Consider the following 143,238-nt stretch of genomic DNA (forward strand, 5'->3'; position numbering starts at 1 on the left):
TGCCAGGGCTTCCAGCCACTGCAAACAAACTCCAGATGCATGTTCCCCTTGTGCATCTGGCTTATGTGCGTCTTGGGGAATTGAGCCTTGAACCGGGGTCCTTAGGCTTCACAGGCAAGCACTTAACCACTAAGATATCTTTTGATGTCATTGTTGATAGGATTCTTAAATTCCATATCCTATGGGGAAAGCCTTAAATCTAACAGCCTAGGCTATTCTGGTATCTCATGGGAGTTGGGTCAAATCAGGAGAGTGGGCCCAGCAAGCTGAGCTGCAGATCACTAGTCCCTCTAAGACCGTGGATTGGAAGACTGTGAAGGAGTGTGTTATTTTAACCTGACAGACCACCTTCAATTGACTTAACAGAAAGCTGAAGCCGTTCATGAAATTGTCTCTCTGTAAAGAAGAGAGAGGGCTTCTTCAGTTTTGATCTGTTTTTAATTTCTTTTAATTATTTATTTACTTATGTATGAGAGGGAGAGAGGAGAGAGAGAGAGAGAGAGAGAGAGAGAATGGGTACAACAGAGCTTCTAGCCACTACAAATCTACAAATGAACTCCAGACACATGTGTCACCATGTATGTCTGGTTTATGTGAGTTTGGGGGAGTCAAATCTGCATCCTTAGGCTTTGTAGACAAGCATCTTAACTGCCAAGCCATCTTCCCAGCACCCCCTTTTAATCCTCCTGATTCCTGAGCATTACAGGATTCAAGGAAGCTTTCCTGGTTTTTGTGCTTTTAATTATTTTGGGCATAACTGCTGCTTTTGCCTGAGATGTGCTCCAATGTACACAGCTGTATGCTGGAGAATCTCCTTGCCTATAAGAACCTTTGCTGACAATTAATTAGATGCACAGTGGCAGGATACCATCTTTCGTATGAAACATCTTTTATTTGAGAGTGACAGAGAGAGAGAGAGAGCGAGAGAGAGAGAGAGAGAGAGAGAGAGAGAGAATGGGTGCTCCAGGACCTCCAGCCAAGGCAAACAAACTCCAGACATGTGCACCCCCTGTGTGCATCTGGCTAACGTGGGTCCTGGGAAATCGAGCCTCGAACCGGGGTCCTTTGGCTTCACAGGCAAACGTTTAACTGCTAAGCCATCTCCCCAGCCCATGAAACACATTTTATAAGTACAATAGAGATAAGTGTTCTTCCTAACAGTGGGCAGTGATGGAGGATGGGGAAGGCAGGTGGGAGCTGTGGTGGTTTGAGTATAAAACGACCTCCCTAGCCTCAGGTGGTTATGAGTAAGCCTCCGCTGTAGCCACCAGCTGGTGGAGACTTTGGGAGGTGGAGCCTTGCTGGAGGAGGTGTGTCACTGGGGGCCTGTCCTACAATTTTATAATCCATTGCTGTGTTAGCTAGCTAGCTCATTGTGCTCTCTCCACAGTGCTGACATGTGGCCATGGGAGACAGCTTTCCACCCCGCCCCACCATGATGAAACTTCTCCTTAAAACTGTAAGCCAAAATAAACCCTTTCCTTCCATGAACTGCTTCTGGTTTGGTCTCTCATCCCAGCAACAGGACAGTAACTGCTTCCTGAGTACGCTAGCCTTCCATCCCATAAGGGCAGGCTTGCAGTCCCTCTGTGTAAAGGAACCTGTGCACACATGATTAATAACTTAGTACACAACACTGTTAATGTTCTGAGTCAGTTCTCCAGCACAAGCAGCCCCTGGAGGAGCTCAACACCGACCCCAGCAGACATTGCCAGACCCGGGGCTTTTGAAGTGCCTGAGCCCAGCTTTCCAAAGACACATCATCAGGGCAATGGGCAAGGGAGGGTAGTGGGATGGCACAGACAACAAAAGTCTCTGGAATGAGGCTGGCCACATGACCAGAGGGGCCAGTCAGAGCTGCAAAATGTTTCACTGTCTTTGCCCACCCCTTGTAAAGCCTGTGGGATGAAGGAGAGATGTAAGGGGTCCTTTTCTTTTCCCCCTGTGTATTAACCCTCTACCATCTCAGATGACCAGTTCTCTGAATAAAGCACGACTTAAAGACTCAATTCCTGTCTGCTTATTGGCATTGATAGTAACAGGCAGCATGAGCTCTGGTATTCCCATTACAAGATCAGTGGACTCCAACCAAGATGCAGGAATGTTGGGTGATATACATGTATGTGTATATACATATATATATATATATATATATATATATATATATATATGTATATGTATATGTATATGTATATGTATATGTATATGTATATGTATATGTGTGTGTGTCTGTGTATATATATATACATATATATATATATATATATATATATATATATATATGTATATATATATATTTTTTTTTTCCTGAGGTAGGGTCTCACTCTAGCTCAGGCTGACCTGGAATTCACTATGTAGTCTCAGGATAGCCTGGAACTCATGGTGATCCTTCTACCTCTGCCTCCCAAATGCTGGGATTAAAGGCATGCGCCACCATGCCTGGCACAGGTGAGAGATTTTGAAGGTTGGAGAACTGTAAGTACTGATTAAGTCCAGGGCAGATGAAGAACGCAAAGGCAAAAATTTCTTAGAGGATACAATGGATTCCAGGGTATCAGCCACTGGGGAAGTGATCCTGGGCCACAAGGCTTTGAAACAAGCACCTTTAACCTCCTAACCATCTCTCCAGCTCCAGAAACTTGTTAAATGCAATGCCTATGAATTGCCAAGAGGTCAGCAACTTTCTAGGCTTGGAAAACCACTTACACATTGAGCCAACACACCATCATGTTAGCATATGTAATTTGGGAAATTCTGACTTAATTGACCAGTGGTGCTGGCTGCCTATCTGGTAATGTGATCCTGATTGGTTCACCCTGAACTCTGGTTACACTCAATAATTACTAACTAACTAACTGGAAAGAAAACTGTAGTCGCATAGGTCATGTCTCTGGGCTTGTCGCATGACTCATTTTTTCATCTACATGGAAGTTGACCTGTCCAATTATTTGGCTCTTAGGACTTAGCAGCATATTTTCTGAGGAGCTCTAGAGAACTTAAAACTTGGTACAATTCTGTCTTTTCCTCTATTTTTTTTCTGTCTGACATTACAGGTATTAAAATGATACTAGCCAGTTATGGATTTGTCCAGCCACATAGGTGAAAATAGTGTACTATCTTTGTTCATTCCTATTTTTAAAAAAGGGGTCAAGTGTAAGTGGCTGGGCAAGAAGTCAGCTAGGATAAGCGGTCACTGTCCAGCTTCTATCCCTTGTAGCCCTGTGTCTGCCAATAGCTACTTCATATATTTATACTCCAGTCATGCATGACTAGCTGGTGCTATGGAAGAGGAAAGCAGTCCACCACTCAATGGATATTTCTTGGTCCCTCTTTATGTTCTAGGGAATAGGATGCCTCACTACAGAAAATCAAGCAAAACCCAGGCCCTGTAGGATTTCCATCCACTCACACTTAGCAGATGTGTGTCAATCTGGAATTTTCTTCCCTATAGCCTAAAACAATTCTTGCAATAAATGAAAATGATTTGGACATAACCTACAGCAACTTACCTCACTTGTCATCTTTATGGTTTGTTTGGCCTTTTGTGGTTTTTAAATAGATATAGAATTTTATTATTATTCTTATTTACAAAAGATAGTATGCTAGGCTTTTTGTTTCTGAGAATGTACTGGACCCGCCAAAGAACATTCTGTTCTGGGCCCTATAGGCCAAGTCACTCAGTATATGGGTAAGAGTTACACCCCCAAGTGAGAAATGGGCTGCTTCCAAAATCCAAACAGGTCCACTAAGCATCATGTTTCTTGGTGGTAGGAGGGCCTAGAAGCAACGACTTATCCTTCACCTTAGGAAGGATAGCTTGCCTTGCCTCACAACACTGGATTCTTAGAACTTTTACTGACATAAAAGGCCCTTGAATTTTGGTTGGATTTATTTCACATCCTTAAATATGTGGATATATTTCTAACAAACCCACAGTGTTTGCTACCTCACACTGGGTACAATCAGTACGAAGCCATCAATGTCATGGACCAGCATCCATTTTCAAGTTTGATCATAAAACTAATGATCAGGATGCCTGAGTATGGGGCTGGAGAAATGGTTCAGCAGTTAGAGGTGCTTACTTATCTGCAGAGTCTGATGGCCCGGGTTCAATTCCCCAGTGCCCACATAAAGGCACATGCACAAAGTGACACATGCATCTGGAATTTGTTTGCAGTGGCAAGAAGCCCTGGTATGCCTATTCCCTCCCTGTCTCTGTGCTTGCAAATAAAAAATAAAAATCAAAAAACTAGATGCCTGGGGCTGAAGAGATGGTTTAGTGGTTAAGGCACTTGCCTGCGAAGCCTAAGGACCCATGTTTGATTTTCTTGATCCTACGTAAGCCAGACACACAAAGGTGAGGAAAGCGCAAGGTTGCACATGCCCGCTAGGGGGTGCAAGTGTCTGGAGTTTGATCACAGTGCCTGAGGCCCTGGAGCACCAATTCTCTCTCCCTCTCTTTCTCTCTTTCTGTCTCTTGCTCTTTCTAAAAAAATAATAATAATAGATGCCTGAAGCTGGGCGTGGTGGACGCATGCATTTAATCCCAGCACTTGAGAGGCAGAGGTAGAAGGATCACATTGAGTTCAAGGCCACCCTGAGACTACATAGTGAATTCCAGGTCAGCCTGGACTAGACAGAGATACTACCTTGAGAAACAAAACAAAACAAAAATACTTGCCTGATAGGTTACAGCGACACAGGGCCGGAGAGTTAATGCACCATTGAGGCTGAATAGTGTTCGTGTTCTGTGCTCTGTTGGCTATTCCCCTTTCTCACTGCAATAACCCTCATTGCACATAGGTCCAGAAGCCAATGTGAGGACTCTGCCAACTGCTAGGTAGGTATATTTATCCCAATTCTGAGACTGAGGAAATAACAAAAAGATGAGTTTGAGGACCCACTGGACTCACTATGTGTTAGCCCTTGGCTAAAACTTCATTGATCACCTGAGCTCATTAAGCCCCCCCTTTTTTAATGTGTCCTTTTTATAACTTTTTAAATTTATTTTTATTTATTTATAAGAGACACAGAGAAGGAGGGAGAAAGTGAGAATGGGTGCACCAGGGCTTCTAGCCACTGCAAATGAACTCCAGACGCATGTGCCACCAGCTTATGTGGGCCCTGGAGAATTGAACCTGGGTCCTGAGGCTTTGCAGGCAAGGACCTTAACCACTAAGCCATCTTTCCAGCCCAAAGCCCTTATTTTGACTGGAGGTTTATGATGCTGTTTGAGGTGTCCCAGAATCAACATTAGTTCAGAGACAGTTTCTAGTAGGTTCCCAAAGACCTGATTATTTTTTTGTCCCCACAATGTAACCCAGATTGACCTCAAACTTACTGTCATCCTCCTGCCTCACCCTCTCTGCTGGAATTATGTACGAGCATCACCACAACTGGCCTAGAGCGATGACATTTACCCAACTTTGCCAGAACACTTTATTTGATGTTAGGGTTACAAAGCAATGATCTCCACCTAGACATTTCAATCAGAAATATGACATAGAGAAAGAAGAGAGGCTTCTTGTTCTGGGGAAAGTAAGTGGAAAGATATTTTCTCGTGTCTGAGACATCAAAAGGCAATAGGTAGAGACTCTGAGTTAGCAAGAAGGTCTTTACAGGTAGTTGAGAGCCTGAACTATTAAGGAGGACTAGCCACATGGCAAACTCCACGGGAAATCAGACTTCATGGGACACGGAAGTCCACCCTTTCCATGTTTATTTGTTTATGTATTTGTAAGGAGAGAGGGAAAGAGGGAAGGAGGGAGAGAGAGGGAGAGAATGGACACACCTCTAGCCACTGCAAAATGAACTCCAGATGTATAGGTCACTTTGTGCATCTGGCTTTATATTGGTACTGGGGAATTGAACCTGGGTTGTTAGGTTTTGCAGACAAGCACCTTAACTGCTGAGCCCCACCTTTTGAATTTTCCATTCATGCCTGTTGATTGAGTTTCCTTGATTTTTTAAAAAAAATATTTTTATTTTTATTTATTTATTTATTTCAGACAGAGGGAGAGAGAGAGAGGGAGAGAGAGATACAGAAATAGGCAGGTAGAGAGAGAGAGAGAGCGAGAGCGAGAGCGAGAGAATGGGCAAGCCAGACCTCCAGCCCCTGCAAATGAGCTCCAGAAGCGTGTGCCCCCTTTGTGCAGCGGGCTTATGTGGGTCCTGGGGAGTCCAACCTGGGTCCTTTGGCTGCGCAGGCAAGCGCCTTAACCTCTAAGCCATCTCTCCAGCCCGAGTTTCCTTGATTTTTGGACTGCTGTGGCTTAGGAAACCGGCAATTCAAAACATGCGCCTTTGCTCTCCAAACTGACAAGCCCCGGGGAGGAACTTCCTCTGAGGTTCTCTCACATGTGGCTTTATGTGGGGAGTGGGGAGTTGAGCCCCGATAGTCCTTAGGCTTCATAGGCAAGCGCTGTAACCGCGGAGCCATCACGCCCGCCTGCCCCCACCCCCGCCCCGCACCGATTGGCCCTTGTTGGTCCAGCTCCTAAGCACAGAAAATCTTTCCCTCCTGTCTACTTCTGCTTTGGTTTGGCAGCCTGAAGGGTGAAACTTTCAGAGGGAAAATAACCTACTACCTTCTCCTTTAGAATGAAGGGTATGGGAGAGAAAAGGGAGGAGAGTCCTGGAATTAGGGTAAAATTCTAAAGAAAAATTTCCAGCTCTTAGCTCTGTCACTTATAATATGCACGACATTTCCTCCTGTGAAAGAGAAGCAAGAACACCTGCCCTGCCTCGGATCCCTTTGTCAAGGTCAAATGCAGTTATATGTGTGGGATTGTATGTGCTCATATTAAAGCAGTTTAATTTGAACAAGGCAGTTTTCTACTTTATAAATAAGTGCTCCTCACTAGGGAAGGTTAACCTACTTCCATGGCCATGAGACAAGTCAACCTACCAGTATTTCTAGAATTACTTTGAGAAGCTCGAAGGAACAGTACAAGAGAACTTGGCTTTGAAGCCATAGGTAAAACTGGAAGAACCAAGTTTTCTGGGGAGGGGTGGCGGCTGGGCAGGCATGGGATGCTGGCTAGGTACACAAGCAGGGACTGGCTGCAGGCTGAGTAAGAAGAATCTAGGGCTGGGAGAGATGGCTTAGCGGTTAAGGCGTTTGCCTGCAAAGCCTAAGGACCCAGGTTCAATTCTCCAGGACTCATGTAAGCCAGATGCACAAGGTGGCGCAAGCATCTGGAGTTTGTTTGCAGCAGCTGGAGGCCGCCCCACACCCATTCTTTCTCTATCTACCTCTTTCTCTCTCAAATAAATAAATAGAAATGAAAAATTACTAAAATTCTAGGGCTGTCTTTATCTCTTCATACTGTGGGCAAAATCGTGCTGTGTTGGCCTGCATGGAAACCCATGAACTATTTTTTAAATATTTATTTATATACAAGCAGAGTTAGGTGGCAGAGAATGGGTGTGCCAGGGCCTCCTGCCACCGCAAAGGACCTTCAGATGCGCGTATCTCATTGTTCATCTGGCTATGCGGGTGCTGGGAAACTGAACCTGGGCACGTAGGATTTGCCAGCAGCTCCTTGAACACTCAGCTACCTCCCCAACCTGACTGGTGAACGATTTTAAAAGACTCCCAGTGGGCCCTGGAGTAAGATAGGCAGGTGAATAATTGTTGAAAAGAGAGAGAAAGGAGAAAAAAAAAAAAAAAAGCTTCTGAGGCCAAGTTTGGCTAGGGATGGGAAGCGGGGTGGTTTGCATCGGATGACTCGCGTTCTGAATGCTTGGTGCCTTCCAAGGGCGGTGTGCGGGTGGAGCCTTGCCGGGAGGTGTGTCTCTGGCGTGGGCCTGGGGGTTTCTTGCGCCCCTAGTTGGTCGGTGTTCTGCTCACTCTCCTGCTGCTGTCTGTCTCCCGCCTGCTGTGGCAGGAGGTGATTCATGCCCAGCTTAAGCTCTTCCACCCCTTTCCCTGCCATCATGAAGCTTCCTCTTTATTTTGACTAGAAGCCAAATTAAAATCTCTCCCCCCCCCCCCCCCCCAGCGTCTGCTTCTTGGTGCTCATCCAGCAAGAAGGTAACTGCAGCAGAGAGGAATCAGAGGTGGGCTGGGAAGGCTGTGTTTCAGGCTAACGTGAGGCTCTGTTGTAGGAGTTGTTGGAGGGACAAGCCTGGGACCTGGAACCCCTAAAAAAGCCGAACCCATCCGCCCATCAGCAACAGGCCAATAAGGCAAAAGCGCAGGAGGGACGTTTATTCAACGTGGCCCCAATGGGGAAGAGGAACAAATACAGAGGTTCAGTGACTGTCTCCCCATCCCGCAAGCCCCCTTTAGGGTCCTGACACGGGGATTAAGTTTCCATAGCCGACAAGAGGTCTGCAGCACCGGGGGGCGCAGGTCCAGGAGTGGTGTCCGGCTGTCACCCCACTGTGCGGGCTCCAGTCTCTGCGACAACGTGGTCAGCACTGAGTAAAAGTCGCTTTGTTCCCCCCTCCAGACAACTTCCTCTTCTGGTTGGCACCAGGCTCTGGCCCTTTCCTTGTCTCTCGAGACTTCCAGGGAAATTCCAGTTGCTTACAATAGCCGAATAGTCCAAGGGAGGTGACCACTGTCTCTTCCGTTTGGGACCTCGTCTTTCTTGCCAGGACGGTTTTAGCTGGGCGCCAGCTTTCTCTTTCTGCCTCGGTGTCCGGGGGAAATCCCGCATCTGGGCGGGGGCCGCGGGGGTGGTTCGTGGTTCTCGGTTCCCGTGCCAGGCAGCTCCTACCAAGCAGCCAGGGCCATGATCCTGGGTCACAGTCGCCCGACAGAGCCAGCTGGGAGGGCTGCCTTGTAGACAGCCTTGTGCCCAGCTCCCAAGAAGGAGGTGCCCTGGGCTCGGGGAACCTCCCCTCCCCTCATTTCCCCGCTCCCTGGACCCCAGGTGCCAGAAGGCTCGGGGGCCTCCCTGGGTAAGTTGCGGATGCTGCGCCTCCTCTGGGGCGGCGCGGGGAGGGTCCCTCTGGGGGCGCTGTCACCTGGGGTACTCCGTGCACCTGCGCCCCTAGCGGGGCGGGGCTGGCCGCAGGCTCCGCGAAGAGCAGCTTTCCGTGATGCCAGGGCGTCCAGCGCTGGTCCCCGCGGGCACGGGGACACCTCGGGGAAGGCAGGGTCCCCCTGGAAGGGGAGGACGCGGCGGAGCGTGGCGGAGGAGCTTCCTTGCAGCCTCGCGGGGCTCCGGATGGCCGCGCGGAGCTTCCGCGGGGCCAGGTACCAAGGGAGCCTCCAACAGGGTGGTGCCCTTGGCCAAGCCGGTTCCCGGAAAGGGCCGCTGTCTTGCCCCAGCTCCGCTCCGTGCGCCTGGCCAGTCCGCGTCCGTCCGCGGGATAGGGAGCTGGAGCTGGGTGAAGGGTTCGCTCGCAGGGGTGTGTGAGTGTGCACAGAACTCGTGGACACTGGATCGCAGTCTCCCCTGGGAAACGTTCAGTACTGGGGTGATGCAATATTCTCTTTCTGACCAGGATCTGGCCTCTGCGCTCCTTCCTTCTCTGTCCCTTCATCCTCAGGTGATCGCTGGTTAGGTTAGAAAATAACTTGGGAGGTTGGAGAGACGGCTCAGAGGTTAGAGGTGCTTTGCTTGCAAAAGCCTGATGGCCAGCGTTCGATTCCCAAATAGCCACATAAAGTCAGATGCATAGAATGGGTCATGCGTTTGGAGTTCATTTGCAGCGGCAGGATGCCCTGGTGCTCTCTCGCTCGCTCTCTCTCTCCCTCTCTCCTTGCAGTTCTGTTTTCTCTCTGTCTGCTTGGATCAAAAAGTTATTAAAAAAAAAAAAAAAAGAGAGAGAGAAAGCAACTTAGAGCCTTACAGTGCAGTGGAGTTCATTAAGAATCCTTTGTGTTTCCATTTATGACTCCTTCAACATCTACAAATGAGTCCTTGGGCTTAGAACTCAGGTGCAGGGAAAGATTTTCTTGTCTCAGAAAGGAGAAATTGCTCCTGGTATCAACAGCTCAGTGTGCTGGAATGCTTTTAGTCTTGCAGGAAGTCTTGACTGTTGTAAAGACCTTTACTAAAGGGCTGGAGGGATGGCCTGGGGGTTAAGGCTTTTGCCCACAAAGCCAAACAACCCAGGTTCGATTCCCCAGTACCCACGTTAGCCAGATGCACAAGGGGGCGTGTGCGTCTGAAGTTCGTTTGCAGTGGCTGGAGGCCCTTGTGCACTTTCTCTCTCTCCCCCTCTTTCTCTGTCAAATAAATAAATATAAAATATTAAAAAAGATCTTTACTAAAGATTATCTGGTTCATGAGGGTGGCCTAGCTTGGAAGGAGAGAGACCCGTTTCTTCCCCCAAAAGGAAAATAACCAACGTTGTGACTATTGGAAGACTGATTTACTTATCAATATTCAAAGGTCTTTCCTTCTTCAAGCAAAGAATACTTTGCATCCTAAACTTTTTCTAGTGTTTCTTTTACAAAAATTGTCAGATAGGGCTGGAGAGATGGCTTAGCGGTTAAGCGCTTGCCTGTGAAGCCTAAGGACCCTGGTTTGAGGCTCGATTCCCCAGGACCTACGTTAGCCAGATGCACAAGGGGGCACACGCATCTGGAGTTCATTTGCAGTAGCTGGAGGCCATGGCGTGCCCATTCTCTCTGTCTCTATCTGCCTCTTCCTCTCTCTGTCTGTCACTCTGAAATAAATAAATAAAAACAAAAAAATTTAAAAAAATTGTCAGGTAATGACAGTATGGTTAGGAAGTTTCTAAACTATCAGTTAATTTCTGCACTATTTTATTTATAACTAACATGAAAAGTCCAGTGAACAAATTATTCCTAATTTTAAAGAAATTGAATACAGAGAAACAAGAGAACATAAAAGAGGTACATAATGCAGAAAATCCATAATGCAGTGCTCTAAAACTTAAAAAAAAAAGCAACAACTGGTAATTATATTGAACTAAAGGACAATATTTTACAATTATTTAAAATTGTCAGAATGGGCTGAAAAATGACCGCCCAATAATCATTATTTTTAAAAGATAGGGCCTCATTCTGTAGCCCAGGCTGTCCTGAACTCACTATGTGGACTAGACTAGCCTTGAACAGGTGATCCACTGCTCCAGCTTCCCAAGTAATTATAGGTGTGAACCACCATGCCATTTTATTTTTCTTTGTTTTGAGATAGGACCTCATGTGTTCAAAACTGGCCTCATAATCATTAGCTGAGGATCACCATGAACTGCTGATTCTTCATCGCTTGAGTACTGAGATTATAGCCCTGGGCCACCAAGTGGGGTTTGTGCGAACTTCGTGCAAGCGAGGCTAGTGTTCTACCAAGAGAGCTCCCTCCCCAGTCCTGCCACCTGCAGTTTAGAGGTAACACATGTTTTCAGGATTCTAAAACATTAAATTTTTTCTAAATTTATTTATTTATTTAGTTTGGTTTTTCGGGGTAGGGTCTCACTCTAGCCCAGGCTGACCTGGAATTCACTGTCGTCTCAGGGTGGCCTCGAACTCACAGCAATCTTCCTACCTCTGCCTCCCGAGTGCTGGGATTAAAGGTGTGTGCCACCACGCCTGGCTTTAAATTTATTTTTTAAATTTATTTATTTCTAAGCACAGAGAGAGAGAGAGAGGAGAGAGAACAGACACACCAGGGCCTCCAGCTGCTGCAAAGGATCTGAAGACACATGTGCCACTTTGTGCATCTGGCTTTACATGGGTACTAGGAACCAAACCTAGGTTGTTAGGCTTTGCAGGCAAGATCCTTAACTGCTGAGCCATCTCTCCAGATCCTCCAAAAACGTTTGAAGGGAAAGTATGCAGCCACTTATAAAAAGAAAACTGTAGCAATATTACTATCAAACAAAATAGATAAGACTAAATAAATTACTACAGATTAAGAGGAATAATTCACCTGGATAGATTTTTCACCAAGAAGAGATAGGAATTCAAAACTTATAACCACACAATATAAAAATAGAGCCAAATTGACAGAATTACAAGGAGATGGACAAATTCCCATTGCAATATGAAACTTGACCATCTTTCTCTCAAACTGATAAGAAAGAATAGTAAGCATAAAGAAACTATAAACCACATGTCAAGCTGGAAAAGCTAGAAGAAGTGAAAAGATTCCCAGGCATGTACAGCCTATAAACACGGCATCATAAAGAAACAGGAAACACAGACACAATCACCACAGTGTGTCCATCACACAGATCTACCAAAGCAAAGCCCAGGACACGAGCTCTTCCTCTTGAATTCTGCCACCTCTTCTGGACTATTTCAAAATATTGAAGAGGGTTCTTTTGAACTCATTCTAGAAGGCCAGAATCATCCTGACAGCACAATTGGAGGAGGATATAACAAAACTATCAAAAAAAGAAGAAAAGAAAAAGAAAGAAAGAAAACTATTTCAGATGGACATAGATGTGAAATTCCTCATAAAAAACAGAAGCCCAGTGAGCCCAACAGTCTATCAGCTGTGCAGTTTCCCCCCAGCCCCCACCCAAGAAGATGTTGCAGTCAGGTTCGCATTGCTGGTAGAAATCACCCAACCAAGAGCAGTCTGTGGGGGAAAAAAAAAGAGGTTTATTTTGGCTTATAGACTCGAGGGGAAGCTCCATGATGGCAGGGGAAGATGATGGCATGAGCAGAGGGTGGACATCACCCCCTGGCCAACATCAACAGGAGAGTGCGCCAAACACTGGCAAGGGGAAACTTGCTATAGTACCCATAAACCCACCCTCAACAATGATCTGCTTCCAGGAGATGTTAATTCCCAAATCTCCATCAGCTGGGAACCCAGCATTCGGAGCGCCTAAGTTTATGACGGGCTCCTGAACCAAACCACCACAGCTGGATTGTGGAATGAATAACTGGAGGACAACAGGTGCCCTAGGGGACATTCATTCTTTCACTCTGCTTCCTGGGTGTCGCGGTGTCATGGCGACACAAGAGCTTAAGATTGTAATGCACACTAGCTAGTGCAGGTGTTGAGTTCAATTACAGTGGCTGGAGGCCCTGCCATGTCAATTCTCCCCCCCCCCCTCTCTGTGGCAAGCGCATGCGCACACGCACGTTCTTGCTCTCTGGAATAAAAAAGAAGGCCAGTCTGCCGGGCTCGCCTCAAAAACCCCACAACACTTATAGGAACATAGGCGAGGAGTTACTTACAGGAGCATGGGTGATGACTGCATTACTGCAATTGCTGGGCCGTCTTCACGGCCCAGGAAATTAATTTTCACTCTCACTCATATAGTCTATCTTATTTCCTCTCTCTGCCCCCTTTCTGTGCATGCATGCGTGTGTGTGCGTGTGTGTGTGTGATTCCTGAGTGAACATCTTTCAAAAATCATAATTAAGGGTTGAGGAGATGGGTCAGTGGTTAAAGGTGCTTGCTTGCCAAGCCTAATGACTCTGGGTTTGATTCCCCAGTACCCACATCGAGCCAGATGAACAAAGTGGCACACGTTTCTGGAATTCACTTGCAATAGCAGAAGTTCTGGTGCACCCATTCTCTTTCTCTCACATAAATAAAAGAGAGAGGAGAGAAAGAGGCAGATAGGTAGATAGAGAGAGAGATAGATAGAGATAGAGATAGAGATAGAGAGAATGGGCTTGTCAAGGCCTCTAGGTACTGGAACTGAACTCCAGATACTCTGATGCATCTGGATTTATGTCAGTACTGAGGAATTAAACCTTGATCTTTTGGCTCTGTAGGCAAAACTGATAAGCCATCTCTCCAGCCCCATAAGCTTTTTTTTTTTTTTAAATAGACTTATAGTGATGACCATAGCTGTCCAGCGCAGTCACTCACTGGACCTTCGTTCACTTGCAGGCGGAATCACAGAACGATGCTCCGTGCTCTGCAGACTCTATGGGCCCTGGGGGCCATGATGGGCCTCTCCAGTGAAGGGCTTCCCCACCAGCCTTCTCTGTCTTGCGACACCGCGGGTGTGTGTGACGGCCGCTCCAGGTCGTTCCGCTCTGTCCCCTCAGGACTCACGGCAGCCACAGTGAGCCTCGACCTGTCCAACAACAGCATCTCCTACGTTGGCCATGGTGACCTGCAGAGGTGCGTGAACCTCAAGGTTCTGCTGCTGACGTCGAATAGAATCCACACCATAGCGGACGATGCCTTTGCTCCACTGGGCAATCTTGAGCACTTGGACCTGTCTGATAATCATTTATCTAATTTATTGTCCACCTGGTTCAGGCACCTTTCTTCCTTAACATACTTAAACTTACTGGGAAATCCTTATGGAACAATTGGGGAAGCCTCACTTTTTTCTCCCCTCCCAAATTTGCAAATCCTCAGGGTGGGAAATTCATACAACTTCACTGAGCTTAAGAGAGGGGATTTTGCTGGACTCCCTTTTCTTGAGGAACTTGAAATTGTCATGTCAAATCTCCAGAGTTATGAGCCCGGAAGTTTGGGGTCACTTGGGAACCTCAGGCGTCTCTTCCTTCATGTGAGTCAGCCTGTCTTTTTCGTGGAGATTTTTGCAGATCTCAACTCAGTGGACAGTCTGGAACTGACAGATACCAATTTGCTCAATTTCCACTTTTCAGGTCTCTCTGTCAATGAAAGCCATCCACTGAGTATCAGAAAGCTTACATTCAGAAACGCGAGCATCAGCGACCAAAGTTTTAACCCGCTTCTGCAGCTGCTGAGCCGCATTTCCGACCTGTCAGAGTTAGAGTTCAGTGACTGCAGGCTGAAAGGCTATGGCTTCTTTAAGCCGGCCGAGCTCGGCCTTGTGAGGCATCATGTAGAAACATTAACAATACGGAAGATTTATATTCAAAACTTTTATTTATTTAGTGATCTGCAATCTGTGTATTCATTGATGGAGAAAGTTAAACGAATCACCGTAGAAAACAGTAAGGTCTTTTTGGTCCCTTGCTCATTTTCACGACATTTAAAATCCTTGGAATACTTGGATCTCAGTGAAAATTTGATGGTAGAAGAATATTTGAAATACTCGGCTTGCAAGGATGGCTGGCCCTCTCTACAAACCTTAATTTTAAGGCAAAATCATTTGCGCTCAATAGAAAACACGGCTGAGTGTCTGCTGACCCTGGGGAACTTGACAGACCTTGATATCAGTAAAAATAGTTTTCAGTCCATGCCTGAAACGTGTCAGTGGCCTGAAAAGATGAGGTCTTTAAACTTGTCAGGTACACGAATAAGCAGATTAACTCCTTGCATTCCCCGGACGCTGCGAGTTTTAGATGTCAGCAGTAACAACCTCAATTCATTTTCTTTGGATCTGCCTTGGCTCCAAGAGCTTTATATTTCTGGAAATAAGTTGAAGACACTTCCAGATGCTTCCTCCTTACCTGGGTTGCTGGTTCTGAAAATCAGCAGGAACTCCATAAATACTTTCTCTAAGGAGCAACTGGATTCTTTCCAGAACCTGGAGATCCTGGAAGCTGGTGGCAACAGTTACATCTGCTCCTGTGAACTCCTGGCCTTCACGCAGGCGAGGCCGGCGCTGGCTCAGATCCTGGTGGACTGGCCAGACAGCTACCTGTGTGACTCTCCGTCCCACCTGTGGGGCCAGCGGGTTCAGGATGCCAGGCGCTCGGCCTCCGAGTGCCACCGGGCAGCGCTGGTGTCCGGCGTGTGCTGTGCCCTCCTCCTGTTGGCGCTGCTCACCGTGGGCCTGTGCCACCATTTCCACGGCCTGTGGTACCTGAGGATGACGTGGGCGTGGCTCCAGGCCAAGAGAAAGCCCAAGAAAGCTCCTGCCAGGGACATCTGCTACGATGCCTTTGTGTCCTACAGCGAGCAGGATGCTTACTGGGTGGAGACGCTCATGGTGCAGCAGCTGGAGAACTCGGAGCCCCCCTTCCGGCTGTGTCTGCACAAGCGGGACTTCGTGCCGGGCAAGTGGATCGTCGACAACATCATCGACTCCATCGAGAAGAGCCGCAAGACCCTCTTCGTTCTGTCCGAGAACTTCGTCAAAAGCGACTGGTGCAAGTACGAGCTGGACTTCTCCCACTTCCGTCTGTTCGATGAGCACAATGACGCGGTCATTCTCGTCCTTCTCGAGCCCCTGGACGGGAGAGCCATCCCGCAGCGCTTCTGCAAGCTGCGCAAGATCATGAACACCAAGACCTACCTGGAGTGGCCCCAGGGTGACGCTCCGCGGGAAGGGTTTTGGGAGAATTTAAGGACAGCGTTGAAATCCTAGCTTCTCCATCCAAGCAAGACGTCCCTCGCCCGGAGGCCTGGGCTGTAAGGAACTTGTCCAAAAGCTCACGGTGACACAATTGTATAAAAACCCTGGGCTGTTCTCTTGAGGACTTGTTGAGTGATGCTAATGAACAACTAGCTTTTATCTTGAACGCTGTGCTATAAATACTTTACACCGCCCTAGGAAAAGGGCTCTTGTTTTTCTTTATGTAACATCTCTCTCCATTGCTGGTAAGAGAATCATTTAGCAATTGTGCTGAAAACAGCAGAGAGGGACTGAAGATTTCAAAGGACTGCGGGCGGTCAGCTTGCTTTCTGCCCAGAGGCGTGCTGGCTACCTGCATGGCGCATGCTCCATTCCAGTCACCTGTCCCCTGCTGGTCACCTTTCTGTGTAGCTGATCTCAAGGGTAACCAAGCAAAACACTTGGGCATACAGACACATTCGTTGCTATTCCTAGATACGGGGTTACATGCACCCATCACACCCTTCAGTATACAAAATACTACAAGGTGTGTTTTCAGGTGAACTGGGTCTGTCTTCCTGGGTGTTTGATAGGTTTATGTAGCCATGATTCCTTAAAACAGGGCATGTGACACAGATCGATTATATCTTACCATGAGACCAAAGCTACGGGAGAGAAAGAAAATATTGCATTTAGGAGAATCTAAAGGAAATCTCTCAGATCTCAAATCTTCCTTGGCCTTTAGCTACCTGTTAGTTTCGAATTAGTGTCTGGCTTCTCCAGCCTCTTGTTTCCTCACTTACATGCTTTTGCTTTTGCCTTCTGTGAAAAGTATTATTTTTAATTTTAATTCTAAAAAAGCTTTCATCTCTCCTCATGAAACAAACAAACAAACCAACAAACTAAAAATGCATGTGTTCAGAAAGTAGAGGCAGGTGGATCTCCATGAGTTCGGGGCCACCCTGAGACTACATAGTGAATTCTAGGTCAGCCTGGGTGAGAGTGAGATCCTACCTGGAAAAACAAAAAAAAGCAAAACAAACAAACAAACAAAACAAACAAACAAAAACCATGTGAGCAAAAAGGTTTTTAAGATAATTATATACTCAGAGGTTCCTTATGACTCATAAATAACTTGTATATAATAATTTGAATACAGATAGTTAAGTTTTTGAATTCTGTGAAACTTAAAAATTTCTTTTGAGGTAGGGTCTTGCTCAAGCCCAGGATGACCTGGAATTCCCTATATAGTCTTAAAGTGGCCTCAAAGTCATGGTAATCCTCCTACCTCTGCCTCCCAAGAACTGGGATTAAAGGTGTACATCACCACCCCTGGCTACTGTGTGAAACTTTTGTCTTATGCTTGGAATCACATGTTGAAAGGAGGGAATCTCCTTTGCCCCCCCATTCTGTTCTCAGCCAGATATAGATTTATGTGATTTAATTGGGGTTTGAGGGCAGAAAGACCCAGGTTAGTAGATGTGTAGTCTTGGGCAAGTCACCAAAATATTTTCTTGTCCTTACAATAGGTAGTGTGATCTCCACATTGCGTTTGAAATGCAACTGAAGCAAACCATGGAGCACACAGAGTGGCTAGTACTGCCTCTGGAGGGATCATGGGGGAGAGGGTGCCAGGCCTGGTTGGATGGGAACCCATGTGGGGTACATGCAGTTTACAGCCCATTCATGTTATGGCAAAGACTATAGCTATGTTCTTCCTATGTCCTGAAGCTCTGAGTGACTAGATCTAGAAATAACTGATCATTTGGTGGAGGAAATTTCAGGATGTCATAACATCCGGGCTGTGGCATGGTTATTTTTGGCGGTTGTTAGCTGTGGTAGTAGAAAAAAAATAGCATAAGCATCAGGTTTGGAGAATTTTGAGTTTGGCAAGGAAGGGAGTGTGAGCTTTTTTAAAGCTGTGGATGGAGCAAGTGTTTTGGGGAAGGTGGTAGCGGTGGGTTGTCAAAGAGATAGTACAATTAAAAAGAAAACCCACACGCTTTGCGAGGGGAAGACAGGAAAGGTGTTTTGGAGGCTGTACACTGCAGGTGTACAGGTTAAGCTGGTAAAGCACTTGCCTTGCAAACCCGTGTTCAGATTCCCAACATCCATGCAAATGCTTGGGCATGGCGGTGCCTGCAAAATGCCCACATGATCCCAGCACTCCGGGGTGGGGAGAGGCAGGTCCCAGGGTGAGCTGGCCAGCCTGTCTAGCCGGGTGAGTGAGCTGCGCTCTCACATGGGCAGTGTGGCGCAGAAGCCCACGCAGCGATTCTTCACCTACAGCAAAGCTCCTGGGTAGGCTGCGTGAATCAGCTGTGACCTGGGATACCTGAGCTCTGGCGGTCCCCTCTCCACAGAGGGGTCTGTGGTGTCAGAGCTCCCCACGGAGACAAGTGCTTAGTAAGCACATGAAATCCTTAAGCCATAGAAGACTTAACCACTGCCACCAATGTCCTTGAAGAGAGCGGATGGTCATAATCATGACCGATGTGTTGAGACATACGGATCATTTCCAGATCGGATCATTAATCAGCCAAACTGGGTGGCATGTCTACAGGGAGCTGTTACAAATGTGCTAGGCGCCTGGCAGAAAAGACACCGCCACCTGCGTGGTTCTGCTTCTCTTTAATTCTTTACACAGACATAAATTAAACGTAACATCACGTTTTTGTTTAGTTTTCTGGACTCGGGGTTATGTCTAAAATTGAAAATAAAATCCGCACATATACACATACATACACACACGCACACCAATACTGAACATAGGACCAAAGGCTTGGAAATGTTTCCCTCAGGCGGAGCGTGGCTCTTGAGTGAGCCTGTGGATCTACTCCAGCCCTAGGGAATAGTTGATGCCTTGAACGATTCCTATCACCACGGGCTGCCAGGCCACCAAGTAGCGAAGCCAGTCGAGGATCTTCGCGTACAGCACGTGCGTGCGCTCCCAGCTGGGGCTCAGTTAAGGCGGTGGTTTTATGCACAGCCAAGTGGCAGAAACACCCATGAATAGCACTTACAAATGGACTCGGCAATGTGATGAAGGAGCGTTTCCATTCTCGGAAGCTCTGTGTTCTCTATGGTTGAAAACTTCATACACTATTGGGGAGGCTGAGGTAGGAGGATCACTTGAGCTTGGGAGTCTGGGGCTAGCCTGGGCAATACAGTGAAAGGTTGTCTTCTTGAAAAATTGAAAAAAGAAGAAAACCCTTCATGTGGTTTTTAGTCCTTTTATCCCTGAGAAAAGACATGCTGTGGTCTTGGGACAGAGATGTGAGGAGTTTGTAGTTAGCTCTGGGTGGGGACGTTATGATTCTGTGACATTAATGAGTTTTCAGTTTGTTCTATGGGGGCATCCTGGTGTCTATAAGTTGACCACATCTGTGGGTCTGCTTCCTCTCAATATCACATTGGCATTTAGGCTAAGAAGAGATGAGGCATGGCAAGGAATTTAAGAGCCAAAATCCAGGATGAGGATGAATATAGTTATTTCTGCTACTAATAAAATTTGTAACACCCTAAAAATGCTTTTCTATATGCTAGCTCACATTTAGGACTTTAAAAGTTTCAATTCCAATGTACGTATGAATCTCTCACAGACAATCAAACGATTTACCCACCCATCCAAACCTCATCTTGATTACACTTCCATAAATCTTACCTATCTTTTGCATCGTCCCATCACATTTTCAATGAGATCTCTTTAACATGGAAAATATGAGACAGAATGGGTGGGATGGCTTTTGACATTTAATTTCCAACCCAAGATGATGATATGAGCATAGAAAATAAAAGAGAAGTCATTTTGAAATAGGTTATGAATGATGGTGAAAGTCTACTGCAGTGAACGAATGACACTGGGCCCAAGCTAACGCTTGGCGCGTGTCGGGAAGGATACGGGTTGCTGATCATTCTCTTCAAATCCACCTTCTCTCTGCAGTAAGGGCACGTCTGCTTTTTCCCAACGATGCACCAGCCTCGGATGCAGAACTCGTGAAAGCTGAAGCTCCTTGTTAGGGAATTCTAGGTACTTGGGCCACAGTGACATGGGAGTGATCTTTTCTCTACAGCCAGCTGTGCAGGGAGAGGGGGGCAGGGAGAGTCTATTGGACCATGGAGCTCAAGGACTGGGCGTCGGGATGGGAGCTGCATCAGTTTTCTGACCTTGAGGGATTTGCTTGGTAACTTGGCCTTGCTCATTCTGTTCTAATAAGAATTGGGTTGAAATGTGAGGATGATACTGCACAGTGATGCACATGTCTGTAAACTGTACTCACGTGACTGTGTGGTATGCAAATATTTCACTGTACGTCCCTGCCTCATCTGCTGTGCATTTCTAACGCCTTCACCCTAGCATAGATCTCCTGGTTCTTCCTCGTGTATATTACTTGTGTCCTGTTGTGCAATCTGATTTGTCACTTAGGTCTAAGTTATGTGTGTTCTTCTTTAAAAAATTTTTAAAAAGCCAGGTGTGGTGGTTCATGCCTTTAATCCCAGCACTCGGGAGGCAGAGGTAGGAGGATTGCTGTGAGTTTGAGGCTACCCTGAGACTACATAGTGAATTCCAGGTCAGCCTGAGCTAGAGTGAGACCCTACCTCAGAAAAGCAAAAAAAAAACAAAAAAAAACAAAAAAAAAACCTTTTTTTAATCCTTTTAATTTATTTATTTGAGAGTAAGAGAGAAAGAGGCAGAAAGAGGGAGGGAGAAAGAGAATGGGCACACTAGGGCATCCAACTACTGCAAATGAATTCCAGACACATAGGCCACCTTGTGCATCTGGCTTACATGGGGCCTGGGGAATTGAACAGGGGTCCTTTGGCTTTGCAGGCAAATGCCTCAGCCACTAAGCCACCTCTCCAGCCCAGTTATGTGTGTTCTTAAGCTTATCGACCTTCCTCCCTTCTTCTCTTTCTCCCTCCTTCTTTCCCTTTCTCTTTCTGAGTTAACTCAGAGCCTCATGCATGATGAATACAACCACTGAGCTCTTTTGACTAGTTTTTTCTTTAACTGCTCTTTGCTTGTGTGTGTGGTGTGCTATATGTACTGTGTGTGCCTGCAGTGGCTGGAGTGGAAAGTTGGGGTCCTGGTCCATTGCTCCTCTATCCATTCTTGTTTGAGCTGGAGTCTCTTACTGATCCTGGAGCTTGCCACTTATTTCACAAGCTCTTACAAGTCCCAGGTCTCTGCTCTCTTGTAGGAGGGCACGCATGGCCATGCCCAGCTGTCTCATGTGGGTTTCTGAGATTCGAACTCAGGGGTCTCAGGTCCTCATGCTTGTACAGGAAGCACACTTAATCTCTGGGCCATCTCTTCAATCCCCCTTAACTTCTTTTTTGTTACTATTACTGATAAAGAGCCAATTGCTTTAATAGAGTACAGATACAATAAACTTCTCAGACTCTAAGCATTTATAAGTTCATTTGTATGCACCATGTTTCCTAAAAAAAAAAAAAAAAAAAAAAAAATCTGCCCTCAGTCCCCAAAGTTGAGGGTGAATGTATTTTCTTTATTTTTATTGGGATCCCTAGCTATGCATATGCTGAATTTGATCATATTCCTGTTCCATTGTCTTCTATTGTCCCTTCCCCCGCCGCCAATCCACTGAGGACCCTCCTCTTTCAAGGTAGTCCTTCCTCTGTTTTGCTGTCTCCTTCCTTTCGTCCTTCATCCTCCATGCCAAAATGATGATGGCCTCAGGATGGGGCAGGTCTTGTGGTGGTTACCGCGTGGAGTCATGAATGCTTTCTGCCAGTACCAGAAACTTATTCTAATGAATTGCAGTCTGCTATGTGCTTAGTGTCTCTCCTAGGCCGTATGTTATCTGTGGGGCCATCTACTGTCCACCTTTCTGTCTTCACTGCTTTAAGCAAGGGCCTAAGAAACATTCATTGAATAAATATTTGAGTGACTCCTTCAATACCAATTATTTTCTTGGAAAGTTCTCTAGTATTACCGATTTGGGCAAAACAATGAATTCTAACTATTGATTCATTTATTTCTAGAGTCACTGTTCCCATTACGGGTTTTTGGGCAAGCTCACATGGTCTTCTGACCAGTCTGCTACACATTCATGTCAACAGCGAAGCTATGGAAGTTCCCTTCCTAACACACAGAGGACCAAGAGAGCATAACCCTGGAAATGCCCTGGATAGTATTCCACAATACAACTCCCTACACAGCAAAGAGTTCCCACTATTTTATGTTCTTAGAATAAGGGACATTTTTACAATTTGTTTGGGTTAATATAAAATGGTGCATTCCAGCAAACATTTTGAGCCCAAACTCATACAGCCCCATTGTTTAAAAGAGCTGGCATACAATCCCACCTTCCAGATAGGTATACGATTTGGGGGTCGTAGGACCAGCACCAAACATCCACAGCCTCTTACATATGTTCCTCCGTCTTCCAGATCTCCATGCTAAAGAAGCTGTCCATGGCTGAGCCCTGCACAGCAATGCTCACACAATCTCCCCTGGTAAACACGACTCACACTTGCCCACTCCTTACTAATGTGACTCATGCTCAAACGGGCCATTAATAACGCTCCCTGCAAAGCAAATTTAAAGGTAACTACATTCTAGATTACATAGGCACATATGTACAGCAATCCCTGAGGGCTTTTAAAGGTGGAAAGAGAAAATATTTCCACTTGCAAATGGCAGGAGGGGCTCTGTTCCAACATTTCAAAAGTAAATCATACTTAAAAGTGGGCTAGACTTGGAGAGTTTTTAGTAAGAATGACAAGTTTTGTTATTTTTTTTTTTTTGGAAAGGTATCATATTAAAAGACTACTATAGAATTCCACATGGAGTATCCTTGTGTTTCTTCCCTGAAATATTTAAGGCTTAAATGTTGGAGAAAAGACTCCTATTACATTTGAGATGCATTTGGACTAGTTTCTGACTCATATAGTTGAATAGATGGAAACTGTCCAGATTCAACAGATCTGAATCATCGGCCTTGCACATCGAAGGCATTAGGTATTACTCAATGAATTAGGTGGGATTCAGGGGTAAGACAGCTGGTCTCACCATCTCGTAATGCCAGAACTTTGATCTGACTGGACGTGTGGTGATAATGTTATAAAATCGATACTGCAGTATACAATAATCACGAGCTGTGTTTCATTTTGTACATAGGAATAAATTCGATGTTGAATCCCCAGCCAACCCAAGCACATCCTGGTGTCTACAGTAACATGGCTGCAAAGCTCGGCCTCTTTGCTCGGGGGTCTTGCGCCAGCCGTCTCCCGCGCCCCGATCCTTTTCTAAGGGATTTCCACTGGAAGCCGGTTTCCAAGTCCAGGCTTAGCTGATACTGTTGCGGTTTGAATCTGAAATGTTCCACCAAGGCTTATGTGCTTGAACACTTATTCCTGGGCTGGCAGCACCATTTGGGGAATGCTAGAGTTATTGTCTTGTCGCTGGGACGAACACTGAACCCGAAACATTGGATGGGAGAAAAGGGGTTCATTTCAGGCTTATGGTTTCAAGGGGAAGCTCTCATCGGGGTGGGAGAAGATGGCTCACTTCATCATACATCCATCACAGAGGTAGAACAGCCAGAGCTCAAGCCAGCTCTGAGCACACAGTGGAGCTGGACTGGGCCCCACGGTCCACTTCGGGTGACACACTTCCTCCATCAGGGCTCTCCCCACCCCAAAGACTTCCACCAAGCGCAGAGCTCAGTGGTAAATGCCTGAGGCTAAGGGGACATTGCATTCACACCACAGGGAACCTTTAGGTAGTGAGGCCTAGTTGGTCCCCAAGGGGAGACTTCTGATGGTTAAGGTCGGGCCTTTGGTTACAGCTTTGCCCTCCTCTAAGACAGGAGCAGCCATCTCCACGTGGGCCTTCCTGTCACGTGTCTTCCCTGTCAAGATGGATGGAAACCTTCAGGAGCCAAAATATACCTTTCCTCCTTTTTGTTATTTCTGTCAGGTATTTTGGGTCACAGGGATGAGAACGTGGCCCATTCAGATACTTCAGACTCTTCTGCCAACAGTGAACTACTTGAAGAGGACTCGTAGGCAAAGGATTTGAACGCTCCAAATGTTGTTCACTCCTATTGCCATCTGAAGTGTTGCACTACCTGTGCGTGTGTGTGGAGGGTGTATGTATGTTTGTATGTGTATGGACACACATAAGTGTGTGTGTGTGTATGTGTAGGCCAAGGGTTGAGGTCAGCTGTCTTTCTCACTCTCCACATTAATTACTGACATACAGCTTTTCACTGAGCCCAGAGCTCATTGATTTGGCTACTCCAGCCAGCCAGCTTGCCCTGCCTCCCCTCCTAAGTTTCTTACAGGGGCACAATACCACACTTGGCATTCACCTGAGTGCTGGGGATCCGAACTCAGGTCTTTACACACTTGGGTGGCAAGTGCTTTATCCACTGAGCCATTGCCCCAGGCCCTAGAGTCCTTTTATTATTATTTTTAAAATTTCTTTGCAAGCAGACAGAGATAGAAAGAAAAGAGGCAGGCAGATAAGAGAGAGAATGGCTGGGCATGGTGGTACACACCTTTAATCTCAGCACTTGAAAGGCAGATGTAGGAGGACTGCCATGAGTTCAAGGCCACCCTGAGACTACATAGTGAATTCCAGGTCAGACTGGGCTAGAGTGAGAGATTCTACCTTGAAAAACATGAGAGAGAGAGAGAGAGAGAGAGAGAGAGAGAGAGGTGGGGGGGAGCAGACATGTCAGGGCCTCCAGCTACTGCATACGAACTCCAGACTCATGAGCCACCTTGTGCATCTGGCTTTATGTGGGAACTGGGGAATCAAACCTGAATCCTTAGCCTTCACAGGCAAGTGCCTACACCGCTAAGCTATCTCTCCAGCCCAAAGAATTTTGTTTTTGTTTTTTGAAGTAGGGTCTCGCTCTAGCCCAGGCTGACTGGGAATTCTTTGTGTAGTCTCAGGCTGGCCCTGAACTCACAGTGATCCTCCTACCTCTGCCTCCCACATGCTGGGATAAAGGTGTGTGCCACCATGCCCGGCCATATTCTCCTTCTACAAGATCTTTTCCTGGAAAGTGGACAGGAGCTTGGTTTTCCCCGCTCGTCACACTGCTGGTACAGCGGGTTCCCAAGATCATCTGTAGCCAATAGCACTTCGTATTTCTTGGTCTGCTGACTTTGTCCATATGATTAAGTCTTCTCCCTGTACCCAATACTTTTTGTTTGTCTGTTTGTTTGTTTGTTTGTGCTAGGACAGAATTCAGGTTCTTGGTAATCATGTGCTCTGGCACTAAGTGATGCCCCCTGGGACAATATGTCACTCTTTCTCTCTCTCACTCTCTTCGGTCCCTGCGCCCTCTTGGCTGTGCACTCATGGCTTTCACCAGCTCCCAGTGACACCCTCCTGGGCTGCAGCAGCCTTCCTGGCCATGGACGTGGAGAGCTCTCTTGAAGAAAGGAAACTGCAAGCTCGAGAGATGGCTCAGTGGCTGACGGCGCTTGCTGACAAAACCTGACATCCAGATTCGATTCCCCGATACTCATGAAAAGCCATTATGCACAACGTGACACATGCATCTGAAGTGTGTTTGCTTGACCGAAGGCCCTGGTATGCCTGCTCTCATTCATTCTGCCTCTCTCTCTCATAAATCGTTTCTTTTAAAGGAAACTAGTATAGATGAGGAGATGCATCTTAATTAGCAACTCCTTATTTAGAAGGGCTGTTCAAACTCTCAGAAAAGGCCAGAGGATAAAGGTCTGGGGCTTGGGGAAGGGAGCTAAGCAAGACAGGGAGGGCGAGAAGCCAAAGGTTCGGGGACGGGCAAGGACGGGTTCTATGGGAAGGATACATGTGACTGCATGACAGCTGGTAGGTGTTTTCAATGAGTCCTTCTTCATCAACGTCCACAAGGATCTTCTGCCCACAGATGGCACAGATATCGTCTGACAGTATCCTGGTGGGCATCCCACTGTCGCTGTAGAACTGCCAGGAAAAGAGCAGAGTCCTGTTGGAAAGGGGCGTCCCGCCACTGTCTGCAAGCTAGAGCCTCCCATCAGCACCCTGCGCTTGCTCTGCCCTTGAGTGACAGGTGTTGTCCAGGGCGGGCAGCTCCTGAACATATCCATTCACTGGCCCTTCCCTCTAATCTCCCGGAGATTCCCATTCAGGGCCTTGGAGCAGATCCAAGTGTCCATTTACTTTTAAAATTCCCATGTTCTCACTGGGAGCACACAGCCTAATTCCCCCGCACCCCACCCAGAAGGTAACACATTTAGAATCTGTACTGGCCAATCCACATCTTCCAGGGCTGTGGAAGTGTTTTCTGCAACATGGTAACGATGAGAATCTCCAGGAGGGCTTTTTAAAAGACCATGTTTATTTTGTAATAGTTTTACACTAAAAGAAAATATACAACAATAATAAAGAGTGTTCATATGCCCACACCCAGTTTTCTGCATTGTGTTATTATGAGATTTATTTTGAGGTACAGCCTATAGCTTGTGGAGACTGCAAGTCAGAAACGCACAGGGCAGGGCAGCAGCAGTAGACCTAAACAGTGACCACTGAGGAGACCCATAACTCATCAAAGCTCTGAAAAGAAGAGACATTAGAGTGTTCAGAACTGCAGGAGACATCTCTGTCACACCCCCAATACTCTGGGACCATGTGGAAGAGGTGGTGGAAAGAGCCAAAGGAAGGAGAGGAGTGCTTTGTAATCCTGTCTTCTGGACACAAGGTAGCTGGTAACACAGGACCTCATCGTGACTGTCATTTTACATACACAAGAGCTGCACAATATTAGGCCCATCACCATGTCGCCGTGGATGATCCAGGGGAGAAAAAAAAGACATCAAAATAGAAGAGGGACTGGTTGGAAAGAAGGGGTTCAACAGAAGGGGGGATGGGGAAAGGGGACAAAAAAGTCATGGAAGGGGATTATGATCAAAATCCATTATGCACATTATTAAAACTGTTGATAAAAAAGTTAAATAAAAGACACAAAGTAAAATGACAATAATAAATTACAAAAAGAGTTGAGATTATACCTAGGGACAGTATTCCTTCTCTGGGAAGCCTCAGTTTTTGGTTTTTAAGCCTTTGAATAGAGGTGGTCTGCCCACATGATGGAGGATAATATCCTTCATTTAACATCAACTGATGGTTAGAAATGTTAGTCTATGAAAGACCTTCACAGTCACTTCTAGCCTAGCGTTTCCATGAACAACTGGCTCAAAATTTAACCATCATAGCCTCCAGAAAGGTAGTGTGACTCCATCAAGTATGTGGAGTTGGTCTGTAAGGATCTATGTGATCTCCATTTATTTATTTTCTTTATACTATTACTTATTTATGTCAATATGGACTTATGGCTGTTTATTTTATTTATTTTTTATTTTTATTTATTTATTTGAGAGAGTGAAAGAGGGAAGGAGAGAGAGAGAGAGACAGAAAGAGAGAGAGAGAGAGAGAGAATATGGGCATGTCAGGGCCTTCAGCCACTACAAATGAACTCCAGACACATGCACTACCTTATGCATCTGGCTAATGTGGGTCATGGGGAATTTAACAGACATCCTTTGGCTTTGCAGGCAAGCACCTTAACCACTAAGCCATCTCTCCAGCCTCATGGCTGTTTATTTTGTATTCTGGTTTATGACTCAGCACTATTGCTGCTTTGGGCATTGGGAGTGCCCGTGTCTTAGACATCCCTGTCTCTGTAGGCTTGTTTGGTTTTTAGCACATTAGCTCTAGGCAACGGAGCATGCTCCAGGTCATATGTATATTCCTTGTTCATTTATCCAGTCAGCTATTTCTCCAGAAGTCTGGATTCTTTTATTGCACATTGACATTAGAAACCAAGACCTAGGCCCTGGAGGGGGCCATTGCTCCTAGGACTTCTTAGCTAATGGCACAAGGAAAAATATCTGTATAGACCTACCTGTGTGGTGTGCACACATGCTTCTGGATCTTTCTGTATATATTGATCTGCATATATACTAAGAAAAACAGGAATTAACGTTGATGTCTCCAATTCTACTCTATTACTATTGAGATTATTTTAGCTCTTTTTCTATGTTTATCTATAATCTCTCATTCTGACTGTGAGAAAGCCATCTTCCACTATGAGCTACCTATTTATTTAGTGCTTCAACTTGATAATGCATATATCAGAATCATTACTCCATATCTCTGAGGGCAATGACCATCTATCAACTATAGTACAATACTTATATATAGTTACCTTTGCAGCTAGCCTTATAATCACTCATATAATCATATATATGTGTGTGTGTGTGTGTGTGTGTGTGTGTGTATTATATTATCTATTACAGCCTTATAATCGCTGCTCATCTACAAGTTATTTAAAATCTCCCAATTTGCAGTCAGATGCATTTCCCATTGCAACACTGGCTCACTAAAGTTATGATGTAGGATAAGACCTTCCTTACCAGCCTTGGTAAAGTTATTTCACACATTTTATTTTATTTTTTTGTTTTTTTTTTTGGGGGGGGAGGTGGGTTTTGAGGTAGGGTCTCACTGTAGCCCAGACTGACCTGAAATTCACTATGTAGTCTCAGGGTGGCCTCGAAGTCATGGAGATCTACCTACCTCTGCCTCCCAAGTGCTGGGATTAAAGGCGTGTGCCACCACGCCCAGCTTTTTTACTTCACACATTTTTAATACTATTAGATTCTTTTGTTAGAGTCTGCATTCTATCACGGGAATCTCTGACCTTCTAAAAGATTTTTACATTTTGCATGCATGAAGACACATCGTTTCTGCTACAGGGTCCTGTGCATTTGGAAGAACGCAGTGTTACAGATCCATCATTCTGCTACCAAATGGCATGCTTTCAAAACATTCCCCATGCTTCACCCCATCAGCCCCTTTCAGTCCTTCACCGCCCTCACCCCACCAACAATGACTGATTTGTTTGCAACAGAGTTGGTCCTTTCCCAAGATATCCTATGATTGGAATCACACAGCACGGAGCTTTTTGGGGACTGGCTCCTCCCACTCAGCAACATTCATTTATGGTCTGTCCATGCCTGCAGATGGTTTCATAGCTTATTCCTTTGTCTTAGGTTCTTAAAACAGAGCAGATGCATTGGCTCCACTCCCGGAGATTCCGATTTAATTCACCTGGGGTGAGGCTCAGACTCTAGCAGGAAAGGGGAGTGGAGATTGATTCTCTCTCTCTCTCTCTCTCTCTTTGGTTTGTTTTTTGAGGCACGATTTCTCTCTAGCCAGGCTGACCTGGAATTCACTATGTAGTCTCAGGAGAAACTTGAATTCATGGTGATCCTCCTATCTCTGCCTCCCAAGTGCTGGGATTAAAGGTGTGCACCTCCACGCCCAGCCTGTTATTTTTATTTTTATTTTTATTTATTTAGTGGAGAGAGATAGAAGGGGAGAAAGAGAGAGAGAATGGCTGCACCAGTGCCTCTAGCCAATGCAAATGAAGCCCAGATGCGTGAGCCACCATGTGTATGTGTCTTACGTGGGACCTGGGGAATGGAACCTGGGTCCTTAAGCTTCTTAGGTAAGTGTCTTAACCACTAAACCATCTCTCCAGCCCAAGATTGCTTCTCTTTTGCTTCCCCCTTATCTCTGTCACAAGCACAAGTACACATGTGTGTGGGGTGTGTTTGTGCACACACATCTGCATGCACATGGACGGGAACACACATGTACATCCCAAGTCACTAGTGGCTATAAGAGTAGTGATCTTTCATATGCATATGTAGATAGATCGATCGATCGATCGATCGATTGATAGATAGATAGATAAGATAGAGTTGGGGCTGGAATGAGGATGACAGAAGGTATGAAGACTGAGGACTAGGTGGTAGGATCCGGTGAGAAGTGCCTGTGGTTGGTGCACAGTGAACTGGTTGTGTCTCAACAGATACACTCTCTTCTTCCTGGTCAACATGTGGAAGCTCTTTCTGCTGGTCCACAAAAGAACACGGAAGGGCGCACACATACCCACTTGCTCCTCTCGGGCTCACAAGAGGCTTCAGGAATTTTTCTCAGGGCCTTGACTTCTGGATTTTGTTAGAACTGAGAGAGGAAATGTTTGTTCCTGTGCCTATCCTCAGCCTTATAAGAAGGGTATGTGTCCCACACAGGCATGGCAGAGGAACTCCAACATTTCTCCATGGGTGATGGCTCGTAGACTCCAAGGCTTGGACACAGCCTGTGATGAAGAGGGGCGTCCTGTCCACTTAGGTCCGGCCACATAAGTGGAGAAAGAAGGGCTCTGAAGCTCACTCCTCTCCTCATCCTGTTTCCGCTTCAGAATGTCTGTGCAACAAGAGCCAGGTGGAGGAGGGGCAGTGCCCACCTGAAACTTGGAGCGCTGTGTTTGTGGCTGTTTTAGTGATGGCCACACACAGGTGACTGTTCCCAATATCTGAATCTGGAAACCATCTAACCACAGAACGTGCCTATTCTGAATTTTAATGTTAAGGGGGTTGGAAAAGAAACACAGACAACTATCACGACTATCTGGAATTTAAAAAGAAAATTCCAGACGCCGCTGTGTGGCCAGAATCTGTTTAACATACATTACGTCTTCTACTTCACATGGTGCATTGTGGTGATTCATCTCTACAATGCACACTACCCTGAATTATTGTGGACTTTGGAGTATTTTAAGTAGCATCAAAAAATAAAGTTTGTCTTACAGTTCTGAGGATCCAACCCAGGGCTTCTCACATGCTAGGCAATAATGCGCCCACTTGGGCTGGAGAGATGGCTTAGCGGTTAACCACTTGCCTGTGAAGCCTAAGGACCCCAGTTCAAGGCTCGGTTCCCCAGATCCCACGTTAGCCAGATTCACAAGGGGGCGCACGCGTCTGGAGTTCGTTTGCAGAGGCTGGAAGCCCTGGCGTGCCCATTCTCTCTCTCTCTCCCTCTATCTGTCTTTCCCTCTGTGTCTGTCACTCTCAAATAAATAAATAATTAAAAAAAATAATGCGCCCACCGAGCTACACTCTAGCTCTTTAAATTTAATTTTTATTTGTATTCAGTGGAGTTTCTGGCAGAGACAAATGTTCTTGTGTTACAGTTGAACTTTTGTTAATACTTTCTTTTTTGTTTTTATTTATTTGAAAGTGACAGACAAAGAGGCAGAGAGAGAGAGGGAGAGAGAAAGACAGAGAATGGGCGTAGCAGGGCCTCCAGCCACTGCAAATGAACTCCAGACACATGTACCACCTTGCGCATCTGGCTTACATGTGTAGTGGGGAATTGAACCTGGGTCCTTAGGCTTCACAGGCAAAAGCTTAACCACTAAGCCATCTCTCCAGCCCTTGTTAATACTTTAAAAAAATTATTTATTTATTTATTTGGAGGGGGATGGGCACACAACCAGGGCCCTCTAGCCACTGCAAACGAACTCCAGACACATGCACCACCTTGTGCATCTGGCTTACGTGTGTAGTGGGGAATTGAACCTGGGTCCTTAAACTTCACAGGCAAATGCCTTAACCGCTAAGCCATCTCTCCAGCCCTTATTAATCATTTAAATGTTTGCAACTTGAGTATGCAGGTGTGATTACCCAAATAAGCAGTATGTTTTATTTATATAAGGACTGTAGTTTCTAGTTAACTCACAAAGAATGTTTTTAGTACAATGAGGCTCTAGGGAACAATGCATCTGGGGTGAACCACGACAGTGTGGAATGAAATGATGCAAACATGGATACAGATTTATAAAATGAGACCTCTCCTCCCCGTGACAAGCCACTTCAAACAAGGAAATCAATACTTACCCCTATGGTCGAAGCCATGTAATCAGAGCAGAGCTCAGCGAAGTCTCTCCCCATTATTCCGTAGTAGAGGCCATAGAACAGGGACACGATGCCAAAGTCCATGGAATCTCTGGCTTTGATTCTACGGAAAACAGTGAATAAGGAGGTAAGGCTGGGACAAGGGGAAGGCTGGGAAATGCTTCTTGCCATAGTATCTAGCAGTGCCTTGCGGATCTAGAGTTTTCATTTGCTTATTTATATCTTCTTCGTAAAATGAGAGAATTGGGCTGGAGAGATGGATCAGTGGGGCATGTTTATAAAACAAAAGAAGTTTTAAAAATTCTAAATTCTAAATAAGCAAGGGTGATGTTTTCCTGTGAACTGGATACCAGCACAAAGGGGAAGGAGATCAACGCAGAGAAAAATCAACTCCTACCAAATCAGAGAGCCAGAGCCTCAGAGGTCCCCAACACCTCAGCACTGAAGCAGACCAAAAATAAACCCAACATGGCTCAGGGAAATTTTGCGGAAGAGGGGGCGGAAAGAATGTCAGAGTTACATGTTGGGTCATGATTTGCAGAGACATTTATCATACTAATAACTGGGGGCTAACTCCACAATGCACGACCCATTTTCAATAATAAGGAGGGTCTAATGGGAGGGGGTAGATCACAGATGAGCCTAAATAATGGTACCAAACTGCCTGTAGTTACTGAAAAGAAAACTAATAAATTAAATTTAAAAAAAAAAAAAAAAAGAAAAAAAAATTCTAAATTGCCCTTAAATTGTATCACTCAGTTCCAGCAGTCAAAGACATTTTTGAGTAGCACTCCTGTCTTCCGGCGATATATTCCAAAACCATTATGGATGTATGAAATCTTGCACAGTCCTGAGCCCTGTGTATGCTGGTTCCCTGAACATGTAAACATACGTACATACATGCATACATACATGATGGTTTATACTGATTTTCAGTGTGACAGGACCTAGAGTCATCTGTGTGGGATTATCTAGCTTAAATCAGCACCTGGACAGGTCTGTGAAGAATTATCTTGATTAGGTTAATTGAAATGGAGAGACCCAACTTAACTGTGGGTGACAATGTTTTATAGGCTGGAGTCCTAGACCAGCATTTCATCACTCTCTGCTTCTTCACTGTGGACTGAACATGGGCTGCTGTCTCAATTTCCTGCCACGATGGACTGTGACCTTGAACTACAAGTCAAAATAAACCCTTCCTTCCTTAAACTGATTTTTTTTTTTTTTTTTTTTTTTTGTTGCTTTGTTTTTTGAGATAGGGTCTCACTGTAGCCCAGGCTGGAATTAAACTGATTCTTTTAAAATTCTTTTGTGTTCATTTTTATTTATTTATTTGAGATCGACAGACAGAGAAAGAGGCAGATAGAGAGAGAGAGAGAATGGGCACACCAGGGCCTCCAGCCATTGCAAACGAACTCCAGACACATGCACCCCCTTGTGCATCTGGCTAACGTGAGTCCTGGGGAATTAAGCCTCGAACTGGGGTCCTTAGACTTCACAGGCAAGCGCTTAACTGCTAAGCTGTCTCACCAGCCTGAAACTGATTTTTGTTAGGCATTTTGTCCCAGCAATGAGAAAGGTCATTAAAACACGTACATACATTCGGACCTAGGATGACATGTAATTTATAGTTTAGGTACAGTAACAAGTTAAAAACAGCCGGGCGTGGTGGCGCACACCTTTAATTCTAGCACTCGGGAGGCAGAGGTAGGAGGAGTGCCATGAGTTCGAGGCCACCCTGAGATGACATAGTGAATTCCAGGTCAGCCTGAGCTCTAGCTCAGCGAGACCCTACCTCGAAAAGCAAAACAAAACAAAACAAAAAAAGTTTAAAACAATGATCAAGGTACTGTAATAAAGTGTGCGCTTTCAGATCCTTATTAACTACATTAGGCTTACTTGATAGTTAATCCAACGACTAACTTGGCTACTGAGGGGCTAATGGGTGGGCAGCATATACATCATGGATATGTTAGACAGACGATGGTTCAGGTTTCAAACGGGATGGAAGAGAGAGGAGAAGGATTTCATCAGCCTGCTGAGAATGGCACGCATGTTAATAGTATTATTTCCAGAACTTTCCATTTAATATTTTGGATCATGGTGGTAGACTGTGAGGAACTGCAACCACAGAAAGTGAAACCACAGGACAGGGAGGGTGCTGGCATCTTGAAACACTTCTTAGGACCAGCCCATTCTGTCACCAGTGCTAAACTCAGTAGTCAAGAGGCAGATTATGTTAATTCAGTTGCCACACTTTATTCACTCTTCACACATGTTAATTAAGCCAGGCCCCTTTTCTCCCCTATTCTCTCAACTAATCCTAGCCTCCTAGCCCTAAAACCCTGGGGGGGGGGGTCACTCACTTGCACCCTCACTTGGTCCAGGGTCGGGGCCTTGCTCCTCTCTGTGCAGGCTGCCCAGGGACCCCACTGCTCCTCCTGGTGGTGGGTGTCGACCCAGAGGGAGCCGTGGATCTGCCTCTCTGAGTCCAGTGACAATGTCCCGAGCTTTTGCTGGGGCTCTTATGCCCATTGTTTCCTCAGGCTTCCCAGCTGCTGATAGCCACCTTTGGGTTAGCTCATTTGCATATCAGCTCCTAGTGGGTTTTTGGTCCCCTCTGGTCTTGGCCCCTGGTTGCCATGGTGATCTTGTCACTGCTGAGTGAGTGCCCCATTTTTTTTTTTTAAGATTTATTTATTTATTTATTTATTTATTTGAGAGCGACAGACACAGAGAGAAAGACAGATAGAGGGAGAGAGAGAATGGGCGCGCCAGGGCTTCAGCCTCTGCAAACGAACTCCAGACGCGTGCGCCCCCTTGTGCATCTGGCTAACGTGGGACCTGGGGAACCGAGCCTCGAACCGGGGTCCTTAGGCTTCACAGGCAAGCGCTTAACCGCTAAGCCATCTCTCCAGCCCAAGTGCCCCATTTTTACTTCTAACTATTGCTCCTAACACATTCTAACCATGGGGTTCAAGGTTGACTGAACACAGAAAGACCTGGGTAACTTGTACAAATAAAAAAAAAAACAAAACATCTCTGGGGGGCAGTCACAGGTCTCAAGAAGAGACCTGTGCAGCAATAATTTCTGAAACTCCTTAGATCCAGAGGATGACAAGGGCAGCTAACATCAGCCACTAAAGAAACAGTTTCCACCCACCAAACACACATCAGAACCACCTGGGGAGATCTAAAAATACACTGATGCATATTTCCACTCCAAGACCCCTAGCTCGGTTGATCTGTGGTGGGGCCTGGATGATAGTATCTTTTTTTTTTGGTAAATCTAGAACCTTTGTCTTTTCACAGTCTATCCTTTTTTTAAGCTGCATATTTATCTATTTATTAGAGGGAGAGAAAGAGACTAAGAGCACACCAGGGCCTCCAGCCACTGCAAATGAACTCCAGATGCATGCGCCCCCTTGTGCATCTGGCTTATGTGGATCCTGGAGAGTCAAACTGGGATCCTTAGGCTTTGCAGGGAAATGCCTTAACTGCTGAACCATCTCTCCAGCCCCACAGATGATCTTTTAAGAGGCTGTCAGGATGACCACAGCAAGACAAGGGCTGAAAATCTCTATATACCTCAGATTCTATGGGATGCTTTCAAATACTCTGTTTTTCCTAATAAATGCCCTAGGTAGCTTTTCTTATCCCCTCTTTACGTGTGACAGCATGGGGACTTGGGACAATTTATTTGCTTCATATAACAAAGTCAAGACTCCAGCTGAGGTTTTAAGTCTCTTTGCTAGGATGCCACAGTTGCTGTGTATTAACCAGACCATTTTAACTTTTGCAAGTTAAGTTGTAGTTCAAATACACTTTAATTCTTTGTGAGCATTTTCTTCTACCCTTAAAACAAGTATCCCTTTTTAAAAAAATAGTTTATTTATTTATTTATTTTGAGAGAGAGAAAGAGAGGCAGGTAGAGAGGCAGACAAAGAGTGAGAGAAAGAGAGAATAGGTGCATTGGGGCCTCTAGCCACTGCAAATGAACTCTAGACACATGTACCACCTTTTGCATCTGACTTGCGTGGGTGCTGGGGAATTGAACCTGGGTTCTTAGGCTTTGCAGGCAAGCACATTAGCAGCTAAGCCATCCCTCCAGCCCATTGAAACATTTTGTAAAGTGAGTAACTAGTCCTGAATTTAATTTATAAATCCTAACCCTTGTACTTTATTTTTTGGTATTTTATCTGTAAAGCAATCTAAAATGCTAAGGAGTGTCCTGCTAGGCCTTACTGAGTCACTATGTAGTCTCAGGGTGGTCTCGAACTCATGACAATCCTCCTACCTCTGCCTCCCAAGTGCTGGGATTAAAGGCGTGTGCCACCATGCCTGTCTTAAGAATTATTTTTATTTATTTATTAGAGACAGAGAGAGAGAAAGAGTGGAAATGGGCGTGCCAGGGCCTCTAGCCAGTGCAAACCAACTCCAGATCCAGATGCCACCATGTGCTTTTGGCTTATGTGGGCATGTTTATTTTTTGAGACGGGGTCTCACTGTGTTGCCCAAGCTAGCCTACAGCTCTAGGTACCCCTGCCTCAGCCTCCTAGGATGTACATTACTATGCTCAGCTTTCCTGGTTATGTTGTGTGCTCTCTTCATTTAAGGAGTACATAGTAAAGGCAGACAACTTTGAATATTTGGAAAATATACACCCTTTACTCATTCATTCTCCGTTCCTTGCAAAGGACAGTTGTATCAGCTACTTTCATTCCTGGCACAAAATACCTGACCAGAAGCTGCTTGTGGAAGGAAAAGGTTCATTTTTGGTTTACGGTTTCGAGGGAAAGTCTATCATGGTGGGAAAAGTATGGCAGGAGCAGAAAGCCAGAGTCATATCACCAAATCAGCAGAGAGGAAGTAGAGAGAGTGAGAACACTCAGTGTGGCTGGACTATGAGACCTCAAGGCCACCCCAGGAACACCCTTCCTCCAGCAAGGCACAACCTTCTCAAATGATGCCACCAACTGGGGTATATGCATTCAAACACATGAGTCTATGGGAGTTGTTTTACATTCATACCACACAGCAGTATGTATTTATGATCTTAGTGATGAAAAGTATAGTAACAAACTTGTGGCTCCATAGAAAAGAATGTTAATATAGTCACAGTGATTAGTAGTGAACAAATAAGTTCTAAACCAGTCTAAAGGGCTCAATTCTTGGTATGCTTCATTGAAAACTGTAGGAGATCACTCATGGATAAGAATCTTTAAAAAATTCTTTAAAAAATATTCTATTTTTACTTATTTATTTATGAGAGGAAGAGAGAGAGTGAGAGACAGACAGACAGACAGACAGACAGACAGACAGACAGACAGAGACAGAGAGAGAGGGAATGGGTGTGCCAGGGCTTCCAGCCATTGCAAATGAACTCCAGATGCATGCACCACCATGTGCATCTAGCTTACGTGGGTCCTGGGGAATCGAACCTGGGCCCTTATGCTTCACAGGCAAGCACTTTAACTGCGAAGACATCTCTCCAGTCCTAAAATAAACTCTTTGCTAATACTTACTTTTGGTTTCACCCTTCCTTCCCCGTCTCCTGCTCTGCTACCCTGCCCCTATTGTGCCTTCACCTCTCCACTCCCAGCATTGCTTCTTTGACTCCTGGACCACTCGAGATCTACAACCTTCCCTTCCCTTCTCTCGTGAAGACTCATTTTTCCTCTCATAGACTCCTTGTTAGTTCCCTGCTTTACATACTGTCCCTTCCACAATAACATACACACGTGTAAAGGTTCTAAGCTAAGAATGGATAAGGACCTTACTATCGAAGGTAGCAATAGTCTTGGGACAACTATAGTCCCAAGTGCTTCATGAAAATCTTTTCAAGTATCTCTACATCCACACAAATAAAACACTGTAGATGTGCATTTAAAATGATATGATCTGTCTCCTTCTATGACTTAAGCCAAAAAAAAATAGAGCATTACAATTACTCTCTATCCTTTTCTGCTAGAAATGCTAGGAGCTCTCTCTGGAAGTTCCATGAAATGCTTATAAAATTGGACGGCTGCATTGCCCTAGGAAGTGCCTATGGGAATGCAGGGCTGACTCTCCGTCCAATTACTTGGCTTGTTTTATGACTCCAAGGTTGCCAGTCTCTGTTTTCAGTTTCTGTTACAGTACGAAAGTCTTGGAGTAACTTCAATATGAGGAGGCTTCTGGGGGATTTTTATTTGAGCTTCTTCCCATAACTGCGCAATACTTTCTAAATCCCTATTACAGAATGCAGGCTTGGTCTGCGGCCTCAGCAATAGCTGTGAGAATCTCATCACCGCAGGCTCAACAGCCACCTTTGTAAATGGGAACCCAGTTCTGAGTCAAAGGCACGATTATCCATCCTGGTTTTCTTTATTTCTCACAAGATGTTCTGGTATCCCATTACTTCTTTTTCTTCCTGTAATTTGTTTTTTTAAGAGAGAAAGCAAGAGAGAAATGGTGTGTGTGTGTGTGTGTGTGTGTGTGTGTGTGTGTGTGTGTAATTGGTGCACAAAGGCCTCAGCCACTGCAATTGAACTCCAGATGCATGCGCCACCTTGTGTGAATGTGTCATCTTGCGTGGCTGGCTCATGTGGGATCTGAAGAGTTGAACACGGGTCCCTCGGCTTTGCAGGCAATGTACCTTAACTGCTAAGTCATGTCTACAGTCCTGGGATCCCTTTGCTCCTATCTTTTAATAGCGAGAACCCATTTTCTTTCTTTTGAAACTGCCCAAACAAGAGGTTTAATGGGTACCAGAAACAAAACACTGATAAATGTTCATTCAGTGCTGGCCAGTGGAAATGCAGTCACAAGCGCAGGGTCAGCTCTACGTCCTGACAGGTTGGTCCGTGATGCAGGTGTCATAAGATTCTATCATTTAAGATACAGTTTGTGTAAATGCACTTTGTGAGGGTTATACTCTGCTGAAATGGACATATTTATCAGAACACATCCCCTTTAAGTGCATTTTACATATTCTCGCAGCAAAATGAAAAAGTTACAAAGAAACATGTGATAGGCTGGAGAGATGGTCTAGTGGTTAAGGCACTTAGTTGCAAAGGCTAACGACCCAAGTTCGATTCCCCACACCCATATAAGCCAGATGCACTAGAGGCACATGTGCCTAGAGTTTGTTTTCAGTGGCTGGAGGCTCTGGCACACCCATTCTATCTGCTTCTCTCTCTCTCTCAAATAAAATAAAATAACTTAAAAAAGAAACATGTGACATCCTCCAAGGCTCAAGGGCCATTGCAGAGGAGGTGACAGAAAGAATGTAAAAGCCAAAAGAAGGGGAGGAGCGCTTACAATGCTGTCTTCCAGACACAGAGTGGCCTTGATATTCATGACCTCTGGTGACTGACACTGCCTATACAAAACCTACATAATAGAAAGAAAGGATGACGCCAAAATAGGAGACCAGTTAGAAAGAAGATGGGATTCAGTGGGAAGGGGATTCAGAGTAGGCAGTAAGAGGGGATTATAATCATGGCATATTGTCTATATTTATGGATGTTTTCCAAAAAAATTATAAAAGGAAATGTATAAAATTTATCCCACTAGTATATTTAAAATACTATCCCTTTTTCTCATCATATTGTCTTTGAAACCCAATATCCATCTTACACTTCATCCTATTTCGACTTTTAAGTGATCAGTCATCACTACTAGTGTCTACTGCAGTGACCACCACAGGGCTGAAGCTTTTCAGAAAGAAGGTGCTGGAAGCTCTCTGGATGCCTGAATGTCACAGGAGGAAATGCGCACTTCCCAAATACTCTGTCTACCACCGCTGGAGACCCGCTTTGAAAGCGACCGCTTCCTTAAATTTGCAGATGAAGCACTGACTCTCTTTAAAGCTCCTCGTTTTTTTTTAAAGCTTTATTTTGTAGTATTTTCTACTAATAACAACTATCTGTGGCTATCCACTGTGGAAAATGTGGGCCTGAAAAGCGACAAGGATCAACGTTTTCAGATGAAAGGAGGCATAACCACGTGCACGCTCCGAAGAAGTGCTAAGAGGCATCAACGAGATATATACATGTATGCAAAGAGATACTTACTTGAAAATTAAATTGAATCCACACATTGTAAACATGATCGCCAAATAGCCCACCACACCAAACGCATAGCTGAGTTTGTAGATGAGAAGAAACCATTTGTAGACCAACCTGTGAAGTGAAAATTGGGGCAGAGGGCACAGAATACATGAAATGAAGTATTTTGCATTTCATTTTAAAATTTATTTATTTATTTATGAGCAGAAAGGGAGGGAGAGAAAATGGGCGTGCCAGGGCCTCATGCCACTGCAAATGAACTCTCGATGTGTGCACAACTTTGTGCAACTGGCTTTGTGTGGACACGGGGGAACTGAGGCCGGGGATGACAAGCTTTGCAAGCAAACGCCTTTAATCACTGACCCATCTTCCTAGCCCCATGTTTTTATCTATTGATTTTTGAGGGTTTTGTTGTTGTTTTTTAATATTTTATTTTTCTTTATTTATTGTGGGGGGGGAGAGAATAGGCCTGCCAGGGCCTCCAGCCACTGCAAACAAACTCCAGATGTGTATGCCCCTTTGTGCATCTGGCTCATGTGGGTCCTGGGGAATCAAACCTGGGTCCTTGGCTTTGTAGGCAAATGCCTGAACCACTAAGCCATCTCTTCAGCCCTGTTTGTTTTTGAAACAGATTACAGATATGTGCTACTAGTCCTGGCTTTAGCATCTTAGAATCTTACGTAGGAATAGTCTTGGGACAACTATTTCCCAAGTGATTTCATGAAAATCATTACAAATATTGCTAGAATCACAAAAAAAAGATCATGCTAGTTTTTCAGTTTTTAAATTTTAACATACCATACATAACAAAACTATATGTGTGTATACTTATTCAGATAAGCTCAGGAATGACCTAGAGCTTTAATTAATTAATTAATTAATATTTATTTATTTTTATTTACTTGTTTGAGAAAGAGGCAGACAGAGAGAATGAGGGAGAGAGAGAGAGAAAGAGAGAGAGAGAGAGAGAGAGAGAGAGAGAGAGAGAGAATGGGCACACCAGGGACTCCAGTCACTGCAAACGAATTCCAGACATACATGCTCCCTTGTGCATCACAAGGGACTTCCCCTCTTCCCTCCTGCCCTGCTGCTGTCTACCCCCAGCCCTGGTACAAATATCCCCAGCTTTGGGCCCAGTCTTCATCCTGTCTCCTCCCCACCCAGAGAGTACCTCTTGTAGCCGTGGCGATGCCTTACAAAAGTGCCACCCATGGGCTGGAGAGATGGCTTAGCTGTTAAGGTGCTTTCCTGTGAAGCCTAAGGACCCAGGTTTGATTCTCCAGGTCCCATGTAAACCAGATGCACAAGGTGGCGCATGTGTCTGGAGTTCATTTGCAGTGGCGGGAGGCCCTGGTGCGCCCATTCTCACTCCCCCCCCCTGTCTCTTTGTCTCTGTCTCAAATAAATCAATAAATCAATAATAAATCTTTAAAAAAAAGCGCCACCCAGAACTCAACAGGCCCATGCTTGAGGCCTTTCCTAATTCATGCAGGTCTTTGTGGGGATGAGGATGGAGGGAGGGAAGGGAGATGGGTTAGATGGACCTTCTCACTTTGCCTGTTTCCTTCTTTACTGGCAGCAAAAGCCTTCAGAAAAACCAAAGCAAGCTGGGCGTGGCAGCCCTCACCTTTCATTCCAGCACTTGGGGGAGGCAGAGGTAGGTCGCCGTGAGTTCGAGGCCAGCCTGAGACTACATAGTGAATTCCAGGCTAGCCTGAGCTAGAGCCAGACCCTACCTTGAAAAACCAAAAAAGAAAAAAGAGAATCTACAGCAAGGCCCCTGAGGTGACAGGAGGCTGGGGGAAGAGCTAGGAGTCCAGGTTCACTCCTGGCGGGTCACAGTCGAGAGCGAGGCCCGTGGTGACAAGGACAACGGGGGATGGGCGGGGAAGCGGCTGCTGCTTATCTTCCGGTGCCCAAAGCCAACGCAGGGGTGGGTGGAGTGTCGCTCACAAGAGTGTGCAATGGGATGTGGCTCTGTTTGCCCCTTTACTTTTCTAAGCCCCAGTCTCTCTCTGAAGACTGGGCTTCACTCTCTCACCTCCAACCTTGCCACCTGGCCCAGCCTGCTCCCTGTCGGAGAATATACACTACGTGTTTAAGGTCTATGATATGGATATAAGCTTTCAGTATTACTTTGTCATTTAATTTAATTTATTTATTTGAGAGTGACAGAAAGAGAGAGAGAGAAAGGACGCATCAGTGCCTCCAGCCACTGCAAACGAACTCCAGATGCATGTGCCACCTTGTGCATCTGGCTCACGTGGGGAATCGAGCCTCAAACCGGGGTCCTTAGGCTTCACAGGCAAGCGCTTAACCACTAAGCCATCTCTCCAGCCCTCAGTATTATTTTAAAAGATGCTCAACTCAATCCACTTCCAATCAGCAGGAACTTTCTGAACCACGATCCTTGAAATTTGTGTGGAGGGCTAGCCTGAGGTATGAGTGGTTTACATCGTTTCTATGGTGGAAGGCTTGGCCTAATTCAAGAAACTGATGCACAAGGGCCACGTGTCCCTCCTCCTGGGGGCACACATGCCTGGTGAGGGGTGGGCAATGGTGACCGTGTGATGCACACTTGCATGGCTGTACAGGTTAGCTCACGTCACCAGGAGGCTGTCTTGTCTCTAAAGGGGGTCAGAGAAGGGGATGCAGAGAAGGCAGGGTCAGCAGGATATAAGTGCCCTGAGTTGCCGAGTCATGTGCCCAGCCTGACAAGTGAACTATTCTGATTGATTCTGTATCCAGTGGATAAACCCAAGTACACCTGGGTTTCTCAGAGCACTTCCAAAAATGTAAGTAACTTGTCACATTTGGTGAGGAGGAGGAGAGGAACCATGTTGGCTTTGCAGTGGCGGGTAAGCAAGGCACTGCAAGACCCCAGTCTGGCCAGTTTAACGACCACAGCTCCTCCCAAATCAGGATGCAGGTAAGATACTTGTGAGCCTTGCATTCGTTTTTCTTTTCTTTTTTTGAGACAGGCCTGGAGTTGACCATCCTCCTGCTGCAACCTCTTGGCTGCTGGGGTTATCAGCCTGCAGCACACACCCCACTAAAATGTCCTTTTTTATCACTGTATCGATTTAAATGGTATCTCTCACTGCAATTTCTTTCCTTTGACAAACAAGAAGGGATAGTTAACATTTTCTTTCCTAGCTTTTAGAGGGTCAAAAGAAACATCTCAAATGACTAAATAACAATGGAAAACATTTCACTGAAGCCTATAGGGTTTTTTTGTTTTTTTTTTTTTAACCTCCAATAAGGCCCAAACTTGCCAGTCTCGTGACTACTGCAACTTACATGCTCTGTGCTTACCTCTCTGTGGCAGTAGCGACAGAACAAGACACAGAGAGCAGGCTGGCAGGATCCCGCTGTCCCCACAGAGGTGTGCACTTCTCAAGGGGCTGGCAAAGGTCATTAAAGTGACCCTTGGCACACTCAAGCCTCACCTCTGGTAAGAGTAGCGTCCTCCCTTTATTTCTGACATGTAAGGTGTTTGCAGGGTGAAGCCTGGACTTCCAAGTCTTGCTGTTTTAAAATGTATGCCACACAACTCACAGTGTGGGACTAAAAATAAACACGCAAATAGTGCTCTCCACACTTGAAGACTTTCACTTCTCTTTCTCCTGACCCCCGCCAGCTGAAACCCAGAGTCAAGGAGGCTATGGGGCACCTGCGTTACCACGGCATAAGGAGTGTGAATTAACAGTGCACAGCTCCAAAGGTCAATGAAGCTTAAAAGCAGTGTGAAACCTCCATACACTCCCACATAGAAAGAAATCAAACGTTCTCAGTTTGTGCTTGTGTGTGCACGTGCGTGTGTTATTTGTGGTGTGGCAGATGCACGTGTGTGTGGGTAGGCCCAGCTGTTCACACGGGGTCTAGGGAATCCAACTCAGGGAGAACCGGGCTCTCTCATGTTTACACGGCAAGTGCTCTTACTGGATGAGTCACCTTGCCAGCTGTAAATATACTTTTTAACATAAAGGGTATCTGGGCTGGAGGGATGGCTTAGTGGTTAAGGCATTTGCCTGCAAAGCCAAAGGACCCAGGTTCCATTCCCCAGGACCTACGTAAGCCAGATGCACAAGGGGGCACATGCGTCTGGAGTTCATTTGCAGTGGCTGGAGGCCCTGGCACACCCATTCTCTCTCTCCCTCGCTCTCTCTTTCCGCCTGTTTCTCAGTCAAATAAATAAATATTTTTTAAAAAAATAAATAAAACAGGGCTGGAGAGACGGCTTAGCAGTTAAGTCCTTGCCTGTGAAACCTAAGGACCCCGGTTCAAGGCTTGGTTCCCCAGGTCCCACGTTAGCCAGATGCACAAGGGGGCGCAGGAGTCTGGAGTTCGTTTGCAGAGGCTGGAAGCCCTGGCGCGCCCATTCTCTCTCTCTCCCTCTATCTGTCTTTCTCTCTGTCTGCCACTCTCAAATAAATAAATAAAAAATGAACAAAAAAAGTTAAAAAAATAAATAAATAAAACAAAGGGTATCAAGCCAGCTGTGGTAGTGCATGCCTGTAATCCTAGCATTCTGAGGAGGCTGAAGCAGGAAGATTATGAGTCTGAGGCCAGTCTGGAATTCCTATCTCAAAAAAAAAAACATAAATAAGGAAATGAAAATAAGATAAAAGGGGTTGCAGGGCTGCAGAGGTGGCTTAGCAGTTAAGGCACTTGCCTGTGAAGCCTAAGGACCCAGGTTCGCTCCCCCAGGACCCACATGAGCCAGATACACATGGTGGCACATGCATCTGGAATTTGTTTGCAGTGGCTAGAGGTTCTGGTTTGCCCGTGCTCTCTCGCTCTAATAAATAAATAAGTGAAAATACTTTTTAAAAGGGGGTCGTGAGGCAGGGACGGGTGGAATACGGACCGTGGCGTTTTTCCTGAGAGAGGTCTGCGAGTTGCTCTGAAGAGGACGTAGCTGGTGACAATGGAGAACATTCCCCAAAGAGACAGGAACCGCCACCAGTAAAGCTTTATTGTGAAATACAAAGGGACGAACCACATCTGCAACAAGGTCACCAGCTGTCAGAGAAACAAACAGAAGAAAGCCTGTCAATGGCTGAGCTCTTCAACGGCATCTTCATTTTTGTCATTTGGCGTGGTGGTGACGGTGCCCAGGTGTGGTGCCTACCCAGCACGAACCCTGTCACTCAGCTACCCTCAGCACCAGGACCTCCACCAGTAAATGACTGGGAATCTTTCCAGTGGAGACCCCCCTTGCTCCTTACGTCCATGCTATGTGATTGGCTTACTACTCAACTGTAAGTTAACCCTAGACATGCCAAGCCATCCTGGGCTGCAGAGATGACTTAGCCGTTAAGGTGCTTGCCTGCAAAGCCTAAGGACACAGGTTCAACTCCCCAGCACCCACACAAGCCAGACGCCCATGCGTCTGGAGTTCATTTGCAGTGGCTGGAGGCCCTGATGCACCCATTCTCTCTCTCTCTCTGTCTGTCTCTAATAAAAAACATATTAAGTTAAGAAAAAAAAAGTCCATCTCCTGAGGTCCCCATTCACCTGACTCCTTTGGAGTGAGTGTCATGTGGGGCACAACCAAGTCCTTTGGGACCAGTGAGCCTTGCCACAGTTCTGAAAGTGGGGACACTGAAGACTGTAATGAGTCCCTGTGCTGCAGGCTGAGGCTGGCATCAAATGCCACCCATGCGGGCATGCACTCTGCAAACCATGAAAGCTCTGTGGTTACGTTGAAGCACCCATGTGCAAGGCACAGGGTTGCCAAAGGGAAGGTGACGGTAGGAAAGGAGTGAGCTCTGCACCTCCCTCCTTTCCTCCTGGCCTCTCCTCTTTCCCTACGGGTGACTTTTCCAGGCAGTGTGACAGTGAGAGTCACACACCATCTTCCTCTGGGTCACAATCCTTTGGTGGCCTGAGAGCCATTGCCTCCCAAGGGTTCTGTAATCTTGACTGGCTCTAGTCCCACAGGATGGGTATCAGGACACACTGTGAGTTGTCTTGCTATCATTGCCATAGCAATAGTGTTAACTTTTCAAAGCAGGCATATTCAGCTAGCCATCTCTCGTGTAAAGAAGACAGGTTTGGGCAATGATAGGACCTTTGTTTCTCTTTCTCTCTGTGTGTGTATGTGTGTGTGTGTGTATGTGCTTGTGTGGGGTCACAGAGGTCAACTTGGAGTGTCTCCTCCATCTCTCTCCACCTTATTTATTAAGACAGAATCTCTTACTGAACCCAGAGTTCACCAGTAGGGTTCATGTAGCTACTCACCATGCCCTGGGGATCCTCCGAACTCTGTCTCCTCAGTGCTGGGATTAGAGGCGGGCTTCCCTGCCTGGCATTTACGTGGGTGTTTGGGATCTGAACTTCTGGTCCTCACTATACCCAGCAAACACTTGACTGAATCATCTCCCCGGCCCCAAGACCTTTGGTCTTTTATATTTTATTGCATTTAGACTAAGCATTTCTCTTTTGAGCTGAATGATTGTAACGAGGTTAGCAAAGAGGCTTTGTATCCAGGTGTGGATGTTAATTAAGTTTTGGGGTCCCCTTGCAGTGCCCTACTGAGGGTTGGTCTCCTGGCTCCTGTTTCCCATGACCCGTTCATTACGCCTGAAGTGAAAGAGAGAGCTGTTATAACTTACGCACCACGAACTTATCATCCTGATATGAAAAGATTGATGCCGGCCGGGATAGCTGGAAAGGCATTCGGTGGAAGAGGGTGGGGGAGGGGAACAAAAGAGAGTAATGGGAGGGGATTATGAGCAAAATTAAGCATGAAGATGTAAACAAACTATAGAAGGACAAATTGGGAAGGAGTTCCATGGAAAGGGATCAGGATGGGGAACAAAAGAAAGTAATGGGGGAGTTTGCTCAAAATATAGTATGTACATGCATGAAAACTGTCTATAGAAAAGACTAGAAAAGAAAGATGGATGCCATTTGTTTTCTTTACCTTCTCTCCTGAAATAAAAGGAGAAAGCTTAAAAATAATTCATGCATGTGTGTAGTTCCTTTGAATAAGAACTTGGTTATAATTGTTGGAGGTGGGCATAAATCGTGGGCATAAGTCGAAACTATTGGATGGACTTCAAGACATAGGTGAAAGGGGCACTAAGAAGGTATTTCCCTAGTGCTTGAACCCCTTTCTTGGACCATCTCCAGAAAGACTTGACGTCTTCTGAGAATGTCTCCCAAACCACCAGTGTTAGCAACCGTGAAGCTCTGACATTAATCATAAAAATCATGATCCCTATTTTTTGACCCCACAGTGATTACCCGCCATCCCATTGCAGAGGGTCCTCAGTGGGATGGGAGTGGGGGAGGGGGAACATAGGAGTATAACCCGATGAGAACATGACCAACTTGCACTATGTTTATATAACAAAGTTTTTCAATTAATAAAACCAGTATTTTTAGTCAATTGTTTGCCTTGGCTCATACAGAGAGATAATATGTTACCTAGATAAAGTATATATTTGCTGAGTTTTTAAAATCCATTACATCTGATATAAAAGAATGATATGGACCTCTTTCAAAACCTGATATTTGGGGCTGGAGAGATGGCTCATCAGTTAAGGTGCTTGCCTATAAAACTTAATGACTAGGGTTCGATTCCCCAGTACTCACATAAAGCCAGATGCACAAGATGGCACATATGTCTGGAGTTAGTTTGCAGTGGCTAGAGGCCCTGGTGCACTGATTTTCTCTCTCTCTCTCTCTCTCTCTCTCTCTCTCAATCTGCTTACAAATAAATAAATAAAAATATATTTTTAGCCCAGTGTGGTGGCACACGCCTTTAATACCAGCACTTGGGGGGCAGAAGTAGGAGGATTGCAGTGAGTTCAAGGCCACCCTCAGACTACATAGTGAATTCCAAATCAGCCTGGGCTACAGTGAGAATCTACTTTGAACCCTCCCCCTCAAAAACAACCAACGTATATGTATATGGAAAAAATCTGATATTTATTTTTTTTCTTTCTAAGAATATGATTTATTTTTATATTTCACCCATAAAATGAGTTTTTTTCAATAAAAGTCGAGTCTGTTCATTTTAATTCAGTGAAACTACTATGCTCATAGTTTATACTTTAGCTCAGAAGCCAACATTTATCAGACTAATCCATTTCCTCAATGCTACGAATTAAAAATCTATATTCGTTGGACTACATTTTAATAAAATGAACTCTCTCCCCGTGGATCTATAAGAATCAACCATTTCTTCTTATTTGCTGCCTGGATTTAATTAGCAAGGAATAACAACACTCTCTATACAGACATGCTACTTTTTAAAATAGTCTTTGAAGATCAGAAGTAAAAAGAAACCAAAAAGAAATCATTACAATGTATTATGTTTGGAAATAACTCCTTAACTATCTTTTAAGTGTATATTCAGCATATATTTTTCAAACATGCAAAGATACAGTGAGAACTTTGCACGATGAATTTAATAACTGTATGAGGAGTCATTTTGAAATGAAAGCCACATTTCATAGCAATTTAAAAACTGCTTTATCAATTTCTAGAGCAGTTAAAACTTTTAGCTTTTAATAGTGACTGCCACATATGAAATGTAGGAATGCTGTGTCTCATAAATAAACACATGAAGTATGTGAAATCGAGACATATATATGCAAAGGAGGAAGCCTGGCATGTGGGATGCATTAATCATGCCAAAGGGGTCACCATCTGGGCGGGTGCATTGAGAGCACATCTGCATTGTGGGCAAAAGGCAGCCCACACATCTGGATCACATCACCCATGTTCTCCCCACCCACACATCACAGCAAGAGGAATTTCCTGACAAATCAGATGTTGCCCAAAGGTACCAGGCTTCTCCCCCTTCCCTGTCATGCTCATAATGAATGTCAAAAGAATTGCAGATCAAGTCGGAACAAAGATATCTCTCATTTGTCTAAGCATACAAAATGATGGATGGACCATGTAATATTGAAAAAAAGAAGAAAGAAAGAAAGAAAAAAGTTACGGGATGCTCATTTTCTTCACACTACAAGCTCCCAGCTATTTGCAACTATTTGTCTGTGTGGACAGGGGCCGGGTGGGGTGGGGTGCTGTACAGGGAGATGGTCAGAGTAAGCAAAACATTATGGAAGCACATGACTCGAGGAACACATTGGCATTATCAACACAAAGGCCATGAAGGAAAGCGTGGGCATAAATCGAGCAAGAAGAAAATACGGAATCTTAGCATATGAGGGACCTTGGAATTGTAGTTGGCCCACACTTCTATCTCCAAATCAACCCAGATAGTTGATTTTGGGATTGAAAGGAGAATCTGCAATGCTATGTGCATAAATACATTTTGAAAAGATTTCAGCAGACACAATGCTTCATTGGCACAGTCATCATGTTTAGTCTTTCAAACATGTTTATTTATTTATTTGAGAGAGAGAGAGGCAGATAGGTAGAGAAAGGGGGGGGGGAATGGTAACTCTCTCTAGCCACTGCAAACGAACTCCAGACACATGAGTCACTTTGCATCTGGCTGACATGGGGGATTGAATTTGCGTCCTTAGGCTTTGCAGGCAGGCGCTAACCACTATGCAATCATTCCACCCTGTGTTTAGTCTTTCACAGCTATGAAAAAGGCAGGGAGTTTGATTTAAACAGAACAACGTTTCAGTCCACAGCAAAAGGCTTGTCTTTAGATTGAGACAAGTTAATAGCATGTCTATTTTGCAAAGGTTGTTGTTACTGATTTGAAGAATAAAGGAAGGATTTTTTTGGCACTCTATCCCTATTTCCTGCAGATGAAAAAAAAAAAGCAGGTGCACATTAAAACAGGTAGAGAACATGGCATAGGAAGATTTTCTTTTTTAATTAAGTGCTGTCAAAAGCATGTGGAAATGATTTAACCTTGAAGCGCTGCCAATATCTACATTATATCAAGATTACCAGCTGGGAAGAAATTCAAACATTCAGATGGCCAGTCTACATGGTGCTGAGAAAGTTACTATTTGGAGCCACCTGGGTATTTGGAACTGTCTTAAACAAAATAAGAAATTCCCACTTTCTATCTACTTTTTCTCTCTGCTCTCTATCTACCTACCTTCAGCCTGTGCATTTGGTATTGCGCAGGGTTGAGAGCATACACGTCACACGTCAACGGGGTGTGGGGTGGGGGGGGAGCAGCATTTCCGGCTCTGCTGGGCTCACCGCGAACTTCTGGAAAATTCTGTCCCCACCACCCATTTCGACTTCAGTGTGCTAGAACGCCCTACGGCCGCCCACCGAGGATTCTGGCTCCTTCCCTGGGGCCTGGGCCTCAAACTTGGGTACTCTAGCTTGAGTGGTGAGCCCTTGGTCTCCTGAGCCATCGCCCCAGTACCCCACTTCTGGCTTTTACAAAACAATGCCATTCCTTTGCTTTTCTATAAACTCCCCATTCCAGCAGCAATCATCTCAGCTCCCGTTGTTGTCTGTTTATTTACTTGCTTTGTTCTTTGATCCGCCTGGTCAGAATTGGGAATCTCCACCTACGTGGGAAACCTTTTTTATCAACTGGGGTCCAGCGCTCACGGGCAGTTCCCCTGCCTTAAACCTTAGTTACTGAGGTCAGAACCTTTCTCCACACCACTTCAGGGAAGTTGTTCATGTATTTGTAGTTCAGTGAAATCTGCTAGTTATAGTCCGCATTTCTCCCTAACACCTCCAGCTTCTTTAAAAAAAAAAAAAAATTTTTTTTTTAAATTTATGTGCAAGGAGAGAGAGAGAGAGAGAGAGAGAGAGAGAGAGAGAGAGAGAGAGAGAGAGGGAGAGAACAGAGACAGACAGAGAGAATGGGTGCACCAGAGCCTCCAGCCACTACAGACAAACTCCAGATGCATGAGCCACATTTGACTTTATGTGGGTACTGGGGAATCAAACTCGGGTCATTAGCCTTTGCAGGCAAGCACCTTAACTGCTAAGCCATTTCTCCAGCTCTCTTCTTCAAATTTATTCTTCTGTGTTGGGCTGTCTATTCCAGTTTTTTTGTTTTGTTTTGTTTTTTTTGTTTTTGCCTTTCCATATTAACTACAGAATTTTTTTGTTGCAATACATGAAACAGCATGCTGGATTTTGATTGGGCTTAGATTGAATCTATAGATCAAGTTGGGGGGAATTAACATCTTACCAATATTTAATCTGAACATGGACTATCTTTGCATTTATTTTATTTTTAAAAATATTTCATTTTTAATTTATTTGAGACATGGAGAGAAAAAGGCAGAGGGGGATGGGAGGAAAGTCTATTTGACTTAAAATTACTTATTTATTTATTTGACAGAGAAAGAGACAGAGAAAATAAGGGAAAGAGAGAGAGAGAGAATGAGAATGGGCACACCAGGGCCTTCAGTTGCTGCAAAAGAACTCCAGATGCGTGTACCACCTTGTGTACCTGGTTTATGTGAGTACTGGGGAATCAAACCTGAGTCCTATGTCTTTGCAGGCAAGCACCTAACTACTAAGACATCTCTGCAGCCCTCTGTATTTGACTTTTTAAGATTTGTATACTTTGAGCTGGTGAAATGGCTCAGTGGATAAAAGCACATATGTATAAAGCCTACTGGTGGTCCAGGTTCGATTCCCTAGCACCCATGTAAAGCCAGATGCACGAAGCGGCACATGCACTGGAGTTTGATTGCAGTGGCTAGAGACCCATGCTTGCTCTCTCTCCCTCTTAAATAAATAATTTAAAAAAAAATTGTATCCTTTAAGTGACACTTTTTGTACTGTACAGTTCCATGGGATTTGACAAATATATTATGTTTTATTCCCATGATTACAATGTCACGTGGACAATTTTATTGCTGTAAACAAATATTATTTTACTTGTTTATCCCTCCTTCCCTCCCAACCACTGGTAAGCACTGAGTGTTTTACTGCGCAGGGGTCATGTTACCCAGAATGTATATAATTGGAACCAAACAGTGTGTCGTCTTTTCAGAATGGTGTGTTTCACTGAAATTCCTCCATGCCTTTCTATGCTGTGGAAGCTTCGTTTTATTATTAAAACAGTATTTCATTGTGCGGACGTTCCAGTGATTTATCTAACTGCTGAAGAGAATCTTGAACACTCCAGTTTGAGGTAATTATGAATGGAGCTGTTATGTGTATTTATGCACACACAGGTTTTTGGTGGATACAGGTTTTTTTTTTTTTTTTTTTTTTGAGGTAGGGTCTCGCTCTAGTCCAGGCTGTCCTGGAACTCACTATGTAGTCTCAGGGTGGCCTCGAACTCATGGCGATCCTCCTACCTCTGCCTCCTGAGTGCTGGGATTAAAGGAGTGTGCCACCACGCCGTTTACAGTGTTTTTTTTTTTTTAATTCAATTGGGTAAATACCTCATAGAAGGTCTGTTGGATTTTGTACTAGGACGATGATGAGCTCTGAAGGAGACTGCCAAAATGCCCCCAAGAGTAGCTTTCCAATGTCTCCTTGTCAACCATGCTGCTCCGCACTCTGGGCAGCGTTTGGTACTGTCACTTTCTTGGATTGCGGCCTTTCTAGGACGGACACATTTACATTTTGTTATTGTATCAATTTGCAATCCCCTAAAACATGTGGTAAGTCTCGTTCCAGATGGCTATTTGACATCCACGTATATAATATATAACTAATATCTAGTTGATATTAAGGGGAGGCAGTACTGGGAATTGAGCTCGGGGCGTCATACATGCTTGGTAAACACTCCAGCACTGAGCTACATCACCGGCTCTCATCTGTCTTTTTATTTTAAGTTTTATTTTTATTTATTTATTTGAGAGCGACACAGAGAGAGAGAGAGAGAGAGAGAGAGAGGCAGAGAGAGAGGGAGAGAGAGAATGGGTGTGCCAGGGCCTCCAGCCACTGCAAACGAACTCCAGACATATGTGCCCCCTTGTGCATCTGGCTAACATAACATGGGTCCTGGGGAATCGAGCCTTGAACCGGGGTCCTTAGGCTTCACAGGCAAGCGCTTAACTGCTAAGGCATTTCTCCAGCCCTCATCTGTCTTTTTTGATAAGGTTTCTGTGGTGGTTTGAATCAGATATCCCCCATAGATTCATGTGTTTTAAGTGTCTGGTCCCCGGGGTGGCAATTTGGGAGGTGAAGCCTTGCTGGAGGAGGTGTGTCACCGGGGGTGGACTGAGGCCACTCTCCTACTGCTCTTTTCCATTGTCGGTGAAAGGCTCGAAGCCCAGCTTGTTCTCCATGCCATGAGAGAGCTTCCCCTGAGAGACTGTACCCACAATAAAACCCTTCCTCCCACCAGCTTCTTTTTAAAATTTTTATTTATTTATTTGAGAGACAGAGAGAGAGAGAGAGAGAGAGAGAGAGAGAGAGAGAGAGAGAGAGAGAATGAATGGACACACCAGGGCCTCTAACTGCTGCAAACAAGCTCCAGATGCATGCACCACTTGGTGCATCTGGCTCATGTGGGTGCTAGGGGATGGACCCTGGGTCCTTTGGCTTTGTTGGCAAGTGCCTTAACCACTGAGCCATCTCTTCAGCCCTGTTGATTTTTTACAAAAGTGTTTCTGATTTTGAAGTCTATTATCAAGTATGTGTTATTGTAAATATTCTTCCCAGTCTGTAGCCTGTTTTCTTCATCATCTTAACAGTATCTTTTACATGATTGTTTTTAATTTTAACAAATCTCAGTTTTCTAATATTTTCTTTCATGGACTGTGTTTTTGATGTCATGTGTAAAAATTCATAATTATACCTAAGTGCATGTAGATTCCCCCCCCACATGTTATCTTATACAAGTTTTATGCTTCACATTTAGGTCTAAGATTCATTTTGAGTTTTTGGTAAAAAATATAGGTTTTATATGCAGATTGATTTTTTTTTTTTTTTTTTTTTGGTTTTTCGAGGTAGGGTCTCACTCTGATCCAGGCTGACCTGGAATTAACTCTGTCATCTCAGGGTGGCCTTGAACTCATGGCAATCCTCCTACCTCTGCCTCCCGAGTGCTGGGATTAAAGGCATGCGCCACAACGCCTGGCTCAGATTGATTTTTTTGTTTATTTTTATTTATTTATTTAGCAACAGACAGAGAAAGAAGCAGATAGAGAGAAAGAGAGAGAATGGGCACACCAGGGCCTCCAGCCACTGAAAATGAACTCCAGACACGTGCACCCCCTTGTGCATCTGTCTAATGTGGGTCCTGGGGAGTCGAGCCTTGAACCAGGGTCCTTAGGTTTCACAGGCAAACGCTTGACCGCTAAGCCATCTCCCCAGCCCTGCAGATTGATTTTTATTTCTACATAGGGAGTGTCCGATGTTCCATCACTGTTGGAAAGCCTGATTGAGCTCCACTGATTTGTCTTCACTCCTCCGTCCAGAAGGCGTTGACCGTATCTGCGTGGCTCTATTGGCATGCGCCCTGTCCTGTGCCAGCAATTCATGCGTCTGCTCTTTCGCCAACCTTTCTCTATGTATTACTGTAGTTTTACAGCAACTCTGAAGTTGGATACTGTTTATTCTTCAACTTAAAAAATAAAACTAATGTAATCTTTGGGCTGGAGAGATGGCTTAGTGGTTAAGCGCTTGCCTGTGAAGCTTAGGACCCCGGTTCGAGGCTCGGTTCCCCAGGTCCCACGTTAGCCAGATGCACAAGGGGGCGCACGCGTCTGGAGTTCGTTTGCAGAGGCTGGAAGCCCTGGTGCACCCATTCTCTCTCTCTCCCTCTATCTGTCTTTCTCTCTGTGTCTGTCGCTCTCAAATAAAAAAAATTTGAAAAAATAAAATAAAATAAAACTATTGTAATCTATTTGCAAGTAGAGAGAGAAGAGAGACAGGCAGAGAGAATGGGTGTACCACAGCCACTAGCCCCAATAGACAAACTTCAGATGCACGAGCCACTTATTACATCCGCTTTACATGGGTACTGGGGAATCAAACTCGGGTCATTGGCCTTCGCAGGCAAGTGCCTTAGCGGCCAAGCCATCTGTCCAGCAGCACTCTTTAACTTTATTCTTCTGTGCTATGCTGTGTCTTCCAGTTTTCTGCCTTTCAATACGAACTACAGAATTATTTTGTTGCAATACATGAAACAGCTTGCTGGATTTTTGTGTAAAATCTGCTCGGCTGTGACTCTGCCACTGCGGCCTCAACCTGCTGGCAGCCCCTTGCTGCATTTGAATCCCCAGTCTCTGTCTGTTGAGATCAAGTCTGGGGTTTTTCTTGCACATTTCTTTTTCACTTTCCTTACATTTGGAAGCTAGCTTTGTCTATTTAAATTGTGTGTGTGTGTTGATGGGGGGGGGGGTTCTCTCTCCTTTTTGCTTGACTTGTAACTTTTGGCTGAGAAGCAGGCATGATGTTTTAGCAAACAGGAACTGAAATGACAGGATTTCCGTGTGAGGTTTCGTGTTAGTTTCACGAGGCGCTGGGCTGTGCTTAAGGCTTGCTTTAGGGGTCCGAGCTATTCCGTCTATTTCCACTGGTGTCCTTGATTGTGTCTTTCCTCCTGTCTGTGTTTCTCTAAAAACTCCTTATTTATTTATTTGAGAGAGAGAGAGAGGGGTGGGGGGAGGGAGAGAGAGAAAGGGCGCATCAGGGCCTTCAGCCATTGCAAACCAACTCCAGATGCATGCAGCACCTTGTGCATGTGGCTTAGGCGGGTCCTGGAGAATTGAGCCTCAAACTGGGGTTTTTAGGCTTCACAGGCAAACGCTTAACCACTAAGCCAGCTCTCCAGCCCTCTTTCTTTTAGAAAAATATTTTATTTATTTGTTTATTTGAGAGAGAGAGAGACAGAGGAAGAGAGGGAGAGAGAGGGGGAGAATGAGAGAATGGGTGAGCCAGGGCCTAATCGAGCCTGGGTCCTTTGGCTTTGCAGGCAAACGCCTTAATTACTAAGCAATCTCTCCAGCCGCCCAAACTCCTTTTGTTTTTTAAAATATATTTTTCATTTATTTGTGAGGGAGAAAGAGAGAGAGGGAGACAGAGAGAGAATGGGTGCGCCAGGGCCTCCAGCCACTGCAATCAAACTCCAGACACATGTGCCCCCTTGTGCATCTGGCTTATGTGGGTCCTGGAGAGTTGAACTGGGATCCTTTGGCTTTGCAGGCAAACACCTTAACCGCCAAGCCATCTCTCCAGCCTCTCAAGAAAAGTTTATTATTTTTTTATTTGAGAGAGACAAAGAGAGAAAGAGGCAGATAGATAGAGAATGGTGCGCCAGTTTTTGATATTCAGTTTGCTTTTTTTTTTTTTTTTTTCTTGTTATAAGATAGGAATTGGTGACTTCTGAGTTTTGTGTATGTTGGGGCTGAAGCCAGAAATTTCCTTACATTCTACCATCTTAGTACCTGGCAGCTGACGCTGAGGTTAGATGAGGAGCTAGGATCCGTCAGCTCCTAAGGCAGAGCTCGGCCCTTCATCATCTGCCCTTCAGCCCCATGAATACATCTCACAGAAGCAACCTAGGAGACTGCCCCCAAAACATGCCTGTGACATAGTAGAAGTATGGCAAGGCAGGACACAGGTGCATTGCTTTGAAAGAGGCAATTTATCAAAATGTTCCCATGGAAATAGTAGACCAATGACCAACTAGTCACTTTAGCTTCACAAAAGTGTCTAAAAAAGAATTTTTTTTTTGTTGTTGTTGATTTGTTTTTGTTTTTTGAAGTAGGGTCTCACTCTAGCTCTGGCTGACCTGGAATTCGCTATGTAGTCTCAAGGTGGCCTCGAACTCATGGCGATCTATCCTCCTACCCTTGCCTCCTGAGGCTGGGATTAAAGGCGTGCAGCCACCATGCTGGACTTAGTATTTTTATTTATTTATTTGGGAGTGAGAGTGAGCGAGAAAGAGAGATAGAGACAGAGACAGAGACAGAGACAGAGAGAGACAGAATGGGCACACTGGGGCCTCCAGCCACTGCAAATAACTTCAGACGCAACTCCTACTTTATGCATCTGGCTAACATGGGTCCTGGGGAATCGAACCTGGGTATTTTGGATATGCAGGCAAACACCTTAACCACTAAGCAACCCCTCCAGCCCCAGAAGAGAATTCTTTTTTTAATTTTTTTTTAAATATCTTTATTTATTTATTTGAGAGCAACAGAGGGAAGGGGGGGAGAGAGAGAGGGAAAGAGAGAGGGAGAGAGGGAGGGAGGGAGGGAGGGAGAGAATGGGCACGCCAGGGCCTCCAGCCACTGCAAACGAACTCCAGACGCGTGCGCCCCCTTGTGCATCTGGCTAAAGTGGGTCCTGGGGAATTGAGCCTTGAACCGGGGTCCTTAGGCTTCACAGGCAAGCGCTTAACCGCTAAGCCATCTCTCCAGCCCGAGAATTCTTTTTATTAGTGCGCTGTGCTTGTAGCAGTACGTGTCCGAGTGAGCACAAATGTTACACGTGAACACTCTTTCCTGAGTGTGCTCAGCGTCAACTAACGGCTGTGAATCCTTCAGTCACCATGTGACTTGCAGGGGAATGCCTCTGGGTCACAGGTCTGTGAGGTAGCTTCTTATTTTAGGCTATTCCCCTAAAATGCAGATCAAAGATACGAAAAGAGCTTGACCTGGGTATGAGAACAAATGACTACTGGGAATGTATTGGAGCCTTTCTTCTGCAATTAATTATATGACTTTATACAATTGCTTAAACTCACTGAGGAAAGGGGTGTTAAAAAGTACGTACCATCTCAGGTATCTGAACTCATGCCCAACAAGCACATATCCTGCTATAATTACTATTCAGTACTTTTATGTATTATTGTTATAGTGAGCATAATAACTATGGTGATTGTTATGAGGATTATAATCAACAAGCGATACATATCAATGTTACTAATATGTTAATGATTGTTCCAATGGCAAGTCATGGAAATATATTTTCTTACGTGGTGCTTTGTAGGAAAGTGCCAGAAATGTCACAAATCATAGGAACAAGTTTAAAACTTGTGGTGGTTCTGCATGATCACAGTGCCCAGAGAAACGATTTGAACACTGGGGACGCCTGGACTCCCACCTCGGTGCGTCTTCTCAAGACAGGCAGGGGAAGGAGGCTACTCTACCTGCTCCTTTGGAGCAATGCCAAAGTGGCACATGCATCAGGAGCTCGTTTGCAGTGGCTGGAGGCCCTGGTGCGCCCATTCTCACTCACTCACTCTTTCACTCTCTCTCAGTCTCTCCTTCCATCCCTCTCTCTCTCTGGTTGCAAATAAATAATAAATAAAATATTTTTTAGAAGAAAGGAAGGAAGCAATGTACTGTCTCTTACTGCAGGCGGGCCAGTTAGCAGCACAATGAACAGCCGAAACAGCTCGGCGCGCTGGCGCCAGAGCTTCGGGCAGTCCAGCTGCACTCCGAGGCTCTGCGTCAGGTCGGACCAGAACCTCCAATGGCCACAAGCCCTCCAAGAGGTTGTCTGACTGCTAGGCAGGTTTATCTGTATCCAAAGACAGCCAGTGTGGGAGCTCCACATTTGCCAGTGTGGGGACCCACGTCTTCAAAGAGTTGGCATGCCAGCGACTTCTTTAAGCAGCAACATTGTCCTGCCGCGTGCCCCTTCCAAAACCATCGAATAAAAACGTCGCAGGAAGTGTAAGTCATTCCTAGGGTAAGTCAATTGGCTCATGAGGCATTATTTCCTTTCAAGGGCAGGAGAAACTTCCTGTGTAAAATTCACACTCTGTTACCATGGAAACAATCCCCCCATGTGTAACTCAGAGAAAAATCATCAGTTATAAAATAAAGTTGGAATAGATCTTTGGAGAATTTCTTAGGAATTTAAGCTTCCTTTTTAAAAAAATATTTTATTGCTGGTCATGGTGGTGCATGCCTTTAATCCCAGCACTCGGGAGGCAGAAGTAAGAGGATGACCATGAGTTCGAAGCCAGCCTGAGACTACATAGTGAATTTCAGGTCAGCCTGGACTAGAGTGAAACCCTACCTCAAAAAAACACACACACACATGTGTATATATGTGTATTTTGGAGGGGGGGGGGGAGGGGGAGGGAGGGAGGGAGGGAAGGAGGGAGGGAGGGAGGGAGAGAGAGAGAGAGAATGGGCACGCCAGGGCCTCTAGCCCCTACAAAGTCCAGACGCATGCACCACTATGTGCATCTGGCTCACATGTGTCCTGGGGAATCGAACCTGGGTCTTTTGGCTTTGCAGGCAAGCATCCTAACTGTTAAGCCATCACTCCAGCCCCTTAAGCTTCTTTATACACAAGGACTCTAGAAATACTGATGTAGGCCGGTACTTCCTCTGTCACAGGGAAGTCTCACACAATGACCAACTGCCACACAGAGTGCCCACTGGGGCCCTTTTGTGGTGTTTTGTCATTTTAGGCCATGTTTGAGTCTAAGTCAGTGGCTCCCCAAGACTGTGCCAGCATCTTGGGAGCTTGTTAGAGACGCAAATCATTATTGGTCCAGTTGATTCCAAAGCTTTGGCCTGCCTTGAAATCTGATTGAACAAGCCCTGCGGGTAATTCCTAGGCACCCTGGGGTTTGAGAACCTGCTGTGAGCGCTGCCAGGGCAAGTTCTCAAGGCCAGTGAAGACCAGGGTGGGGCTCTGGGCCCTAGGGTGGACATGCTCTATTGGGATGGCTCTGAGGACAGAAGATCTCACTCTGGGTAGCTGAGGTCATGGATGTGTTTCCAGGGAAACACAAACTATTCATGGCAAGACTATTGCTAACATGTATCTATTTATCTCTAAGGGAAACATGTAACAGCCTTAACTGTTGGATTCTGCTGGTTCCAATTTGCCCTTTTCCAGGCCTTTGGCAAGAAGTTCCTCCTTCAAAAGAGGAAAACTGGTTTACTTAAACTAGAGATTCTCAACCTTGGCCCTATAGTGACATTTAGGTCAGATAATTATTTTAAATTTCCAAGGAGAGAGAGAGAGAGGTGGGGGGGGGAAGGAGAGAAGAGAGAAGAGAGACAGACGAGATGCACAGCTCCAGATGCACGTGCCACCTTGTGGATCTGGTTTTATGTGGCTACTGGGGAATCAAACTTGGGTCGTTAGGCTTTGCAGGCCTCAACTGCTGGGCCATCTGTCTAGACCTAGGTCAGGTTATTTTTGCTATGGGACGTTGTTCTGCATTGCAGCATATTTCCCAGCATCCTTAGGTTCTGTGTGCTGAACACAAGTAGCAAGCAGTTCCCCTCTGGCCATGCGACCTCCCCAGCTGAGATTTGACAACGGAAACGTTCCCAGACATTGCCGGTTATCTCGGAGGCGGAACTGCACTTGCTTGAGGACTGGTGGCTTAGGCCAGAGCTGGTCCTTCAGTAGCGGTGGCAAAGGGGACGACTCACGTTGTAGGAGCGGCCATGCCTCTGCCTCCACTGCACCAGCACCACCTGGGCGGCGAACAGGGCGGCGAAGAAGATTAGGATCATCTCCAAGTGCATGGACTCGTGGCCCCGATGCAACTTGTACATGCTTTCCGGCGGCAGCCTGAAAGCGACAAATGAGGCTCTCATGAATGGATGTGTCCCCCGTTCATTCAGGAGTTTATGGGATCTCCAGCTGCCAATTGCTGTGCATAGATCCCAGGATCCAGCTCTAAGGTGTGGGGATGGAAATGGAATTCCCTGCTAAAGATATGCACAGTGCCTGAGTTCTGTCTGCCTGGGCAGACAGACAGAAATCTGGTGTGGGCCTGTGCCAGGGGGCCAGCTTCTTCTGCCATTATGGAACTTCCCCTGGATCTGTAAGCCTCAAGGAGATTCCCCCCGCCCCCCGCTGTGAACTGTGTCTAGTTTGAGGTTCATCCCAGCGACTGAAGCTGACGGATGCAAAGGCCACCTGAAAAAGCTCTCAGTCTGCCTCGCACACTGGGCCAAATCAAACCTCATAGGCAGATGAGGATCTCAAAGGTAAGGGGTGGGTAAGCGTTGATTTTCTGAGTTTCTGCCATTTCCTTTTGGATTTGGGGAAGGGGCAGCTACCTATAGGCTAAGTCAGCTCTTCCCAGCCCTTCACTTTCCCTTGTGGTCTTGACCTCAGTCTGGTCTCTTCAAGTTCACCGGCAAAGCTGATAAGGTTCCGATCCCACATTAGCTCGCTTCATGTTAGACATCTGTCCCCTCTGAGCCTCAGTTTCCCCATGTGTAAACATAATTCCTCATGGTACACGTAAGACTATAAAACATCTTCTATGATTTTGTATCGGTAGCAGGCATCATAATTAGGCTGTGGCATATGCAACAGCCACCATTTTTGAAAAGTTAAACAAGGCCAGGTGGGTCCCAGCTCTCTGAAGGTGGAGGTCAGGGGATTGGTGTAAATTTGAGGCAAGATTGGGGCTACAATGTGAGTTCCAGGTTAGCCTGGGCTAGAGTGAGATCCTGCCTTGAATAAATCAAGAGTTTTTTTATACTTTTGTTTTTAAGGTAATATGTTGATAATTCCAAGTAAGTTTTACTGTTCTCATGTCGAAGAATAGTCTGAAAATAGATGGTGTCTATGCTAAGGGGGGAAACTTAGCCATGGGACAATGGGCACTTTCAGAGTGTGCTGCGTAAACCATTATGCAGCTATGAGAGGGAGAAAGAGCAGCCTAAGTCTTTTCTTAAACATGTACCAAGATCCTGAGGATAACTGGATATTTCAGTTTCTTGTTGGATGCTTGCACAGTGGTAGATAAAACCACTGAAAATAGCATGCCATCTGATGTCAAGTAGTAGAAAAGAGGTAACCTTGATGAAAATCAAAATGCCAGTGCTGAAGTTGAATCTCAGGTAAGAGAAGGGATCAACACTGGGCATTACAGCCCAAATCATATGTTGAGCACTTTGCTCTGGTTACCTGAACATGTCAGCCCAAACTTGACAACATCTTGGACTTGAACCTTCAGTCTCTAGAACTATGAGAAAAATAAATTTCTGTTGCTTAATACACCACTCCTGGGCATATTATTATAGTAGCCCTGGCAAAATAATACAAATGTCCAGGATGGGAATTTTTATTATTATTGTTGCTATTTTAAATTTCAGTTAGGGGCTGAGGAAATGCCTCAGTGAGTAAGATGCCTGTTGTGCAAGATTTCATATCCATAGCACCCACATAAAGCAAACTGTGGGGCTGGAGGGATGGCTGTTAAGGCAATTGCCTGCAAAGCCAAAGGACCTAGGTTTGATTCCTCAGGACCCACATTAGCCAGATATACAAGGGGGTGCATGTGTCTGGAGTTCCTTTGCAATAGCTGGAGGCCCTGATACACCCATTCTTACTCTCTCTCACTCTGTCAAATAAATTTAAAAAATATATTTTAAAAAAGCAAATGGTGGTCTATGTATCACCCATACAAACAAAAAATAGAAATGAAACATAATTTAAAAAATTAAAATAAATAAAATTTAAGTTCAAATTGTTGTTGTATGTGGGTATGTATTTTTTTGTTTGTTTGTTTGTTTTCAAGGTAGGGTCTTGCTCTAGCCCAGGCTGACCTGGGATTCACTATGTAGTCTCAGGGTGGCCTTGAACTCATGGCGAGCCCCTACCTCTACCTCCCTAGAGCTGGGATAAAAGGTGTGCACCACCATGCCTGGCTGTATATGTATTTTTATACATGTTTGCATGTGTGTGTATGTAGGTGTATGCATGTGTGTGCGTGTGCACGTGCATGTGGATGGCTATGTTCCATGTAAGAAACCTTAGGTGATTGCTCTCCACCCTACTTTCTGAGATAGGTCTCTTACTCGATCGCTTTCCACCCTACTCTCTGAGGTAGGTCTCTTACTCGATCGCTCTCCACCCTACTCTCTGAGGTAGGTCTCTTACTTGATCTCTCTCCACCCTACTTCCTGAGATAGGTCTCTTACCAAACTTGGATCTCATTGACCAGACAGCACAAGCTAGCTAGCAAGACCTGGGGATCATACTGTCTCTGACTCCTCAGCACAATGAGGATTAATTACAGGCATGGGCTACTACATCAGGCGTTTTACATGGGTGCTGGGGATCTGAACTCAGGTCCTCATGATTGTGCAGCAAACACTTTATCAATGCTTAGTCATCTCCTTAGACCCTTTGATTTTTTTTTAACATATATAAAAACATAAAGGCATATATATTTATGGGGTACTGTATGCTGTTTCCATATATGAACATGCTGGGTAGTGTTTAAGTGCTTTTAAAAGCTCCCCACCAGATTTTAAGGAGCAGCTGAGATTGGGAACTACTGGCCTATAGGAGGAGATAAAGGACTGGAGTGAAGATTAGGAAAAAGGACGCTAATGTACCAATATTGCCTTTTCTTTCTAACTACTGACCTGCATTGTTCCTCAACAGTCGTGGGACACCATCGGTCACAAATCTTCTGATGTTAAATTTCTGTTTCTGAGTGGGTTTGGTGTGCGATTAGCTAGTTTACCAGTCAGAAGACCCATGACCTTGCAAAGGCTCTTGGGTACGCCAGCCGGTTGGGGGATGTCTCCTCTCCCAGCATTTCTACAGCACCTGGAAGTACTCATTGCTTCAGAAAAGGGACATATCCAAATCCCAGGGGCGCCCCCTGCTGGGAATGGCTCATAAAGGAGCCCGTGGCTTGTTTGAGACCAACTGGAGTGGGACGTTATTGCTCGAAGGGACACAGACACACTGTCATCCTCCCCTTTGTGGCAAAAAATCTGGACTCCAGATCAGGGAGGCACTTTTGAATAAAACTACATAGTGTTGCTGGAAACTGAGCTCAGGAGACACGAATAATTTCCGAAAGCACACGAAAATTATTTTCATTCCCTAGAAGAAATGGGAAGTTAAGAAATATTATGATATAACACCTTGAGGTTTCATCAGACCTCCTTCTAAAATAAATATTCAAAATTCTATTAGATGAATGGACTTTCAATGCAGGTCATGTAGACAGAAGAGGGAATATGTCGATCTAACTGGAACTTCCATAGATAGGAAACAAAATCTGTCTTATGATATTCAGCATTACTTTGTTTATAATATACATACATGTGGTACACTCATAGATGTATGAATCTGTAAGGCAAATGTATCTCAAATGGGTTAACCTATGGGAGTCCTTTGAAAATCACAAGTTAGTATACAAATATAATAAGTATTTCCTATGTTGAAGAGGAAAACATTAACAATTGATTAATGGCAAAGGGAGAAACTTTTCATTTTTATTTCTTTCATATAGTTCTCCCAGAACCCAGTGGTCCCACAGTAGGTCCCAAAACACAGAGGAAATAGTATGTAATGAAAACCAGATGTGCCATGTGCCTAAAATAAATTGAACTTGATACTGCCACATTTTAAAGAATACATTCATCTAGCATTATGTGCTTTATTACACTTAGCAAATAAATAAAATATATGCAGTCTTGGTCCAAATTTAATGTCTTTGTGCTATCTCTACACACGTTCTCTATCCTGGGAAGTTTACAAATAAAATGATGACTTCATTCAATTTCTGAAAACTTTAAGAGGAAAATCTCATTGTTAAAAACAGTTATGAAATATTAATAACTTACTTCCATGAATCATCTATAGAAAGCTTCGCATGAGAGAGCTGAAAAACAACAAGAAAAAGAACCCATATTAAAATTTCCTTCTTAGTATGTATTTTAAGGCATCACGTGAAAACCTAAACTAAGAGAATCTGCAGTGTTCTCTAGTAATGGAAGAACTTAGGATGAAGGTCCTTACAAAACAAAACAAACAAATGAGTAATAACAAAACACCAGCAACTGGGTAATTATTAATAAATATTTGGGGGTAGGAGTGATGGGTATGTGGTTAAAAGTGCTTGCTTGCAAAGCTTGTTGGCTTGGATTCAACACACTAGCCACCCATGTAAAGTTGGACATTTGCAGTAACAAGAGACTCACCACCTACCCACACAAACACGTGCATTCAAATAAAGTAAAAACCAGATAAATATTTGGTTTCTTCCTAGCTTAGAGAACCAGATGTCTTCCATTCCGGTACTTGGTTTTAGCAAACGAGTCTATATTGTGGAGAGTGGTATCCCATAGGTAGCGCCACCCTGGCTTCTGGGACATGATGTATGTGTCCAGTACTCTTAAAAAAATCACGTGCTGGGTGTGGTGGTGCACGCCTTTAATCCCAGCACTTGGGAGGCAGAGGTAGGTGGATCGCCGTGAGTTCAAGGCCACCCTGAGACTGACTACATAGTGAATTTCAGGTCAGCCTGGACTAGAGTGAGACCCTACCTTGGAAAATCAAAAAAAAAAAAAAAAAAATCACATTTGCTGGAGTCAAAAGCCATGTCAGTAGGCAAACATCATCTCCAAGTTCAAGGTTTTAGAGACAGCCTGCCAGAGGCTGTTTTTGTATGGAGCATTGGCATTGTCACTGACCAGAGCCTTATGCTCTTGCAGATTGAGCAGATTCTGCATCCAGTTATTTGAAACCTTTAAATCAACCATTGGAAAGATATAGTAGAGACCATGACAGCTTAATCCCCCATCCAGCAGTGTTAAAAGATACTGTTTGTAACCTCCAAAGACCGTAGAGAAGAGAAGGCAGGCGAGACATTCGCTGTACAAGCTCTTGCTTCTCGCCAAGGCTTTGGCCTGCCTCATTTCAGATGTGGCATGACGAGGGAAGAGGCCTCTCATTGAAGGTAGCCTCAAACCCCGCAGTTCCCACACCTAGCCAACTGAGACTGGGAACCGTCAACTAAGGTGAGAAAGTTAACAGAGGAGGCGAGGAGAGAGTTAGACCGAATTCAAATGCCAACAAGGAAATTTGCCCACAGTAAGCACTGGAAGAGGGGTGGTAAGAAATCAGAACTGAGGGATTTCCGATGCCCACAATCCTCTTCTGGGTATGGAGGAGCAAGAGATGGGACCGTGGGGTTGCAGGATCCGACTGCAAGAGAGTGCTCAGAGCTTGAGACAAGCTGGACTCAGAGCTCCTAAGTCCATCAGCAGAGAAGAGGGACTCAGCAGCCCACCAACACAGCTCCAGAGAAGGGTCAAGCACCCCAAAGTTAGGAAGTCTCACCATTCTCCCACCCCCTACTATCGCCCCACTGCGGTAGCTTGGGTCAGGTATTCCGCAAAGACTCTTGTGTTCTGAGTGCTTGGTTCCAAGGTGGCAGCAGTTTTGGAGGTGGAGCCATGCTGGAGGAGGCGAGTTGTTGGGAGCAGACTTACGGGTGTTAACAGCCGGCTCCCTCTTGCCAGAATTCTCCTGCTCACTTTCCTGCTGCTCTTTTCCACCTGCTGTGGCGGAGGTGATGTCCAGCCTCTGCTCATGCCATGCTTTCTCCTGCCGTCATGGAGCTTCCTCTTGGGACTATAAGTCAAAATAAGCCCTTTCCTCCCCTCAGCTGCTTTTGGTTTGGTGCTTTACGCCAGCAACAAGCAGGTGACTACAACACCCATGGATTGTGAGATCCACTGTGGTGAATATGGCAGAATGTGGACCCTGGTGTGGCATCCATGCTGGGCAACAGACTTCCAGCTGCATGGAGCAGGAAGACAGTGGCAGAGGCGTGGTGTGGGAGTCGAGGCGGAGAGATCCTCAGCATCTTCCTTCAGGGAGGAGCTCTGTGATCACAGGGAGTCTGTGATGGCACTTGGCGCCATGCCCTGGTGGACAGAGCGAGGTTGAACACGGGGTGGGCTCTCCCCAACACAGAAGAAGCATTGACTGACAGTATGATACTATTTAGTTTTGTTGCTCATTTGTGTTTACATATTTTTGATATTTAATTTCTATTTTCTATTTTTATATGCATATGTGTTTTTAACTTTTAAAAAATTGTTTTACTTTTTCTTATATAAACATTTTTGCACTTTAAGTGCTCATTTGAAATGATGTCACTTCTATTTTGTTGGAAAGAGCTCTGGCCTGTTCTTGTTTTCTCTAAGCCCAATATATTCAACTTAATTTTTTTTTGTTTTATTCTTATTTATTTTGAGAGCGACACACAGAGAGAAAGAGGGAAAACGAGAGAGAGAAAGAAAGAATGGGTGCACCAGGGTCTCCAGCCACTGAAAACGAACGCCAGATTCCAAACCTAGAGAAAGAAATAGACATCCAAACACAGGAAGGACTTAAAACTTAAAACAGATATGACTAGAAATGAATCTCAGCATGTCATATCTTAGTGAAGATGTTATAAACATAAAGCAGTCCCCCCAGGAGCCTCTAAAAGCTGTAAGAGAAAAATGCCGGAAGGAGTCAGAAAACATCAGAATAATGAGAGGCCTGCCGTCAGTAACCCTAAAAACTAGGAAAGCACAGAATAATATATTTTAAGCCCTGAAAGTAAATAATTGTCAGCCAAAATTCCTATACCTAGCAAAATTATCCATTGATGTTAATGGAGTGTGTGGTTTGTCTCAGATATCCCCACAGACTCATCTGTTTTGAATGCCTGGCAACATAGGAGGTGGAGTCTTGCTGAAGGAGGTATGTTGCTGGCGATACTGGAACTTTCTTAACCTCGGGCTTGCCAGTGTTCGTTCAGCGCATGCTCGCTCTCTCTCTCTCTCTCTCTCTCTCTCGCTTGCTCGCTTGCTACTGTTTCCCACCTGCTGTGGCAGAGGTGATGTCTAGCCTCTGCTCATGCCATGTTTTCCCTTGTCGTTATGAAGCTTCCCCTTGAGACTGTAAGTCATAAAAACGCCTTTCCTCCCATCAGCTGCTTTTGGTTGGGTGTTCTGTCCCAGTAACAAGAAAATAACTATAGCATGGAGCAATAAGAGTACTTAAAGTACAAGCTAAGGCAATTCAGGACAATCAAGCCAGCACTGTAGAAAATTCTTACGGAATACTATACAAAGAGGAAGAAGAAGGACAGCTTTGTAGGAGAGGATACAGGAAAGAATATATTTCATGAGAGTGAGAGATAAAAAGAGGAGATCTGGGGAGGAGTTAGTTGTGTCTACCACAGCAAACCAGCAAACATCCAACTCTACCAGGAGAGGTGAAAAAAGAACTACCAATTAACTAACCAACCAGAGCAATAGTAATTACAATCTTGAATGCAGATGTCCTTGATCAATTAAAAGACACAGACTAACTGACTGGATTACAAAACTAGGTCCAACCATCTGCTGCCTCCAAGAAACTCACATAACTACATCCAAAACCTGAGAGTCAAAGGTAGGAAGTCAAACCACCAAGGAAACAAGCTGGTATAGTAATTGCTGCATTATCTGATAAACACCAAATCAAAACTTGTCAGAGAAGATGAGAAGGCCAACTAAATATCTGAAAAAGAATTAATTTATTCATCAAGTGGAGGTAACTATTATAAATATTTATGCACCAAATTTGGGGACCTCCAATTTCATAAAAAATACACTGAAAAGCAGACTTGGCCACACACACAGTAAGAGCAGGAGACTTCAGTGTTCCACGCCTCACATCTAAATAGGTTTTCCCAACTGAAAATCAGCAAAGGAACTCAAGAGCTAAATTATACCTAAGTCAACCTGGAGTTCATTTGCAGTGGCTGGAGTCCTTGGTGTGCCCTTTTTCTCTCTGTGTGTCTCTGTCTCTCTTCTCTCTATCTCTTTTTGCTTGCAAATAAATATAAATTTTTTTAAATGAAAAATAGGGCTGGACAGATGGCCCAGGTTCAATTCCCCAGGACCCATGGAAGCCAGATGCACAGGTGGTACATGCACGTAGAGTTCATTTGCAGTGGCCACTCTCTGTCTTGCTCCCTCTTTCCAAATAAATAAAACATTTATTTTTAAATGTTTTAACTTTATTTATTTATTAGAGAGAAGGAGAAAGGCAGAGAGATGGAGAGAGAGAATGGGCACATCAGGGCCTCCAGCCACTGCAAACAAACTCCAGACACATGTGCCCCTTTGTGCATCTGGTTTATGTGGGTCCTGGGAAATTGAACCGGGGTCCTTTGTCTTTGAAGGCAAACACCTTAACCGCTAAGCCATCTCTCCAGCCCAAAATGTAAAATATTAAAAAAAAATGAAAAACGGAGTGCCCATAGGACCCAACTATGCCATCCCTGGACATGTACAAAAGGACTATATATACATCATCCCACAGAGGTGCTTGCACATCCAAGTTCATTGCTACTTTGTTCACAACAGCAAGGAAATGGAATCAGGCTAGATATCAGACACCAGGTGACTGAACAATGAAAATGTGGGACCTGTACATGACTGGATTTTTTTTTCAGCCTTAAAGAAAAATGGAGTTATGAAATTGGCAGAAAAATGGAAACTATTCCATTAAGTGAGTTAACCCAGAATCAGAAAGGCAGACTCTCATATGAGTACCCTAGCTTCTCATTACAATATTCACATAGGGACGAACTGTGGGCAGAGGCCAGCAAACTAGAAACGAACCCATGAAATGCGGGGGGCTGGGGGAGGGAGGCTTTAAGGGAGGCGTGGAGAGAGTCCAAGAACACACATGGCATGGAAATGGGAGCAGGCACACTGGTCTGTGTGGATGGGGTGGAAAGGCAGAGTGAAGAAGGAGGGAAAGGAGATGGGGAGAGGAATGTGGAGGGGAAATCAACCCAGAGCAAGTCTGCATGAGAATGCCACAAGGAAGCCTGTAACTTGGTATGTTCATTTTAAAATGTTAACAATAGGCCTCAATTTCTCTTACCTACCATGTGTTTGTGGCTTTATTCTAATCCCTCTTTAGAAGTCTCAGTTTCTTTCTGTTTTTTTAATTTTTTTATTATTTTATTTGAGAGACACAGAGAGGGAGGGAGAAAGAAAGAAGCAGAGAGAGAGAGAGAGGGAGAGAGGGAATGAGAATGGGCACATCAGGGCCTTCAGCCACTGCAAACTCCAGACACATGTACCAGCTTATGAATCTGGCTTATGTAGGTCCTGGGGAGTTGAACCTGGTTCCTTTGGCTTTGCAGGCAAATGCCTTGACCACTGAGCCATTTCTCCAGTCCACCCCAGTTTCTCTTAAGTGAGCTTTCCACATGCTGGCAGCTTTACTCTGGTCTCTCTTTGGCCTCAGTTTCCCTTAACTCCCAATCTCTCCTTAAATAAACCCCACAATTTGTGATTTCCCTCTAGATAAACTTATTAATTCATAATTTGAAAAAGTTGAGTTGGAGAGATTGTTTAGCAGTTAAGACACTTGCCTGCAAAGCCAAAGGACCCAGGTTCAATTACCCAGGATCCACTTAAGCCAGATGCAGAAGATGGCACATGCATCTGGAATTTGTTTGCAGTGGCTGGAGGCTCTGGCACGAACATTCATTCTCTCAAATAAATACAAAATAAAACTATTTTTTAAAAGTTAACAATAAAATGATTGGTAGAGAATAGAAAAAAAAGTTACAGAAATCTAGTATGAACAAGATTTTCTCCCCATATGCTTTCTTTAGATGGTGTGAGCAATTCTGACAGATGGTTCAGTCTAGGATTTCTCCAGTCCAAGGTAAATGGGCTTCATGGGAGCACTTGTGCGAGACAGAGGCATTAGGGATTCCCTTAAAAGAGAAAACGAGACTCTGGATGACTGATAAGTGTCTCAGATAGGTTTAGGAAATGTTTATACGAGGCCAGAGCTCTGTGGGCGATGCCAGGAAATAAGAAGTAGCTGTTTTAGTGGTTGGCACTGGTGGCTAGTCCATGGCTTCCATAGGTGAGACCTTAGAGGGAGCTGCTGGGCTCAAGTGCCAAGTTCTAGAAGCAAAGCAACTTTTAAGGGGTGGCAGTGTCCCAGTCTTTTTTCTTTGAGAGGTCTCCCCTTGAGGACACCTGCTTCATACGAGAAAATATTGGATGGGTTTGGAGCCCCAAGCCACGAGGCCATCTAGTACAACGTAACACCCAACAGTGAGCCTCCTAGTTCTTTGGTAATGACCTTGAACATATATCATTAACTTGGAGTTTGCCAATTGATCATTTCCTGATTAGATGCGGAAGGCTGACGTAATCACTATTTCTACGTGCTTCACTGGAGTACTGTGATCTCAGATAAGAAGCCATCACAGGAGAATCCTGTTAGGAAAGTGTTTCAAGACTCAAGTAAAAACAAGGTGTTTTGGGGACAAAAGGGTTAGTCAAAAATGTACACTTGCCCCCTTCCTTCCTGCATACTACCCACAAGAAAAGCATCAAGACGAGATTAGCATAAACCTCCATATGAGACAGGGTCCGAGCAATCATCTTCAAGAGCCACAAGCAGACAGTCTAAGGACAACGAGGTGACAGGGCACTGTCACAGGACAGCAGAGGGAGGTTGATGATGCCAAGACCTCAGGAGAGTGGGGGTGGGGGAGCTGAGTGGTCCTGGTCTTATGGAGAGGGGTGCACATGGCATTAACAACTCCTGGGTAGAGACAGAGCCAGGACGCCCCTCCAGCACAATACAGTGGCTAATGCTGAGCCCCAGAGCCAGCGGGGGGCCTGTGCAGAGAGGGCACATTGTGCCCCGGGTCATATGGCACCAGAGTCCCCTCGGCTGTCACAAAGCTTCATTCCCTGATGAGGCCACAGGTTCCACGTTAGAAAACAACTCAAAACAAAACCCAAAAAAAGGGATTTAAAAGATTTGTTAAAATAAGTTCTTGTCTCTTTATTTCCCAAAGAACTACTTTGAAAGTGCGGTAACAGATTGAGTGACGATTGACTACAGACAGAGAAGGCCAAGAGACCAAGCTGGCAACCCCCAGAGCAGACAGGAGGAACATGGTCCCCCAGTCCTTGGTGGCTGGATGGCACTTTGGTGGATCGGCAGCCAAGGCTGTTAGGGCAGACGGACTTATTGGGCACACGGCATGTGGACTCTACTTTGGAGCTTTCTGCCTGGGCATGTGAGACACAGACGTGCCCACTTAGCTGGGAATGGAGGCAGCCCGATCCACTTCTCTGTATGGGAGACCAGGCGTTGATTCTGGGGAAACCCTTTCTTCCAGGAGACAAGCCCTGCAGCTGTGAACGGGACGGGTTGGTGTGGTCACTGATGGCAGGAGGAAGCCTCTCGGAGCCTGAGGGAAAAATGACAGAGGGCAGCCAGATGCCACCCGCCCCCACTCTTACTTTCACTCTTCCCTCCTTTAAAATGAAAGAGTGAGGGGCTGGAGAGATGGCTCAGCGGGTAAAGGTGGTTGCTTGCAAAGCCAAACAGTATGGGTTCAATTCCTCAACACCCATGTAAAGCCAGACGCATAAAGTGGTACATGCATTTGGAGTTTGTTTGCCGTGGCAGGAGGTCCCGGAGTACCCATTCTCAGTCTCTCTGTGTCTGCTGTTCTCTCTGCCTCTATCTCTCTCATAAATAAGTCAATAAATAAATGTAAGAGTGATGCCACTAAAAGAACTGGCAATTGGCATAGAAAGAATTCCATGGCATTATATGAAAAATCTATGCTTCAAAGTCATTTGAAGTCCTTGACATGGCTCCTAAGGACCTGCCCTGTGTTCATGGCCCTGATATACCCTCTGCTGCAGCCAAACATTCCCATTCCCCATGCCCAGCCAGCCTTACCCATTGCACTCCACTTCCCATAGGAAGCCCTTTGGGTTGAGCCCCTCAAATATCACCGTCTTGTCCTGAGCAGCGTCACCAGAATGCACAGGTGATGTTTTTCCTTATTTGAGTCTTCAAGAGGATCGGCTGAGTCACATCACACCGATGCATTCCCATGTCTGGCACACAGTGGCACACCCTCAACCGATGTATCGGAAGAAATGCCACTTTCCTGCCATTGGTTTTCGTAACCTGAGCTGCTGGGTCCAAACTTACACCCCCACTTTCACCACGTCCCTCACCAAATACATGTTAGCAAAAATCTTCCCGAGTGGCAAAGCCCGAACAATGAACTCAGAAACTGTTGATGCCCTGCGGCCTCATGTAAGTGGGAGCAAGGGCTCTATTCATTGACGAGCAATTCCTGCTGCAGGGTATGACAAAATTAAAGTCAAACATTTGAAAGCAGGTTGAGGGAGGCCCAAAATGCCAGAACATGGGGGTAGGACAAGGCTTCAGTCACGTCTACCTCCAGGTGAACTTCTAATCCAGTGCCAGGACAATATCCTGGATTCCATGTGAGAGCTGTTGGTGTCATCGGAGCAGAAAGTTCAGTCCTATAGCTAGCCACAGGATCATCTCACCTCCGGCCTCTGTTGCTCAAGAATTTCCTTCTTTATTCTTACCCTTGCCCTTTTCTTTTCTGACGACTGCTTTATGGGTTATTTTGTTTCTGTTGTTGGTTTATTGGTCTTTGCTTTCCTTCCCTGAATCGAACCCGGGGCTTCACACGCTAAGAAGAACTGTCCCACGGGGCTGCTGCATCAGCGCGTGTATCGTGTCAATCACTTAATCCCGTTCTTTTAAGACATTTTGTTGTCCAGCCTGTATCAGCCTAAATTCTTGGGAAATAAAAACACACTAATATGAGCCTCCCTTCCTGTCTGTGGTTTGTTTTTTTTTTTTTGCCTCTAGAACTTGTTTGAAATCTATAGACTCCGGATCACATTTCTGCCCACCTGAAGCTTGCGTCTCTCAGGTTGTAAATCTGATGTGCACAGTTAAACTCCTTTCCTAATCAATTCGTGCCTCAGTTTCTCTTCCATGTCAACAGGTCCAGGCTGCAAGGGGAGGGAGATGGTGCCCCACAGCAGGGAATACTTTTAGAGGTGAAGTGGGTCCTCTTAGGAGAAACCAGAGCCAGCCTCAGGTGAGCAGAAGGAACTGCTTAACCCACACCCTTGGCTCTCCTGCCGTTCAGCGTCGAGGAGTTTCAGACGCATCCAATAAGCCGTAGAGCATGCAGCCGGGGAAGGGAGGGTTGGGACCAGGGAGGTGGTATTTGCCTAGGAAGGGAGCTTGGATACCAGCTCACTGATGTTGGATGTCATTTTTCTTTCAATCATTCACTGATTCACTCAATAACTATGCATTGAGGACTTCAAACTCTGGGGACTGGAGAGTCAGCAGCTAGCCAGGCAGACTATGTGCCAGCTCGCCTGACTTGATGCCGATGGAGTCTCTCAAGACAACCAGAACCACAAGTAGGGCATGCTTAAGGTGGTGATAAACGACTAGAAAATAGGATGAGGTTGACAGCGTTGGGGCGATACCATACATAGTCTCGTGAGTAACTGTGCTGATTTTTATGACCCGGGGTCTTATGAAGCTTGGTTGAAACCACTTCTCACACATTACCCTGGGGTCTGGCACAGAGTCTGGGGACAGGACAGACATTGCCTTCCTGACAGACTTCCTTGTTGGTAATGCCTTGGCCACAGCCAGCTTGCAACGAGGGATTAAAGGAAACCTGTGAGTCCTCCTCAGAAACAGTTAAGAGAGGCAAGTCCCTCCTTAGGGCAGTGGGCAAAGCAGTGATGCCAGTCTTAAGGAAGAGCACAGCTTGTCACTACAAGGTCCTCTGAGCTTCCTGGCCCACAGAGTTCTCAGTTCATAGTCTGTTTTGGACGATACGGGGTTGAAACCACCAAGAACATTGTAGAGCTAATAGTTCCTCTGTTTTAGAAAAGGAAGCCCACATGTAATGCTTGGCACGGAAGATTCTCTTTGCTATAAGCCTCGCGAACCTTGGGTATTACCATCATAATAGATACCCTCCTTCCTGCCATTTCTCATGGCCACTCCCCATTAAAAAATATTTTATTTATTTATTTATGAGATAAAAAGAGACAGAGAGAATGGGCATACCAGGGCCTCCAGCCACTGCATAGGAACTCCAGACACATGTGCCTCCTTGTGCATCTGGCTTACGTGGGTCCTGGAGAATTGAACCAGGGTCCTTAGGCCTTAACCGCTAAGCCATTTCCCAAGCCCTCCCCTCCCCCCATTTTTTGTTTCACTTCCAAACAACTTGGTACTTCTAGTCCATTCCTCTGGAATTCTAATGCCCTTTCTTTTCTTTTTTTTAAAATAATTTTAATTAATTATTTATTTATTTGATAGCAACAGACAGAGAGGAAGAGGGAGAGGGAGAGGGGGAGAGAGAGAGAGAGAGAGAGAGAGAGAGAGAGAGAGAGAGAGAATGGGCGTGCCAGAGCCTCCAGCCACTGCAAATGAACTACAGATGCATGTGCCCCCTTATACATCTGGCTCATGTGGGTCCTGGGGAATCGAGCCTTGAACCGGGGTCCTTAGGCTTCACAGGCAAGCGCTTAACCACTAAGCCATCTCTCCAGCCCTGCCCTCTCTTTTCTATATGGACAAACCTTCTCACCCAGTTCAGACCTTTTCCCCCAGTGGAAGGCAGTCCCTTGCTTCTAAGGGTTTCCTATATCTTGTTGCTTGTGTCTTCTTCTTGAGGCTATGAGCTCTTGAGGAAAAAAAAAAAAAAAAAAAAAAAAAAGCCCAGCTGTCCTTTTGTACCCCTGCATCCCCGGGGCACCCCACGCGGCCACCAGCCCAGCTCCTAGTACCCACCAGAGCCTACACATTGTCCCGTGAGCTGAAAATGCAGTAAGATTGGGTTTGCAGCCCAGGCTTGTGGGAAGAGGCCAGGACTAGCCCAGTGGAACTGCGGCGCCCTGGAGCTAATAAGACACATTCATTGAAGACAGGGCCCAACTTCGAGACATACAAAGCCCAGCCATGTACCCTTCAAGGAGCCATCCGGCTCAGGAACTGTCTGAGAATCTCAGGGTCTGGCCAGAAGCCCCTGAGGTTTGAGGCCTGTCCTCCAAGGCCCACTCAGGCCTTCACCTGTACGTAGGCCCTGAGGACTGCAGCCCAGGAGAGAGGAGGCAGCCAGCTGCGGGGAGTGCGAATGAATGGGGATCTCTTGGAAGAGAGAGTGGACAGGGACAGGATGATGGCGCAAAGGGAAAAAGCAAAAGCAGAAAAATAACAACGCAGGTTGGGGGGCGGGGGAGGCAGGCAGGGGGAGGGGATCCCATGCTCCAACGCAGCATCTTCCAGAAGGTTATCCAGCCCTGCACGGCATGCACACCCCCGGTGGACGGGGTCTGGGAGGCCAGCCCAGGCTCTGTCCCCCCAGGCCTTGAGTGTCCGGGGTCCCTGGCCGCGATGGGGTGGGGGGGGATCCCCCAGGCTCCACCCCGCCGCCGCCGGTACCTGCTCATGCTGCGGGGGCGCCTCCAGCACGGCCGCCCCCCGGCGCGCCGCCGCCCGTGCAGCCATCACCGGAGCGAGTGGCTGGTGCGTCCCAGGCCCGGGGTCCCTCGGGTGGCGGTGGACGCGAGGCGGCGGCGGCGGCGGCGCTGCGCGGAGCTGTGCGGTGCGTGCGCTTGGCCGCGCGTCCCTGCGCCCGCACCTCCTCCTCTGCCACCTCCTCCTCTGCCACCTCCTCCTCTTCCTCCTCCTCTTCCTCCTCCTCCTCCTCCTCCTCCTCCTCTCTCCTCTTCCTCCTCCTCCTCCTCCTCTCCCTCCTCCTCCTCCTCCTCCTCCTCCGGGGTCGCGGGCGCCGCGCCCGCGCGGTGAGGTCCTCCCTGTTCTTTGAGCCGGAGAGCTCAGGTGATGGAGAGACCTGAGTCCCGCCCGTGCCTTCCGCTGGACCTGAAGTGACAGGGCTGGAAGCGGAGGGGGGGGGGTCCCCAGAAGGTAGAAAGAGATATAAGAATTCTCAGAAAAATGAGAGATGGGGATGGGAGAGAGAGAGACAGAGAGAGACAGAGACAGAGAGGAGGGAAGGAGAGTAACATAGAAGGAGGGAAAGGGGCAAGGGAGGAGAGGAGGAAGAGAGGGGAAGGTAGAAGAGAGAGGGGTGATGCTGGTGGTGGGGGCGGAGGAGCTGAGGGAGGGGTTGGGAAACAGAGAGGAACAGAGAGAAAGACTTCCCTATCAGGACACGGCGCCATGCGTGCCAATTAGCACAGACTGGGGTTCCTAACGCTAAGATATTGGACCCTGGCTACATCAGCTCTTGTCTCTTTTACTGGGTTCCTTGCTTCTCTAGCACCTGGAAAGATTATAAAGTGTCCCTGGGGGATGGCTCGGGGGTTAAAGGTGCTTGCTTGCTAAGTATGTGGCCTGGGTTCGATTCCCCAGCACCCTCTTAAATGTGTAAGCATCTGGTACTTGTTTGCAGCAAGTCCTGGCCCTCCAACCTCCCCGCACACATGTGAGTAAAACTATATATATGATAGCCTTTTTCCTTTATTTGCTAGACAGAGAATGAGTGGGTGCACCAGAGCCTCTAGCCACTGCAAGTGGACTCCAGATGCATGTACCACCATGAGCATCTGGATTATGTATGCTCTGGGGAATCAAACCTCCGTCCTGTGGGAAGTCATGCCCCTTCTATCTTCAGGGAGACACCTAGTCCCGAACCTGCGCACAATGAGGAAACGCACAGTTAACTCGTATGGCCTGCAGCGTGTGGCTTCCTTCATCCCAGCTCATGGTGCCTCCTGTTTTCCATCACCCACAGGAGATGAAAATGGAGATTAACTGGCCAGTAAGACGAGGGACATTTCTGCTGCTGGGAGACTGATGGCCTAGTAGCCGGCAGGGAGAAATAAACATCCGAGGACCACTATGGAGGGGAGGTTGTAAGCTTGCCAGCTTAGCCTCACCAGAATATGGAAGGTTTGTCACAGCTCCCATTTCTGGGCCCACCCAGCTATTCTGGTGCCTGGGGTCTCTGCTGAGGCATGAGAATTTGCTGTTGTTGTTGTTTATTAAATTAAATTTATTTATTTGCAAGGGGTGGGGAGAGGAGACAGACAGAAAATGAGAATGCCAGGGCCTCCGGCCACTGAAAACAAACTCCAGACGCATGTTCCATTTTGTGCATCCGGCTTTACGTGGGTACTGGGGAATTGAACCCAGGTCCTTAGGCTTTGCATGAAAGTGCCTTAACTGCTGAACCATCTCTACAGCCCAAGAACTTTTATTTATTTTTAAAATATTTTTGTTTTTATTTATTTATCTGAGAGCGACACAGAGAGAGAGAGATAGAGAGAAAGAGAGGGAGGTACGGAAGCTTGTTGAAGGGCTGAGCATGTGCCTCAGTGGCACAACACTTGCCAACATGTGGGAGGTTCTGGGAGAAAAATGAGTATTGACATTTCAAAGAAAGTAGGTTTTACAGTGTTGGAATTTGATCCCAGAGAAGTGTGATTCCACTGTCTGTGATCTTAATCACTCAAGGAAGAGGTTGCACAAGCCAGCAGGGGCCAGGTCAAGAAGGTCTGTATAAGTCACGTTAAATAGTGTGGACCATGGCTCAGGAGAATGGAAGTCATTTCCCAGGTTGTTTTTTCTTTAAAAAAAGATATGTATTTATTTATTTATGAGAGGAAGAGAGAGAGAGAGAGAAATATGAGAATGAGTATGAGCAAGACAGGGCTTCCTGCCACTGCAAATAAACTCCAGATGCATATGCCACTTTGTGCATCTGGCTTTACGTGGGTACTTTTCAAGCAAGTGTCGTTAACCTCTCAACCATCTTTCCAGCCCCATTACACGGGATTTTTTTTTTTTATTGACAACCTCTATATGTGTACACTATACACCATGATAAAAATTCCCTCCCACCATCCTTCCCCTATCTTCCCCCGACCAAGTCCCTTCTTCCCAAGTAGCCCCTGGTCTATTTTGATGTCATCCTTTTTCCTCTTATTATGCAGGTCTTCTGTACTCAGTATCAGCCACTGTGGCAATCAGAACGGATCACTGATTTCCCAGTGAGTTGGGCACGGGGCCAAGGAGCTGTGGTTGGATAGGGTTTGCGTGTGTCCCCAAAGAATCATGAGTTCTAGCTTAGTCCTCAGTGTGCTGGGGTGGAGACGGCAGAACCTCCGAGAAGCGGGGCCTCGTGGCATTCACTGGGCCATAGGGGCGACTCTCGGAAGGGTTTCACGTAATACCCTCAGGACACTGGTTAGTTTCCATAAGAGCAAATTATCATACAAAGCGCAAGTCTGGCCCTTGACTCTTGCTGGTTTCCTGTCTTACCATTATGACATCATCTATCATAGGACCCTCACCAGAGGTGGAACAAATGTGGCTAGCCAATCCTGGACTTGCAACCTTCAAAAACTTTGAGCTGTGTCGGGCATGGTGGCTCACACTTTTAATCCCAGCACTCGGGAGGCAGAGGTAGGAGGGTCACTGTGTGTTCGAGGCCACCCTGAGACTCCATAGTGAATTCCAGGTCAGCCTGGGCCAGAGTGAGACCCTACCTCAAAAAACCAAAAAAAAAAAAAGTGAGCTGAATAGCCCTGTTTTCTTTTCTTTTTTTTCCTTTCCTTTCCTTTCCTTTCCTTTCCTTTCCTTTCCTTTCCTTTCCTTTCCTTTCCTTTCCTTTCCTTTCCTTTCCTTTCCTTTCCTTTCCCCTTCCTTCCTTCCTTTCTCCTCCCTCCCTCCCTCCCTCCCTCCCTCCTTCCCTTCCTTCCTTCCTTCCTTCCTTCTCTCCTTCTTCTTCTCTTCTTTTTTTTTTGAGGTAGGGTCTCACTCTAGCCCAGGCTGACCTGAAATTCACTATGTAGTCTTAGGGTGGCCTCGAACTCTTGGCGATCCTCCTACCACTGCCTAAGTGCTGGGATCACAGGTGTGTGCCACCACACTGGGCAGCCTTGTTTCTTGTACTTATCCTGTACTTTTCCTATACTTATACTATTTTTTTTTTGTATTTGTACTTTTCCTGTACCTATCCTCAGGTATTTTGCTATTATGACAGACAATAGATTGATAAACAAGGATAATTAGTTTGCAACTTTGTTTACCAAACCAAATGATCGGCAGGGCACTCTGTCTTAATTTCAGGGATAGATGAGCTGTCTTCCTGTTTCTTGGTGCTGTTATCTTCAGTGTATTAGCCACTGCCTGTTCATCCTTCTCCATTGAGATCCCCGAGTTGATGATGATTATACAATATAATAAATGTTTGGGGCTGGAGAGATGGCTTAGCGGTTAAGCGCTTGCCTGTGAAGCCTAAGGACCCTAGTTCGAGGCTTGGTTCCCCAGGTCCCACATTAGCCAGATGCATAAGGGGGCGCACGCATCTGGAGTTCGTTTGCAGAGGCTGGAAGCCCTGGTGTGCCCATTCTCTCTCTCTCCCTCTATCTGTCTTTCTCTCTGTGTCTGTCGCTCTCAAATAAATAAATAAAAAATATTTAAAAAAATAAATGTTTGAATGTGGCAGAGGTGTTGAAAAACACAGTGAGTGATAAGAATAGCTACCAATTAAATATGGTTCGTTTTTGGGGGAATGAACAAACAGACTTATGGAACACAGTAGAGAGACCCAAGATGTCCCATGAGTGTATGGGAAACTAGCTTCATGAGGAGAATGGTTCCTCAGCAGGGGAAGGATGAGTTGTTTACTGCCTGGCTTATCCATATGAAGATCTTATGCTATACCAAGATAAAGCCTATGTTCGAACGTGAATGGTTAAGAAGACAATTGGGAAAAAGAAAATGTGTCAGGATAAGAAAAAATACATTAAGCTACAACCATTCAGAAGGACAAGCCACGAAGGCAAAGAATTAATACCTTAGTCTAGGTTAAAATTGACAATCTCTGTGTAGCAGGAAGTTATTAAAAATGGTCAGGGCTTGGAGAGAGGGCTTAGCAGTAAAGGGTGCTTACTGGAAATCCTGATGGTCTGGGTTCCATTCCCCAGTACCCATGTAAAGCCATATGCACAAAATGGTGCGTACATCTGGAGTTCATTTGCAAAAGCAACAGGATCCTAGTGTGCCCATTCCCCCTTCTCTCTCCTTGAAAATAAATAAAATACTTTTTTTCCCCCCTAAAAAAGAAGCAGACTGTGGTCCAGGAGAACATATTTGTGGATATGTGACTGACAAAGAATTAGTTTTCAGAACAAATAGACCTGCTGAAAATTAGCACGCAGCCTTGATTCCAGGGCATCAAGTGTCTTCTCCTTGCCAGGACAAAATACACCGCCTGAAGCAGTTTACAGAAGGAAAGGGTTGATTTCAGCTTCCAGTTTGGGGGGTAGAGCCCATTATGGTGGGGAAAACATGACGGGCCAGGCGGCTCGTGTCCCACTGCCCTATCAGCTGGAAGGAAGTGGAAAGAGCAAGTGTCGTAGACTGCTTCACATTGCTGGGATGAACTTCTAAACAGACCCAGTTCATAGGAGCAAGAGACTTATTTTAACTTGCGGATCTAAGGGGAAGTTCCTTCCTTCTATGGCAGAAGAAGCTTCCTCCCATTCACGAAGCCAAGCAGAGAGAGAAACAGCCACGAGCCAGCAAACACCAAAAAGCAGCAAACACAAGCCCACAGCGAGCAGCAAGCTCAGACTGCTCTGCACACCCTTGGGCCAGAGTTCACCTTAGAGCTAGACCCCAGGATCCACCCTCACTGGCACTTTCTCCAGGAAGGCATCTGGAGACATGAGTTATAAGCTTAATATGTTACCTGAGTCTATGGGGGGGGGGGGAGCATACATTCAACCTACCACAGCAAGCAAGCAATAAGGCTGGCTGTAACACCTCATCGCCTGCCTTCAGTGACACACTCCCTCTAGCAAGGTTTCTCTTCCTAAAGGTTCCTTCCTGAAGCATTCTGCCAACTGAGGATTAAGTATTCAAACACATGAGTGTATGGGGGGACACTGTACATTGAAATGACCACACCTTGCTACTCAGGAGTCTGAGGCAGAAAAATTCACAAGTGTGTGTTCAATTCAGGGCTGACCTGGGAAACTATAAGATTCTGTCCCAAAATAAAACATAGAGAGAGGGCTGGAGGTATAGCATAGCAGTAGAACTCTACACGGCTATAAATCCAATCTCCAAGAAATAAACTTTGTAAAAAATAAAAGCAAACAAAAAGAAAAAAAAAACAATTAAAAATGCACAGGTCAGTAGAAAATAGACAAAAGATAAGCCAGTTTGAAGGATAAAAATGCTTTTTAATTTCAAGGGAATTAATAATTGCATTTATGTATATGTAAGCTAATCTTGAATGCACACCCGAGAGGAATCTATGGAAGGAATTAAACTACTTATTCCACAGTGGCTCCTTCCATCTTTCTACTTATGTCCTGACCACTCATTAATTCTCCTTTCTGCTGGCTTTCTGGGGGCAACTGCACTGCTTTGGGCTAAGGGCATCCCCTTATGATTGCATCTTGTAAAACTCCACTGTATTGTCATACAAAATTAATTTGCCTTCAACTCCCCCCCCGCCCCCCCCCCCCCACCGATATTGACACACAAAATGTGAGGTTAATCTCTAGCCTTAAGATAATGTGAATGATCTAGAATGTGTCTGCTCAGGTCCATTGTGAGCAGGACATAGAAGGGAAGTCTGGTGGGAGATGTGGATGGCAGATTTGGTCTCTGTGGAAGCCAAGGTGTTCAACTGAATGCCCCTCAGACAGTGACCCTATCCACAAGCTTGACCGATCCGATCGCAGGAATTTGTGTGAAAGTGGTACCAAGAATTCTGGATTCAGGGGCTGAAGAGGTGGCTCGGCAATTAAATGCGCTTCCTGTGCAGAGGCGGGGAGGGGGGGTCGGAGAGAGGCTCAGGTTTGCATCTCGGATCTCACATACACAAACAGCTGGGTGTGGCCATGTGCACCTGTTACCCCAACCTCACAGAAGGCGAACAGAGAGCAAGGGACTGCTGGCCCAGGTTTGTACAAAACAGCCAGCGCCTGTATTGGTAAAAGGCTCCAGCCCCAAATGAGAATGAGAGGAAGAGATGTGGAGCAGGACCACTGAGCCGCCACGACGCCGGCAAGCACAGGACATAACACAAGGGCGCCGTGGTACGTGGAACTGACGTCCCCTGGCGGACTTTAACTTGGATTTCCAGCTGCCTGGCTGGACCAAGCATCACTGTGGGTGGATCCTGGGCTCTAGCCCTAAGGTGTTACTGGGGGTGGATCTGAATTCCAGCCTAAGGGGTACAGAGTGCTTGAGCTCAGCCTGGGGGTCCCAGAGCAGGAGGGTTTTGGGTGGTGCTGGTGGTGGGTTTTCACACACACAGAAAGAGTTCCAGACTCAGGGCTGGAGAGATGGCTTAGCAGTTAAGCGCTTGCCTGTGAAGCCTAAGGACCCCGGTTCGAGGCTCGGTTCCCCAGGTCCCACGTTAGCCAGATGCACAAGGGGGCGCACGCGTCTGGAGTTCGTTTGCAGAGGCTGGAAGCCCTGGCGCGCCCACTCTCTCTTTCTCTCCCTCTATCTGTCTTTCTCTCTGTGTCTGACGCTCTCAAATAAATAAATTAAAAAAAAATTAACAAAAAAAAAGAGTTCCAGACGCAGTTATTTTTGGAGCCTTGGGACAGCTTGTTCTTAATGGCATTCGTCACTGAAGCCAAGTCTCACATTGGCTGCATAGAGTTGACCAAACTAAGTCCTTTTTAGTCACCAACCCTTACCCCATCAGCCTGACTAGACTGACCTTTCATCTGCTTTTACTTAAGTGCTGGTATCAAGGGCAAATAAAAGGTGCCCAACTTTCTCCCTTCCTTATCTCATTCTTTAGTTATTGGCATTACTAGTTGTTACTCTTTCCCCTGACCCCTTTTATGCAGCTAAATGTACAAAGTTTGATCATCACGTTGCTTTTTGTGAGCTGGCCTGTTGCCCTAATTGCCATTTATAATCTTGCTTCTATGGGAAAATGCATTCAGTCTTTCAAACCACAGCCTTGCAAATGCGTGTTTGGAACACAGTCCATTTGTAAACTGGACCCCACAGTATTACTGAACAGCCCTTGGCCCAGGGCAGCCCACGACCAAATGACATGTGGTTTAAGGCTCATGTAACAGCCGGTTTATTTAAGTAATGCTAGCTGGAGCTCAGCTTTCGGGCCTCTCCGATTTCTGGTTAGTTTAGAATAGAGGGGCACCAGAATCAGGCAGTGACAATAGCAGGTGTGTCGTGCCCTTGCTCCCTATGGAGAAATGGCACATTCCTGCTTTTAATGGCTAACCCCGCAGGTTTTAGGATTGAGCCTCTTCCGAGGGCAAGCTTTTCAGTTCTGTGGAACAATTGTTCTTGAAAGAGAACTCCTTTTAAAAAGCAACCCTACTTTCAAGCTTGGGAGTTCAGCCAGGGTCATTCTGGTTTATTGAGCGCAGGGGCCCTCTCAGTGGGAGGGGAAACCACATTTCAGTTGCCCCTGGGACTCCTTCTCTCCCTTTGCTCTTTTCCTTTTTGCCAGTGCCTCCTTGAAGAGATGTCCTTTTCATTAAAGTTATAGATGCCAGACAGCTGGGCCCAGGCAAACCAGTCCTGCCTGGGTGTCTTGGTGTCTTAGCTGTTAAAAAACAAAAAACAAAACAAAAAAAAGAGTTCATCTTTATCAAATTCCTACACTGGATTAAGAGTGGGTTGTGTCTGACATATCATGTAATCCTCATAGTTTTCGCCGTGCATAGTGAAAGCAAAAGTGATTTATTGAAGAATGGGTAACAGCTCTTGGGCCAGTCCAGCCTCCATGTCCCTAGGCTGTGGTTGTGGAGCCCTGTGTTTTTCATTTCCACTTAGGGCCAAGGATTAGCAGCATAGGTCTGTTCCACGTTCTCACGCAAGAGAGATATCAATATCTTTATTTCTTTTCTTCTTCTCAGGGGCCATCATAAGCTTGAGACCAGAACAGCTACGGGTATACTAACAAGAAGACACCACTGGGGCTGGAGAGATGGCTTAGCAGTTAAGCGCTTGCCTGTGAAGCCTAAGGACCCCGGTTCGAGGCTCGGTTCCCCAGGTCCCACGTTAGCCAGATGCACAAGGGGGCGCACGCGTCTGGAGTTCATTTACAGTGGCTGGAAGCCCTGGTGCGCCCATTCTCTCTCTATCTCCCTCTTTCTCTCTCTGTTGCTCTCAAATAAATAAACATAAACAAACCAAAAAATTAAAAAAAAAAAAGAAGACACCGTTACTTTTGGCCTCCACATGCATTCTTGCCTTGACTTTTGACTTTGCTTCCTATTCATGAAAATAACTAGAGATGATTATTATATTTATTAGTATGTGTTGTGGTGCTGGGGATGCAACCAAGGCCTTGACTATTAGACAAGCCCTGTGCCATTGAGACACACCCCTTCCTAGCTAAGTCAAACTTTTCATGGCACCTACTAGGACTGGTACTTTATGCATGTTTAGTTCTGAGGACCACAGTAAGGATTGTTACTATAGTTTTTTGTTTTTTAAATTCTTTATTTGCAAGCAGAGAGAAAGAGAGAGATACAGAGAGACAGAGACAGAGAATGGGCACCCAGGGCTTCTCGCTGCTAGAAATGAACTCCAGACACGTGTGCCACTTTGTGCATCTGGCTTTAAGTGTGTACTGGAGAATTGAACTTGAGTTGTCAGGCTTTTCAGGCAAGCACTTTAATCACCAAGCCATCTCTCCATCCCAGGAAGTGTTACTATTCCAATTTGAACAAGTATGCATGAACAAAGATGCCTGGGCCAGCTCTCTGCCTGGATAGCCTGCTCCTTTCTCATTTGAGTCTGTGGTGGTCTTACCCATCATTCCAGGACTTGTCTGTTCTGTTCCCTTACTGGTTGTTTCCCCCAACTCTTTGCTCTCCCAGCTTTTTGCATCTGCTTCTATAATAGGTGGGTTGGTGTTCAAGGTGTGCTATGTAGAGCAGTATCCCTTCCTCCTGGAGGTAAATAGCCTGTGAACTCTGGCGGATGCCTGAAACTGTGAGTAGCACCAAAATTTATATGAAGAACTCCGCTACCTACTCAGTAGATCTGAAAACTGAAATGGCCATTGACTAACAGATGGGAAGTGTTGTGCAGTGTGCCTACACTGGGTAAAGGTGTGACTTCTGCCCCATAGGATGCTGCAGGATGGAAAGAAATTTTATCATGCTACCCAGAAAGCTATGCTATTTATTTATTGGAGAGAGAGAGAAAAAAACGAGGGAGAGAGAAAGAGAGAGAGAGAGAGAGACAGAGAGAGAGAGACAGAGAGAGAGAGAGAGAGAGAATGGGCACACTAGGGCCTCTGGCTACTGCAAATGAACTCCAGATGCCTGCGCCACCATGTGCATCTGGCTTTACGTGGGTCCTGGGGGATCGAACCTGGCTCCTTTAGGCTTCGCAGGGGTGGTAGTTTGAATGGATGTTCCCCAATAGAATCAGGCGTTTTATTTAAGCTTGTAACTTGATGTCACTCTGGATGGATCGTGGGATCCAACCCCAAGGTATGTTTTGGGGTGGATCTAAATAGCAGCCAGAGATACAAAGAGTGCTTGCGCTCTGCCCGGCTTCCCGGAGCGCGCTTGCTTGTGGAGTTGCTGCTGGTCCTTCTCTCTGCGTGGACCTGTGAAAGGGGCCCAGCTTCTTCTGCCGTCGTGGAACTTTCTCTAGATCTGTAAGCTCCAAATAAATTTCCTTCCTCCCATAACTGTGTCTGGTCTGGAGGTTCACCCCCATGACATAAAGCTGACTGTGACAGAACACAAGCGCCTGAACCACTAAGCAATTTCTCCAGTGCAATTTTAAACTGATGAATTATCTAACTCTGGAATGTTCCACTTAATATTTTCATCGCAACCACAGCTGATGGCGCATAACAGAAACTGATGAAAGCAAAAACCACAGGTAAGTGAATGCACACGTGCTTGTGTGCGTGTGTTTGTGTGTGTCCCTCGAAGAGCAGAGGCACACCCTCTCCCGTCATCTGTCTTCCCACCATTGTATCTAGCACAGGGCCTGACTTGAGCCCATCAAAGTGGTTCCGCTTCTGCCCAGTCCTCCACTGGTCTCTGAAGGGAGAAGGCAGGGCAGGTGGCTTCACGCAGCCCATCCCTTACAAAGGTTCCTCTTGGAAAGAAAGAGTGCTGTGTCACTGTGACCACAACCTTTGCTTCCTACCCACTTCAGAACCGCAGAGAAAGGTGCACACAGTACAGACTTCAAGAAAAGGGCCAAGGGCTGGAGAGATGGCTTAGCGGTTAAGCGCTTGCCTGTGAAGCCTAAGGACCCCGGTTCGAGGCTCGGTTCCCCAGGTCCCACGTTAGCCAGATGCACAAGGGGGCGCACGCGTCTGGAGGTCGTTTGCAGAGGCTGGAAGCCCTGGCGCGCCCATTCTCTCTCTCTCCCTCTATCTGTCTTTCTCTCTGTGTCTGTCACTCTCAAATAAATAAATAAATAAATAATTAAAAAAATACTTTAAAAAAAAAAAAAGAAAAGGGCCAAACTGTGCCCTTTAACACAATCCCATGCAGCTCAGAGTGAGTACGCATGAACAATTTTACAATGAGCATAGACTCTTCTTGGGTATGGGGTGTGTGTGTGTGTGTGTGTGTGTGTGTGTGTATTTTTTTTTTTTTTTTCGAGGTAGGGTCTCATTCTATCTTGTTGTAGCTCAGACTGAGCTGGAATTCATTATGTAGTCTCAGGGCGGCCTGGAATTTACTGCAATCCTCCTACCTCTGCTTCCCACGTGCTGGGATTACAGGCGTGCGCCACCACGCCCAGCTGAAGGTACTGTATATTCTTATTCTCGAGAATAAGGCTAATATTTTATAATAGTTCATGTTTTTATTTATTTATTTTTTTTCAAGGTAGTGTCTTGCTCAAGCCCAGGCTGACCTGGAATACTATGTAGTCTCAGGGTGGCCTCCAACTCACTGCAAGCCTCTTACCACTATCTCCTGAGTGCTGGTGTTAAAGGCATGTGCCACCATGCCCGGCCATGTTTTCATTTTGGAATGAGCATATATTACACACTCATGCGTTCTGGTTAACAGTGGACTGTATATGTGAATGTACCATAATAGTCTGTCATGTAGGGACTGGGGAGACTGCTCAGTGGTTAGAGATGCGTACTTGCAAAGCCTGCTAGTCTGGGCTTAATTAATTAATTACTTAGCACCTACATAAGACCAGGTGCAAAAAGGGGCACAATCATCTGGAGTATTTTTAAATTTTTTGTTTGTTTGTTTATTTATTTACTTGAGAGCAACAGACAGAGAGAGAAAGAGGCAGATAGAGAGAGAGATAATGGGCATGTCAGGGTCTCCAGCCACTGCAAACAAACTCCAGATGCATGCATCCCTTGTGCATCTGGCTAACGTGGGTCCTGGGGAATCAAGCCTCGAACCGGGGTCCTTAGGCTTCACAGGCAAGCACTTAACCGCTAAGCCATCTCATCTGGAATAGTTTTGCAGTAGCATGAGACTCGTGTGTGTGCGTGTACATGCATACATAAGATATTTTACAAAGATTATAATCTCTCATGACATTGTAGCTGTCTTATTTTTGTGCAAGCAAACTGTGATGTTTGCAAAACTATGAAATTGCCCAATATCCAATTTCTCACAACATGTCTTTGTTGATGGGCCTGGATATTATGCAGGTAACAACAGCTGCTGTGAGATTCTGATTGTAACGCCACTCTGGGTCTAGAAGATGGAATTCCAAACACTTCTCCCACCACTTCTTCCTGTCACTTCTGCCACGGTCCCTAACCCATGCAGGGCGTGAAAGAGCTGTCTCTCAGTGCTGAGCAAGCTGTCATTTCTCTGCATTTGATGAGGTTTGAGTTTCCCCAGTGGTGCCCACCATCTGAATGTTGTTAAATGACATATGACTATGCTTCTAAATTTTATAAATTTATGAATCCCATGGTTTATTAATTACAATACTTTTTTTTTTTGCCATGACTTTCAGATGCTCTGACGTGCTTTATAGAGAGAGCACATGGCTGAATCCGGGTCCGTTCTACACTTTTCTTGTCTTTGTATTGAATGACCATATTTCTTGTGTTTAGACACAAACTGCTAAAAAAAAAAATGATGGTGGTGTAATGGGGATTTTGAGGTTCCTTGTCACTACAACAACAGATTGATAAATTTAGGGCACCCCAGATCCTTACGAATTTAAAGAATCAAAATCCACAGGCCAGAGGGTAAGACTTAGCGTTTATTAGATTAAGAGAAGGAAACGGGCGGAAGTACAGAGAGCTCCTGCCGTGTGGAAGGCAGAAAGAGGGTAGGCAGCCCATGTGGAAGTAGGGGTCCCCCCCCATTTCAGCCCATCAGGGTCAGGATGAGGGGGCTTACTTGAGCAGGGATCTGAAGTTCAGGACAGGTGAAAAGCCAAAGAGGTCACGCCCACTTGGAACTCTTCTGTTTATAATCTTACATGGTGAGCCTTGTCCTTGGGCTCAGGTGAGCCTGAGAGAGCTGACTGGTCTGGGCTCAGGGGCTGGCTCAGGAAGCGGTCAGCACACCTGAATAGGAGGCAAGAGAGCTGATTGGATGAGGTTGGACCAGACACCGATCCAGGCTAGGCTGTAGCAGGCAGGCAGTGCTACATCTTTCTGTTTTCCCCAAACTGGCTAACGGACTCATGACCCCTCAGTAGCAAAACCTCAAATAAGTGCTGGACACACAGTGACCTTTTGAAGTTATTCCAAAGTGCTGTTACCTTGACTCAACTTACAGTAGTCAGGGTGCATAAAACACCTACTTATATTGTTTGAGGAGATCAGGGAATCTCCATGTTTCATTTGTCATTGGTTTCACCTTTGTTTGGGGAGGATTTCAAAATATTCCAAGTTAGTAAGTGGTCAATGGCAGAACGACAATGGTACATTGGTATGCTGTCTAACTATGTCTTAAAGTTTCTTTTTTAATATTTAGTGCATTTTAAATTACTTACATATTTCATTTTATTTATTTATTGTTTTTTTTTTTTTGAGGTAGGGTCTCACTCTGGTCCAGGCTGACCTGGAATTAACTATGGAGTCTCAGGGTGGCCTCAAACTCACACCAATCCTCCTACCTGTGCCTCCAGAGTGCTGGGACTAAAGGCGTGTGCCACCATGCCCAGCTCATATTTAATTTTTGATTCAATTCTGTCTGAGGTTTGAGAGAAGGAATCTTAGGAGTCACCATGAGAGTTGGTGGGTAATTTAAGGAATAGTTAGGTTCACTGTTTAAGATATTTCTGTGGTCCTCATGGCTGTCTTTTAATTAATTAATTAATGAAAGAGAAAAGAGTCAGAGAAAGGGAGAAAGAGAGAATGGGCATGTCAGGGCCTCCAGCCACTGCAAACAAACTCCAGATATGTGCCAGCTTGTGCATCTAGCTTAGGTGGATCCTAGGGAATTGAGCCTGGGTCCTTTCACTTTGCAGGCAAGTGCATTAACACTAAGCCATTTATTTCTCCAGCCCATGGCTGTCTTTTAAAGTGTCCATAGTTTAGGGGATGGCATTAAGTGAGGGACTCAAAGAAATATTCAGCATGCTATGAGCTCTGAGAAGAGCCTTCATATGGTACCTTGACCAGGAAGGCTTCAGCAAGAGTTCTGCCTTTCCTGTTGGCTCTGGTCTGTTTTGGAGAGAAGGTCTGTAGTGGTTTGAATGCTCAGCATCCTCCACAGCCTCAGGTGTTTATGATTAAGCCTCATACTTAGTCCCCAGCTGGTGGAGCCTCTGGGAGGTGGAGCCTTGCTGGAGGAGGCATGTTGCTGGGGGTGGGCCTTGGTGTTGATGAGTCCAGCCTGGCTGTGGTTGACTCAAACGATTTCCTTTCTGCTTCCTGTGGAAATGTGATACCCCAGCTGCCTGCTCTTGTGCCGTGATGAAACTTCCCCTCCAGACAGTAAGCTTGAAATCAATCATTTCCTCCCATAAAGTGTTTCTGGTTGGGTGTTTGTCCCAGTATCAGGAAGGTAACTGCGATAGGATATCTTTTCTCCCCATTAGTTTGTGTTGTATCCATTTCCTAAGTTTATCTTAAAAATTTTTTTTTGTTTATTTATTTGAGAGTGACAGAGAGAGAGAGAGAGAGAGAGAGAGAAAGAGAGAGGGAGGGAGAGAGGGAGAGAGAATGGGTGCACCAGGGCCTCCAGCCACTGAAAATGAACTCCAGATGCGTGTGCCCCCTTGTGCATCTGGCTAACATGGGTCCTGGGGAATCGAGCCTTGAAGCAAGGTCCTTAGGCTTCATAGGCGAGTTCTTAAGTGTTAAGCCATCTCTCCAGCATCCCCTACTAAGTATATCTTGAAGGTGATTTTAATCGTGGAATGTAATAAAAAGCACCTGTTTGCAATATGTCACCTGAGTAAATATCACCAGAGAAAATTATAAGAGCTAGTAAACTTAGCGGCAAAAAAAAAAAAAAATCGATCAGTTACTGAATTTAGAGTGGATTTACTTTTGTGCTCTCACTGCCTGATAACTGGCCAATTATTTATTCCTGGACACTGGACACTGAGGAATAACTGCTAATAAGAAAGCATTCATAAAAGAAGGTTGAGGCTGGGAAAGGTGAAGCCATGTGGGGTTTGATGTCAGTTTGTGGCTTCTCCAGGCAGGGCTGTCTGTCAGAGAGAAAGTGAAGTCAGGGACTGAGATCTGGGGTCTGACAGTGGTGACCTCAACAGGAGCAACTTGAAGCACTGCTTCAAGAGTCTGTAGCGTGAGCAAGAAAGGAGATGGAGGAGAAGACTTGATAGTTTGCACTCAAGTGTGCACCACCATGTGCATCTGGCCTGTGTGGGCAATGGGGAATCAAACCTGGGTCTCCAACTATAGTCTGAATTTCTGGACACTTCCTTATTTATTTCATACAAACCATCTCTAGCACTGAGGATTTGTATTAAGTTTTGAAAATTTTAAATAGAAGCCATCCAACTACTTTTTTAAATTTTTATTTATTTATTTTTGTTTTTCGAGGTAGGGTCTCACTCTAGCCCAGGCTGACCTGGAATTCACTATGGAGTCTCAGGGTGGCCTTGAACTCACAGTGATCCTCTTACCTCTGCCTCCTGAGTGCTGGGATTAAAGGCATGTGCCACCATGACTGGCTTTCTTTTTCCTTTTCCTTTTTCTTTTTTTTTTGTGGTAGGGTCTTGTGGGTTCCTGGGTTCTTGCTCCAGGGCTGGCTGCGGTTCCCCCAAAGGTGTCCCAGGCAGCCATGGAGACCAAGGTTATGCGTGCCTGATGAGAGAAAGAATCACTCCCTGGAGCTCTCTCGGTTTATTGTCAGGGAAATTGGGTTTATAAGCCTCTGAGGGTGGGGGAGAGTCCTAAGGGGATTGGACATACCAGGTTCCTATGGGAACATTCATTCCAGCATGTAGGCAATGGGGGTGTGTGTGTCAGGTGATCTAGGGTCTCAGGGGGATGGGCTGTGTGAAGGTACTGGCTGACAAGGAGTTTCCTAGGCAACTGGCCAAAGGCTATGGGCAGAGCCTAACTAAGTTCAGGTGTGCTGGGCTTGGACAGGGAGTGGCCTCCTGTAGCCCCGGGGTCCTTAGTCGTGCCTGGCAGCTCAGGCCCCTCTCCTGAAGGCTCCAGCCTGTGCCTGGCAGTGCCTGACAGGGTCTCACTCTGGCCCAGGCTGTCCTGGGACACACTTTGTAGTCCCAGGCTGTCCTCAAACGCACAGCGATCCTCCTACCTCTGCCTCCGAGTGCTGGGGTTAAAGACATGTTCAGCTGTTCTTCTGCCGGGTTATCTTGCCTGTCCCTGACTCCTTGTATTCTTCCCCCTTTTAGAAAGTTTCTCAGTTTCTGCAAAGAACATTGATAAGAATTACATAGAATTTGAAAACTAATTTGAAAAAGTATCATATTTGTTATGCCAAATCTTCTAATTCATGAACAATGGGTGGGTTCTTTTTCCACTTATTTAGTTCTTAAAAATTTTTTTTTCAATGATGTAGCTTTCAATGTGTACTTTAGTTGTTTAATTTTATTTCTAATTCTTTTATTCTTTCTTCTTCTCCTCCTCCTCCTTCTCTTCTTCCTCCTCCTTCTCCTTCTTCATCCTTTGGTGTTTTCAAGGTAGGCTCTCACTGTAGCTCAGGCTAACCTGGATTTCACTATGTAGTCTCAGGGTGGCTTTGAACGCTTGGCGATCCTCCCACCTCTGCCTCCCAAGTACTGGGATTAAAGGCGTGCACCACCACACTCTGGGCTCACTCTTTCTTCTTAATGCTCTGCAATGCAAATATAATTGTCCTCTAAATTTTATTTTCTTATTGCTTATTACTGTAGAAATGTAGTCACCTTTTCTATCTTCGTACGCTGGATTTACATGCTGCAAATGTCCAGGGCTTGTTTATTACTTGTAATAGTTTGCTGAGTGGATTCCTTTAAAATTTCTATAGATAAGATTATGCCATTTGTGAACAGAGGTACTTGTTTAAAATCTTTTTTCCCCCCACTGTGTACTTCTTTTACTTTTATTTACTTATTTGAGAGGGATACAGAGGAGAGAGAGAGAGAGACAGAGAGATAGAGAGAATGTGCGTGCCAGGGCCTCTAGCCACTGCAAATGAATTCCAGATGTATGCGTCACCATGTGCATCTGGTTTTCGTGGGGACGGGGGAATCCATCCTGGGTCCTTAGGCTTCACAGGCAAGCACCTTAACTGCTCAGCCATCTCTCCAGCCCTTCATCCTGAATTTTTATGCTTTGCTCCTCTCCCTTCTTCTCTTCTTTCCTTCCCTCCCCTGTCTCCAGAACTTCTAGCACTATTTTCGGGTCGTTCATGACGAAGTATGTGGATGGCTGCCTCGGATGGAGGATGCTGCCTTTGTTCCTAGTTCTGGAGTGGTTTTATCCTGCAAGGGGATTGAATTCAGTCACGTGATTTTCCTTTTCTCTGGATATGCCTAAGTGGTTTTTGTCCTTTATCGATAGAGTGTATTGCATTGATTGATTTTCATATGTTAAATCATCCCTACAGTGCAGGGATGAAGCCTCTTGATTTTGTTGTACAGTCCTTTAAAAATTATTATTATTATTATTATTATTACTGTGAGCAAATGTTACAAGCAAGTCCTCTTATTAATCATGGAGCCCTCTCCTTTTTTAAAAAAATATTTTTATTTATTTAAAAATTTTTTTGGTTCGTTTTTAATTATTTATTTGAGAGCAACAGACAGAGCGAGAAAGACATGGAGAGAGAGAGAGAGAGAGAGAGAGAGAGAGAGAGAGAGAGAGAGAGAGAGAGAGAGAATGGGCACACCAGGGCTTCCAGCCACTGCAAACTAACTCCAGATGTATGTGCCATCCTGTGCATCTGGCTTACGTGGGTCCTGGGGAATCAAGCCTAGAATCGGGGTCCTTAGGCTTCACAGGCAAGTGCTTAACCACTAAGTCATTTCTCCAGCCCCAGCCTCTCCTTTGAATGTGTTGGGTTAGTAAGGATATTTGTATCTATATTCACAAGAAAAATTAAGCTGTGGTTTCTTTCCTTGTGGTTCCTTTTGTTTTGGTACTTAGGGTAATGCTGGCCTCATTGAATGCGTTCAAATGAGTTCATTCATTCATTCATATGTGTGTGTATATGTATATGTATATGTATATGTATATGTATATTTATATATCCTTTCTGAATGACCAGTTTTCATTGCTCCTTACAGTTTTTTGTTTTGTTTTGTGTTGTTTTGTTTTTTCGAGGTAGGGTCTCACTGTAGCTCAGGCTGACCTGAAATTCACTATATAGTCTCAGGGTGGCCTTGAACTCATGGCGATTCTCCTACTTCTGCCTCCGGAGTGCTGGGAGTAAAGGCGTGCACCACCACACCCAGAATTTTTCCTTACAGTTTTTAAAATATATTTTTACTTATTTATTTGAGAGAGAGAGAGAGAGAGAGAGAGAGAGAGAGAGATTGAGAGAGAATGGACACTCCAGGGACTATTGCCACCACAGACAAACTCCAGATGCATGCGCCACTTTGTGCATATGGCTTTGTGGGCGGGCACTGGGGAACTGAACCTAGGCTGTCAGGTTATGCAAGCCTTTAACCACTGAGCAGTCTCTCCAGCCCGTGCCTGACAGGTTTGGTGGAATTTACTAATGATGTCATCTGGACCTGAGCTTTTCTTTGTGGGATGTTTCTTGATGATTGGTTTAATCATCTCTGCAGTCGGCATAGATGCATGTAATATCTAGGAATTTGCATCTGGTTTCCTCACCACCACCAGCAGCAGTAGCTTCTTAGGCACACTGGGTAGCTCAGCATGGTGTGACCATCCACGTCTTGCTAGGAGGAAGAGACACTATATACTTTTCCTTTTTATGCTACCCGTTCCCGCCTAGAATTTACAAGCAGCATCAGAGGGTTGAGAGTCCATGCCATCTGTAGCATCCTGCAAGACCATGTAACAACCCGACATGAGGGACCTACTGTGTGCCAGGCACTGCCCCATGGACTGGAGTTCCAGCACACAGGCTATGCCCAAGACGCTTATGGTCTAACTGGACAAGATGCATATGATGGTATCTGAGTCCAAATTCCTCCAGACTCTCCTGAACATGGTCACAATCTCAACCTGAACCATTCTTTTTTCTACTCCATGTAACCATTCTTGCCTCTCCATGCATCCCTGAGAGGTGTCTACAGCTCCCTCTTTTTTTCCTAAAAAATAATTATCTATTTATTTGAGAGAGAGAGAGAGAGATAAAGAATGGATATATACATGCCAGGGCCTCTAGCCACTGCAAATGAACTCCAGATATATGCACCACCTTGTGTATCTGGCTTACATGGGCACTGGGGAATTGAACCCGGGTCCTTAGGCTTCGCAGGCAGTGCTTAACCGCTAAACCATGTCTCTAGCCCTACACCTCCCTCTTAATATAACGTTGGGATTGTTTGTATGCCTCTCCCCTTTAATGGGTCCTGGGTTCCTTTGGAATGATCCATCACCAAAGTCCAGGACAATTAATTCCCCACTCGACAAAAAGCTGGAGGAGGGCAGGATCACCTTATCCATACTTAGAGCAGTGGCTAAGTACTCAATACATCTTCATGATGGGAAAACCAGTGTTGACAGGCAGTCCTCAGTGAATATTTTCCAAGTTACTAAATTAGTCTGGGACTGGATAAATGGCTTAGTGGTTAAGGCACTTGCTTTCAAAGCCTAAAGACTCAGGTTTGATTCCCCAGGACCCAGGTAAGCCATATGCACAAGGTGACACATGTGTCTGGAGTTCATTTGCAGTGGCTAGAGGCACTGGTGTGTTCATTCTTTCTCTCTCTCTCTCCCTGTCTCTCTCAAATAAATAAGATTTAAAAATAAAATGATTTTTACTTACACGGTGTGTTTTGTAGGAAAAAGCCACGCTGTTCAATCTTGCTGGTGTGATGAAGTGGGTGTGTATGTAAGCCTGACTTTGCTCTTCACTCTAGAGTACTGAAGAGCTAATAGTATGCAAGTTGCAAGGTAAAATACCCACTCAACTTATTATTCAATGAGAATGTTGGGAATGAGGAATGGAGGGCTTGTTTAGGTAAAATGGATCCTTTTTAGCTGTGAATTTCAGCATACCGATTTGTGCATGTATACGCCATTCTTATCCTTTGTACATTTAGGAAATGCTGCTTTAAAACTCATAAATTAGTTCCTGTAGATAAAGTCATTTCTCAAGCTATTTTGTAAAGGAAAGAGGAACAAAATGCCTAGAATATGTAGTTTTAATATCTTTAACTTCCCTATTTATGCTAATCTCCTACTGGGGGTATGTTGAGTATATTAATGGGTTACAAATAATTTTAGGGAGCTAAAAATATCCATGTTCCATTGATGGATTGGCATTCATAGTTATCAACCTACAGAAGGGATCTGCTCATTTAAAATGCAATTAAAACCACAACCATCTGGGCTGAGGAGATGGCCCAGCAGTTAAAGGCATTTGATTGCAAAACCCACTGGCCTGGGTTCAATTCCCCAGTACCCATGTAAAGCCAAATGCTCAAAGTGGAGCAAGTATCTAGACTTTGCAGCAGTAAGAGGCCTTTGTGTGGTCATACATCCCCACCTCCCCTCTTCCTTACAATAAATAAAAACTCACAACCATTATTATTACAACAGTAGATGAGCTATGTTTATTTGAACAATCAAATCAAATCAAACAAACATCCTCACCGGCTTGCACTTTCATCATAGGAGGCACAGGAAGCATAGGGGTGGGGGGCGGGGAGAGTTGAAAAGTGCACAGAGACCTACGTGGCAAGAGGTGTACATTGGGCTGGGTGTGGTGGTGCACGCCTTTAATCCCAGCACCCAGAAGGCAGAGGTAGGAGGATCACCATGAGTTTGAGGCCAGCCTGAGACTACATGGTGAATTCCATGTCAGCCTGGGCCAGAGTGAGACCCTACCTTGAAAAGAAAAACAAAAGTGGTGTAAGCTGCTAGCCTTCAAGATGTGACTGAGGGGGGCTTTGGTCTTGCTCTTCAGGGCAAGGTTTTTAAAATATATATTTTTTTTATTTATTTGAGAAAGAAGGGGGGACAGAGAATGGGCATACCAGGGCCTCCAGCCACTGCAAACGAACTCCAGACACATGCAGCGCCTTGTGCATCTGGCTTATGTGGGTGCCGGGGAACTGGACCTGGGTCTTCAGCTGTATAGGCAGGTCCTTAACCATTCAGCTATCTCTCCAGCCCCAGAGCCAAGGTTTTGTATTGCACTGTATGAGCATGTCATTTCTGACGTGTTTGGAGAGGGGACATTGAAACCGGTGGCTTTCTTTTAATTATTTTTGTTTACTTTGCTTTTGTTTTTATGAGGCAGGGTCTGATGTAGCCCAGGCTGGCTTTGAACTCACTATGTAGCTGACAATGACCTTGAACTCTTGATCTTTCTTTCTCTATCTCCCTAGTGTTGGGATTATGAGCATGTGCCATGGCACTTCTGCATTTCTTCTAAGTTGTGTCTTTCCATTATTGATATATCCCCACTCTGGTCCCCAATTATTGATCAAGTAAATCCTTGATTTATCATTTGCTTTTAGGTTTTTGGTCTTTGTATTGTTTTCTGCCTTTTTCAAGGTCTCTAGTCTTCATTCTAATATTTTAGAGAGAGAGGGAGAGAGAATGGGTGCACCAGGGCCTCTAGCCACTGCAAACAAACTCCAGTCACAGATGCCACCTTGTGCAACTGGCTTTATGTGGGTGCTAGGGAATTGAACCTGGGTCCTTAGTCTTTGCAGACAAGTGACTTAACTGCTGAGCCATCTCTCCAGACCCCAGTTTACCATACTCAGTGCTTAAAATGGCTGTGGACCTGGATGCCTGAGCACGTTGCCACGTTCTGCCATCCTTTGTAGAGGCCTGTGGGGTGGGCGGAGCTTGAGGATGACGTGAGAAGCAGAACCAGGGGGCAGTGTGGAGAGAAGGAAGCACAGCCCAACCCGTGCATCCTGGCAGTGGGCTGTGTTAGCTGTGGGTGCCAGTGGAGAACTTGGGGTGCTATAGAGAGAGTCGTGGATGTAAGTGCAGGCAGCGTTGATGCTTAGATCTCCACAGCGCCGTTAGAGGAAGGCTTTGCATGAATGCTGTTCAAAATGTCAGGCTTTCAGGCCGGCAGTAAGAGCCGCGTTCAGGGTGCAGCTTCTGCTGCAAGTTCTCCTGGGCCCTGGCACGTGAGCCCGAGGTGGCACGTCTTGTGGTAGGCAGCTGGTTATCTTCTTGTCTGATCAATGGGTCTTGACTCTCCTCCATTTTCTCTGCCATCTGTAAAATAAAGCAGATTCTCCAACCAAGAGTGAGTGTCCCCCTTATTCCAGAACTGACTGAGGCCTTCCTGACCCCACAGTGGACCCCATCACCCCATTGAGGAGGGCCCCAGAGAAAAAGGAAAAGGGTCAAGGGAGTAAAAGAGTAACATGTACACACACACACATTTTAAACGTCAGATTTGCTGCACTCCAATACCTGTCCTCTTACTCCGGACAATTCATCTTCAGCTGTATTATCATGGCTATTGACTTTCCTTCACGTCCTCACACGAGCTCTGTAAGAGCAGGCTAATGTCTGTGTCCTTAGCACAGGTGAGTGTCACCGTGTGTGCACCTCCTGATCCGGCAGTGAACGGGAGGCAGAGTTTACCGCCCGGCCGTTGTCCTAAGCTTCAGACTCGCAAGCTTCTACCTGCTCTGAGCCCTGGTCTCTTCATGTGGCTAAAAGAATTTTCGTGGAGGTTCTGTAACAAATTGACGAAGCGTTGGGCTGGAGAGAAGCCTCAGTTGTTACAATGCCTGCCTGTGAAGCCTAAGGACACATGTCCGACTCTCCAGATCCCATGTAAGCCAGACACACAAGGTGGTGCATGCGCACAAGGTGGCACATGCGTCTGGAGTTCGATGGCAAGGGGTGGCGGCCCTGATTCTCTTCCTCTCTCTCATTAGAAGAAAAAAGTTTATAAAGCATCAATGAAGTGTTTAGACTGGCATTGCTATAGCCTGTTTGCATCCCTTCAATCATGTTAAATGCAGATCCTCAATGTGCTGGGTTTAGGAGGGGGGTCTTTAGGTGACCGTGTCATAATGACGTAGACCTCATGAAGGGGATTCATGCCCTTGTAGACGATACCCGAGGAAGCTTATTCACCCTCTTGGCCGTGCGAGGAGAACAGTGCAAAGGTACCATCTATCAGAAAGGCCCGGCCAGCCACGGAGTCGGCTGGCATCTTGACCTTGGCCTTCCCAACTTCCAGAACTGTGAGGAATACATGTGTTTTATAAGTTTCCCAGTCTAAGGTATTTTGTTTTAGTAGCCTGGATGGTTATCTTACTGACTCCTTCTTTTTTCTAACTTTTTAAAATATTTTATTTATTTATTTTTTTGACAGAGAGAGAGAGAGAGAGAGAGAGAGAGAGAGAGAGAGAGAGAATGGGCGTGCCAGGGCCTCCAGCCACTGCAAATGAACTCCAGATGCATGCACCCTCTTGTGCATCTTGCTAACATGAGTTCTGGGGAATCCAACCTGGGTCCTTTGGTTTTGCAGGCAAATGCCCTAACCACTAAGTAATCCCTCCAGCCCTTTTTAAAGCTTTTAAAAATTTTATTTATTTGCAAGAAGAGAGAGAGAGAACCCAGTCAGAGAATGGGCACACCAGGACCTCTTGCCACTGCAAATGCACGCCAGATGCATGTGCCCCCTTGTGTATCTGGCTTACATGGGTACCGGCGAATCAAACCTGGGTCTTTTGGCTTTACCGGCAAGTGCCTTAACCATTAAGCCATCTCTCCAGCCCTTGCTGACCCCTTCTTATCCTTAGATTTGTCTCCTCCTGTGTCCCTGGCCTTTCAGCAGGTGTGCTCCCTGTCATGGCTTTCCTGGTACCAGGATTAAATTTGAAAGGAGGAAGGCATTAGCATTTTCTCAGCATATGTAAGGCACAGCTGTAAACTTTACAGTGGCATCGTTACCGTGTTGCAACTGTTGCAAGAGAAGACAAGGGAGCCTGTAAGTTTGTTTCCTTCAGGCTCAGCAGTGGCGAGATCCTTAGATATGAGGTGCAAGGCATGGGACAATAAAGAAGGGGGGACCCATGAGCAGGGATAACGTCAGCCTGCTGGAGGACTGGACCTGCTGAGAAGAGGGGACTCCGTACCCCGAACTCCCAGCTTCTTGTTCAAAGAAGATAAGACAGAGACACGGAACAGGTAAAACAAGATGTAAAGTTTATATACAAAGAATATAATGTTTATCTGAGATATTTACAGTGTTGGGTTAAAGCAATATTTTTACAACTTTTCCGGGTAAACTACTATGTATATTACAGGTAAGCTACAATGGTTTAATTTGCAAAAGTTGAGTAAAAAAAAAAAAATGTTTTAAACAAGACTTAACATACTCAAGTCAATTTATAAAATTTATTTACTTTGCCCTTTATTTGAAGGAGTCATGCTATGAGGAATGGTTAACGTGCTTCTTATTTTTGTTAATAAATGGAAGTTTTGCAGCTGGAATGTGATACTGCAACCGTCTAAGTTCCTAATGAGGATGTGAAATGACAAGTGAATTCATGGTGTTGAGATAACAGCCAGCTTTATCTCAACCCCGGTGTGTGACCCATGAGTTTGACCACAGAGGAAAATGAAGTAGCCTGCGTGTCACCAGAACCTCAGTCATCAGTAAAAATAAGCCGACTGGCCAGATGGGGAAAACGTGATTCAAGTCACGACATTGTCTATTCAAAGCTAACCTTAAAACGAGCTATTTTAAAAACTTCGTAAAAAATATTCATGATTTTATTACTTTGAATATTCCTACAAGATTTGGGTGGGATTTCTTTTTTTTTTTTCTTTTTTCTTTTTTCTTTTTCTATACGTATAAACAGCTAGCCCATTCCTGAGGCCTCCCGGGGGCCGTATAATTCAGGGTATGTTGAGGATGCAAACATGCAAAGGAGAGGGGGTGCCTGTGTGACGAGGGCATAGTGACACTGCTGTCTGGTCGGGCCGGGGTGTCCGGAGCTGAGGCGGGGGGCGGAAGTGGTCAGCGGCGCTCTGGCCCGGGCCGGCCGGTTAGCACTGCAGCTTGCGGATGCTGCGGGAGATGCGCTTGAACTCCCTCTGGCCCTTCTGCCACCGCTTCACCGACGTGATCACCAGCTCCCCGCCCTGCTTCTGTCCCATGACCAGGTAGGGGGCATTGATGTCATTCATCTCTTCACAGGTGCACTGCAGGCTGTCTTTCAGCCACAGGACTGACTTCTTCAGGTCCCTTTCGGACACCCCGTTCAGCTTGTAAATGGTCTTGCTCTTGGTCTCCAGGATGATCTTGGTGTCTCTGTTGATGTACGTGATCTCCTTCACTTTGATCTTCAGTGCTGGGGAGAGAAGAGGGGTGGGGAGAATCACAGCATCTGCCACGCGGGAGCACAGGGTAGACTGCAGACTGTCTTCCTCGGCTCTGCTATGGCCTGTGGGACGGATCATGAGCTGCCTAGAAGTTAAGAGACTGTCAGCAGCTGCAGGTAGGGTCTTGGGATGAAGGCTAGGGGCAGCGAGACTCCCTTTCTTTCTTTCTAATTATTTATTTTAGGTCGGGCATGGTGGCGCATGTCCTTAATCCCAGCACTCGGGAGGCAGAGGTAGGAGGATCGCTGTGAGTTCAAGGCCACCCTGAGAACACAGTGAATTCCAGGTCAGCCTGGGCTAGAGTGAAACCCCCTACCTCAAAAACAAAACAAAACGACCCCCCACATTATTTTTTCGAGAAGGGGGAGAGGAGGAAGGAATGGGTGCGCCAGAGCCTTCAGCTGCTGCAAACAAACTCCACATACATTTGCCACTTTGTACTTCTGGCTTACGTGGGTCCTGGGGAATCAAACCTGTGTCCTTTGGTTTTGCAGGCAAGCGCCTTGACCACTAAGCCATCTGTGCAGTCCGAGTGGCTCTATTTCTAAAGCCTGGGAACATTTGCCAGGCAAATGTTTTCAAATGGTGGTTTAAAATGTTGGTTTCAAATCAACCATCCTTTCGGAATTCCCTCGCAGGACTCCGTTAATTTCTCTCCTCATCCCTTGTCCTCGGGTTTCTAAGCTGGTCGTGTGTGGTTCTTGCTATTCTCCAGCAGATGACTTCCTCTACAAGAGACTTGTGAGTGAAAAGAAAGGCCGGGCCGGGCGTGGTGGCGCACGCCTTTAATCCCAGCACTCGGGAGGCTGAGAGTTTGAGGCCACCCTGAGACTCCATAGTGAATTCCAGGTCAGCCTGGATCAGAATGAGACCCTACTTCAAAAAACCAAGAAAAAAAAAAAGAAAGGCCTGACTCTCAGGGGAATGTGATCCTTCAGTGTCCACAAACTTTAAACTCAGTTTATTATGTCAGGGAGGTTTTTGGGACAAACCTGTAGGAAACTTGCGTCACCTGATCATTGTTTTCTAGAGCACCGACGGCAGGCAGAGGGAGGACTCTTATCACAGCTGCAGTTGATTTGGTAGAAAAGGAGAAAAAAATGTGCAAGAGCTCCGCTCCTCCCCCCGCCCTCGTGAGATAGGTCTTGCTTTCTAGCCCAGGCTGACCTGGAATTCACTATCTAGTTTCAGGGTGTCCTTGAACTCACCTACAGCAATCCACCTACCTCTGCCTCTGGGGTGCTGGGATTAAAGGCGTGCGCCACCACACCCAGCTGGCAAGAGCCATTTTCAGAACCCAACGTGTTTAGCCATCAAAGTGGTTTCATCCCAATGGGCCTGTCCGAGGCCAGGGCATTTACGGAACATATATGTATTCTTCCCAGAATGTGTGCGTGGACTCATTCGACTGTTAAGACCCAAAGCAAGTTGTGTACTATAAAAGACACGTTTCATAGGCACAAACACTGGGCTCTGGGAAACCTTACAAACACACATGCTGGGATTAAATTTCAAGATGCCATGAATGCAGAGGAAAGACAGAAGTTGAAGGTTAGAAGAGGTCATCCCACTAAAGTCTTATTAGTGCACAAAGAATCTGAAATCGAGAGACACGTCTGTAATGTGCACCAGGCCACCCAGTTCGGTTTTGTTCTGGCTTCATCCCTGACACACAACTCCAGTCCCCAAACTTCTACAACATCTCCGGAGGCAAATTCAACTCGGTCAACTCCGGTGTGTTCTGAGACTCTCAGTGTGCCTGAGGGCTGTGGTAGAGGATATGCAAGAGTGGCTTAGTGCCTTAGTAATAGAGGAAGATTTTGTGTGTTTACGTCTTTGAGGTCTTCTTCTCCTGCGCCCCCTTTTTGTTCTCAGACAGGGAATTCAACTGAGTATGTCTTTCAGACCAACGGGGAAATGACAAGCTCAGCTGGGTAGCTGGAGGACGTTGTGACTTGGTTAGTGACGGTTTTCGTTTGACATCAGGTGCATCTGAACCAGAGTACTGAGTTCTCAGAGTTTACGAGACCGAAGTCATGGAATAAGCTATGTGGAAATGTCACACGGTCCTGTGACCTCTGATGGGGTGGAGGTGCTGGGACACACCACCACAATGGCAGATGAAGCTGACCGTACGTTACCTAGCAGCCAGCACCTAGCACAGACTAGCTGTTCAGGGCTTCTCCTGGTCAGTGAAACCTTCTTGATTTCTGTACATCAGACCAATCATCACTTTGAACCAGGAGGAGGAGGAGGTGTAATACTTATCTTTCTCTAGGTCAAAAAAAAAAAATTCATTCCATGGGAAAATGTTAGAGATTTCCTGTTTAGATTTTTTCTTCTGAGACTAAACACAAGGAATCAAAGACCACCCCCCCAAATAACATTCCTCTTCTGGAAGATATGAATAGGGGCACAGTGTGATAGGAGACATAGGTGTTGATATTACCTGGCCCAGTGATACTCTCTCTGTCCACACAGAAAGTTAGTTCTTAGCATTCTATTTATTTCTTTATTTTTTGAGGTAGGGTCTCGCTGTAGTCCAGGCTGACCTGGAATTCACTATGTAGTCTCAGGGTGGCCTAGAATTCATAGCCATCCTCCTACCTCTGTCCCCCCCTCCCCAGTACTGGGATTAAAGGCGGGCACCACCACGCCCAGCAGTTCTTAGCATTCTTAACTCATAGACACCCACACCCTTAAAGTAAGGATGTATCTGCATTCCCCTGTTTCTGGGGTGCAGTGGGGGAGCTCTGTGCCTTCGAGGATGAGTCAAGTTAAATAAATTCCATGAGCAAGTTTGCTCCTTCCATCCATTACTTCTCAAAGAACAGAGGTGATAAGGAATACTGCCTCCAAGTCAAAAATATCTGACGCACTTCCCGAAATTTAGCTTCATTTCCCCTCTATAGGTCAAAGATAAGGAAACAAAAAGCCAAGTTCACGAGGCTGCCTTCAGGTGTAAAACCTCACATGAATGACTACCACATTGTTTGGGCTTTCTTTGTAGGTAGCAAGCACTTACAGCCACTTTTTGGGGGGAAGGGGCTCAGACCTTAATAGGGTATCCACAGAAAGGGTGTCTCCTGTAAGGTAAGCCACAAAGTCAGTGTGTCATATGTGTGTGCATGAACTCCTAAGTTCAACTGTTTTGGAGTACCATGAATGTCAGGAGAGAGATCTCGCACCTTGTTGTGCAAGAGTGAGAAGTGGCCAGAAGATGTTTTATATAATTTAAATTTAATATACAACATATATGAATATAAATTATATTTAATTAATATAAAATATGAAAATAATTTAAATTTAACATAAAATTTACTCCATGGACTTTATCTTGTTAAGTCTTCCAGCATGAAAGTTTGTCAAGGCTCTGAGGAGTTACGATTATCTGCTGCTAATATGCCTGGCCCTGAGATGGCTTCTGTGATGTTTGGCTAGGGACATATGAACCCCTGCTAGCAAGGGTTGGCTGGGATGTTGAGCTGCTTTGGGTTTTTCTCAATAGTGAGGAGTTTTTCCATATGCCAGGGCTGTGGTTCTGGGACCAGCCAAGGTTCAGCCCAGGTACTTCCCGGAAGGGACCTGGAGCTGAGGAAGAGCAAGTGATTATTTCTGAGGTGCAGGGACTGGATTTGGGCTGAAATTTCTAGGATGTAACTAGAGAAGCTGTCAGTAGTAGCAGCTAGAATGAGTTTCCCTAGTTTCAAGGATTTGTCCAGTGTATAGAAACGTCAATATCTATTTGCTAGAATCCCTACTGATTAATAGAACAGCGACCTTGTAATACTTACCAGTCACTTCAGGCATTTGAGGAATACCGACCCCTCTAACAGAATCAAAGGTGGGGGCTTTTGGAAGGGGAGCAAACCAACAGTACCTTAGGAGTCTGGGTGAAGTTTTTTCTTTTCCCACTCCCGACTTAAGTCTTTGGTGGTGACTCTAGCCCTGCCTTCATTCCGGCCCTCACCTGGAGGACCTGAGAACAGCATAGGTTGCTGGTGGAGGTCTTTGTAGATAAAGTCTCTTATTTTTCTTTCCTTCTATCATCTTCTCTTAAAGGGACTTTTATTACTTGGGTAACATACCACATGTTTTCTGATTGTCCCCAAGCCCTATACCATCCTGACATCTCTCACATAACTTAATCAAGCCTTCTTTTCAATTTGTAAAGCTAGCCAAATGCATCTAGACTTACTCATAAAAACTTGTTTGACAAAGGATTTTAAGAACTGTGTGAGTCAAGCCGGGCATGGTGGCGCGTGCCTTTAATCCCAGCACTCTTTGGGAGGCAGAGGTAGGAGGATCGCCATGAGTTCCAGGCCATTGTGAGACTACATAGTGAATTTCAGGTCAGCCTGGACTATAGTGAAGCCCTACCTTGAAAAACCAAAAAAAGAAAAGAAGAAAAAAAAACTGGTGACTCAAACTTGTAGAAAGGCCCATGTTAGGTATCTCCTCAGGAAATCATTCCTTTTAAACTAGTCAACTATGAAATTGTTGACCAGTGCCTCAGATATAGTCACTAACGGTGGAACATAAAGCAGCAAATCAACATGGGTTATGCACGCAGTAAAAGTGTTTTTACTTTATGCCAGGGCAAATGTTTACTTTTGGTCAATTTAGTGCCTCGAGTCTGTCGTGCTAAGGTTTAGGTTTGTAGTGCCGTTCCTGGCACAGATGTGCGGTGACTGAAAAAGAACAGTAAGGCTAGGCAGGTGGCTAAGTAGGGAAGGGCGCTTGGTGGCCCAGCCTGCCCACACGCCCTGGTTTGATTCTCCAGCACCTATGCACAGCCAGATGCACAAAAATTTATATTGTTTAGGAGTCTGCTTGCTCACACACAAAAAAGCCAAGGTGAGAGTAAAACTGTGCGCTTGAACACTAGATATTTCCATAATTTTCATTATTTTTTAAATAGTGAATCTCATCTAAAAGAGATATAATTTGATACCAGATAGTAACATGCGGGGGAAACGAAGACAGAGAAAGTTAAGAGGAACTTGAAGGCACATGAACTGTGATCACACTTCACCCAACCTTCATCCAGTAGCCCTTTAAAGATCTGTACTTTTAAGTTTTACTTGTAAATAAAACTTCGGGATGTGAAATCTGTTAGCGGTGGTGATGCACAACTTACCAAAATCATTTTTACAGAGAGTTTCCATTATGTCGTTGTCATCTTCATTTTTAGTTTTGCAGGCTTCACACACCTTGGGAGCTGGAAAAGAGAAAAACAGCCTTTAGTAAGTTAGCGTTGGCAGGGAACTGCAGGTGCCATCTGTAAAGAACTCAAAGGGGCTCATCCAGGCAAAAGCAGCCATTGTCCTGTATGACCCCTGCTTCTGCCTCCTCTATAAAAAGTAGGATCATTCATTTCTAAGAAAAGTCCCTGTGCTTCCTCCCCAGCTTTGGATGGAAAAAATGTGCTTAGTAAGCAAGGACTCCCAATAAAAAGTGAGTTGTGGGTCGTGTGTCACAAGATAACCAGGGAAGATTGCAGGTTTTTGGCTCATCTTCTCTACCATTCCCCAGGACCAATAGAGAGTCCGAGGCGTTTCTCTCAAAGTGTCTAAGATGAAAGTACTAAAAGAAAAAAAAAAAATCCAAAGATCCTTGAGGGATTTGAGAAAAAGGGTTAACCATAAAATACGGCATCACAATGGCCTTCCTTTATCTGCTGGACACCAGGACAGCACGTTCTATGCATCATGACCTCGGGTCCCAGGGAGCACGTTAAGACAGCTCAAGTCTGGACTGGGATGGGCGGCTAGTGTAAGGGCCAGTCAACCTGTTTCCACCTTGAAGCACACCTGGGGGATGGAAACAGCCTGCACTGATAGCTTCTGCCTCCCGGAATGCTTTCTGCCAGGTTTGTATTTGATGTGGACACGAGTTCTTTATTACCCTCCAGCTCCCTGGTGCAGGTGCCCTTTGCCCATCCCTGCCTGCTCAAGCAAACCAACCAACCTGTTCCTAAAGCTACTCAAAACGAAGCACAGCTCTCTATGGGATCTGAGCCAGCCTAGGAATATGGTGTGCTTTTTGTACGAGCTTTCAAAAGAGCCTGCCTTAGGCTCTCATTAAAGAATCTGGTTTCTTGGGGGGGGGGGGGGAGAAAACATTCTCTTTGGCTCATTTTTAAATATGCCCAAGGCTGTTTTTTTAAAATTTAGACGAAATAAGGTTTTCACTAATATGAAATTGAATTTTCACAGGAAAAAAAAATAACCTTTGTGATTCATAATAGACAAGTTACCAAATTAAAAAAAAAATCACAACAAATTTTCGAGAGCAAAACATCTTGGTTTGAAGGATCAGTGGCTGTGGAGGGTGCACCATGTGTAATGGTGCTGGTGGTGGAAGGAAGACAAAAGGAAGTTGCACCTAAGGGCCTTAGCTCCGCCCCGTATGCGACCCTTCCAATTAGGAGCTTCAGAATGTACATAAAATGTTACTAACCTGTATTGGTTACTCGATGGTACATGTTGGACAAATGTTTGAAAAATGCCAAACATTTGCAATAAATTAGAAATCTAACCAATAAGATGACTGCAAACTCATGGTGCCTGCCAGGAAAGATTGCTAAACAACTTTGCATTTTCTTTAACTAATGATGTCTGCGGGAAAACAATTAGAGACTGCAAGGGAGATGCTGTGAAGCCTCCCCCCCCCCACCAAAGGGATTAGGAAGCCCCTTTTTCAGTCCCAGGGGGCCTAAATCAGTTTAGACACATTGTATATACTTTTTTCCTCTCAGGAGGGTATCAAAAGCCCATGAGGTTTTCATTGCTTTGATGGTTTTTGCCCTGGAACTTCCCCTCTGTTTTCTAAAAAACTTAGGGGGGACTCTTTTGTATGATTTTCTCCAGTTAATTAAAACCACTCCTAAGATAAACGACGATAGTGACAGAAAGATGATTCCCAGAGCTTCTCTTGATTCCCCTTCCCCCCACTCCTGTCCTCAAACATCCCTGGCAGCTAGCTACAACCAACACTCAATTCTCCACCGGCCCGGACAATCCTCATTTTCTTTGCAGTTGGCAAAGGAGCAAACAGCAGTTGTACAAGGTGACTGTGTGGGTGCGTGTGGGTTCTCCTGCCCGGGGCCATGAACACGCGCGGTGAGGCCCTGGCCGAGGTTACTCGCCGTCACGACCCCACAAGCCCACTCCAAACAGGCAGCGGCTCGGACCCAGAGCCCGCATCTTTGACTAAGCATGAGCTTTGCAAAGAAAAAGCCACTTTGCACCTCGTTTTCTTTTTCTTAGTTAAGAGTGAAGTTGGAGTCCCCGAAGTGTAACTGGTGTAACTTCAGGAGGGGGGTTTGGGGCGTGGGTGGGTATCTCGACTTGACACAGGTTCGTGGGAACTGTTTCTACCATACCCAAGACTGGTACCCACCCTCCCCGCAAGTGGGGAGGCACCAGGGTGCGGGGCGGGGGTGGGGCGCTGCGGGGTCCCCCCCCCACACTCCGGCCCTCCACCAGCCCAGCTGGGATGGAGAGGAATTCACAGGGGAGGCTTACCTTCCTCGGTGGCCGGCAGGAGGTGGTCGCTGCTCGCGAGGGGGATGCAGAGGTCGTTGTCCTGAGGGAATCGGTCGCATTCCAGCATGTCTGGCCAGGGGAAGCCGAAGGCGGACATGACCGGGGCGCAGCGGTCCTTCACCTGCACGCAGAGCGAGTGGCACGGCTGGATGGTCTCGTCGAGGTCGTCGAGACAGACGGGGGCGAAGAGCGAGCACAGGAACTTCTTGGTGTCCGGGTGACACTGCTTCATGACCAGAGGGATCCAGGCACCCGCCTGCTCCAGCACTTCCTTCATGGTCTCGTGGCCCAGCAGGTTGGGCAGCCGCATGTTCTGGTACTCGATGCCGTGGCACAGATGCAGGTTGGCGGGGATGGGCTTGCAGTTGCTGCGCTTGTAGGAGAAGTCGGGCTGGCCGAAGAGGAAGAGCCCGCGCGCCGAGCCCAGGCAGCAGTGCGCGGCCAGCAGAAGCAGCAGCAGCGAGCCGGGGCCCTGCGGCATGGTGGACGCGCGACCCCCGAGAGAGAGAGAGAGACAGAGAGAGAGAGAGAGAGTGTGTGTGTGTTGGGGGGTGGTGGTGGTCGGAGAGGAGGGCGGAGAGATCCGAACCGAGGGCGAAGCTCGAGGGCACCGGAGCCCGAGGTCGTCCCGGGCCCGATGGCTCTGCGGGACTTGGGTGACCTGCAAGCCCGCGGAGCCGGGCGCGGGCGGCGAGATGCTGCAGGCGGGCGCGCAGCTCCGGAGGGGCTCGGACCCGGGGATGGGGGTGGGGGGCGGGATGCCGGAGTGAGCCGCCGCTGGGGCCCAGCCAGCGTTCTCTGGGTCTTTTTTATGCAAATCTGGAGGTGGGAGGGGGAGCGAGGGAGGAGCCAGCCGAGGGTAATCTGAGCAGGGCTGGTTTGGAGTTGAGAAAGCCCCCCGCGCGCTCCCAGGCAGGAAATTCGGATTGAATCCACCCCCCACCCCACCGCCACCACTCACCACCACCAGCACAACCCATCCCCGATGCGGCGCGCGCTCCCCGCCACCGCTTTAGACCGCGGGCGGCGAGCCTGGCCGCTGCGCCCCGCCGGGCCGCGTGTGCTGGGGACGCGCGAGGCACCAGGCAAGCAGCCACGGTCCCCGGACTCGGGAGGGAGCACGCTCCGCCCCCTCGCTTGGCCTCAGCCCCGATCCCGCTGTGGGCTGTGTCCCCTTTGTGCCCAGGACCCGAGCGATCGCAGCAGCCTCGGCTGAGAAAGTCAAGCAGCCTGGCGCAGTAGACCCCTGCCTGTAGATGGAACAAAACGAAATAACAGCTCAGAAGGGAGCTGCTGTTTTATGGGAGGGGGTGTGCGTATAGGATTCTCTCACTGTAGAAACGTTTCAAGTCTGGTTGGAATCCCATCATTCGTTCCATCATTCCCTTTGCCTTTGACCTCTGGAGGGGGTGACGATACCACACGGATAACTGGCGAGGGTCGGGGAGGAATTGGACGTGCCCAGAGCTATCGGCCCTGGTCTAGAGGTCCTCGGGAGCTCGACGTGTCCTGGGCACCACTGGTTCATTCATCCTATCCATTCCAGGGCCCCATTCTGCCAAAAGGACCATCATACCCTGCTCTCAGGAGCTGGGTACCTGGTGTCTGTGGACTGCCAACGCTAAGCGCACGGGAGGAAACCGTGGATTTAGGGTGCCAGGGCAGGGAACGTGTGTAAAAGAAGACTTGAACGTGAGGAATTCCTTTACCCAAATCACTCCTAGTCCCCCAGGGCACAAGGCTCCTGTCCTAGTCGGGACCGAGCGAATTCAGAGAGGTAACTCCGGGAACGCGAGGTGCTTTCCGCAGCACATCCTGATGATTACTTCCCGGCCTCTTAGAGCCACCGTCCGGCTCAGACCGTGGCTGCCGCATTTGCCTCCTTCCGGAAGATGCACTGGGGAGGGGCGAGGGGCGTCAGTGGACCGCACGTTTTGTCGTCCTGAAACTTTGCAGAAGGGGTAGACGATTGGAGAAGGACCTCTCCATGCTACTTCCTACCCGCTCCTGGCCACAGACACGCGGCTGAATCGCCACCTGGAGGGAGCGCACCCTCTCGAGCTTGGATCTAGCAAAGCCCAAGCTTTCACCTTTCCTCCAGGGACCCGGCGCTTGGCTGGGGAAAGCCCGCGGAAGGGGGGTGGGGCGTAGCAGAGGGTCTCTCCTCCATCCAATGGGTCCTAGGCCTTTACGTCTGCGGCTCAAGCATCTAGAGGTTTAGAAGCCCTCCTCCGCAGATACAAAAGACTTTGAATATAAACCTTCAAAGAACCACCAGCTGAATGAACCCCACTGCTGGGCAGAGCATGAGCCCAGAGATGCCAGGACTTGGGCCCAGGCGTGGGATGACGGCCCTCTCGCATCCACCTCTCCCAGCGCACATACGACCCCTCTGGCGGGGGCGGGGGGAGGTCACACCTTCTCGGCAGATCCTCTGGCTGGACGCTCTGGAAGCCGGAGGGGAGTGGGCTCGGCTGGAGCCCCGCATTGCGCAGGCATTGTCTCGGCAGCCCGCGCGTCCCCCGCTCGCCGCCAGAGGGCGCCGACGTCGTGCCTGCGACTCCCGCGCTGCCGTGCAGTGACCAATGACCACCAGGTGGCCGGGGTGGGGGGAGGATGCCGGAGCCCACGCGAGGCCTGGGCGCAGCTCCTCCCGGCACCCATGCCCACTAGGCCTCGACCTTGCCCCGCACCGATTGAGTCTTCCCCGTCCACCTCCTGTGGGCCCCCATCCGGCTTTTCATCCGAGACACACCCAGCCCACCGTAGCGGGGTGGTGGGTTGGGGGTGGTGGAGCGGGGCAGTCACCTCCCGCGGAGTTGGCACCCGGGTGTGCCAAGCAGAGGCCTTGGATGCGCGGTGACCGCCCACGCGGGGGAATCGCTAGCCACTCGCCGAGAAACGCGGAGGTGTGCACGTGGTACATCCCCCCCCCGCCCCCACATCTGGATTAGCCCAGACTTTTCTCTGTTCCCTGTTGGAGGCCACAGGTTTCCTTCAGTCCTTGCGGTTTATCCACAGCTGCCTAAGGCCTTCGTCTTGGAGAGCCCGCGTTTTATCCTCCCCACCCACCGCCCCGACCGTTTGGTACCCACGGGTGTCAGGAACGAACCTTAACTAACCACCTCCTCTAGCCACTGAGCGACATGTCCCCCAGCTAGATCTGCGATCAGAAGTGCCAGGCTCCGCATTCCGCTTAAGGGGGAATGCCCACGGGTCTCTGGCGATGGGGCTTATCCCCTCCGCTTCACCACCCCCCCCCCACTCAAATGCTGTAGGCCTTAAGAGCCTCCAGAACTCTCCACGTGTCCCCGCTTCTCTGTCTTCTGTCCCCAGGGCACTGGAGAATCTTGAGGGACCAAGCGAGCTCCCTCCATCCTCCCCCCAGGGCAGTTGAACTGCTTCTTTAACCCTGCGCTGACTACACGTTTCTTTGGCGGGGGGGGTCTCCAGACTCCGAGGCCTGCCAATCCAGCGTCTGCTCGGCGTCCTGTAAGACTGGGGGCGGTGGGGTCAGCAGGACGCGGGGAGAACGCGCCCGCCTCGCGCGCCGGTGTTCTGAAAGCTCATGGAGACGTCGGTGTAGGGGCGGCGGCGGCGGCGCGTTGCGGCTGCGCACGCTGCGGGAGTCCACAACCCGGCAGCGACCGCTTGGGGCTAGCCTCGAATCGGAAACTAGTGTCTTAGCCCCCCAGATGCCCACACCATGGACCTATCCTCCATTTAGGCCAGAAAGTTCGAGCTCAGAGTCTGCAAGCGCGCGGTTTTCCGAGGAGAGGGCATCTTCCAGCCTATGCCCATGAATACCCCAGGGAGCGGACGCTGAGTGGCTGCAGAGCCAGGACAGGGTCACCCTGCCCCTCCCACCCCCGCAGACAATCCTGCACTGCCGCCCAGAAAACGGGCCATTATCCTTGGGAGTCTCGAGGAAACTGAGGCCACGTGGGGTTAAGTCACTGGCGTCGCAGGTATCTTGGTAACATCACGCCCAGAGCCAGTTTCGGGGAGCTACTGTGATTTATTCTGTGTCCCGGCCCCGCCAGCGGGTGGATGTCGTCTCCTCCTCCTCCTCCTCCTCCAAGTGCACCCGGTCTTCCTGCCCGGGAGAGGCAGCGCCCGAGCCAGCCCGAGCATCTTTCTGGGGGATTCGCTGCAGCCATGTGAGGGCGACATTTCCCAAACCAGAGTCGGTCCCTCAAGCCCAGTGCGTCCTCCCGCTGTGTCTACGCTGAGATCCTTCACGTCGTTACCCGAGGAGAGCGTTTGTGGGGGCGGGTTGGGTGGGGAGAGAGCCACCCCATCGCTTCGTCCCACCTCTCAGCAAGGACGCTGGTGGCCCCTCGGAGGAAGCGCCTCTGCACCCACCAGCGAGGACCAGGGCCCCGCAGCCCGCGGGCCTGGCGGCGGGTCTCCACGTGCCCTTCGGCCTTTGGGAACTCACCAGCAGGGCCTGCGAGGTGGAGCGCCGGCTTCTTATTTGGAAAAAAAAAGTCGTTAGTCCTAGGGCGATCACGCTGCCAATTCCTAAGTGGAGCTCTTGGGCATGGCTCCTTGTTTGAAGAGTTAGAGATGGGATCTGGGGAAACCAGCGAAGGGCCTAGGGAGCCCCTGCTGCCAGCGCCCTCCTGTCCTCGCCCGTGGCAAGATGTGGGGCACAGAGTTCTCCCTTTCGCCAGCAGGAGACTCAGGTGCGCGATCGCATCTGTCAACTTTCCAAGCCCTCCTTGTCCCAAATGCAATAAACTTGCTTATTGACATAGGTCAGATGGCTGCCAATGAATGGATACCTTTGGAGATCTGTACTTAATGATTTAACAAAGCCGGACTCTGCGTCGAGCACCTGAGAAGCTGAGGCCGGAGGATCGCCACTAGTTCAAGGTCAGCCTGGCCTAGGCAGTTCTAGGCCAGTTTGGACTACATAGCAAGGTTCTGTTTCAAAAACAAACAAACCAGCAATAGAATACTATAAAAGGCAGTCACTCCGCACCTTAGAGCTGTGATTGAAGTCTACTGACACGTTTTCCTGCTCTTCCCTGGCTAAGTGGAGGTTTCAGTCCTGGCTGACTGGGGCTGGGTGATTCGCTGTGAGACTATTACTATTACCCCCCCCCCCACCTCCCCAATCAGGAGCAGACAGGCATACATCACAGAGGCTGTCCGTGGCAGGTGCCTAGGGAGGGACCAGTTTCCACTCCTTATGTTGTTTCTTCAATGAGAAAATGGTCCAGGAAACTTTGGAAGCAAGGGTGGGGCCGGGGGCTGACATGTCCTGGCCTCTGGGCTGCTTCTGCTCAGAAAAACAGAATAAAACCAATCAACCAACCCAAACAACAACAAACTCCAGGTGGTGTGTGTGCGTGTGTGTGTGGTGTGTATGTGGTGGTGTGTGTGTATGTGGTGTGTATGTGGTGTGTATGTGGTGGTGGTGTGTGTATGTGTGGTGTGGTACATGTGTATGTGTGGTGGTGGTGGTGGGTGTGTATGTGGTGTGTATGTGGTGGTGGTGTGTGTGTATGTGGTGGTGGTGTGTGTATGTGTGGTGTGGTACATGTGTATGTGTGGTGGTGGTGGTGGGTGTGTATGTGGTGTGTATGTGGTGGTGGTGTGTGTATGTGTGGTGTGGTACGTGTGATTGTGTGGTGGTGGAGGTGTGTGTGTGTGTTGCAGTTTAGAGACTTCTATCTCTGGGAAAAAAATTCCATTTCTTGTTTAGTACACACAACCTCCATTAACATCCGGGAATTTACAGCTTAAGCCATCACAGTGGCCGGACCAGTTGCAATTCCTTAGTCTTTGGGTTTAAGCATTTGAAATTTGTGTTAACTGTGTACAACCGATCCGTGTGGCACTCTTAGCTGTAGACAAATTTGTTGACACTTTTCCTTTTTCCCCGCTGCATGCCACCCCAGCTTTCCCTGTCTTTATCTTTCTGGGGTCTCAGGAGTTTATGACTCTCTGATGTGTTGCAACTGGGCTGCGGTTCTTGAAGAGTGCCCCTGACTGTGCCCACCCAGAGAATCCTGACTGGCATCGGCAAAGCCCAAGGGCATTGGCAGGGGGCAGCTCACTAGCCCCTGAGCCTGGGAAGAGAGGCCTGCTCGTGGTCTGACGGGAGCAGCAGGGGTCACCGGGTAAGCGGGTGCTCCTCTGGTAAGAATTTATTGCTATCAGATAAGAGCGCAAAGTCAATCCCATAAAGCAACAGATGGAATCTGAGTTTCTGCACATACGTAGGCTTTTTCCAGAGACTAACCTCAGAATCAAAAGCCCTTTGTCAACGGTCAGACCAGACTTTCAGGCTCTCTTCCCCCCATCCCCCTATATTCTACATTTGTCTGTTTTGGGTCTTTATAATGGTACATTTTTACACAGTCCAAATAAAGACATTTGTCAGATTCACGAAAATGACTCATCCCTTTATGACAAGCTCAGCTTCAGTAAGTTTAATGACTTTGGTTGATCTTGGGCTCAGTGGGTCATATTTCAGGCTGCAGAATCCAACCCGTGCAGACCAAGCACACTGGCCGGAGTTCACTGGCACTGACTATTAACAAACTTTCATTAGTAAGCCCGATTTTTCTTAATAGTTTGTAAATCTCCAGTGGTACATCGGGCAGTGAAATGCTGTACAGAAATAACATTTCCAAATGTTAAATTGGGTTCTTGGTACTTGGCCAGTTTGTGGAGTGTCTGGTGACCATCCTAAGTGTTGTGTGCAAAGCTTTCCTGTTTTCCCTTCCTTTCCCTGAAATCTTAATTAACTAGAGAAAGTCACAGCAAATTTTGCCTTGGAAGAAAATAGGGATGGGCAGGGCTTTGAGGACAGACGCCTTGTTGACTTTGGTAGCTCAGAATCTTTTTCTATGCGCCCTCCCCAGATCAAAGCTTCCAAATAAACTAGATGGACTGAGGTTTTCCCACAACTAATTCTCTGCAACATATACCCAGAACAGGTCTTGAACTCCTCTCTGCTCAGTGGAAGTTAATTAGTTGAAACCTGCGATTTTTCCTAGCTCTTGTTTCACTCAGAGCTGAGTTGAGGGTTGGAAGATGGTGAGAGCAAAGAAAAGGAGAAGAGGGTTATTTTGCCTCACACCCAGCTTCAAAATCAGATTTTATTAATTTATTTGCAGGCAGAGAGGGAGGAGGGAATGAAGGAGAGAGAGAGGGAGAGACAGAATATGAATGGGCATGCTAGGGTCTCTTGCCACTGTAAACGAGGCATGCACACCTTTTGCATCTGACTTGACATGGGTACTAGGGAATTGAATCCAGGCTATCAGACTTTGCAAGCAAGCTCCTTTAACCACTCAGCCATCTCTCTAGCCCAATTTTATTTTTCATTATGAAAGCTTTGAAAAATGACAGGTGATTCCCTAGGATATTCCTATAGAATCAAAAGGGCTTTGCAGGTTACCACAGTCATGCTAATGATGTCCATAGTATATCAGTGTGTCACCACAGCCGGGACAGAATTCTGCTGTTTTCTTCTTCAGTTATACTTGATGTATATAGCAGCCTAATGCCTTAAGGAAGAAATTTCTCATGTTCCTTAGGGCTTACCTTCATCCATCCAATCAAAAGATTTCAGTCATGTACTATGGGGGGAATTTAAAAAATTTTGAAATTTTTATTTGAGACAGAGAGCAAGAGAACAAGAGAGCGAGAGAGAGCAAGAGAGAGCGAGAGAGAGAGAAAGACGGGGAGAGAGAGAACGGGCACGCCAGGACTTCTAGCCACTGCAAACGAACTCCAGACGCAAGTGCCACCTTGTGCATTTGGATTACATGGGTCCTGGGGAGTTGAACCTGGGTTCTTTGGCTTCACAGGCAAGTGCCTTAACCACTAAGCCATCTCTCCAGCCTTGTGTGGGGAATTAAAGAAAAAAAAGTTCCTAACTTGAAGGGGTTCTTGGCTTAGTAGTTGCAGGTAAATGAAAAATGCCTGCCCTTCTGCATTTAGTTTACAAGGGAAGAGGACACATATTTCCGATAGTTGGAAGTTTTCCGGTTGTGAGGGGATCCAGGGAAATGGGAAATGCTCACTGAGTGAAATGTGTGTTGCTCACCGTGGAGCAAGTAAGCAAAGATGAGCAATTCAAGTGCTGGTCCTGCTTGAATAGCGACAGGCTTCGTGAAGAAGCAGGCAGTCAGAAAAACTGTAAACCATCTGTTTTTTCTTTTTTAATTTTAGAGACAGAATTGGCAGGGCAGTTCCTCAGCCACTGCAGTGAAACTCCAGACACTTGCGCCACCTAGTGGGCATGTGCAACCTTGGGCTTGCCTCGGCTTACTTGGGATGTGGAGAGTTGAACCTGGGTCCTTAGGCTTTACAGGCAAGCGCCTTAACTGCTAAGCCATCTCTCCAGCCCTGAACCATCTTTGAGACACCTACTTTTTTTTTTTTTTTTTTTTTTTGGTTTTTCAAGGTAGGGTCTCACTCTAGCTCAGGGTGGTCTCGAACTCACAGTCATCCTCCTACTTCCGCCTCCCGAGTGCTGGGATTAAAGGCATGCGTCACCACGCCCGGCTCAAGAGACACCTCACTTTTGTCTTCACATAAGACCAGCTTAACCTACCAAAGAGAGGCTGTTCTATTCTATCAATTTACTTTCAGAGAAGAATATTCATGCCTTAAAATCCTGAATTGTTCTGAATATCCCCAACACAAAGAAAGATAAGCATCTGAGGTTAGAGATAGGTAAATTAATCTGCTCTGATTAGTACTCTTTGTTCGTACCTGTTGAAGTATCACAATGTACCTCCACAAATATGTACAATTACTGAGTTGATTAAAAAATAATAATATAGGGCTAGAGAGATGGCTTAGCAGTTGAGGTGCTTGCCTGTGAAGCCTAAGGACTCAGGTTCGATTCCTCAGTACACACATAAGCCAGATACACAAAGTGACACATGTGTCTGGAGTTCTTTTGCAGTGGCTGTAGGCCCTGGTGTGCACATTTTCTTTCTCTCTTTGCCCCTCTTTTTTCTCTCTCTCTATGACAAATAAATATATTGTTGAAGTCAGGTTCACATTGCTGGCAGAAAACACCTGATTAGGAGCAGCTTATTGGAAAAAAAGGTTTATTTTGGCTTACAGACTTGAGGAGAAGCTCCATGATGACAGGGGAAAATGATGGCATGAGCAGAGGGTGGACATCACGTTCTGGCCAACATCAGGTGGACAACAGCAACAGGAGAGTGTGCCAAACACTGGTAAGAGGAAGCTGGTTATAACACCCATAAGCCCGCCCCCAACAATGCACTTCCTTCAGGAAGCTTTAATTTCCAAATTGCTATCAGCTGGGAACCTGCCATGGGGTCACCTGAGTCAAACCACATGTATTAAAAATAAAAATTAAAAAAAAAATATATATATATAATTTGGGCCAGTGAGATGGGTCAATTGGTAAAGTGCTTGCTATCCAAGCATGTGGACCTGAGTTCTGATCTGCAGCCCCTGATGTAAAATCTGGGCACGGCAACACACATATGTATATGTAATACACATATGTATATGTAATACACATATGTGATACTCGTGCTGGGGAGGTGGAGGGTGGGGGCAGGAGGATTTCCAAGGACTTGATGGCTAACTCTAGCCAGATTAGTGAGCTGTGGATTCAGTGAGAGACCATGTCTCAAACAAACAAACAAATAAACAACCAAAAAAAACAATTAAGGTGAGAGTGATTGAGGAAAACTTGTTGACCTCTGACCTTCGCCTGTCACACACATGTGTGCCTAGATGCATGCAAGGCCACATACACAAATGTATGCATGCTATATGCACATGAATAAACATCTGAGAAGGACACATTATAATAAATACATGAGGAGTCCTTATTCTTATCAACCAGGTATCCTAAATAAGTTTTCATTTTTAAAATTTAATTTATTTTATTTGTTTGAGAGAGAGAAAGTGGATGGTCCAGGGGTTTTCATCTGCTGCAAACAAACTCCAGATGCATGCACCACCTTGTGCTTACGTGGATCCTGGGGAATCGAACCTGGGTTCTTTGGCTTTGCAGGCAAGTGCCTTACTGGCTAATACATCCATCTAGCCCAAGTTTTCATTTTTCTAATTAATAAGCAACAAATGGAAAAAACAACAGGAAGGAATAAATGCAGAATAAAATCAAATTAATAAACTTTTCACTCCAAAACTTGCTTCTCCAGAAAAATAATTTTTAAAATAAAAAGCATTATGAAAGGAATACATGTTCCACGTAAAAATTTTCAAGCAACACAAAGTTATGAAGAGGATACTAAAAAATCTTTAATTTCATTGCTTTGATCTCTAAACAATATGAAAAATAATTGTATTCTTTTCACTTAGGAGTGAAAATCACAAAGCTTGATACATTACTATTTGTGAGAATTTTCCTTATGTTCTATGGAGACTTATGTTACAATAAATTACTGTTATGTACCAAGTGAATGCACACTCAGTTTCAGTGTGTGCCCCCTGGGTGATGAATGACCAGTCCCAAGGTGCTTCTCTGTGTGAACTGTCATTGGGATGGCTCTGTGTAAACATCTCATTGTCCAGATTTCTCCCAGTATAGAAGTTTGATCATAATATCTTCTGGCATTTGGACAGATTAGCCAAGTCTCAGAAAGTGTTTTTCTTCTTTTTCTCAACGTGACATTTCCCATATCGACATGGTAGAAAAAAAAATTTTTTTTTTGAAATTAAAAAAAGAAAGCCAATAGAGCTTTGCTCTTAACCTCAAAAATGATGTGGTTAGAATTTGAGAGCCTTGGTCTTTATTTTTCTGAATCATTTTTCCCATTCATGTATCCCTTTGTGCAAACAAGAATGTACTTTGGAAACCAGAACTTCCTGGATCTTGGAGAATATACTTGGAAAGCCCAATTTTACCTACCGGGAGGATGATTAACAGGGAAGGTGGTGCGAGGCTCTTCTACACTTACCAGCGTTGCTTCATAAGGACAGTTTTGAAACAGATCTGCCAGCCCCACGATGTTGTTGACAGAGGATGAGCTCACCAGCCCTCTAATAAGCTTCATAATGCCGGCATGAAGTAGGGCAATGGCTTATATGTCACGCCTATTTACATTCTATGTTCAGAATTGGTTTAACTAAACAAGGTTTTGATTTGCAATGGACTATTCTTTTTTTTATTAAAATTTATTTATTTACTAGAGACAGAGAGAGGCACAGAGAGAGAGAGAAAGAGAGAGAATGAGAATGGGTATGCCAGGGCCTCCAGCCACTGCAAATGAACTCCAGGTGCATGCACTTTCTTGTGCATCTGGCTTACATGGGTCCTGGGGAGTCGAACCGAGGTCCTTTGGCTTTGCAGGCAAATGCCTTAACCACTAAGCCATCTCTCCAGCCCAGCAATGGACTATTCTTTTAAAAATATTATTCAATTTTGTTTTAGAGATGGAGAGGGGGGGGGGGAAGGGGGGGATTGGCACGCCAGGGCCTCAGCCACTGCGATAGAACTCCAGACACTTGCGCCACCTAGTGGCCATGTACCACCTTGCGCTTGCCTCACCTTTGTGCATTTGGCTAATGTGGGATCTGGAGAGTAGAACATGGGTCCTTAGGCTTTGCAGGCAATCGCCTTAACTGCTAAGCCATCTCTCCAGCCATGGGCTATTCTTTATATACAAGGATGTTCTTGTTGAACACTGATCATTAGATGTGTGACATCACCTGCTTTTTTTCTGTGTGTGTGTTTTGAAAGGATTTTTCCTTCTTTTTTTTATTATTATTAGTTATGTATACAGTGTGTATACAGCCATGTTGGTACCATAGTTAGCCTCCTCCCTTTCCTCCCTCCTCTGCAGGGACCCTTCTCATTGGGAAATATGGGGTGTGCATTGTGGGATTAGCCATCAGTTATGGGTAAGAGGCAATGTCTCTGTGCATAATGTCCGAACATGTGGCTCTAACAATCTTTCCACCCCTTCTTTGTCAAATTTCCCTGAGCCATGTTGCGTTTGTTTTAGGTCTACTTCAATGAGAAGGTCTTGGGAGTCCCTGTGTGTCTGGATCTCTGGTTTGGTAGGAGTGGAGTGTTCTCTGTTGTTGCAGTCAGGTTCGCATTGCTGGTAGAAATCACCCAACCAAGAGTAGCTTGTGGGACAAAAGAGGTTGATTTTGGCTTACAGGCTTGAGGAGGAAGAGCCAGGATGGCAGGAAAAACCATGGCATGAGCAGAGGGTGGACATTACTCCCCTGGCCAACATAAGGTGGACAACAGAAACAGGAGAGTGTGCCAAGCACTGACAAGGGGACACTGGCTATAATGCCCATAAGCCCGCCCCCAACAATACACTGCCTCCAGGAAGCGTTAATTCCCAAATCTCCATCAGCTGGGAACCTAGCATTCAGAATACCTAAGTTTATGGGGGACACCTGATTCAAAACACCACATCTGTATCTATCTCCTTCACCCTTGTTCACCAGGAAAGCAGCACTCTTGCTCATTTTCCCAATTACTCTTGGTTTCAGCTGGAGCCCTGGAGAGTTGCAATGGGCTGATTCTCTCCTCAGGATCCGCTTCCATCTGACAAAGAGAAGCAAATTCTCCAATGGAGAGTGAAGTCAGCCCTGGATAGATGGGATAACCATTATTATTTTAGAGAAAATTTAATAGGTATAGGCTCTCGTGTAGCCCATGATTGGAGGTAGCTTTATAATGGAGAGTGGGCTCATTTTTTTGGATATGGTTCTGACTTGTTTCCCAGCTCCAGCTATGGGAGCCATTCCACTGAGCAGATCAGTTGGCCAAATCAAGAGCAGGTGGTTACCCACCTTGGCTGTGTGCCACTATTGCACTTGTATGAGCATCATGTCAGGTTGCTTGCTGCTGAGTAGCTTAGACCATGAGTTGCTTGGACAGTTGTTGTCCATTTTCCTCCAGTTGCTCATGAAGCACCTTCTGGCACTAGATGAGCTAACTGTCTGTGGACTGACTCTCTTCCAGATTCTAGCCAGGTCACTCCATGTTCCGTACCAACAGCATATGGTATCTTCTGCAGTAGGGTATTGCCACTAATCTTTGGCATCACCTGCTTTTAAAGAAGCAAAGAGACCGATTTTTTGAATCAATACATGGACTTATGCAAATTACCTTCCCTAGTTCCCCTTAGAACCATGCATTGGTACGTATTTTCAAAATCAATTAAAATGGTGCTTGGCTATTGAGCGAGGAAGGTGATTTCTCAGTAATTTCACAGTGTAACTCCCATCATGGACCACATACAGTCCTGTGTTAGGGTGGACAGGGCTGTGGCTCAGTAGCCATCACCACCGTCCAATGTGAGTTTATTTCTCATTAGCACAAAGTCGGCTGTGGGTCGGGAACGTTTGAGGGCAGCTGTTACAGGCTGAACATTCCCAGCTATTTCATTTTGTGGCAGTACCACGACGAGGCCCCCAGAATTGCAGGCACAGAGAGAACTGGTGTGTCCATCGCTGGATGGCAAGTACATCCATTTAGAAGTGACACATGCCACTCTCATGTACATCTAGTGGGCAAATCAATAAGATCACCCTTGACTTCAGAGGCGCATAATACCGAGTCCTGCCTTTTGGCTAGAAATAGATAGAAGCTGGTTATTGGCAACAGTACTGCTGCCCTCCACATACGTGGATACATTCAATTTTGGACCTTTGAATAATCTCAAAATACTATTGTTGATCAGTAACTACCAACTCATGAGTAAACACTACCAAGGTTTAATAGATCAGTCTTGTGTAACTTTAGAGCAAGTAAGTAAATCAACACTGGAAATAAATACATGAAACTTTCTTTAGCTGGGCTTTCCCTTGTATCACAGTGGACCCTATGAATTATGACCTAATTTTGCTGTATTTGATTTAAAAATATTTTATTTATTTATTTGCAAGCAGAGAGATAGAGGTAGATAGGCAGAGAGAGACACACACAGAGAGAATGAGTGCTCCAGGTCCTCCAGCTGCTGCAAATGAGCTCCAGATGCATGCTCCACTTGGTGCAGCTGGCTGATGTGGGTCCTGGGGCTTTGCAGGCAAGCACCTTAACTGCTGAGTGATCTCTGCAGCTCTTCACTGTATTTGAAACTGGCAATGTCAACCAATGTGAACAAGTAGAAATAGTGTTGGAAGAGCTAGAGAACTATGAGCTGTTCCCTATACCCAAGAGGGCTAAACTGAGGACCCTCTCAAAATTCCTTTCTAATTGGTAATTTTAATTAACTCTGTGTGGGAGTTACCTATAGGAAATAAGAGCATTTATGATGGGCATAGCAAAGGAAATCTATGTTTAAAATACTTTTACCATTTGGCTGCAGAGATGGCTCAGCAGTTAAAGGCACTTGCTTGCAAAGCCTGATGGCCCAGGCTCAATTCCCCATTATCCATGTAAAGTCAGATGCACAAAGTGACAAGTGTCTATGGAGTTTGTTTGCAGCATTGAGCAGCCCTGGCGCACCAACTCTCATTCTCTCTTTCTCTCAATCTCTCTGCTTGCAAATGAATAAAGTATAAAAAAATATTTCCACATTATATAGCTAAGAATGAACGCTTACAAAAATGTAATGTGGAAGAGAAAATCCTTTTTAAGAAAGTACTTTCTGGGGCTGGGGTGAAAAGGTGCTTGCTTGCAAAGCCTAATGACCTGGGTTTGATTCCCCAGTACCCACATAAAGCCAGATGCACAAAGTGGCACATGCATCTGGAGTTCATTGACAGTGCCTAGAGGCCCTGACACACCCTTTCTATGTCCCCCCTCTCTCTGCTCGCAAATAAATAAGTAAAAATTTTAACAAAGCAAGTGCTTTCTATATTAATTTTTTCTAATCAAACAAAATGTTTGTGCGAGCCGTTTTGAGGCCCTCATTCTCCATGGATTGGCAAAAAGAGGATGGATATGCTTCATGACTCCTCAGGGAAGGAGAGTTCGTCTCCTTGGGTAGGAGTACAATGTGGATGGCTCTGTCGTCTTATGTCCCCTCCTTCAGCAAGGCTGCCCCATGGCCAGCAGGTCCCGTGGGCTAGTGTAAGCTACACATTGGGTGCTGGGTGAGAGAAGCATCTGCCAGGCTCATGTCTGTGAGTGGCTGATAGGGAGACTTTAGACTGAGTTCAAATCTAGCTATGAGATTCTGGACAGGGTACTTGAATTCTCCCTGCCCCAGTTTCTCCATTAACAAAATAGGACAATGACAGCACTGTGTTATTCCATTTTCTGTTACTTTGTGATAAGTGTCTCAGATAACCAGTCAACTCAGACTAAGAGAGAATTATTTGGCTTACAGTTTTGAGGTTTGCTTGCAGTGGTCAGTTGGCCTCATGGCTGTGAACAGTCATTGCAAAGAACATTGTAGCAGGATTCCACATGGGAAAAAGTCTGTTCGCCCAATGCCTAAGAAACAAGCACTGAGGAAAGGGCTGAGAGCGCTTGCCTGCAAAGCCTAAGGACCAAGGTTCAGTTCCCCAGGACCCACATAAGCCAGATGTACAAGGTGATGCATGTGTCTGGAGTTCATTTGCAGTGGCTGGAGACATTAGTGTGCCCATTCTCTCTCTCTCTCTCTGCCTCTTTCGCTCTCTGTGAAATAAACAAATAAAACCAAAGTATTAAAAAAAAACAGAGAAAAAAAAGAAGGGATTGGGCTCCCTCTGTTTCCTCCAAAGCACATCCCCAATAGCCCAATTTTCTCCCACTAGACCCTTCTTCCTAAAGGCTTCATTTCCTCCCAGTAGTGAGAACCAAGCAAGCCCTTGACACATGGCCACTGGGGACATTTATGCAAAGCTTGGCAAGGCCCTAGTGAGGATTAAAGGAAATAAAATGTTTCAAAGAAGTAGTTGGTAAATGCTTTACGTATGTACTATTTCATATTATTTTTATGTCCAGGTAGCCAACAGGATCTCATGGCAACATGATCCATCCACAGAGACGACCTCTGGTCCCACTTCCCACAGAGGCAGTGAGGTGTGCGGACACTTACCCAGCTCACTAGCCAAGTTGGAGGGTCACTCAGCTGTTCAGGACTGACCAGGACTGAAGGCCACATGGTCATCTTGGGAAGGGGAAAACAAAATTTGACTTACATGTTGTTGCATATTGAAAGGAAAGTCAGGCTCACTGAACTAGAATTTGATCTAATTATTATTTCGTTTTTGAGTGTTGTTACTGCCATTGGAATTTAAACTGCAAGTCAAAATTATATTACAATATAGATGACAAGGAGTTGAAATAATAACCGAGGGAAACAGTTTTGGCGCTACGAGAAGAATCATTGTAATTAATCTTCCCTGGTAATCTCTTCAGGGTAACCATCACTAATTAGAAACATGTCCCGACACCCCATCCAGAGTCTAAGCTTGGTGATGGCAGGAGCATGCTGTTTTGTTCTGCCATAGCCCCGAGACAGTGGCATGCTTTGCATACAAAAAGAGCCCAATTGACATAGTCTGTGTTACTCTACAGAACTAAGAGCTGAACATAAAATCCTACGTTTAAGGCAGACTCGGAACAGAAAGTTTTTTTTTTTTTTTTCCTGGAAAGGGGCCATTCTCCTTTCCAGTCACAATCCAAGTGGAAAGAGTGGATTTGGTTCTGACAGTGTGAGCCACAGCATCTGGAGTCTGGCCCTCCACCCTGGGCCTTGACCTCCTCTTTCAAAAACAGTAGACTAGTAGCTTGTAGAAAAATGACTCAAACAGCAGTAGAATGCAACTCTGCAAAACCCACCGTGGCAATGTGACTGGCGTTTTATGGATAAGCTCACGGCGGGTATCCGTTTAAGCAAAAGACATCTCGGAGCGTAGATGATACACTGCGCCCTCACTTCCCACCCGCTCCAGCGTGCCGGCCACGGTGGCTCTCTGAGTTGGTTACTTATTCTCTTAGGAGATTTAACATCCTTACAAGTGTTATCCCGTGAGATTAAAGCTGTGTTACTTAGCCGGACGTGGTGGCGCACGCCTTTAATCCCAGCACTCAGGAGGCAGAGGTAGGAGGATTGCGGTGAGTTCGAGGCCACCCTGAGACTACATAGGGAATTCCAGGTCAGCCTGAGCCAGAGTGAGACCCTACGTTAAAAAACAAAAAACAAAACAAACAAACAAACAAACAAAAAACCATGTTACTTTCTTCATTGTGGTAAAATGTGTGTAACATGAAAGTGCCATTGTGATCACTTTAAACATACTTCAGGGACACCGAGGCTGTGTGTTAACTTTTTTTTAAAAATTTTTTTTGTTTTATTTTTATTTATTTGATAGTGACAGACAGAGAAAGAGGCAGATAGGGAGAGAAGAGAGAGAGAATGGGTGCACCAGGGCCTCCAGCCACTGCAAATGAACTCCAGATGCGTATGCCCTCATGTGCATCTGGCTAACGTGGGTCCTGGGGAATCAAGCCTCGAACCGGGGTCCTTAGGCTTCACAGGCAAGCGCTTAACCGCTAAGCCATCTCTCCAGCCCTGTGCGTTAACTTTTGACATCAAAGTGCCATTCACTTTTGGGGAGCAGTTATGACTGTGGTAGTCAGCTCTCAGTTTCCATGACAGAGCACTTGCCAAACTTAAGAAAAGAAGGATTCATTTTGGCTCATGGTTTCGGAGGCTTCACTTGTCCTGGCGGGGAGTGTGGTCAAGCCAAGCAGCTACATCATGCAAGTCAGGAGGAAGAGGAGGAGGAAGAGGAGGAGGAGGAGGAGGAGGTGGAGAGAGGTATACTAGTGGGATCTCTTTTTTTCCACTGTGTGTGTGTGCGCACACGCGCATGCATATATATGGGCACACTTGTGCCACCTGCGCACAGGATGGTCACAAGACATCCTCAGGATGCTGGCCCTTGTTTTCCATCTTGTTTGAGACAGGGTGTCTCTTGCTGTTTGCCACTGTGAATGCCAGACCACCTGGCCTGCTGGCTTTGGCATTCTCTTGACTGTCTCTCATTGCCATAGGTACTCTGGGACTGCAGATGGGGCTGCCACTTTGCTTCTGGCTTTTTGTGGCTTCTGGGGATCTGAACTCAGGCCATCAGGCTTTCACGGTGTGGTGATTTGAATGAGATGCTCCCTATAACTTCATGGGTTTTGACTAGCTGGTCCCTAGCGGGTGGACGTTTGGTAGATGAAGCCTTGCTGGAGGTGTGTCACTGGAGAGGGTGGGGCAGACCATGAGGCTTATTAGCCCAGCTCCAAGTCCAATACTGAGGTCAGCGCCACCCAGCTATGTGACAGCAGCTTCCTGCTCATACCATGCTTTGCATGCCATGATGACTCCCCTCGAGACAGGAAGCCAGATCCTTTCCTTGCACGAGCTGCTTTTGGTCTGGTGTTTTGTCCTAGCGGTGAGAACGTAAGTGCAACATGCGGAAAGTTCTTGTAGCCACTGAGCCCTTACTTCGTCCATTTTATTCCGTAAGATCTCTAAGCTATAGAAAGGTGCCACTCACATTTAGGGTGGGTTAATCATCCCCAGACCCGCCTCACGGGCACACCTAGAGGTCTGTCGTACTAACCATTGAGACACTGCTCAACCTAATCAAGTTGACAAGATGAACCATCTGGACTCAGTCTCCCCTCCTCTCCCCCAGGGCCTGCGCATGGTAAATAGACACAGCCCTATCACAAAACAAGTCCTCCCGGTCACATTTTTTCTAGATGATTCTGTGCTATTAGAGAGGGAATTCACTGACCAGCATGAAAATGTGCTGTTAGCTATAGCCAATGAGCTTGTTCTTCTTTTTTTTCTCAACAGAATGGGTTAGACTTGCTCATAGCTTAGTGCAGATTACAGTTCCTAAAATGAGCAGTCCTTTAGCACCAAAAAAGTGGAACAGTCTTGTATCCTCTAGCCTAGCAGAAGATCCCGGCATGCTGTTTTCTCATGGGAATTGTAGTATTTTTTTTTTTAAAGACAGCCTCCTCTCGTTGTGACTCTGATGGGGGAGAGCGGGTCATTCCCTTCCTTCTCCCCTGGAAAGACACTCACAGTCCTTTCTCTCCCACTTGGTAGGATCCCATCTACTATCCAGCGCCAATTTCAAGTACTCCTACCCCCCTCCAGTGGCAGAAGTAGGATGGCAGCAATAAGAGGTCATGTGTTTGAGACATTAGGGAATGAAGGAAGGAGGGACCAAATGAGTCCAGCAAAAATCATCGCATAATTTAGTTTTTTAAAAACTTTGTTTATTTTTATTTATTTATTTGAGAGTGACAGAGAGAGAGAGAAAAAGGCAGATAGAGACAGAGAATGGGTGTGCCAACGAACTCCTACGCGTGCGCCCCCTTGTGCATCTGGCTAACGTGGGTCCTGGGGAATCGAGCCTCGAACTGGTGTTTTTGATGATGGTGGTTGACAATTCTTCCATGGAAAAAATTGATGCGCAGAGTGAGAAAAGTGATAGAATCTCAATGTTAGAAAGGCCAGTGGGGCCGGTTGGTCCGACCAGTGTGATGCCCCGGCATGGCTTCCAGATTCTTCTTGAACACAAGTAAGGATGAGTCTACTTTTCTAAAAAAGATTTTCTAACTCTCTTTACTATTTCCTGCATTTGCCAAGAAACCCTCAAGTAGGCAATCCTACTGTATTAGTATATTAGAGCTGTTATAACAAGATATCGCAGACAGGATGCCTTCAGCATCAGACGTGTTTCCTCACAGTTCTGAAGACTGGAGCCCAAGAAGAAGGGGCTGTGGGAGGCGCTGGCTCTGAGAACTCACTCTTCAGGCGAAAAATGGCTTCTTTTCTTCTCATGCGACCATTCCTTTGGATACATTTATCCTTGCTCTCCTCTTATTAGGACACCAGGCATGTTGGAGGTGGAATCCCGCCTTATGGTCTTCTTTTAATCTAATCATTCGTTTAATTCCCAGTTTCCAATCATTCTGAACGACTGAGAGCTGAGACTTCAACATATGAATTTAGGGGTGAGGGGAGGGACCTGCAGTTCAACATCATCACAGATGCTGTGGATGGAGTCAACCCAGGGAACAACGGTGGGCCATGAAGGTCTCACAATGCTATAATGTGCTTCGATATGGATCCCTTTAGTCTTTGTGGGTAAAGCGGAGGATGAAGGGCTGTTGGGCACCAAGAGCAGTCATATTATTTATTTATTAATTTTATTATTTTATTTATTTATGAAAGAGCGAGAGAGAGAGAAAGAGAATGAGAGAGACTGGGCATTTCAGGGCTCCAGTTACTGCCAATGAATTCCAGATGCATGCTCCACTTTTTGCATCTGGCTCATGTGGGTCCTGGGGAATTGAACCTCTGTCCTTTGGCTTTGCAGGCAAACACCCTAACCACTAAGCAATCTCTCCAGCCCTATTTTTATTATTTTGAAAATATTTTTATTTATCTATTTGCAAGCAGAGACACACAGCTATAATGGGAGAGACAGAGAGAATGGGCACACCCGGGCTTGTAGCCACTGCAAACGAACTCCAGACACATTCACCACCTTGTGCATCTGGCATACGTGGGTTCTGGTGAGTCAAACCTGGGTCCTTAGGCTTTGGCAGACAGGTGCCTTAACCGCTGAGCCATCTCCCCAGCCCAAGCTGCATTATCTTACCGGAGCATTTTCACAGACTTACTTTGTATTCATGTCATGCTCTGAGGTCCGGGGAAGGAACCCACATATCCAGGCACTGGAAATGTTATGTCCATTGTTCTCAATCAGCATGTGGTCATTCACAGTGGATGTGGATGTCATCACCACTACGATGTCATAGGAATGTGAAAAAGGGCTTACTGCAGGAAGACAACGGAGAGCCAGGAGGGCAGGAGAGCAGCAGGTAGGGTGGCACTGGAATGCCAATGTCTCAATACCCCACATAGAGATGTACTTAGGCTGGGCCCAGCTGTATCATCCTCAAGAGAGGGACCCACTTCTGCATTTCTGTTCGCTGTGTGTCACCACTGGCGCATGCCAGCCTGCGGGGATGCAGGAGACGGCACCACAATGTCAATCTACACGGTCCCTAAGTACGGAGTGTAGTTTAGCAGACAAGTTATTTATTTTTGTTCTCATCTTCCCTGCATTGAAGTACACCGATGGAACCTTCATACCAGTATCAAACTTCTGTCCAATCTGACTAGTGGGCACAGGGACATGTGGCAAGAGGCATCCACGTCCCTCTGTCTGTGTGGGTCACCGAAGCTCCTGGAGGGAGAATCGGCTGCATCAGGAAGGAACATTAGGCTGGAGAAAACGGATCAGCAGTTATGACGCTTGCCTAGAGAGCCTAGCGACCAGAGTTTGATTCCCCAGACCCACGTGGAGCCCGATGCACACAGTGGCGCCTGTGTCTGGAGTCCGTTTGCAGTGGCTGAAGGCCCCAGTGTGCCAATTCTTTCTGTCTCTTTTCTATGTCTCTCTGCTTGAAAATGAATAAATAAAATTTAAGAAAGAATATCTTTGAGGCTTAGCATCTGGCATCTATTAATCCTATGTGCTAACTCAGACTTGCGGACTTAACTCCTTCCTAAGCTACCCCAAATTTGGAGAAACAAATCCCCAGGGGCATCAGATTCATTTCTTCTCATCCATTATCACCCTGTAGGCATGACTAACCTCTTTGGCATGTGACTCATATCTGATCAGTCCAGTGGGAAGACACAGTTTATCTCTGGATCTGCAGTACTGAAGGCCATGCTGTGGTCCGTGGTCACTGACACAGGACACTGCTGCTGCCAGCCAGCCAGCCGGCCATGCTCCCTGACACCTTTCTACCAGGAAGACCCACCTTTGCTCATCTTTGACAGGCCGTGTCAACGGACACTGTCCTTTGCTATTATTCAGTGATAAGCAATCTCTCCAGCCCTCCCACAAATATTTTTGACCCTGGGCTATGGTATTGTGGTGCCTTTGGGTGGTTCTATCCTCCTGCTCAGATTTTTGTTTGATGTCATGCCCTTGCTCAGCGGAGACAGCTATCTTTCAAGTGCATTTCCTTCTGACCTTCTGCCCTTGGCCCACCATGGGTCTGGCTTTCAGACATTAGCATCCATAGGTGAGCCAAGGAGAACAATCCTTCGACCTCATTTACATAGCTGTTCATTTCTCATGTCTTCTTTCTTTCCAAACTATTATTTCCAACTGGAAAGAGGGATGCAAATCCAAGATAGGTCTTCATGTGTTCACCTGTCCACATCAAAGCCATGTGAAATGCAATTCATTGTTTGTGTAACTTCTCTGAGGACAGCCAAGTGGGCTGGAAGGGACAAAATAAGGATAATATCACGAAGTACATGTACAAGCTATGGTAGCTGCATAATACTGGGACTTATTCTACCTCTTTGTACTACTTTCTTTAGAAATGGAAACTATGTACAATGGACACCAAGCATAGAAAGCAAACATTTGTGTTTGGGTATTTATTACAGGGTCTTGATTGACTTCATGTCTATATTTGTTTCATTGTAGAGAATTTTAATTTAAAGTTAGAAATATTTTCTTTTTTAAAAGCAATTATCAGTTTTTAAATATTTATTTTTAATTATTTTTTTGACAGAGAAAGAAGGAGAGAGAAAGAGAGAGAGAGAGAGAGAGAGAGAGAGAGAGAGAGAGCGAGCGAGAATGGGTGCACCAGGGCCTCCAGCCACTGCAAACAAGCTCCAGATGCGTGTGCCCCCTTGTGCATCTGGCTAAAATGGATCCTGGGAGATTGAACCTGGGTCCTTTGGCTTTGCAGGCAAATGCCTTAACCACTAAGCTATCCTTTCAGCCCTAAAAATATTTTCTAATGGTTACAGGTAATCCTTTCATAATTTTCATAGCCCAAGGACCTGTTTGAATTCCTTTGTATTATGGACTTAATTCCTCTTGGGATTCAGTAGGGGTAAATGCTTTTAACTCTATTTGAACAAGAGAGTTACAGAGATTTTAAAGAACTCACCCAAAGTTATGTAGCTAACAGGTTCTGTCTGGCTTTGGAGTTTGTGAGTTAAGAGCCACCATTCTTTGGAGCAGATTTGATTTTCACATGCAATAGGCAAAGTAAAGCCCACTGGGACTTTCAGTCTTGGTGTCCCTTAGAAGAGAATTCACTCGTAGGTATTGTATTGCATAAGGGACCCTCGAAGGATCGACTTGTGCTCACTGTAGTAGAACATATACAAAAATTGACATAGAGATTAGCATGGCTAATCTGCAAGGATGAAATGCAAATTTGTGAAGTGTTCCATATATTTTTTAAACTTTATTTATTTATGAGAGAGAGAGAGGGAGGGGGGAGATTGAGAGAGGGAATGGGCACACCAGAGGCAGAGAAAGGAAGAGAGAAAATGGGTGCGCTAGGGTCTCCAACCACTGCAAATGAACTCCAGATGCATGCGCCCCTTGTGCATCTGGCTTACGTGGGTCCTGGGGAATCAAACCAAGGTCCTTTGACTTTGCAGGCAAATGCCTTAACTGCTACTCCATCTCTTTGGCCCAAGTATTCCATATTTTTAAAAATAATTGTATTTATTGATGGGTGGGGGATGGTTGCACAGGTCTCTTCCTGCTACAAATAAACTCCATACACAAGTGCCACTTTGGGCATCTAGCTTTATGGGTAGGCACTGGGGAACTGAACCTGGGCATGCAGGCTTTGCAAGCAAGTGTCGTTCACTACTGAGCCACCCCCTCAGTCCATGTTCCATGGTTTTTGGTCCAGGGACAAAGGATGGTTCAACATTCATAAATCAGTAACTGTAATATACTTTCGCTCTTTGAAATTGAGATGAGCCATCCACATTCCATGTGGTTGAGCCCATGATTACACCAGGGAGATATTAAGCATGTGACTGGTTTGGGAGATTTCATACTTACCAGTAATGTAGCGAGTTTTCCTTGCAGCTGAAAATCATTGCTATTGGAAGTGGCTGCCAATGACACTGATGAGTCCTCATTTCCAGCTGGGGAGGGGAACATGATTCCAGATAGCTGACCAAACAGACAGGTTTGCTTTACAAACTTCAATGAACTGCTCCTTTTATTTTGTGCAGACAAATATTACCATTCCTTATTTACGACCATGGGCAGGCTATTATATTCTAGATGACTTATATTCAATGAGGTGTGCTCTTTTGCTCTGATCTCTTTGCAATTGTCCTTTAATGAGACCTCCGAACTCTTGGGTGCAATAGGCGACTTAGCATCAGAATTGTCCTTCTTTGAGTAATGGTGCGAGGCTCATTTTCAGGCAACATCAATTGTTCAGTTGCTGAAGCCAGCGTCTGGCTTCCCTATTTCTCATTATGTATGTTGAATCTTTCCAATATCACAGATTGTGTGATGGGCACTTTCATTTTGCTTATTTCATTTTGTTTATTTCTGCTTCCGATCTGCTGTTCCTTCCTAATTTTTCATGTTGCTAGTTAGTTCGAAAGGTCAATTGCTAAAAATACTTCTGCCTCCATAAATAAATATTTGGTTCATAGATTATTTTCACATTTATACCAACTTTTAGACCTACCTAATTGAATCTGGAGGATAAATCTTTTCTTTGGCATTACATTTTTTTAAATTTTATTTTTGAGAGAGAGAGAGAGATTGAGAGAGAATGGGTGTGCCAGGGCCTTCCAGCTGCTGTGAACGACTCCTGATGCATGTGCCCCCTTGTGCGTAGGTGTGACATTGCACGCTTGTGTCACTTTTGCATCAGGCTATGTGGGACCTGGAGAGTCAAACAAGCATTTTTAGGCTTTGCAGGCAAGTGCCTTAACCGCTAAGCCATCTCTTCAGCCCTTGACATTTTTTTTTTATTGACAACTTCCATACTTACAGACAATAAACCATGATAATTCCCTTTCCTCACCCACTTTCCCCTTCACAAATCCACTCTCCATCATACCCTCTCCCTCTCTCCATTAGTCTGTCTTTTACTTTGACATTATCATCTTTTCCTCCTATTAAGAGGGTCTTGTGATGATAGCATTAGGCACTGTGAGGTCATGGATATCAAGGCCAATTTCTGTCTGGACGATTGCATTGCAAGCAGTCCTACCCATCCTTTGCCTCTCACATTCATTCCACTATCTTTTCCACAATGGATCCTGAGCCTTTGATAAACCATTTTTCTTATTGGGCTAAATTTTATGGCACTTATTCTCTTTGATCTTTGAATATCACAAACTCAGGGATAAAGATATAGTGTGCCTGGACTGAGAAGAGGCCTATGTAAATCTGAATGCTTTGCTTTTGCATTACATTGTGGAAAGCTGTGTTGCCTGCCAGAGAGGCTGGAAAGTCATGGGAAAGATTCACCTGTTATTGATGCAGTAATTTTAGGGAAGTTCCTATGTCGTATTTTATGTAGCTTATGGTCCACGAGTCATATTCTATTATCATTAGAACTACGCAGGACATCCCTGAATCCCATTCCCAGGTAAAATGTCTACAGGCAGATCGATTGTTTGTTGATGGATGGATCTTTGCACAAATTAGCTGAAAGGAACTTATTCTTCTTCAGAGAAATCCTGATGTGTTTGGTTTCGGAAACTGTGCTAAGTTTCCATAAACACTTCATGAGATTAACCTATGAGACAAGCCTCACATTGAATGTGATTAAAATATAATAAAATATTTATGAAAAGCAAAAATAGTGGACTGCTGATAATGCCACAACAGTGAAATACTCAAAAAGCCTAGAAAAGGGCTTAGCAGTTAAGGTGCTTGCCTGTGAAGCCTAAGGACTCATGTTCGAATCTCCAGGTCCCACAGAAGCCAGATGCACAGTGACCCAAGTGCTCAATGTCACACATGCACACAAGGGGAAGCACACATCTGGATTTTGTTTTCAGCAGCTGAAGGTCATGGAGCACCCATTCTTTCTCTTTCTCTCTTTCTCTACCTCTATCACTCTGAAATAAATTTTTTAAAATCCTAGAAAAAAAAATCTCAAAAAATTAGAAAAGTTTATACACAATATTGCTGTAGGGGATTAACAATTAATGGCCAATATCTTACCCAGTGTAACTAAATAGGATTAAAATAATAATCTGAAATGGTTTATTTAGCTGGAACTTACTTGGGGTAGGGATTGAGCTTGGTGGTAGTGTGTTTGCCTAGCATGTGCTGTGCCCTGGGTTCAATCCTGGATCAACTGCTTCCTTTTTTGCTGTGACAAAATACTTGACAATAAGAAACTTGAGGGAGGAAAGGTTTGCTTCATCCTGCAGTTTGAGGGGAAGTAGTCATCATGTCTGGGAAGACATGGTAACTGGGGCCTAAAGCAGCTGGTCTCATTCAATGTGCAGTCAGGGAGCAGAGAATGGGGAATGCTGATGTCCTCCTCACTGCCTTCTTTTAATTAATTAATTTATTTTCAAGCAGAGAGAGATAGACACGTAGACAGAGACAAACACAGAGAGAGAAAGAGAGAAAGGGAGAGAGAGAGAGAGAGAGGAGGGGGGAATGGGCATGCCAGGGCCTGTAGCCACTGCGAATGAACTCCAGACACATGCGCCACTTTGTGCATTTGGCTTTATGTGGGAACTGGGGAATGGAACGGGTCATTAAGTTTTGCAGGCAAGCGCCTTAACCACTGAGCCATCTCTCCCACCCATCACTATCTCTACTTATGCAGTCCAGGACCCCGGCCGTGGGGTAACGGCACTCACATTTAGATTCAATCTACCCAAGCAACTCCATGAAGCTACTCCGCAAAAGAAATGGTAAAGGGTTTGTCTGCTAGACGGTCCTAGGCCCTGTCACATTGACAATTATTAACCATCACTAATTCTGGGAACCACCAAAACACAAACCAACAGCATAAGGAGCTTGACTGTCAGACTTCTAGGAAAATCTGAGCAATCTGCCTTGCTGACGTTCTAGGATATATTTGGACATTTCTGACTTTTTATAACTTTACCTATTCCGCCTGCGCAGCACTTGATGTGCATATTTCTTTTTTTAAAAAATTTATTTATTTATTTATTTGAGAGTGACAGACACAGAGAGAAAGACAGATAGAGGGAGAGAGAGAATGGGCGCGCCAGGGCTTCCAGCCTCTGCAAACGAACTCCAGACGCGTGCGCCCCCTTGTGCATCTGGCTAACGTGGGACCTGGGGAACCGAGCCTCGAACCGGGGTCCTTAGGCTTCACAGGCAAGCGCTTAACCGCTAAGCCATCTCTACAGCCTGCATATTTCTTTTAGTAAGAACTGGCAACGCCTTAGATTTTGCGAGAACGGTTACACTCTGACAGGCTTTCAGGGTGGAGACCCTCTTGTGTTTAGCCATGCAGCCATCTTAAGCCGAGCTGAGGGTCTACGTCTGGTTGGGGGGGGGGGGAGGGCATCATGGAGAGAAAGAACAGATGCTCCCCCCTGCCGCCCCCCACAGCTCCTTGATGGATCTTTCTCTCCTTACACGACTGAATCCTGGACTCCAACCCCGTGTATACCTGAAACCCGTGTGTTCTCACCCGGCTGCTTGAGTTTTCTGGTTGGACCAGTTCATTGCTGTGTCCCTGGTAGCTAAATAGAGCTGCCTTCCCCACTTCTGCAGCCTGTGAAAATTGTGGTTCCTTCTGGGGCTGAAAAACAGTTCCCTCCCCTGTCCCACAAAGTGAAAATTTGGGGGACATTGTAAAGGGGATAGGTCTGTCATGATGCTACTTCCCTCATGAAAAATTTTAGCAAATTATGAAGCAATTTTAGTATTTTTTTTAAAGGAAAATTCATTTTTTCTATTCTTGGACTATTTTCACATTTTACTCAGGGACTTTTTTTTTTTTTTTTGTTTAGGGCACTTTACTTCTGACTGGGTAAACTGAACAAAAGCCTTAAATTATAACTCACAAGCCCAACTAAACTTGGCTTCAAGGTCTTTAAAACATATCGACATTGGTTCCAAATGAAGTAAGTATTCCCGTTAACTTTAATATCTGTAATAATTTGTGTACTATCTCCTAATGGCCTTTACATTGACACTGGTGAACGGGAAGCTGACTCAGGTGGTCGCATTGCAGAGAACATTTCTGACGTCCTTGCCAACCACCTCACCCTGGGGCTCCTGGGAGCAGTTTCCAGTGGAATGGAGAGCAGAGAGACCATAATTATGTCTCAGCCCTGGTTCATCACCCAGTAGGGACTTGTATTTCTACATGTGCCCTTATAAATCTTTTCGCTAAATCAGGGTCTCAAATGTAAATTCCAGTTCCCAAGGGAGCTTTTTAAAAATATAAACCGAAGTCTGGTTTTGGTTAGTTTTTTTTTTTCTTTTTAAATAAACTTTGTGAGATATATTTACTCATGATAATTGTAGCTTTAGAACAAAGCTATTTGTTTCGTATGATACTCAAAACATAACAGAACTCCAAATGAGTGAAAATAGAAGCACATCTCCAACACCTAATGATTCATAGAGAAAATTGTATCATATACCATATTTTGGGTCAGTACTGACATCACCTTTTTTTTTTTTTTTGTTTTTTTTTGGTGCTAGGAATTAATTAAGCCAAGTCCTGTATATGCGAGACAAACACTCTATCATCAAGCTACACCTCAGCCCTGCTTTATAAAATACTAATGCTTTTACGTTCTTGTAGCATTTACCCATGAAGGCGATAAAAACAGGACAAATGTGTCCACTCTGGCTGCTTTCCTTTCCTTGGACAAGCATAAAACTTGGTATCAGCTAACCATCTGGTTCCATCAGGTCGTTGCTGGCTAAATCCTGAGTGCTTGCTTTTCTGGACACCATCTCCTACGCAGCTCTTCCTAGCATTCTGGTGACTATCCCCAAAGGAAGAGAGTGTCTGCTCAAGGCTCCATGATCCAAACCCTCTTTAAAAATCTGGGCTGTCTGATACCATCTGTCAAAATCCAGACGGTGGTGAGTTACTCCTAAGTAAAAAGAAAGGAAGTGATTGAGGATGGTCATGGGTTAGGTTCTTGGTAATTATAGTTCTGTAGCTGTTCTTTCAGCTGCAAATATATACTTTAAAAATATTAAACATGCATTTGATTCCCAGTTTGAATTTCTGAGTTTTTGAATGCTGGAATAAGCTGTCAGCACAAACTAAGCTGTCTGCCAATGGTCCTCAGGAATCTCTACAATCCTACAAAGGAATACGAAAACCAAGGAGAGGCTGGGAAGGTGGCTCAGCTGTTAAAGGGCACTTGCCTGCAAAGCCTGCAGGGCCCAGCTTTGATTTCCCTTTACTCACATAAAGCCAGATGCACAAAGTGCTGCATGCATCTGGAGTTCATCTGAAATGGCAAGAGGCCTTGCCATGTCCATTCTCTCTCTCCTCACAAACATACACACACACACACATATCTACACATACCAGGGGTCACAGGATGCTGTGTAAATGGCAGAGGAAGTGGCTTGCATTTTCAGGAGGAAAAGTCACTCTCTGTATTATTTAATCATTCTAGCTCTGGTTCTGCTTATTTGCCTTAAATCTCAAAAGTTACAAGGTTAGGACCCTTGCCAGAAATGCACACGTTAAACTTAGGGGGTAAGGCTGTATATTTAGGGCTCTCAAGACTTCCGAGGGTGAATGTTTTCATGCTAGAGTCTTTGTAGGGTCCAGGGCTCTGGCACACATTCCCTTGCCCTCAAGATTCTTTCTGTCTATATAAAGTGTTGCTTGTTCTCCAAGCCAGGTGGAAGCAAGCATTAAGGGCTCCTACATCTGGTGTTATGTAAGACAAGAAAAGTATATGATGCACTCAGTTCAAAAGGAGCCCGTCAAACAGGGTTGCGATAGGAGTTAGCTGGGTTCCGCATGGGCCCACTACTTTCGCTGTGGCCATTTCTTTTGCTTTGAAGGTTTTTCATTCATTCATTCTGGTTTTTAATTCAATTCAATTCCAAACTTATTTTCTGATTACAAAATGAGCTAGGGAACACTTGGGAAAGACTATGGCAAAAGCCGGGCGTGGTGGCGCACGCCTTTAACCCTAGCACTTGGGAGGCAGAGGTAGGAGGATCACTGTGAGTTCGAGGCCACCCTGACACCACACAGCAAGACCCTACCTTGAAAAACTGAAGAAACAAACAAACAAAGAAAAAGACTGGCAAATGCCATAGATGAGTAAAATAGAAGAAATATCGGCAGAAAGTTGGTGGCATGTGAAAAATTTCAATCTCAGGAAATAGTAAGCAAATAAACATTGAAGTCTTTTTCATATCAAATTATACAGAATTGGAAAAGAAAGCATTGATGACACTCTGATGCTAAGGGGACACTCGGTTGTTGCTGCTGTTGGAACGAGTGTCCCAGTGATGCGTCTAAGAGTGACACTTTGCAGAGCAATAGTGAAGGTGATACAAGCGGAACGTCAACACAGGAAGCGGGAGATCAGAGACTCAGGTTTCTGGAAGGCTCTGAAAAGCTAGAGGCGGCTGCGAAGATGGCCGGGCAGGTAAGAGCGTTTCCTGCACAAGCCTGAGGGCCCTGGGGGGTTGCTGAGACTGTTGGATTTCCCAGCACCCACATAAGTAGCTGGGCGTGGCCCCACACATCTGCAACCCAGTCCCGTGGGGACAAGAGGCTGGAGGATCACTGGGGCTCGTGACAAGAGAAAGTTCCAGAATCAGTCAAGAGACTGTCTCACGGGAGCAAGGGCTTGCCTCATCTCCTCCTCTCGCCTCCACCTGTGTGCAGGGACCGCCATGCACGCGTGCGCGCGCACACACACACACACACACACACACACACACACACACACACGTACACACCACGGCACATCTACTATACCATGCCAAGTACGCATGTTCACGAAAGAAAGTGAACAGACGTGGGGTGGCGTGGGGAGCTCTGGAGACAGGAAGCAGAACTTTATCCACGTGGAAACATTTTAATGTTGCTTTTGGTTTCTAGTGGATGAATACATAGTAATTTGTGTACACATTTTCCTTCTGATGGACAGACAACCAGATTGCTTCTAAATTCTTGTTATACACACAAAGCTACTATGAATATCTTTGCATATACCTTCTGGTGCTTATTTGAAAGGCGTTTTTGGGGAGTCAGGCTGAAGAATAGAATTCCTAAGTCAGAGACTATATACCAGGCAGTACAATTAACCATGCCAGTGGAACTCTCTCTCTCTCTCTTTGTGGCAGGGTCTCACTCTAGTCCAGGCTGGCCTTGAACTCAGTGATTCTCCTATCTTATTCTCCCAATTGTTAGGATTAAAGGTATGAGCTACCTCACCTGACTCCAATAAAAACCCTCACTAGAAATTTTACTTTCCCATATTTTTATACTTTTACACTGAAAGACATCTCCTTTTGCTAATTTAATAGGTATGAGTAAACATTATATTAATTTTTCTTTTTTTAGTTTTTCAAGGTAGGGTCTCACTCTAGCTCAGGCTGACCTGGAATTCACTATGTAGTCTCAGGGTGGCCTTGAACTCAGGGCAATCCTCCTACTTCTGTCTCCCAATTGCTGGGATTAAAGGCTTGTGCCGCCACAACTGGCTCAGAATGTTTGCTTTTCATACTCAAATCTTTAATTGACTTGCAGTGCTTTTGTGTGTGGTGTGAGGTAGAGGGGACAATATCAGTATCTCCATTGCTATCTGTTTCTATTTTAGCTATAGTCTATCTATTTACTATCATCTCTCTCATCTCTCTCTTCTCAATCATCTGTTTATCTAATCTTAGCCCACATAGGGCAGCAAACTGTCTGAGTTTGTAGCTAATTATTTCCTATTTTATTTTTATGCCTTTATCACGTACCAGGAAAGTTTATCCAAAGAAAAAACTATGGAAATCCTCCCAGTGAAAAAGTATAAGTAAGCACTTTAGACACTGAGCCATGTTCCCAGCTCAAAATTCTCCAGTTACGTGTGTGTAAGTGTGTGTGTGTGTTAAGGGGGCGTGCCAAAGTCTCTTGCTGCTGGACATGAATGTCTGTCTGACTTTATGTGGGTAGCCAGGGAATTGAACCCAGACTGGCAGGCATTGCAAGCAAGCATCCTTGACCACGCAGCCGTCTTCCGGCTCCCACAGTGGAAAAGTGTAGGAAGGGTGTGGGCGCGGCACCCCGTTGTCACACGTGCCGCAGAAGCAGGGAGAGACAATGAGCACAGGTGAGACGGAGTTTGAGCTTCAATTTTTGCATTTATAAACACAACAAGGTGAAAGGACTGTTAACAAAAATAAATCAATTTGCAAAAATTGGCGTTGAGGTGATTATAATTGGAGAGAAATTTGGGATAGAAATATGAGCTGTCCACCTCAATTTCAGATGATTGGAAGAGTTGAAATATAAGGTCTTGCCATTGGGCTCTGGAAATGTGAGAATGAAATGAAGACTTTTAATAACACTAGAACCCCAGAGTTTAAATAAACGGGCCTAAAATCAACTAGACAAAGCAGTACCGTTGAAATGCAAGGTATGCGAGAAAACACTCATTCTTGTGAGAAGGGCTGGACTTGCCTCACGCAGTCCCATCATTCCTAATTGAGTTTCCGCTGCCACCACACATAAAGGCTACACGCGCAGTAGCTGGTGGCCCCACGACTCAGATCCGAGCAGCGATGTGTGTTGATAGCTTTCATTCCCATGCAACATGAGTGTTACCTGAGGACCAGGCTGTTGCCTCCTCACTTCCTCACCTCCTGAGGACCAGGCTGCTGGCTCCCTCACCTCCTCACCTCCTGAGGACCAGGCTGCTGCCTCCCTCACCTCCTCACCTCCTGAGGACCAGGCTGCTGCCTCCCTCACCTCCTCACCTCCTGAGGACCAGGCTGCTGCCTCCCTCACCTCCTCACCTCCTGAGGACCAGGCTGCTGCCTCCCTCACTTCCTCACCTCCTGAGAAGCAGGCTGCTGCCTCCCTCACCTTCTCACCTCCTGAGGACCAGGCTGCTGCCTCCCTCACCTCCTCACCTCCTGAGGACCAGGCTGCTGCCTCCCTCACCTCCTCACCCCCTGAGGACCAGGCTGCTGCCTCCCTTACTTCCTCACCCCCTGAGGACCAGGCTCTGCCTCCCTCACTTCCTCACCTCCTGAGGACCAGGCTGCTGCCTCCCTTACCTCCTCACCTCCTGAGGACCAGGCTGCTGCCTCCCTTACCTCCTCACCTCCTGAGGACCAGGCTGCTGCCTCCCTTACCTCCTCACCTCCTGAGGAGCAGGCTGCTGCCTCCCTCACCTCCTCACCTCCTGAGGACCAGGCTGCTGCCTCCCTTACCTCCTCACCTCCTGGAAACTGGATGTGGAACTTGAAGTATAGAAGTTGTCTTTAGAGCCCAAGGACCCGGTCTTGAGCCAGAGACTTGTGGGATGCTGAGCTGAACTGGGGCAACCCTTGTGTTCCTAATGTTTGGCAAAACTCATGCATCTGATTATTGTTTGTAGTGAAAGGTTGCATTTTTTTAAAAAAGATTTTATTTTAAACTTTATTTTTATTTATGAGAGAGAGAGGGAAAGAAAGAGAGAGAGAGAATGGGTACGCCAGGGCCTCTAGACACTGCAAACGAACTCCAGATGTATGTGCCACCTTGTGCATCTGGCTAACGTGGGTCCTGGGGAATTGAGCCTCGAACTGGGGTCCTTAGGCTTCACAGGCAAGTGCTTAATCACTAAGCCATCTCTCCAGCCTGAATTTCTTTTCTTTTTTTTTTTCTTTCGAGATAGGGTCTCACTCTGGTGCAAGCTGACCTGGAATTAACTATGTAGTCTCAGGGTGGCCTCAAACTCTTGGCGATCCTCCTACCTCTGCCTCCTGAGTGCTGGGATTAAAGGCGTGCGCCAGCATGCCCAACCAACCCTAAATTTCTTAAGCTCATTTATAGGCAGATACATGCCTACTTGATTACAGCTTTTAAAACTTAAAGTATTAATTAATTAGCTGCGAGGGTATGGGGAGAGAATGGGCACACCAGGACCCCTAGCCTTTGCAAATGAACTCCAGAAGCACGCACTTCTTTGTGCATCTGGCTTTACATGGGTCCTGGGGAGTTGAACTTGTATAGGCAAGCTTTGTAAGTAAGTACCTGTAACTGCCAAGCCATCTCCTCAATACAGCTTTGGCACCTCTCTGTTCTGCTCATTCCATATTGGTTATCACTACAAACTTGTGCAGTAACAAGTGAGTGTTGTGAATACAGGAGAGGTGATGGACAGAGGAGTGGACAGAAGGTGGCTATGTATCTCATGTATCTGGAATTTAATTTATAAATACTTGATAAAATATCACTTAGAGTCGATTGATCACAAGTGCTTCACATACCAACATTGGCTTCAGCAATTTTTTGATTTTGAGGTAAGGTCTCACTCTAGCCCAGGCTGATCTGGAATTCACTATGTAGTCTCAGGGTGGCCTTGAACTCACGGTGATCCTCCTACCTCTGCCTCCCAAGTGCTGGGATTAAAGGCGTGCGCCACCATGCCCGGCAGCTCCAGCATTTTCAATGGGT

General features: G+C 46.0%; 3 protein-coding genes and 1 pseudogene across 5 annotated transcripts; 2 read left to right on the forward strand and 2 right to left on the reverse strand.

Moving 5' to 3' along the window:
* The first annotated feature begins 8,680 nt into the window (after window positions 1–8,680).
* On the forward strand, window positions 8,681–16,840 carry Tlr2 (toll like receptor 2). Its single transcript, XM_004655873.2, has 2 exons — window positions 8,681–8,910; window positions 13,782–16,840. The coding sequence occupies exon 2, from the start codon at window positions 13,798–13,800 to the stop codon at window positions 16,144–16,146; it is 2,349 nt and encodes a 782-aa protein (XP_004655930.2). The 5' UTR covers window positions 8,681–8,910; window positions 13,782–13,797; the 3' UTR covers window positions 16,147–16,840.
* Window positions 16,841–18,727: 1,887 nt separating this feature from the next.
* Rnf175 (ring finger protein 175) lies at window positions 18,728–75,960 on the reverse strand. 3 transcript variants are annotated; one of them, XM_045130512.1, is made up of 9 exons: window positions 75,864–75,960; window positions 64,349–64,386; window positions 60,173–60,314; window positions 44,800–44,954; window positions 39,936–40,043; window positions 31,861–31,981; window positions 25,929–26,062; window positions 20,015–20,116; window positions 18,728–19,067 (listed from the first exon to the last, which is right to left on the reverse strand). In XM_045130512.1, exons 1-9 carry the CDS (start codon window positions 75,927–75,929, stop codon window positions 18,947–18,949), a joined length of 987 nt encoding a protein of 328 aa, XP_044986447.1. In that variant the 5' UTR covers window positions 75,930–75,960; the 3' UTR covers window positions 18,728–18,946. The 3 variants fall into 3 exon arrangements, with proteins under 3 accessions (XP_044986447.1, XP_044986448.1, XP_012803648.1); XM_045130513.1 differs by lacking the exon at window positions 75,864–75,960 and adding an exon at window positions 72,294–73,143; XM_012948194.2 differs by lacking the exons at window positions 64,349–64,386; window positions 75,864–75,960 and adding an exon at window positions 63,134–63,151.
* Window positions 75,961–100,126: 24,166 nt separating this feature from the next.
* On the reverse strand, window positions 100,127–109,608 carry Sfrp2 (secreted frizzled related protein 2). Its single transcript, XM_004655874.2, has 3 exons — window positions 108,855–109,608; window positions 106,466–106,546; window positions 100,127–101,294 (listed from the first exon to the last, which is right to left on the reverse strand). The coding sequence occupies exons 1-3, from the start codon at window positions 109,354–109,356 to the stop codon at window positions 100,990–100,992; spliced, it is 888 nt and encodes a 295-aa protein (XP_004655931.1). The 5' UTR covers window positions 109,357–109,608; the 3' UTR covers window positions 100,127–100,989.
* A 22,348-nt stretch (window positions 109,609–131,956) lies between these two features.
* LOC123453890 lies at window positions 131,957–132,055 on the forward strand (annotated as a pseudogene).
* The last annotated feature ends 11,183 nt before the right edge of the window (window positions 132,056–143,238 follow it).

This window comes from Jaculus jaculus, chromosome 12, assembly GCF_020740685.1.
Source record: "Jaculus jaculus isolate mJacJac1 chromosome 12, mJacJac1.mat.Y.cur, whole genome shotgun sequence".
Classification (NCBI taxonomy): domain Eukaryota; kingdom Metazoa; phylum Chordata; class Mammalia; order Rodentia; family Dipodidae; genus Jaculus; species Jaculus jaculus.

Excerpts from the sequence above, each read along its gene's own strand:
- Tlr2 (XM_004655873.2), top strand. The coding sequence starts at position 13,798 with ATGCTCCGTGCTCTGCAGACTCTATGGGCCCTGGGGGCCATGATGGGC.
- Rnf175 (XM_045130512.1), bottom strand. The coding sequence starts at position 75,929 with ATGGCTGCACGGGCGGCGGCGCGCCGGGGGGCGGCCGTGCTGGAGGCG. Across the intron at positions 64,387-75,863 it reads CGCCCCCGCAGCATGAGCAG|CTCTCTCATGCGAAGCTTTC; the intron begins GTACCGGCGGCG and ends GTTGTTTTTCAG. Across the intron at positions 44,955-60,172 it reads GGCATGGCCGCTCCTACAAC|CTGGTGACCTTGTTGCAGAT; the intron begins GTGAGTCGTCCC and ends TTTCTCTGACAG.
- Sfrp2 (XM_004655874.2), bottom strand. The coding sequence starts at position 109,356 with ATGCCGCAGGGCCCCGGCTCGCTGCTGCTGCTTCTGCTGGCCGCGCAC. Across the intron at positions 106,547-108,854 it reads CCTGCCGGCCACCGAGGAAG|CTCCCAAGGTGTGTGAAGCC; the intron begins GTAAGCCTCCCC and ends TCTCTTTTCCAG. Across the intron at positions 101,295-106,465 it reads TCTCTGTAAAAATGATTTTG|CACTGAAGATCAAAGTGAAG; the intron begins GTAAGTTGTGCA and ends TTCTCTCCCCAG.